The 144179-nt window shown below is 40.9% G+C and overlaps 1 protein-coding gene across 2 annotated transcripts; it reads left to right on the top strand.

Annotated features, from left to right (window-relative positions):
- The first annotated feature begins 34213 nt into the window (after positions 1-34213).
- Positions 34214-135975, top strand: LOC111218065 (cadherin-8-like). 2 transcript variants are annotated; one of them, XM_022740161.1, is made up of 12 exons: positions 34214-34268; positions 36363-36879; positions 72786-73080; positions 102968-103087; positions 111140-111307; positions 111570-111757; positions 117795-118042; positions 126808-126944; positions 130036-130157; positions 130899-131016; positions 134992-135243; positions 135424-135975. In XM_022740161.1, exons 2-12 carry the CDS (start codon positions 36622-36624, stop codon positions 135915-135917), a joined length of 2400 nt encoding a protein of 799 aa, XP_022595882.1. In that variant the 5' UTR covers positions 34214-34268; positions 36363-36621; the 3' UTR covers positions 135918-135975. The 2 variants fall into 2 exon arrangements, with proteins under 2 accessions (XP_022595882.1, XP_022595890.1); XM_022740169.1 differs by lacking the exon at positions 34214-34268 and having other exon boundaries at positions 36690-36879; positions 135430-135975.
- Positions 135976-144179: the final 8204 nt, after the last annotated feature.

Here is a 144179-nt window from a genome sequence, read left to right as displayed (position 1 = left end):
TTGCAGGCGGAATATGGCCTCTGTTTGTGATGGCTTTGACTCGCTGAGACGCTTGATTGGAACGCACAAGTTTTAAAAGAGGGACAAGGCCTCTGACTTTGATGGATTTCTGGGCAATATTAGTCAGCGAGCATGTATCCCCCTAAGCTGTGGTGGAACTGATCGAGGTTGACCAAATAATCTGCCAATTCCCTCGCAAGAAATGCAGAGACGACAAAAAAAGGTCTAAGTCTCTCAAGCCCTCATCCCTGAGAGCTGGATCAGCAGTTGTGTCAAAAACTCCCGTTAAGAGCACAAGATTTCAACTTTAGAGGAGGTGGTGAAGAGGACTTGCAATTTCATGGTTTCACTTTTAATTCATGTTTAATCACACAATCATTTATAGGATCACAGAGTGAGTGCTGATGGAGTGTGACAATATTGTAAAAAAAAAAAAAAAAAAAAAAAAAAAAAAAATCTAGCAAATGTCACAGCGTTGGTATTGTTATGCAGCCTGCAATGAACTGTCACATCATTCACTTAAACCTCTTATTTATTACTCAGGTAATGAGCCAATACCTGGGAATGTTTTAATGTTTGCTGGTTAGAAAGTCGTGTCAGGGGCTGGCCTTGAAACTCCCAGAGCTCTGTCATTCATCTCACTTCATAAAGCTCGAGGCTTCCGAGCACCATAAGTGCTGGAATAGATTGTGTGTCTTTTTTTTTTTTTTTTTTTTTTTTTTTTTTGTTTTGTTTTTTTTTCATGCGATATAGTCAATATGGTTTATGAAGTTGAGGTCTCCCTAGGTCACATAAGAGCAGGACATGAAAGCTGAGCACTCGGCCTCCACTTCACAAACAAGCTGTCCCTACTTCAAACGGGTGGCAAAGCTGCCCCAAATTTCTTCTCTTTTCATTTCCAATAGCCAACACTGCTAATGGCCAGCGGCTCTCTCCATCTCCCCTCTCCACCTGGCAATAGGAGTGAGCTCACAGCCACGGCCAAAGGTAGTCTGAACCGTGACAGCACATGGCACAGCACCGAGCTTTTCAAAATTCACTTAGAGATTAGCTTCATCATTTTGATTTTTTTTTAGACAATTTCGACTGAAATACAATGAGAATCTTTTTTAAAGAATCTGATTAGTTTATAATGATTTTTTTTTTTCTCATTCATTTAAAAGTTGGCTTCCTGCAGAGTCACGCTGCTGACCACAATTTACAATAAACAAGGTCCATGTGCAAACACACAGTGCAGAAAGTGCTTTCAGTAACAGGAAGTCAAAAGAAAAAAATAGGGAGAAAACATAAACTGCTAATTATCCCTTGCTATAATTAATACAATTACAAATAGATCAACTACAGAGTGTTTGGTCCTTTTAAACTCTAGATTTTTGTAATATAATTTACATTCTATAATATGCCTTCTTATCTGGAACATTTTATTACATAAAAACAAGCAGTGCACGTGTTAGAAAAGACCCCACTCTATGTAAACATTTGGTATATTTATCACTATATATTATATGAATGGTTTCTCATTCTGTGTGGAACCATGACAAAAGATGGACATCACATTTTCTATAAGCTGGAATCTTGCTTCTGTGGAGATGAGCATAAAAATAGCTGCAAACATATGCAGAGTAGTGTGTTATGAGTAAGTGGCAGAAGCTTGCATATAGGAAGCAAAAAAAACAAAAAAAACAAAAAACACACACACACCTCTCAAATCTCAGCGACACATAGTGTGGACACACTGACCATCCAACGTTTCTTTACTATCAGGGTGGATGTTTCAGCCACAACTGACCCTCCAGCAGAGCTTTGGAAACTAAATTCCCCTTCAAGACACTTTATATTGTTGCCCATTTTATCAATGTCTTATTTGTTTATACTGTCACTATCACTGTCACAAGTGATTTCCTGTTTATTGTTCATTCTACATTATTTTTACATCCTCGTAAGACAACATGATAGTGCTTTCAAGTGGACACATATAACTCCAATACACGCAAGTACAAAAAATAAATAAACACACATACAAGAATATGTCTGAAGGACATCTTGAAATATTATAAAATATTTGTAAATAGGATGGTGTGAGGATGAAAAGGAATGAGCCCTACCTATAAATTACTGTCTATTTTCTTTCTTATCCTCCTCTGCAGCTCTCCAGCTTCCTGCCTCCCTCCTCTGATACTGGACTGTGCTGTTGTCTACATGTATGTTCAACACAGCGTATGCATCACTCTCTGCTCATTTGCCAGAGGAGCACACAGGCATGCGTGCCTCCCCTTGTCTGTCTGCCACCCCAATCATCTCCGCTGGTCCCCTCCACCACCACCACACCTACTTCCCCACTTCAGCCAGCGTGTCGGGCCCCTTCCCTCCACACTCATTGTGCCGCCAATTTGACTGGAACAGCAAGTGCAGGCCGGGCAGCCTTCCAGGAGCCTTTCTAAAGCGGCTAAATATTCATCTTCATTAGGGGTATCACCACCCCCGCTTTGTCCAGAGCTGGGTCCTTTTAACAAGGAGCAAGTGATTCAAATTGTGTGTGTGTGTGTGTGTGTGTGTGTGTGTGTGTGTGTGTGTTGGGGGTGGGGGTGGGGCAGGTGGGGATGGTGGGAGGTGAAGACCAATTTTTTCCTTCTTATTCTTATTCTGTTTTTTCAATCCTGAGGCAGTGTGGGCTCTCTGCCCTTGTCAACATATTTTTAGTATTTCCCTGGTCCTGTTGTTTTGACACTGTAGGAAGACCTGGGCTGCAAATAGGTTTGGAGCCGGTGCCATTGATTTGTCACTGCCTGTTGAACACCAACAGGGCACAACACTGAAATATAAAGAGCTGACAAAATCCTTTTCAAGACAGCTATAAATTGTGATTTAATTCTGTGTTATTGTTGCTGAATTTAAATTCCACACATTTAAGGTCTGCTTCACATGAAAAGTAGATGGTTTTCATTCTTGTTTGGAATGTACAAGAGAAATGTCTTGATTTGTCAGTTTGCTGTTGTTGGTTTGCTTCATAGCTTGGAGGGGGTTCTCACTTCAGACGGACATGGAAATCTGTGTCAAAAGGGCAAAACACTATTTGAATAGTTCTGCAGCTGATGCAATCAAATGATACTCCATCGTGTAATATCTGGTGCATAATAATACGTTGAATACATGCAATGAGAGATACACAAAAGCTCTATATTTTTTCAGTTGCTGCAATGACAATTACCTCAAATAACCCTGTTGTAAAATATAGTTGTGAACATACAGTTTGTTGGTTTACCTTTGGATATAGGTATTTTTTCTGCATTGACGGGATTAACTATCTATGGGATATGGAAAAACTTGAGAGCATGTTGCATTTCTGGCCACACCACAAGCAGGTGCATGGACACTGTCACAAAATGTGTTTTGATGTTGACAGTGGATGGGATACGCCTGTTGTGACATCACCGACTGGGTTGAAATGCAGCATTAGCACATCAGCTGATATCGTCACTTGACAGTTTGCTAAACCCCTCCCCCTAACTGCAGCTAGGCACAGCAGGCCTGTCAAATACTGCATTTCACAGCATGGTGAGGCAGCACTGATAGCCAGCTGACTCCATGCCGGATCTGACCTGGAGATGTCATAGGCTTTTGAATGGCTCCACAAAATGGTTGTCAAAATGATTGTACTTGGTGGTGGGACTGATCCGGAACAGATAAGGATCACAGATCCAGACCAAAGCTGGCCCAGACCTTACCTGTATTTGCTCATGAAGCATCTCGTGAACTGAATCCGATTTGGACCCGTTCATGAAGTGGCTTATTTGGTGCTGACCCATTCCGGATCCTTTATTCAAAATGGTTCATCTGGTCAGAACTGGCTACAGAAATACTGAACATCTAGTGAACCAGCATCTCTACGGCTCTGTAAGAGCTTGAATACTTCTCATAACCAGCCTGCTTTGATTAATATTAATCAAATATTTATGCATTCAAATAGTCATTCAAGACTTGAAAAAATCTAAACCTATCCTTTAAGCCCCCCTGTGGTGCTCCAGTTAAATGCTTTTTTATGAAGCAGTAATTCAGCTCTGCTACAGCTGTAAGAGAGACATTAGTTAGCAGGCTGGTGTCAGATAAAATTACAGTTACACTGGGGAACAAAAATGCATAGCAACTTTTATCCAAAGGTGAACAATATTGATAAAATCCTTTTTTAATCCTTATACAAGAGGTCATCACAGACTTTAAATATATTCAATAGCTATTACGATGTACATAACTGACCACGGGGAATATGTCCGTCCCAATGTATGAGACATGAAAATTTGACCCCGCCAAAAATTGTGATCCATCAATACAAGTTCAAGCTCATACTTTGTCATCTGGGTCCGTGCCCATCTACTTCAACTCAGTCATACAGGCTTTCTCTCCTTCTCAGCCACTGTGCTACTCCAAGGAACATTGTCTGGCATTTCCTGTACAATCGCAGTCCAGATTTTTCTCATCTGTGGTTCCTAGTGGAATGAGCTACCAAAGGCTAATAAAGCAGAGTGGTCCCACTCCATCTTCAAGAATGTCTTGAAGACTGATCTTTTACGAGACCACTTCCTGTCCGAACACATTTAACAACCTAAAATGTCTAACATGCATGTCAGTGCATGGACTTACCATGCACTTTCGGTGAACGCCTTTACTTGATCGTCTAGATACTCAAACAGATTTACCAAGGTTTCCTACTGCACTGAAGCTATTGTGTTGTCCCTCACTTGTATGTCACTTTGGATAAAAATGTTTGCCAAGTGAGTAACTGTAATGTACTTCAGGTGGTATCAAAAGAAACAAAAGAACATACTGCGCGTGCGTGCGTATGTGCGCACACCTTCCAGTACAAAGAGACAACAGAGGCAGAGGGAAAGCAAGCTGATCATTTGAGAGTTCGAGGTCAGCACCAAGACATTGTATTACTCAAACAACACACACACACACACTCACACAAACACAGTCAGTCTGTCTGTCTCTCTTTCTCTCTCTCTGTCTCTCACTCTCAACCCCCCTCCCCAAAAGTCTGAGTGAGGATTCTGTCCTTGGTTATTACTGTTAAATGAAATTTGACCATAAATTGTATCAAAAAATATTTTAGTTATTGAAAATCTCAGGGATTGTAATTTTTTTTTTAAATTACAGACATGCATATACTCTGCACACCAAAATACTAATTCTTAACATGAAATTACAGTAAGCTGATCTTCCTGTAGGGACGCTGACAGTGGCACGCCTCCTGGAGCTTTCCCTATCTGCTGCCAGGTTAAACCATCGTACTGCATGCTTTAGGATGTCATCATCAGTGGGGACACAGGAGACATCACTTAAGCAGATTTTCTTCCAAATTTCATGAACCCCCATTACGTGTTTTAAATACACATTACTACTAGTCTATATACTGAAAGTCTCTTTGTCTGACATTTAAAGGAAACAGAAATTTGACATTTTAGTAAAAGTGCTTATTTTGGTAAATGTGATTGGATTAGTGTAAAATTAAATTGCAATGAGATGAAAACAAAACAAACTATAAAAATTCACCACACTCTGCTCCAGTTGAAAATTGGCAGGATCTTTAAGCCAGTCCTCAAAATCCACAATTCAGGCATTTCCATTTCCTGGCCATTTGGGTTCAGCTTGCTGGTCAGGTAGGACACTTTGGCAATTAATTGCTGGTGTGTTATATACTACTGTAAGCTCATAATATGGACTTCTGCAATTCCAGTCAACTCATTACACCAGATTTCATTGAGCAGATGGTAACAAGTTTATTTTTTTAACTGTAGAAAGAAGCCTTGATTTGGTTGATTAGGTCAAATTAATGTCTTACATGTATGTTGCTGATCTCATATGTTCCATCTGGAGACAGTGAGGTGGTGGTGTGCGTGGAGCAGGTGCAAAAGTGGTGATGGGATAATAGGAGCTGGTGGTTGTGGTGAGGGTTTGGCTGGACCAAACCAAGTCTCCAAAAAATGATTAAATAGTATGTAGTAAACTAAAGTGGGTTGGAAATATAACCACAGTCAACTGTCAACATGAAGTTATCTATTATTAACAATACCGTAAATGTTTCCACTGGCCAAAGAACTCAAATTGTGAACTAGTGTAATCATTTTGGAGAACGTTACATTGGTATATACCACATGATAAATATTCACTATTGAGTCGTTGCAAAAGAATGTATGTTACTGTGTATTATAAGAAATAATCATAACCTAAATGTAGTTTCTGGAAGGCTGATGAGGGTAAGTATTATTCTATATTTTATATTGTAAACAAATCCAATCAAAAGACCACAACCAACAACGTGTAAATGATTACTGACAGAACACATTCCTCAACTACCCACATAGTCATACATTTCTTGGAGACGCCAGGTAACTGACTGACCTTTTCACTAAGTTGCAGCTGACTTTGTCTGTGTAGTTGTTGTCAGGTTTATCATATCAATAACACTGAATGACGCTGTAGTGAAGTTAAAGGTCAAAATGTTCATGTAGAATATAAAGAAAAGAAGAGAAAAAAAAAATAAATATATATATATGTACTAACAGGCTTTGGCTTTGTCTTTGGTTGGATTTCCTCCTCTTCAGACTGTAGATTTCTTCAATAGTGGTCCTACCTTGAAGTACTGATCTAAAAATGAAATGTGTCAAACTTCACTTGCATAATCAAATTAACAGAACAGAACAAAGTCGATTAAAAGGGTTTTTGTGTAATTGCATAACAACAAAATATTTTGATATTTGTTTACAATAGTCATTTCTTATTAAAATAGTTTTTAAGAATTAGTGTATCGTATGTTTTCTAGTGGAGTCAGGAGTCCAGACTGTTTTCTCTTCCCTGTCTACTCTCTCATCACTGGCCCATAGGTGGTACTTCAGCTGCACCAGTTTTGCTAATTAAGTGGAACATCCTTAATTGAGAAGGAAAGAAACTATCACTATCAATCACAGAAAAATAACTTTCTGTTCTGAAACAATTAAGTGATTAGTCAAATACCTTCTGAAGCCAACATTATTAATCAATAAGTGCTGTGGCAGCTAGACTGCAAACATAGAGAAATGTGGCCCAATTTATCTGATTAGTCTGAGGCGTATGTGACGATGAAGCTCCTCTTATATTAAAGATATAAAATTCGAGTAGTGTTTCACTACTTGCGCACCTGCGTACGTGTTGTTTTTGGCTACAATAGTTCAACTCAGTTGGAGTTGCATCCACCGTGGAAGCCGTGACCAGGAAAAGTGATGTCTGGAAATACTTCGATAAAAAAGACGACAATGATGTGCAGTGCAAGATATGTGGTGTTAAACTAGCATAGCATGTTCTCCGACAGCCAAACAGTAGGCTTGGTCAGGGAGGTCCGTGTCTCCAGTCGGACACTGACCTCTCGTATTTCTTCTAATATAAAAGAAATATATATATATATATATATCTTATTATCTTATTTATTTTAATTTGCGAGTAATCGAGTACTCGTTCATAAGGTAATGAGAGTACTCGAATATTGAAATTACTGAAAATGCCCATCCCTACTCTTACTCTTTTCTACTCTCTGACAAAACTGACATATAAACTGACTTCTTTCCTAACATATTAACATTCTGAAGAGGTTTGTTCAGTCCACACTTTAAGGTTTGACAAATCAGGACAAATGTCTCAGCAGTTCATTCAGGTTTAAAAACATCAGGTTAACTGTATAACATGTAATGACTGAACAATAACAAGCAACTTACAAAGTACTCACAGTCAATTGTTATCCAGTTACACGTAGATTGCAGTGTTTGTGGCGATGCAGTCAGTGGAAGTTTTTGTCACAGTCACTGAACCTCAAGTGGCACAAACACCATCCAGTCAATTTTAACTGCTAATATTAGAAGACTAGAGCTACAACTAATAATACCATCAATACTGCCAGCATCATTCTCACATTTCTGAATAAGCTCTGAGACTTAAAAACGCTTGAGTGTATCTGATGTTTGGGAAAATTAGTCAGGTACTGAAATCGTACATAGACTGTAGTTGTATAGCGCTTTCATAGTCTTATCAACCACTCTAAGCACTTTTCACTACAAGCCAGATTCACACATTCACACACCAAATCATACAGCGCTTTCTATTCCTCATACAGCGCTTCAACATACACACTAATACACTGATGGTTCGATATGTTGCCCAAGGAATGAAACACAACAGACGCATGGACTGGAGGAACAGGAATTGAGCCACCGTCCTTCTGGTTAGTGGAAGACCCGCTCTACCTCCTGAACTACAAAGACCGCAGAAGAAGACTCCTCTAAAAGTTCTTCTTCTGTATACAACAGACACTCCGTCACTGTGTTCTACAATGTTATCTATCAAACAATGTCATTGTACATTATCAATAATTTGATCTTTGCCATTTATTTTTCACCAAAGTGACTAACAAGAGATTTAGGTAAGGTGTGAGCAGACTGTGTGAGGCAGGACAGTCTAAGGCTGTGTCTGCTACTGCTGTCAGAATGTATAGTGAGGATTATTATACCCTATAAAGTGTACTCAAATTATCCCACAGTGCTTTGTGAAAAAGTAGTGTACGACCGATGTTCACTGTGTAGTGTCTGAGAGTGTTTTTTGATTTTACAGATTTTTACAGATCGCTCACTATATAGTCCTTTACATCAGTGGTTCTCAAAGTTGATTGCAGGCACCCCCAGGGGTCCTTGAGGGGGTTCCTGGGTGTCCCCAGCAAAAAGGGTAATAATTTATTTTCACTATAATTCCATCCATAAGTAACACAATGATAGAATGTACGACTATTTTAGTCATGGGTTTTAAACACTTTCTGTAAGAAAACATCTAAAAGCAAAAAGACTTATTGGATGGCTGACCCTGGGACAAAATCTTATCAGATGATGTCTGTGGTCTAATTTGTGTCAGTTTAAGGGTTCTTAATATGAAAAAGTTTGAGAACCACTGCTATACATAGAACTCCATAGATAGATAGTAAGTTGGGAGTAGTGAATGAGTGAGTGATATAAAATAGCAATACCAAGAAAGAGTAGCCTGACACGGCTGTACATATTTCTGTCCAGAAAGGGTACCGAGCGTTAGCAGGTCCTGTGAACAGCTGAACCTGATTAATACAGTGGCCCGCCCTCAGCGACCTGGGCTTTCGGATAAACTCCACAGGAATATATAGTAACGTATTTCTAACAGAGATTCTCACAGCTACGTCTGCAGGTACTTGGGAATCCACCAGACCCTGAGCCAGGTGTGCAGATTTCACATAACAACATCTAATCAAACCAAATGCATATAGAGAGAATTGTGAAACCATGCCAACCAACACTGCTGCCAAGAAATGGATGTGGTCCCTCATGAAGATGACTCTCATCAACCATGTTTTCAAATGAGTCATCTGTTCTTAGGATGTAGTCAGTACATGGGTATATCATATGTCTGATAATGTGTCTTTAATGTAAAACTTAGCATTCATTTCAGCGATGACAATCCAATCCGGATTTCCTTCATCGCAGTCTGTGTCTGTGAAGCAACAAACTCTTTCACTTTTTCTCCAATTCCAAATTAGAAGAAAGGCCCTACTCTGCTTTCATGCAATTTGACGAGAAGAGAAAATAATGACAGTAACATAGTGTGCTTTTCCACTGGGAGCGCATCAAGACTTGGATCATCTTCAGCTGTGAGAAAACCAGGCGCTCCTGCAAAACCGCCAGAAGCAGATATATACGTAAGGCGCCTGTGGTGCAAAACCCATCATGCCGTGCTGCAGACTCATTAAGAACTATTACAGGAAAAGGGTGCACCTCGCTGCCTGAAACGTCTTCTGTGTGATCACGTCAAACCATTTAAAATGTAGCATTTACAATAAGTGTGAGCTGTTGAATTATGTCAGCAGTCAAATAATGTGTGTTGTTACTGAGCTACGAGGCAAAAAGAAGGTGTCTTTAGAGTGTGGTAGATCTCACAAAGAGCTTCACGAACCAAGCAGAGCTTCATGCAACCTTCCCAGAGTCGAGGCTATTTCTTAGTTATTGCAGTATGTGTATAAATTTTATTCCTCTGTCAGAACGAATGGAGAAGTTCTCCAAATCACAAGGCTTCAGATGGAGACATTTTCTGCCAATTACATCATTTATTTCTCTCAGTTCTGAGTCTAAAAGGGATTTGCCATTTCTTTTTTATTTCTTTATTTTTATTCTGCTATTCCCCGATGCCTGTCAGATTGTGCCTTGTGTCTCTGCCTAAGCCCTTCCAACAGAGCACTAAAATATACATTATAGCTTTGCTTAGGATTTGTTTTACCTCCCTCGCAATTAGGCACATGATGTGTCTCGTCACAGTGTTTTATTGATACATCAGCCAGGCTTGATTCTGCTCACAATGTGCATCACAATCAGAGATGAAATGAAAAAAAAGAGAAAAAAAAAAAGACATACACAGACTTGCAGCTAATGATGTAGCTTATATATACATAGGTTGGTTTATATGTTGAAGGAATTTTTTTTTCTGCTGTCCTTATGGGAGTAACCGCTTGCAAATGCATGAATCATGAGATGTAAAGGAATTTAAAGCAGGTTAGAATGGCTGCAGGTTATCAGACCGTACTTCTCTGTTGTCTTAACACTTGAAATCATTTGCTTGAAGTCAAAGTGTTTACCTGAAAGATTCGGGAGACCTTTGGCAACAGTGGAATATTTAATGCCTTTTACAATTACTTGCCAAAATAGATCAGCATTTGTTGTGCCCAATTTTCCTCCAACTAAGACTTTGCCTCCTCAAAGGGAATTTTCTACTCCTCGGTGAACAGCCTTTTTCCTATAAAAGTATGATAGAAATTGTCTGTGACAACCGCCACTCAAACTGAGCGGCCCATAACGACAAGAGAGCCAAGAACAGGCTTAATACTATTTATAAATCTCTGAAATGGCAGGGTTTGCAGGAAAGTGTGGAGGAATAAGGGATGGAGGGTAGGAGGTGGTATGTGTTTTTTTTTCACCCCAAAGCTTCTTATGACCTTCGTGTTCCTCCAGTCTAAACATAGCCCCACTTCAAATACAATGGAGCCTTCCAATCCAGTGCATCCGCTAAACAAGCATGCATTTTAATCACTGCCACACTGCAATGCTGCTCTTTGTGTTTAATGGGAATAATAAAATAAAAGGTTTTTATATAAAAGCACCTTTGTCAGTCCTTCTCCATTCATAGTTTTGATATTGTGTTCACATCTTTATGCAAGCATAAAAGTTTTCTCCGTTTCTGCAAGAGTATGTTCATTAATTTTCCAAATGAAATATTCCTAATCCCAAAAACAGTTTTATCCTGCTCACCATAATTTCAACTCTTGACTCTAAGGCTCCTTACTTTTCCAAGAGCACAGCAAGTGTTCAAGTCCTACTACATCCAGTTCTAAGAAGTCCCAAAGGATTAGCCAGATTATTGAATCACGGCTTTAGATAATACCATCAGTTACAGTTTACTTCTGAGAACAGATGCAAAAAGGGGCAATATGGCAATGTTGTGAATGTGCTAATGATAGCAGCAGACTTTTCCTCCAAATAAGCAGATGCGGTGAAGTTTGAACAGCTGTCAAACGTGATGAGCGTGACACAAGCGCCTGCAGTGGGAAACTGTGGGACTTTTCGTATGATATAGCGGCCTACACACCAGCTCAACATAGCAGATGACAAATCGCGCTATCTGGGAAACACCTGGCGCTTCTCTTCGAGAGGAGATTCAGGATGCAGAGGAATTATTATTTCATCAAATACACCACACACAGGTTAAGTGAGAGTAAGATTACTAAACATGATGATGACAAAGACATCAAACTTGCAGCTTCATGTCAATATATATGTACTGTAGACTAGAAAAAGATTTAATATTTATGATCATAAGACCACAGGGAGTGATGCATTGGTTGTGCCTTAAACCGACAAATGCAACTAATTCAATCCTCATGTCACTGGTTCTAATCTTTCCAGATGTGTCATGACAACACTATCTCATTTATGGGTCACCTCACTCAAATCTGAAAACCACGTAATTTATCACCTACCATTTGAGGTGTCTACCCATGCAGATAATTTTGTTTTTATGTGCTGAGATTTTGTCTGAGATTTATGCCTCCACTGCAAAACAATGGAGGTTAGTGGAGTAATGTTTGTGGTGCTCAAAGCATTAGAAAATTACATTTGAAAGACTCAACAGCAGCGCGTCCTTCTAAAGACTGGTTACCCAGGGTGATCCAGAGGACAGTTAGAAGTACTTTTATCCTGATCCTTTCAAACTGTTTTTATATGCAGCCATTTTACAGTAGAGATTTATCTTCACTAGCAACATGGAGTACATACAATATATAGGACATTTTACAAACTCTTTGTACATGATATATGTACCACATACTAGTTTTTAAAATATTCTGTTTTTGCAGTTTGCTGACAATCAACATGCTATATAGCATTTTATATTAACAGGAAATGACACAATACGAGTTAAATGTCAAACTGCGACTTCTGAATGCCACTGCCAATTAATCTTCAAAGAGAAAGATTAAATGCTTTCATGAAAAATTTACACTGTTTTTGGTTTGTTTTCCAAGATCTTTCTGAAGTTATAATTCTGAGAAGCTTGCGCGTTGCAGTGACAATGGGGGAATGTCAACAGCACATCCATCACCTACACCAGTTTTGCTTACTACGGATTTTTGGCTCTTTTCCAGTATGGATACTACACTACATACATAACACCTGTTTAGAACTAGAGGGACACTCAGAGAACAAAGTCCTCCGCCAAGGCCAATGTTAAACAACATACATTCCAGACTTCATAGGAATAAATTCAAATTCATTGTAAATGATCCAAATCCCCCCTGGCCCATGTCCCATCCCTCCACCAAGTTCGGTGCAAATCAGTTGTGTATTTTTTGCACAATCCTGCTGACAAAAAAAAACACACACGGGTAAAAAAAAAATAACTTCCATGGCGGAGGTAATTAGTATGGAACTGGGACACAATTAGTTGATTCATCATGTAGTTGACTGAAAATAACAATCAACTATTTCAATAATCCTGTAATTAGTAATACTTAATTTTACCCCAATATTTAGCATTACTTATTATGCACACTGATGGCCTTTTTAGGCTATCTGGCACACAAGAAGGCAATGCCTGACTGATAATGTGTATAAAATATGTATTTCTACATGTATGAGTAAAATAGTATATGTATAAATACTTCCAAGAATAAACCTTCAAACTCAAAATATCTGTATAAGAAACCTGACTGAATCATTTGTGTATGAACAGTAAACCACTGAAGTAATAGACTGCTTATCAGTCCTAAGTAGGTAAGTTAAACTGTTATAATTATTAGTGTTAACTGTATTAACATTTGTTAGTTCCATTATTGCCACTGTGTCAAAGTAAATCTATGTTTTCATCTGAGCAGCCAGAAAAAAAACAACTGCCAGATGATGCCTTGGACTCATTGTATAACATTTTATAGACAAAACAACAACAATAAAGTTAATACTGATAATGAAAATATGTGTTAGTTGTTGGCAGCCCTACATTGCATTTGTGTAATGGATGTGGTAAAAACAAGAGCTCACGTATACTGTCCATGCAGTATATCTGATTTCATATTCAGCTCCATTAAACTTGAAACCACAAGTGATGGAACTAAAACATGTTGTAGGAAGATCACCGGTGTGTTAAAGCTTTCACAGTCAATCTGTAGGACAACTGCATCTCCCTCACCTCACATTCCCTGCTTGACAAGCTGCCACCGCTGCTTCCACTGCTGTGTTGTGTTACAATTACAAGATTAATGGACAGGGTGGATTTTGGTTCACAGGAATTAATTGTGTCTCATTTTACTCCCATGCCCCAACAGATGAAACAATCAGGGCAGTAAACCTGGTGGTGATTCTTGTCAACAAGAGTGCAGATGTAAATTAATAGATGCTCAACAGGCCATAACTTCCCAGAGCAGACCAGGCCAGATCAGGCAATGGTGTATGTGTACAAAGCCCTCTGAGCATAACAGCACTAAAACGTTGTTTTGTTGGTTTTCTCCTTCACTTAATCTCACAGTTAGGATCATGTGCATAGCACATGCATAAGCTAAATGTCTCTACATGTACTGCAACCTCGGCAAAACGAATATTCATTTCAGTGATATTCATTGCTGAACTTAAAGGGGCTATTTAAAAGTTTTCTCTGCCGCTGAACATGGTTTCTTGCCGAAAGCGGGTTGTCACTTGATAAGAATTTTGGCCATTGTTGTCTTTATAACACAAGACATTATTATACACCCTCTAAGCAGCGCTATATTGTCAAGGCAGATTTGAGGCTACAGTGAGTCATTATTAGAGAGTGATGGGACAGCTGTAGCTATAACTGGTTGGTGTGCTAACTTCATTAGAAGACTGGTAAGGAAACTATAAAGGCTAACGTTATCTATGTAGCAATAGCAGAACATACAAATGGATAATGTAAAACTTCATTTCAAAATTGTAACAGAGGTAGGTATTTGTCTTGCATTTACCTATACAGGGTTTTTTACTGGCCGAAAATTAGGTGGGGGTGGTACTAAGCCATACGACGGGGTTAATACACTTGTTAATAAACTCCTAAAGACTTGGTACTCTCGCCTTGACTCCTCTCTCGTACTCTGATCCTCTTCTCCACCGGCATCTTCCACTTGTGGCTAAGAACTAGGCCTACTTTTAGTCCTGACAAAAAAAAAAACATATCTTGTCAATAACATGAATTTATTCGTGAATTTGTTTTCTTTTTTTCCCGTATTAGAAGAACTAATAATTTCTGCACTCTGCACTGTTTCACCTGTCCTCGCGATTCTCCTCCTCGTGAACTCTCTTTTTAAAATAATCTGTGATTTTAGTCATTTCTGGAAAAAAAACATACACAATGGGATGTAACGTTAAGTTAGGGAAACTGTTCAAGAAGCTGGGTGTGCTTGGATGTGAAAGAGATAATATTCATCTGTAGGATTGCCACCTTTTATCTGTAGGGTTGCTACCTTTTATGTGAAAAAACGTGGCAACTGGTTTGGTTTTACTTGACATTACATTATTCATAGCACTTTGAGGACATAACATGAATGAAAATATGGGACAAACAGCATCCCGTATTGATCCAAATCCACCGAATACTGAGAAAAAAAGTACTAGAATTTTGTCGGGAGGCAGAGGTGGCACGAAATTTGACGGAGGCAGCCGCTTCCCAATTCTCTAAGCAGGAAAAACTATACTGCTGTATTGTTCCACAAAAGTTACAGTAGACAAGCTTCATATCATAGTAAACAATACAAACTCTGATCATGATAGAAATATTTCCTCGATAAGATAATGGGAAATGCTGTTGATAACATTCAATCCTTCACAAGATACTAACAACCAGTTGGATCACGGATAAAAAGCTATTTCTAACCAATACTCCATGACAGCCCTGTAGGAACAAACAGCCCACTTCCCAAAACAGACACAGCAGGGTTGTTTGATCAGGCCAAGAACACCACATGCAATTGTTTTGGTATTGCCTTAAATGTAAAGCGCCCTTGTGGATAAATGAGGTAATAAGACAGTCATAAACGTAACAAAAAATCTACAATCAATATTTTTATAGTAGGCCTGATTATTGGATCAAATGATCATGTGTAAATGAAAGTGGTTGTAGTGAGAAACTCACAGTGCAACAAAGACAGTGACTTGAATATAGCAGAACATTTAGCGGCAAAACAGCTGTATATTTCCGTCAGGAGTTGGTGGGGACCAAAACAGAGCTAAAAGGACACTTGCTGCAGGTTTGACAGGTAGATAAAAGAGGTGCCAATGCGAGTTACACTGACAAATAATCCTCAAACCATACAAAACAATAAAGCAAACAGCAAAATAGCACAGGAATATTCAACACAAAAAAACCGCTCTTCAAAAGCGAACAATTCAAATTACATTTCAATGTTGCACTCAACCACGCAAGAAAGTAAGTTTGTGTGCGTGTGTGTGTGTGTGTGTGTGTGTTGCGCCGCGCGCGTTGGCCCAGCGTTTCCAAAGTTCAGTTCACTCAGTAAAAAGTCTGTTTCTCTTTTCCCCCACAACCCAAAATCAGCTCAGTTCAATCCAGTTTCACCAAAGTGAAGAAGGTAAACTCAAACGTCCGCTCCGGGTTTTACCGCGAATCCACACAACACAAATAAACCGGGAAATTCAAATGAGAATAACAGTGTCGCAGTTCAAACAGTAATTATCTACTACATATTCACCGGGTACTCACGGTACCGTTGCTCAGTCAGTTGATGCAGTACTCAGTCAGGTGTGCAGAGTCGGCTGTAGTTCCGTCACGACCGGAAGCTCCTGGAGAAACCATGACTGGAAACATACATTCACTGAAAATTCTCCTCCTGACGAAGACGGCGTTTTCAATCCACAAGGCTGCAATGAAGCAGAGTTTGCAACGCGGTCAGATGAAGATGGCTGTTTTGTTGACTGACCCAAAGCCGAGGTAGGCTTCACACTGCGCGGGTTTTTTGGGATCTGTGATTGGACTGTTGCAAGATTAGGGGCGTTAACTGTGGGAAACATGAATGAACTCTGGACCGGTGGGCGGTGGCGTCCTTGAGGGCTGCCTGCTACAAAATGAATATTGTTCATCAGGTGGATACAAACATGACTCCAAATGAATGTGAATGTTGCTCCATGTCTGCCGAATGTGATAAGTGACTAAAGTTTATTAATATGGCACCATTCACAGATACAAATTCACAAAGTGTTTTGCTAGAATGAAAAATGCACTGTTTAAAAACAATGACAGCAAACAGCACAGGGCTGACTGGTTAAAATCACAACAGCAACAAACAAATACGAACAAACATGCAAACGAGTACAGAAGTTCTGAACACAGATGAGGAACTAAGTCAATATAAGGTAATAAATCAAATGAAGCAGCTCAGACAAGCTAACCAAAAGTCTGTCTGAATAAAAATGTTTTCAGCTGCTCCATAAAAATGTCACAGGAGTCTCGGGATCGCAACGACAAGGGCAAAGTCCTCCATAAATTAGGTGCATCAACTTGAAAAGCACGGTCACCTCAGGTTTTATTGTGGGTTTGAGGGACAGACGGTAATTTTTGCTCAGCAGACCTAAGAGCCTGATTGGCTGTAAACGTCAGGAGGAGGTCAGCAATATCCTGGGGTGTTTTACCATACAATGCTCTAAAGGTTAGCACAAGTATTTTGAAGTGGATGCAGAATGTAATTGGAAGTCGCTGTGGAGAGGATAAAATTGGTGTGATATGTGATCCCTTGTTATTTCTAGTTAAGAGCCAAGCAGCTGTTTTTGCAGTATTCCTCATGGGAAAAAAACATGAATGCATAAGCTGGTTGAATAATTATCAAAGGACAGATTGGTCAAAGATCACAACTCAATTTTGAAGGTTTTGTTGGGACTCAAGGTGGTGAAGACCAAATGCTCTTTGTTCTACAGAAAATAGCACTCACTTCCCCACAGTTCCTCACTGTTCACACCTGGGGACGACCCTCCCCCAGCGATATCACTGAACAGTCAGTGTTGGCCAGTGTGTTACATGTGACCCCCCCAGGATGTCACCATACAAAACTAGATCTCCTTCTCTGTTCCTTCTCTTCTTTCCATGGCTTGCTCAGGAGCAGCAGCTCCTGCTCCCCTCTCAGCTCTTCAAGGAGCAACAAAGCTCCCAGTACCAGGTCAGCACAAGGCTACCTGGAACAACAGCTCTCTTGTCGGTAATATAATGTTTGCAGATGACACAACTCTAGTCCTCTCTCATTCAAATTTTAATTCACTGATTAAGGATGCAAATGGTGGTTTACCTGCCTATGTTACATGGTCTAGATTAAATAAATGATCTATGAATACAAAAAAAATCTAACTTCATCATTTTCAGTGGCAGAACATCATACTCTAAGGATTTATGTAAAATTACAATTGGGGAAATTGAGATGCCTCAAGTGTCAAATGCAAGATTCCTGGGAATTTTTGTTGATGAGACTTTGAGTTGGAGAGAACAAAGAAAAAATAAATCAATCTATTGGTATAATAAGGAAGGTTAGCCATTTTGTGACCACAAACTGTCTCCTTACTCTTTATTATAGTCTAATTTAGCCCTATCTTTTATATTGTAATATAGTTTGGGCAAGTACTTTTTCTACTACTCTAAAGAAATTATTGGTCCTCCAGAAACGTTTTGTTAGGATTGCAACCCAATCAGATTCACACGTCTCATCAGCTCCTTTAATTCAGAAACTACAGATTATTTTTATTTATGATATCAACATTTTTCAAATATGTGTTTTTATTTATGAGATATATTGAATCAAAGGGAATATTCCTGAGCATTTCAAAAAACGTACTTTGAGGTAAACTTACAGGTCCATTCCTATTCAACTCATCATCTTCTGATTTTCATCTTCCCAAATTTCTCATTTGCAGAGGTCAATTTTCAATAAAATTTAGGGGTATCAAATTATGGAATGGCTTTCTCCATTTGGCAAAGAACTGCTCCTCTATAAAATCTTACAAATCAAGGTAAAAGGTTCTGTTTATAACCATCTTTCCCATGTACTACTGTCCATGTATTAATGTCTTATTTGTTTTGCTCATATTGCACACACATTACAGTCTCACATTTTTTGCTCTTATCTTGTTATTATTGTCATTATTGCTGTTAAATTTATTATATATATTTTGAATCTATCAGTTTCTCGTAATTTTTATGTGGGCTTTTTGTCTCTCCCTATAATGTATGCTATTTGTTTTCTATGTATTTGAAATTGTGCAAAATTAATTAAAAATAGTAATAATAATGATAATAATTTTGTTTGCTGTTGTTTGCCAACAATTCAGCCATGTCAGCCATGAAAGGTGTTGATATGTCAGTGTTGCGTTGTTCCCACTGCTCCCAAGTGACCAAAGAAATCAGTTTGATGCAGGTTTAAAGTCTGACATGAAACAGATTGGGGATGCAGCATTTTCTTAACTCAGCTGAAAATCTCTGCCAACAGTTTATCTACTGAAGGGTTTCCATCCAATAAAATACACAGTGCTAGTGCACCACAAGCAAAGACCCATCCTCTGGAACAACACCCATTACATGTGATGTTGCACTTTTTAAGGGCAGAAGACAAGATCGATTCACACATTCAAAAATTTAAACTGATAAATGTAAATGATTCATAATATGAAGTCCCTGCCAAAAGCAATTAGAAAGTTTACCGCAAACTGTACTATATGTGTATTTTTGTATAATAATCCAACAGAGATACTGGGATTGTGACAGTCACAGTGTTAGTATATTGTCTTTTAGGTTTAGTAGAGTTAGAGGAGCTATTTGTAAGTTTTGCTATTGCTACATATCTTACCAGTCTAGAAGAAATGTTGCAAGTTCAGCATTGTACTTCATTCCTTTACTCACTAAGCGCTATTTCCAGAGGTGGAAAGAAACCCTCTTGTTTTGCTTCTACTTCTATCACTTATTTTCTTGTACTGAAGTTAGCATGCTAACCAGCTAGCTCCGGTTGAACCATCTCGTCAGTTTCCGATCTCGAGTCACAGCAGCATCCAGTCTGCCCTGAAGAAGTAGCGCAGTTCAGAGGGTGTATTACGGGTTTTAGGTTTTCTTGAATTAATCTGTTTTACCTTTGTTCTCCTTGTAAGTCCTCCTCCTGGCCAAAAGATGGGGCACTTGTTGAGATGGCTTCTTATAGACAGTCAGCAGGAAATGGAGCCCAACTGGGTGTCCAGGGGAGGCATCTGCTGGTCTTGATTTAAGTTAATCTTATCTTCTAAGTTGTGTTGTTGTTTCTGATTGACAGATTACTTTTGTAAATACTTTGTGACTTTTGTTAATTACAGCTGCCTTGCCTTAGCCGTACTGCTCGGTCCCTGACAGTTAAAGGGTGACTTCATTGATTTTTCACCAATGTTTCTACTCTAGGGAGTACATGTACTGTACATGAATGGCATTAAACTTCCCTCTGCCTTGTCTTCATTAAAATATCTCTCTGCCTCCAGCTGAAAAACTCCTCCAGATGACACCATATGGAGGAATTCTGCAAACTGCTCAAACTACAGGCGGTACTTTTGTAGGCCTACCTCTAAGGACGGTCATAGGGCATGTTCAAACTCAGGGACCAAAACAATGGCTCTGATATGCTGTTTTCTCAGTAGTGACAGGGGAAAGCTGACACTAAAAACACTAATGTATTTGATAAAAAAGTAGTTTCATGAGATCAGATATCAGATATTTGGTGCTACTCTAATGAGGCTGAATGCCGAGCTGTGAATCAGATACAACAGTGTATGGAAGAAGAGACGGTTGCTGGAGCTTTGTTACAACTGCAGCTGAAAGAGAGGCCCTGCGGCCGGGGTGGTGCGCTCCGCTGCACCCATCGGTGCTCAGCAATGACTGGTGCTTTGTGTGTGTGGCAGATGCACAGTCATGGTGACTGAATTGAAGTCATCTCAGTGCAACCAACTTCACTGTGCTCAGTTTCTTTCTTGTTTATTTACTTATTTTTGTGATGAAGTCGCTGATTCCACTGAGGTTTAGGCTTCCTGGTTCAATGTTGGTGTCAGATATTTGGTGCTGCTGGTATGAGGACTAATATAGAGTTGTGGAATTTGACAACAGCATATGGAGAAGGAAGCAGCGGCCTCAGCTTCGAGACAGCTGCAGCCGAGAGACAGGCCCTGTAGCCACGGTGGCTCGCTCTGTAGCAACCAGCAAAATCTGGTTAAGGATGAAACAGTATAAAAACGATTATAGTGACCAGAATTATCACAGTTACCAATATTATCACAGTATTGTTAATATGTGCTGAAAATGTTCAAAAAGTCATTTACACACAACCTGCAATCATTTCACCAAGTGAATGTTTGTATTTAAACAGTAGAATAATAAGAAGTCCAACACATCTGTGTCACAGATGAGGACAAGGGACCAGTAGCAGTACTGGGTTTGCCTGCTGCATGCCCACACTGTGAACAAAGAAAAAGAAAATGTACTATATTATTATTTTCCATTCTGTAACTTCTATTAGAGGCTAGCCGCTCAGTCTTTCTCTCCTGTGTGCATGTGACATCGCTCTTAACAGAAAGGCAAACACGTCCAGTAGTGTAAAAGGACTCAATTGCCTTTTCTTTAGCGTGCTTACTCACTTTTAAAAAAATAGCTTGTGTCCGCTAACTTTGGTGTAAAAACAGTATTAGAAGGCTGAGAAATCTCCGGAGCAGAGCTGTCACTGCCTTCTTCACGTTTTGAATGACGCATAACAAACCCGCTTTGCTTGCCACGCAAAAGTAAAATGAGCCACATTAATTAATTTAATTTGTAAATTAGTTGATTGTATTCACAGATATGATTTTATTCATGGAACCCATTTTATATTTTCAGGAAATATTTGTGAGTCTACAAATGAATTTTTTTGTGTTTGTGGAAGGTGGTTTATATTTACAGGTTATTATTTGAGTCATACAAACAATATTGAGACAAATCTAGCCCTTGAATAACATAAACACTCTTGACTAAGATTATATGGTCTTAGGAGAAATACAATGCATTGACTGGTAATGTTCACCTACACTGTAGTTTCAATTAAAACCTAAGAGGCAGAAAATTCTGAATATCAAAGGGACTTTGTACTATTTATTTCCATTTCTTGCATGTCTCCCTGTCGCAAACACACTGTAGTTCTGTCTCTGTTGTGCTCTTACTGTCAGACATTTAAATGCTAATGAGTTGGTGTTTACTCTTTTCAGACAATATAGACTGACAGCATATATAGAGCTTTACTGCAGTCGAACTGGACCAAAATTTTTCTTCTCTATTCAAGACATGAACTTTAAAAAGCAATTGTTTCATTGCCAGACTCCAGTTTGTACTGTTACACCACAGGAGAGATCATAAAACATGACTTGTTTATGAAGTTATCTACAGGTTTGTACATAAATCTTGGTTCAGGGTATCCCATTCTGTCACTTTTCTTAGTTCTAAAAATGCAACTTCATCTGATTGTATTTTTTGTAAATATAATGCTTTAGCTACAATTATGTTCTTACATGACAGTAAAAATGAAGTTGTTAGTTCTTGTATCTGCCTGCTAGGTTTTAATTGGTGCATCTGTTACTGTTTTAAAGTAATAATCATAGTCGATCTGAGAGGGTTTTGTCCTTGTGACATTAATAATTACAAGAAGTATCCTGGAGTGCTACAGTTGAATATGACGCTGTCATTCAAGGAAAGTAACAGCAAATCACACAGTAGAAAATTCTTTAATTGGACAAACAGTAACAGATAAAAAACATGAATATATACTGCATAGTCTGCTCTGAGTCCTTCTGCTTCAGCAACATCACTGACTGAGGATGGCTCCTCATTCTCCTCTATTTATGTACAAGTCAGCTGCGGCAGGTAACACTCACCAGAAGGATTATGACCAGGCGACCATGGACGTGCTCAAGAAAACAGAACCCAGGTTAATTGAGACAAAAAAATTGAATGATTCATTCCCACATTTTCTGTATGAATACTACAGGAATTTTTTATATGCAAATTATCTTGAAAATAGACCATAGTGCTATAACGTTACAAATAAGATTCCACAGGGTAACTAAAAAGTGTATAATCATTAAAAAACTATTGACTTTGCATCATCATGAAACTAGAATTACCACCTGGTGTTTTTGCAGAACATTATGATGTCACAGTGAAGCTGACCTTTGACCATTTGGATATAAAATGTCATCACTTAATTTTATCCGCATACACATTTGATTTAAATGGTGACAGAATTAGCATATAAATTTGTGAGTTATAGCCAAAACCATGTTTTGTGAGGTCACAGTAACCTTGAACTTTGACCTTTGACCACCAAATTGTAATAAGTTCATCTTTGAGTCCAAGTGCAAATTTGGAGAAGTTCCCTCAGGGTGTTACTGAGAAATCATATTCACAAGAATGGCACGGATGGACAACCTGAAACCATAATGCCTCTGGCCCTGGCTGGAATATTATATAGGATCAGGTAACATTTACTCAGCTATTTAACTTATGCACAGTCTCACATACTGTACCTGCCTCGGGGGCTGGAGGAAAAGGGATCCAGTTCCTCTTCATTCATTGTCCTCCTGTGCAGGTGTGAGGATCTGCAACCCCACCTCCTAAAATTATATTTCTGTACAACTATATACACACTACTGCATATTCTTAACTTTGCATCTTCTCTCTTCAGTATTTTGTACTTCTTGTTACCTCCCTCCTGCCGTTAGGCTCCGAACGGTGGTTGGGATGCTCAGGTATGTCTAGCTTTCTATCTTTCCGCCTGGACCACTCTTCTGAGGAATGATGAGACCACAATCAGACCACAATCTTTCCATAAGCTTAACTAAGTGCTGTGAGCACCTAAACACAACCATAAATAAGTTTAATAATGCTGTAGTCACTACAAGTGGATATTGTACTGGAAAGTATTTTGCTACTTGCCAGATACGTATATTAATGTCTTGTCCTCATTATGTTAATAGAAAATGTAATCTGGTAATTATGTTTCGTACAAACACATTTGCTGTTCCAGTCTAGTTGTATAGAAACTTAATTTTTAGGAGACAGGGTTGCAGGAGTGGGGTGGTGTTTTGCCTGCAGCTATGTTGCAGTTGCAAGGGCTCAAATTAGGGTAAAAGCTCAAATTTATTTTGAGCTTGTAAAGTGATGTTCACAAGTTTGTACATTTTTCAAGATGGACAACAGTGCAGGCTCCTCTGCGATCTAGATAGGTTTAATTAAATATTGGTGAACATGTAATGTGCTGTGTATATAACCACAGGGATCTGCTTTGTGATTGGACTGTCTTTGTCGAATCAGCTTCAGGTGTGAAAACAGGGTCAAAATTTGTATTTGTAACTTAAGTGTCACACACAGTGTGAATAAGTTTAACACAGTTTTCTGCTTTGTATCTGTATGTTCACCTCTTTTTTCACAGTGTCTATATGTAACCGCTGAATCATTTGATCACACATTTTTTTTCTTAGAACAAATACAAATCTCTTCTACTGATGTACAAACTTGAATTACTCATGCAGATTTATTTTACAAGTTTCCAAAGGTTGATTTACAACCGCAAACTTTGGCATTATTTGTGAATATCACTTTACAAGCTCAAAATCTTTTTGACCCTAATTTCAGGCTGTAGAGCCAATATTCATTGATACCAGTTGACTTAAAAAGTTGTTGTGATAATTTTGTTTGTCCTTTCACTCACCCCTACTACATATATACAAAAGAGGATGTGTAGGTAGATAGGTATGGGCCTTGATATGTATGTGTATGTATGTGTATATATATATATATATATATATATATTATTATAGAATATTAAAATGTATTTCCAGGTGAGCAAATAATAGATCTAAATCTAAAAAGACCCTGACACTGGCCTTGGTTTTACCTCCACCATGAAGGATGTTGTACAGCCTTCCAGTCAGCGTGGAGTCTAACACAATCCCTCCTCAAACAGAGAATCTCCTAACCTGGTCAGGTACTGGCTCTGCAGTGTTGGGGAATGTCAAGGATCCTTTGAGCCATTTTGAGTTTCCAGTGATGGATATTGGCAAACAGCTTGCCTCTGTGAGTAAGGATAACCTTCCATTTGATCAATCTTGCACCCGTCTCTAAGACTATACCCTCCAATAAATCAATAGCCTAGATGTGTTTGTCCTGGTGCTTTCCATTCTCCTCAAGTCCTTTCCATACGCTCCTGTCCTGAAGTACCTTTCTTTCCTTTTGCTACTCTCGACACGTCATCTTTGATATCCATGTCCCTTTGTTCTTCTTTTACATCTTATTTTTTAGGCTTATTTGTTAGACATGATCTAAAAGCTGTTGCAAATTGCGTTGTCTGCTAATTTCTCATGATACAGTATTTCACAGTATTTCCCAGTGTTTGTCATCAAACAGTACTTCACACTTGGCTGTCTGTTTTGGTTAATTTTATAGAGAACAAAGGAAACTCGCTGTATGCAGCAGCAAGGGAGAAGCCTTTTTGGACTGTGAAAGCTACAAGATATGTTAAACCAAACACAGAGGGAATTTGATTGAGAGTCGGGACAAGTGGCAATTTATCATCAAACAATGAAGTAAAGCACTGAGAACATCAGGACTTAGGGTGTTGGCGTTAATATTTTTCCATTAGGATTATTCCAGCCTGGAGAAGAAAACATTTTTATTTTTAATTTCATGTTAGAACAGAGTCATTATTTTGTATTACTCATAGGAACAAGTCTGTAGATGCCACAATTAAATTTCCTGAACAAAACACTTTTGGTATAGCTGTGCAATCCCTGCAGGGTTGCTAGTCGCCTTCATTCTCTCCTAAGATTTAGAGGAAGGGGGTATTTTCTAATGACTTCAAATAATCTCAAAGAGCGTCAGCCCCATATACCAATTATTAATTAGAAAATGGAAATCCCTCTGAGATCTTGTCTTAGTGCAAGAAAAAAAGAATTAGGTAGTCCCATAGTTGCCAAGCTGCAAGCGATTTCTAGTCCACCTTCAAATGTAGGGTGTACTGCCAAGTATCCACAAGAGATGAATAGATACATACATCAAAACATCTTTACTCAGATTATATAGTGTGTTAATACACACAGTGACATTAACCTGCTGTTCAACTGCCTATTTCTGCATCAGTGCACAATTCAAATCCACTTGGTATTGAACATAAATGACCAACATGTAGCTCAACAACAAATGACCCAGTTTGAAACAGAAATAAATCATTATCATAATAAATCATTTATCATTTAAGTGTACTATACTGTATAAATGCGAAGCAATTTACATGTGTTAATCACATTTTTATTGCCAATGTTTGAAGAGATTTTAATGTAACTTAAAAATGAGACCTTTCCCGACTTTCTTGATTGCATATAGCCTAGTGGAGTTATTTCTTTGTAAAAGACTCAGGATGAAAGTGCAACAGTAGCTAACGTTAGCTGCCACTGTCAGACCCATTCAGTACACTAACGTTACTTGACAATATGAAAGGTCATTTTTATTATGCTGAAAGTGTGGCAACATAGCTCATTTATAATATTCTGTCTAGTTCAGTATACGTTAGCGTTATCATCCATCAAATTTAGCTATGCTGACATCTCTGACGCTCTCAGTGAAAGATAGACAAACAGCGATTGATAAAGCTAGCTAGCTGGGTAACAGCGTCATATCATATAAACGCAGTCAATGTATTGTGCAATGAGAATGGTTGTTGTTGTCTCAATACATAGTTATATTTCCTTATGCACAATCAACAGTAGTTCAGTAATTCCTAGTCATTTATTGGATATAGTTCAGTTCAGAATATATATAGTTGACATTTCTGACACTGAATAAACTATTTAAGTATCAATTTAACAGTTTATTATTGCCTAGAAGCAAGTTTTAAAGTATAAGTGTAACCTTTTTCTTACTTGTCTTCCAAATGTGACCCTCTTCTTTGAGCATGCATCCCCTTCTGACCCTGCTTTAAAAACTGCATGCAATTATATATTTTTTCTACCTCTTATCAGCAAGGAAATTCATAAGACCCTTCCCTCTGTCTGAGGCCTGACGACAAATGGCAGAGCTCATCTCTCATCCTCGTTAACCAAGTGGCTAGTCTTCTTAATGAGCACTATTAAAGGTAAAGTGTCATTACCGCAGCACTCTGTCTATTCATTACAACCATCAATGTCCATTGATGTCTGTCTTCATCTAATCATAGAACTCTATTGCGAGCACTTGTCTTCATCTATAACCTCCCTCTCACATTACACCAGATTAATGTCAAATTTCCTTCTTTTTGCCACATTCACTTTTGCTATTGTGTCCCCCTGCTCATAAAGCATCACAACTGTCAGCTGACGGAGAGACACAGTTCACTTAAAGTTCTGATGTAACTCTTGTGTGAGTGTGAGAACTGCCTTAAAAACTCATTGAAGTTTACTGAAAAACACTCACCTGTAATCAGATCAATGCATACAAATGGGTTTGTCAATTTCAATTTACAGTTGCTGTCTTGATATCTATTTCAGAACTTGAAATTTTTGAGGTAGTTACATGTGGCTTGTAATTCTGTGTTGAATGAACATATATATATAATAATAACTAAACATTCACTGTCATAGACGTCTGGGAAATTGTGAGCACCCATGGAGAGATTATACTTTGGGGTAACCATATCAGAGGATTGGGCTATTGTCCAAAGATACTGTACATAGGAAAAAGTCAAAGTAGTAATTACTGTATTTAACTTTCTTGGTGTCCGGACAGTCCACTGTCGGTTTTGACTCTCGTCTCATGTAGTGACATAAAAGTGTTTCATTTTGCATCACCTTTTAAACTCCTCCCATCCGACCCAATTGGCTCCTAATGAGTGCACTGTAACTTTCAAACTAAGGCTGTTGCAACCAATGTAACACATCCCATCCATTAGACTTTCTGACATTGGATGAGTTTCTTGCTATGCTAGAGGCTCTAAGGATGGGAATGACTTTGTTCCGGACGGAAACATCTCAACTATTGGATGGATTTTGTACTGACATCCATGTCCCTAAAGGATGGATCCTACTCACTTTGGTAATCCCCTGACTTTTACCTCACCTCCATCATCAGGTCAAAATTTTACTTTTTACAGTCCAGCAACCAGCAGTAGCAGTTTTAAGATGTGGCACTGACATTTGCTATGTCAAAGTGTCCATCCTGAATAGTAATACTATTTGTAATTATGCTGTTTGCATTGACTAATGTATTAGCTGCACCATAACATTACATTATTTAGCTAATGTAATCTTATGGTGCAGTTGGCGTGTGATTTGCAGCACAGCTATGTCAGGTAACACTCAAGAAAAAAAATAATGAATTGCCTATGTTCACTACAACAGCCATAATCTGATCTTTTTTCATTGTCTGAATAAATTATACATATTAGAGTTGGAGTTACTTGTTATAAAGACATCTTGGGTAAGTAGTTTGTCTGATAGAAATAAAGATATGTTCTGTGCTCTCAATTCACTCCTGACACCCACAGGCACATTTTAGAAGATCTTTGGTTTCCAACATCTGTTTTCTGTTCTCAACTAAAGAAACAAATATGATAATGAATATTGTTCATTCAATAATTCAGCTAATGCTTCAGATAGCCTAATTCAACATCTGCAACATCAACATTCATGTTTATGAACACCTATTCCCTACCAGTTGAGTCAATTAACATTTTTAACACGGTGGATAAACTTGTTATTTATTTAATATTTCTGGGTGGGATGTGGGTAATTTAATTCATTTGTGTCACCAGAGTTGTAAGTTGAACTTTCTTGTCACACATTTCCTTACCCCTACAGGAGACTATATAGATAGATAAATATGTGAGTATGAAGAAATGTAATAATCATTTGTGATGCTCTGGATTCTTGTTGCTGCAGCTCTTCAACCTTGGATACTCATTTGTCCCTCCGTTCCCTCAGCGTCTTATTACATGCATCCCCTAATGAAGCAGGAATAGAATTACTGTTTGTTATATCAGCGGGGGTCTGAGGACTGTCCTGCATAATTGGGAAGTAAGTGGAATAGATATGTGAATGTGAATAAATAAGCCAAATGTAATTAATGAGGACCAATGATTCGACCGGTGATAATTAAATCTGCTGTGTTTTTCAATTTGCATGATTAAGATGTTAGTTAACGTTATGTTGTACCCACACGTTACAGGTTGTTCATTCTCAAAATGTCAACATATCAGAATTCTCAACACTGCACTTAATTATCTTCAGGAGCTTTAAAACTATCAGCTAAATCAATTAACTTTAATCTGCAACCAATTAAAGTCTGACTTTTAGGAATGCTAATGCGCCACATGCTGTACTTATATCTTGGCCTGCTCATACACAGACATCACCCAAAATTTCTCAGCAACTTCAAGTGTTTAGGGATTGCTTGTGCACTTTGCATAATGTCTGAACAGGAAGTGTTTAAGCAGGAGGGATATTTTTTTTTAATGTTTTCCTCATACTCAACTTGAATTAAGTTTGATTTTATGCTGCGTTTTATGATTCAAAAGAGGTCAGGAGTGATTTGCATATTTTGACATTTTAAACAATTCACAGCAGCTCAAAAAAAAAAAGGATTTTAAAAACCTGCCTGAAATCAGCCGCGGCGATTTTTGAAGGAGCCGAATGGAAGGAACCAGTCTGGGTACTCAATTGTGCTGTTAATATTATACTGTCAAATGGAGAGGACAGCACTTGACAATGAAGAACAATGAGTATTTCCAAGCCTTTCATGTCCACCAGCCACAGGCATATTGAGTAGAACACTTTTACCGATATGCTATTTTAGTGTTTTATTGACCAAGACAGGGGGATGAGGTGAAGAGAGGGAAGAATAGGAAGAGGAGGAAGACAATCATTTTGGACACAGAGCACCTCCCACCTCCCACACCCCCCGAATACCTAAACTGCATTGTAACTCACTGATATCGTGACTCTAACCTCTCTTTTGCCCTAATGATTGTGGCAGTAGCCCAAACATTAGTGAGACACGTTTGTGACTGGAGGGAAACTACGCTAGTTTCAATCTCTGGATCGCCTGGGAAATCCAGGGAGCAGTGGTCCCAACGGTTCCTTTAAAGCTGCAATGTGAGATTTTTTTTATTTCATTATTTTTTTTTTTTAGCAATGGAATGGCACCAGATGGTCGAGATATATTACACAGTTTCATTCTAAATGTGAAAACTGACAACACCTCCATTGTTTGGAAGTCATTCGTCTTCCAAAACAACCCATGACTCTTTTTCTCATCTGCGGTCTCTATGTCTTAAGGACTGATTAAGTTAAGGCATTTAAAAACACTTGGTTGGTGACAGATTGTGGTTAAAAGAAACCAGTGCTGACTCTTGGTATATGATGGTGTCTGTGGACGCTCGCACACTCGGCCTTGCGGCATTAAGACAATGTCAGGCAGCTTCCATCTTTGCTTCTGATAGAATGATTATGTAAAACTGTTTATGTTTGAGCTTCACCAATTAGTTGATTAATAGATTAATTAAGAAGTAATAGATTGACAGAAGATGATGATTTTTTATTTTTTTATAGCTTCACGAATGTGAGGCAGCAAACCTTTGTCTGTTTTATACAGTATGATAGGGTTAGGATTAACTGAAGATGTTTGGGACTCTTGGTTGTTACTGTTTGGTTACTCTTATTCTTTCTTTCTTTCTTTCTGAACTATGATAATTTGGACAAAGCAATTAACTGAGAACTAACTGGCAAATTTAAGGTCTCTTATAGTATAAAGGTAGATGTCCATGTCTTCTTTGATTATAAAGCAGGTCTAGGTTCTATATTAATACTGTGAAAGTATCAAAGCGCTCAGTCCACAGAGAAATGCACACAGCCTGTATTCAGAAACTGAGCCTTAAAACCAGCCGTCAGGACTTCGGTAACTTGTCACAACAAAACAGTCACAGCTCTCAGCCATTAGGACCCCAAGCCCCACCCACCTGGACCCGAGATTCCAACCTTGCAGGCTCAGAGCCTACTCTCTTCTGATTGGCTCTCCAACCTGTTGTTACTAGAGCTCCAGAGAAAAGCCTGAGAGAGGAGATGTAAAACTACACTGAGATGGTTTTTGGTTCTTAAAACCACAAATATATCTTCTTATGGATCAACACTTCAAATAAAACACAGGAGAAGCGTAAAATATGGGACATTTTTAATGTATAATGAAAATAATTGTTAGTTGCATTCATAATTCATATTGCACTTTTCTCAACAAGGGTTACAAAGTGCTTCAGTGTTACAAAAAACGTGTTTGAATACATATTTTAGTGCAGCTGTATGGGGCCATGGGCACACTGATGTACAGTGGAGCCAAATGTGTTTCTAGATAATTAGAAGGATTTTAATTCCAATCTAAATTTGAAGTCAGTAGAACAAAGCTAGCACTGGGGTGATATGGATAGTTAGATACCATATGGTAATAAGACGCTGTATAGTTTTAGTTATTGTGCAACATAATTCAGAACTAATTGTAGAAATGCTACCACGTCCTTGTTTAAAAATGCAAATACTACCCAAATCAAGACTCTAGGATCTGAGACAATGGTTGATTTGGTTGAGCTGTTGGAAAAGTAAGATGGGGCCTTACTTGGGAATGTTTCTCAACTGAAAATAATGATGTCTGACTTATATTTCTCAGCTGGGATTCAAATATGATCCGAGGTTCCTGAAATCATTCATATTCACATAACCTCAAGAGGTCGGTTGTCAGGAAAATGTAAACATCCTGTCATTTTTCTCATTGCGGGCATCTTCTCAGAGAGTTAAATATCTTGCAGCATATATTGTGGATGAGCTTGGCCAGTCATGAGCCAATTGTAGCTGTCAAGATGAGGCTAGCAGTCACACAGCAGGGGGGTCTCAAAAGCAATGACAGCAATGAAGGACAAGCAAAGCAAACTAAAGACGAAGCATCAAGCTAAAAACATAGTTTACGCTTGCTGGTGATCACAGCCTTTGGCTGGGTGCTGTTTCAAGGTAGACTGCTCATCAAGATGAATGATGCATGTTGACTTGGAAACTTGGCCAAATTAGGGTGCAGGGGCGGTGGTGGTGGTTATTTGTGTCTTTGAGGGTCTTTACACCTGCTTTAACAGGCTCATATGCTACTGAGAATATCCTGGGGTGAATATCCATGAGTGTGAGCAAGCTTGTGCCTTCAATGATTGGTCAGTAAACTCATAAAACACAAGAAAATTAAAATCAAGCAGCAAAATCTCCAGATAGTAACAGTCCCTGTGGTGGTGACTTGTTGTGCGGAGCTTCAGATGTGAAAATCTGTGGCGCACACGGCAGCAGCTCTGTGATTAATACCACTGACAAAGCAGTAACTAATGATCGATTGAGGATGCTTGGGTTCTAAAGACCATTTCCCCTTCACTTACTTTGCCTTTTTCAAAGCCATCTGATATTTTGATCACTGGCGGGGGCCATGTCAGTGGAATTAATCACTAATTTAAAGCTGGAACCTTCTCATTTGCACAAAACTCTGCTCACAGATGAGATTTTGAACGATTTGATAGTTTCAGATTCTCCTGGTGTCAGTGAAGCTTTCATCCTACCTTTTAAAGAGAGCGCCATGGATAGCAGTGATGCCGACACATCTTTATAACAATATATATTCTTGTATTAAGCATGAATTAGTGCTTTGAAGTTTGACACTTTTGCTGCGTCGTGTTAGGCGGTCCATATGTGTCAGACAGAGCGGGAGCAAGATTAGACTGCTTCTAAAAAAATAATTACACCATGCCAACGGCTTCAGTTACTGTCATGTGCTTTTTGGCTGTTTATTTACTTTAACGTAAAGTGATTTTAAATGAAGCCCCCCCCCCCCTCCGAGCAGTCCTATTTATACGTTTAACTCTATCCACACGTACCCAGCGCGCCCAGAGTGTCCGTCAATGAAATCTTCATTCATATCGAGCAAGAGAAACACAGCTCAACATTTACAGGCTGATGTATTATGCAGCAGAAGCTTTTAAAAAAGATGATTGGAGAATTCCCATCTGAAACGCAGCTGCAACATCAAAGCATGAGTGGGAGGAAAATTAAATGGTACAGAAATAAATAATGGTGGACTTGATGTCTTTGCTAATTGGGATCTCTGGCGCTCGGGTCAAAAGGCCTCCACCGGGGCGAAACCTAAGAGGAACCGCTGTGTTGTGCTAAGGTTGTAAGGTGCAACAACACGCCACACTCGGAGGCAAACTCTTTCACTCTTCAACCAAGACTTGTTATCAGTGAGTGTGCACGCCGTGTGCACACTCACTGATCAAGCTCTGTGGTTGAGCTGGTGGGAGCGTGACGTCATCGCCAGAGCAGAGAAAACGCTGAGTGTGTGTTTAACGCTCAAATGAGTTTCGTGAAGAGATTCTCACAGCTGAGGGAAAAGTCGTGTGTGTGTGTGCGTGTGTGTGCGTGTGTGTGCACTGACCATCCTCTCTTGATGCACTCATAAAGGCTGCCTCCCCCCCCCCCACCCCCACCCCCACACCCTCTCCTCTCTCCTCCCCCCAAGGCCTGTCTGGCTGCTGCCAAGTAGCCTCACAAACACTAGAGGGCTCTCTCCATGGACAGCAGCATGGGCACCCCCTCTGCTGTCACTCACACACTCTACTGCACTCACACACAAACACTCACATTCGGCCATGCAATGATGAGCATGACCTTTCCGCTGACTGTCTTAATAAGACCTGTGTAACACTCTCCCTGCTCCTTGTATTTTAATAGACTGGGCTTTAGTATTTTATTTTTTCATGCACAGAATTTCCTCCCGTGTAAATCCATGTGTCAAGAATACAAATCAACTACAGCACAGAACAGTCAGCGGAGGGGAGAGGAAACGGAGTACAAGCCTCAATGGATAGAATAGTTCTTTACTTTCCATTGTGCCAGCCACAGGGCCACAGTGTGCGTGTCCATCTGTTCATTGCTTAACCCTATCAAATGACAGTATAAATGAGCAGCCTCGGCTTCGTTTCACTGATCGCCGGGCCTCTTTCATTTCACTAATAACCGAGAGAAGTGAGGGCGAACTCACGCGTCGTTTCCTCAACAAAGAGAAGAGTTAGAACGCGGAGGAAAACACACACACACACACACACACACACACACACACACACACACACACACACACACACACACACACACACTCACGATCGGAAGACTTCACCTGCACAACAGCCTATGTGATATCTTACAGCTATACGGCAATGTGAGACGATAACCTTTGCGGCGCGTCCGTGCCCGTGCGGAGCGGCGCGCGTTCATTTGTGCGCCTGTTGACCCGGCTCCTCATCAACCCAATGAGCGCCGCGGAGGGGAGGCTCTCTTCGCCACCGCGCATCTCTCCTCCATCTCCTCCTCACTTTTCCAGTCGGCCAGCAAGCCTGTCGGAGCTCTTAACTAACAACCCCCAACACTGTCACTCCGCCTTGACAAACTGCAGGAAGGATTTCTAGCCTCTCGCTTCTCCGCATTTCTTTTTGCTCATTTTCCCGCCGCCTCGAACGAAACGTGTTGGACTTTTTTTTTTTTTTTGCGTATTTTGAAGGAAAAAAAAATATAAACGATGAAATGATGCAGCAGCGGAAAGGGATGCAAGTCTCACTAGTAAGTACAGCCCGCCACCATTATATAGCTATAAACCTAACAGGTATTACTGTTGTGCAGTGGTGTCTTGTGGAGGGGTTTAATAGGACTTCCCTTTAATCCATCACGGGGCTAAAGTAAAATTTTTTTTCCCGGCACAATTGCATGAGCGAGATGACACGGAGAGAAACAGCAAGTCCACGGAGAGGTCTGCAACTTAGGCTACCTTCTTTATTCACATTTCACTTGCCTCTGTCACGCACACATACTGCCGACATATGGTTTATTCTCTGTACATTGGACTGCTCACGCGCTCCGGGTCCACATTTGACGCACCGAGGTGGACTGATGGAAAACATTAGTCTCCTCAAAGGGTAAAAAACTTCAGAAAAGACGGAGAGAGAGGGTGAATACAGGTAATCGGGGTATGTGCTGCAGACTATTGCAGAGGTGTAAAAGGCAAGTAGCATGCCTCAAACTTCATGGTTTTCATTCGCGGTTTTATTTGTCTCATCGGGTGACTGTAGAAACTGAGACACGAATTTCTCCCCCGTCTGTGGACTCCTACCTTGGACAGCTCCTCGGCTGCCGGCGCCCGGTTCTCCGCAGAGCCGTCTGGACCGGCTGCTTTCTGGCGGGGAGCTGTCCTACCCCCGTGGTGCTGAAACCGCTTGCTTAGTCACGCACCCCAGTGACTTGATAATACACTAAAAAAGAGGGGGGAAAATCACAAATTCATGTCAGTTATTAATAGGAAAATTCTATATGGGCTGTAATTTTGTATTTTCTCAGGTTTATATTCTCCTCTCAAATATTTTGTTATTAACCTGGTCCTTTTAGGTCGGTGCCTGTACTTGGAGAATGTCACAGTAACTCGCATCTCTCCACACTTTATGGTGTTGCAGTTGCCTTCAGGTGGAATACATTACATCTTATTGTCCTTGGAATTGCACTGCTGGAACCATGAATTACTCCACACACCGGCATATGACCACAGTGACATTCTGCGTGTAGTAAAAGTTATCAGAACTAACACTGACACTGTGCTGAAAGCAAGCCAGTCTGTGCTGTGATAGCATGTCCACCTGCATCAGTTTGAGCTGAGGACAACTCAAAGCCAACCCTTTGTGTCTGTGCTTTATTTTATTTATTTATTTGTTTATTTATTGCCTCTGGTTTTGCATTCTGGTGAACAACGCAACATCAGTGTGTTGTACAACTGAAGGGACCGAGCTGAGTGAGATGGATGTTAAGGCTTAAACTGATTGTGATTAAAGGGCAAAATTTACATTCGGTTGCATCCTTTCGATCTTATGTCACAGGAGTGTCACTGTGTTGTATTTAATTTGCTTATTTCAATTTGATTAAAAAAAAAAAACCCAAAACATTTGTGCCCACACTTATCAGAAAACAGTGGCTCCAATGTAGTATTACACATCTGATCCAATGTTCCAAACCTGCCTCTAAATGCCTTCACAATGATCTCATCAGGAGCACTATGATATCAGTGAGCTGCAGCGCTGTTGACTTTGTGGAGCTCACCTGCAACCAGCCTCTCTATTTAGTATTGACACTATTGCACGCATGCATGCACACATGCACCGGATATCTAAGGAATTTGATTGCAGCATAAAAGGATATTTCACCCCAAAATGTATTGTCAAAACATTAATCATAAGGAAACATGTAATTTGCTCACAATCTTTCCAGGATAATCCCCAGAACAACAGCTTAAAGCAACGCAATCTGATGTGGTGGGCTCAGTAACCTCACAATACAGACATACCCGTTTTGTTGTGCAATTGTAGCAGGATAATACAAAAACAAGATTGGCATAAAGGGTCATAGCTGCCACAGACAGATCATTAGTGATGATGAAGTGACATCTTGATTTCTTTCTTTTTTCTTTTTTTTTTAAATCCTTTTTTTATCTTTTCGCTTGCCTGAGAAGCACATTTTCCCTCCCTCTATCGTTCTGGCTGTCTTGTCTGATTTGTTCAAATGTTTATTTGACTCTACTTTCTTATTCCTACCTCCCCCTTTCCTCCCCAACCTCCCTGACAACTCCTCACAAGACTAAAAGACATCTAACAAACTGTGATTGCTCCCTTATAGGTCTTCCCCTCGGAATAACACCAAATGGATGCTGTGCTGAGCGCCTCAGCCCCTCGCCAACTGCTATGGAGGCATACCATGCAAGTGACCTTTATCACACCATGAATGCAAGCTCTGCCGTTGAAAGAGGACACAAGTAACCTTTTCTTGTTATCTGAGGAGCTGTTGATCTAAAGAAAGTAGGGGGAGACGAGCTGCGGCGAGAGAAGAGTCTCGTAAAAAACAAACAAACAAACAAAACTACACACACAAGGACAGGATGCCAAAGCGGTCCGAGGAGATGCTCATGGATCTGTGGATGTCCTTGCTGCTGGTGTGGATTACTTGTGTTCCCTGCGTGTCTATGTCTCCTATCATAGGCCAGTCCAAAAGTACACAAACTGGTGGGTCCGCAGCAGTGGCGAGCGGTCTTGGCGAAGGACAAAGATTACTGAGCCGCGCCAAGAGAGGATGGGTTTGGAATCAAATGTTTGTGCTGGAGGAATTTTCTGGACCCGATCCAATTCTAGTTGGCAGGGTGAGTGTGCTGTGATTGTCAGCATTATATTAAGCTCGCTTATCGTGTGGAAACATTAATTCGGCCATTTGAATGCTCCCTCCATTTTTTTTTCATCCCATGGGCAGTGGGAGGGTTTTGGTTGTCAAGGGGAAGCAGAGATAGGGGGACAAGAGAGAAGGCGGTGGGCGGGGGGGGGAGTGTGTGTGTGAGTGTGTGTGTGGTGGAGGGGGGGTGTCTCAGAATGCTTTTGGAAATAATTAAACTCCCATCAAATAATAGTGGCAACATTTTTTTTTTTGCTGTTTTGGATGTCCTTGAAAACCAAGACACTGTAGCAGTCACAAATATTGTTTTGTTAGTTTTTACCAGTTACTCTCTTCACACTAAATACAGATGCATGCCCCCCCCCCCCCTTTTTTTTTTTTTTTTTTTTTTTTATCTCCTGTTGTGGCGCACATCCATTTTTTTTTCCCCGCAATGGCATGATTTACAAATTGTGCATAGCCTGGATAAGAGCGGGCTATTTTAGTTAAGGGTAGTTTCGCGGCTCTGTATTGAACAGAACTGTGGGTTAATCCCGCGGCTAAGGGCCACCTGCTCCCTGGCCAGTGTGGAAGTGTCAGGCAGGTTTCAGCGGAGGGGAAGGTTGCTGGCCAGCCTGGCCAAAGCAGCTTGTTCACAGCTCATTGCTGGGAACTCACCTGGGGAGAGTCAGCCTGGCAGTCACGTTCACCTCCTCCTCCCTCCCCCAGAATATCACCCAGCCACTCTGGCATGGGCTGGAGTGCAGGCCATCAAGCATAATATTTGATCTTGTTCAGTAATAGCTTTTGCAAACAGTGTTTTGGTGCCTAATATTTGATAATTGGTGGGTATGCCTTTCTTGTTCATTGTGGCCATTGTGATACATATTTTGTCAACCCCTCACACATGGCACCCGACAACACAAAAGCAAAAAAAAAAAAAAAAGATACATTTTTGTGGCATAAGAAAATAAGTCACTTTTGATCCAAGTAAATATTTATAATTTCACTTCCTCTTCGTCCTCTTGTTTTTTTTTTTTTTTCTCTCTCCCTATCTCTTTCTCTCTCTATCTCCAGCATTGTCATATGGCTGCATCAATTAAACATTTGCCACCATGCGGGATTTGCACCTGTGTTTTCTAAATACCATACGAACACAAAAATGCTGTTAAGTGATGCATTAATTTTTCAGGCGAGTCAATTAGGCAGCCTCTGCTGGATTCGACAATGACTGCTCATCAGAATGCTGGAACAAACAAACACTCGCCGGGGCCACAGTGACCATCCGTCGCGAGCTTGGAATCTGAAGGTTGGATTGCAGCTGTGAGACACTGAGCATCAAAGATTTGACAGAACAGCCGGCAAACTGTTGTATATTTATAGGTATTTCACCTGAAAACGTTTCCTTAAAAAAAAAAAAGGCCAAAGTTGCACAGACATAAGGTAACAGAAGATGCTGATAACAAGAGTTTCGGTTCATAATTCCAAAAGCTCACACTCGCTGCGCTGTGTGCCTCTGGCCTGAGTGTGAAATGTTCTGCAGATTCTTGTTCTGCAACAGAGGATTTGGTGGCGGAGAAACAGGCTGTTCCCCAGTCATGAAGGATGCTTTCCCTTCAAGGTCTCGGCTAATGTTTTGCAACAAACTTGACTCTAGGATAGGTTACTCATAGGTATAAGCATTTTTTTCTGTTGAAGGACAGTGCAGGGATTGGGCATGAGATAGGAGGGAGGTGGGGGGGGGGGCAGCTCTGGGGCGAAGAAGAAGAAGAAGAACGTGGCTTGCCTTTTTGCGAGGCGATGATGATGGGTTGCGTTCACTGCAAGGTTAAGTGCTCATGAGTATGCCTGGCAGAGCTAAGATAAGTCCTATGTTAAACCGAGATGGCACTGTATTGGTTTAAGAGTATAAATCTCTCTCCCCCCTCTCTCAGTACCTCTGTCTCCTTTTTCTTCCCCTTTCTCTGTGTTTCTCACACTTAATTAAAGAATGAATCAAATGGGTGGGAGGTGTGATTCAAATGGGTCATACAGCTCTGCGTGTATTTTGCACAATTTCCTCGGCTGTGTGTGTGTGAGGCTGCCGGTGTCTGTGGTTGTGGGCTGATTGTCAAGGAAGTCCAGGCAAAGATTGGACTCTTTCCATCCCATAGTGTGCGTGACTGTTTTTTTTTTTTTTTTTTTTTTTCTATTGCTGGTGCACTCTGAGGCTTAATTATACACGCATCCCCAATCTTTGTCAGCGGCCGGGCTCCCCTCAACTACCCCAACGTTCGGACTGAGAGTGAGTGTTTGTAAGAGGGACGGGGAGAGATTGTGCCATCGATTTTTTACGGCATGTCATTCTCTGTGTTCTCCCTCAACAGACACTATTAGCATAAACACGAGGGGAATGGGGGGGTGGTGGGGGGGGGTGGAAGAGGTGTGGAAGAGTGAGAAGGACGGCCACGAGGTGTGACAGCATCCTTCCCTTTTTTTTTTTTGCTGTTCTTCTTCAGCGCGTCGTTTCGTGACATTGTGATTCACTGTGCGGCGTGTTCGTCAGCCCCCATCAGTCTCATTGGCGTCGGAGAGGCAGACATGCAGTACCTGTTAAAGTGAAGCAGGGGAGACAGCTGTGAAAGCTTGTTGCTCGGCTGTAGCTTAAAACGAACACGGTGTTGGAAGGGATTTCAGGATTACTCATCATGAGCCGGGGACAGTTCAGAAATAACCCGTCATTAAGAATAGAAATAGGCAAATGGGGTGTGAAGGTAGATAGGCTTGAACATATCGCTATCATGGACTGATCCAGGGGACGCACGTTTGCTCGTTGTTGACGGCGAGTGGGAGATACCACTTGAGTGAGTAAAGACTCTCATGCGGACCACTGGAAGGCAAGGAGAGGGTAATTTTAGGCAAAGCAGCTCTTGATTTACCATTGCACAACTATAATGGAAAAGTGCAGCCTGGGTTTTAAAACTAAATGTTCTGTAGTACACAAGGTGGATGTAATCTTCACTCTGGCACGAGGCCTACCCAAACAGTCAGCCATGTTTTCCCCAAAAGTTTGCCCCTTCAATTAAAGCTATTTCAATTATTCACACACACACACAAAAAAAAACACAGCAACTCATTTACATCAGGCCATTAAAGGCAAAACAACAAAAGACAAACAGCTAACAAATTACTGTGTTTGCACCAAAGCAAAGGCAGAATGTGTTTTCTTTGTAGCGCAAGGCAGATTGATGGCGGTTAGCGCCGGGAATATCTCACCGCTTCGGATGTAACTTTTCCAGACTCCTTTACTTTCCTCCTGATCATTTAGCATGTGGTGTGTGTGTGTGTGTGTGTGTGTGTGTGTGTGTGTGAGGATTAATAACGATGGATTCACGTCTGTGGAATTGTAGTGCAGATGAGGTAAATTGACTGATCCCTCATCCCATTGTCCAACACTTTTATCTGCCACAGCATTGTATGTGTTTTTCCACAAAGAGAATTGATAATCAACCATTAATATTCATCAATTCAGGCTGAGCTGCAAGATTGCAAGGACTGACAGCGATACAGAAAGAAAAAAGGCTTTGATTATCGATTCAGCAAAGACAACGGATATGTCCTTAGGAAAAAAAAATATATATCTTTGTCTTTCTTCATGTATATTCTGGGGGAAGGAAGCACAAGCTTCATTCTTCCAAACAAGCTGTTTGACAGGATCCCCAACAAGAAGGGCCACAGTGGTATCAGATCGGTGGTGAAATATAAGTCTGCAGGGGGCTTTTCTACAAGCAGAAGTGATTTTCAGTAACCTAAGTGATGTCCCACCCTCCCCAAAAGAGTTGAAGACCTTTTTCTAGTACTGACTTGTTTGAATTGGTTCAATCCTTCATTCTTGTTTTCCCCTATACAGGTACATTCAGGTGCAGCTGATAAGAGGTCACAGCTTAGATTCGGAAAAAGCAGTTGCCCCTAGTACGTATGTATTCATTTACTGAATGGTGTACAATAATGGTGATAAAGTGAAATTATTATGGCTCGCTAGGTTATACGTTAAAGTCAAAGTTTTTCTTTTTTTTTTATGTGCGTGTTTACCACCATGATGTGGGCCTGAGTATACCATCTTTATCTGGGATAGTTTTCCGAATTCAATCCAGACCTTTTTGTTGCTTTTGTTGCTTTCTGCACTTTGGGCTGCTAGTACAAGATGTGGGACATCAGTCTATAAATACTGATGCGAGCCTCTTCTGCTCGACTGGATTGCCTTTCTCTGTCTCTGCCCCCCCCCCCCCCCCACCCCACCCCCCACCCCTCCACCTCTCTCTCCCTCTCTCTCTCTCCCTCTCTCTCTGTGATGGGGTGATTATGGAGAGAGTGACTCTTGAGCCCAAGTAAGCTTGCCTCCAGGGCTGATGGGGTGTGGTACAATGACATTGTTAAAATTTCTCCAAGTGTTTAGCTTTGGCGATGCAAGGCAGCGAGGCAAAGCTAAGGCGAGATTGAGTCCTGAATGCAGCCGCCGGAGCAGCCTGAGACTCCCTGGTCCTGCGGGGGGGGGCTACTGTTGCTGGTTTACAATAGCTCAAAGGTTGAGCCCCCCCTTCTTGACTGAGTTGTGCCAACGTAGCCTCTGATTAGCGAGGATCCCCCAACTTAATCTGCATATACTCGGGGCTCCAGCAATTGAGCGGATATAAGACTCAGCCTTTGACTGATGGATGAGGAGTGGGAGTTAATGAGAATATTAGCCGAATTATTGCCAGTGATTGATAGCCATTATGACACAAAAATTATAAGCATTGGCTCAGATATAATAAATTCTCCAATATAGCCCAAATTAGGCACAGGTTCCAGAGCTGTAGTGAGAGGGTTGAATCAAAAAGCTGTCATTAAATTCAGGCAAGGAAAGCCCATCAATGTTTGCTGGACTTAATTTCATTCCATTTGGTTTCTCACACCCACAGCAGCTCCTGGAATGCAGCGCTGTGATCTCTCTTCAGGCAGCACCACAAAGATCCATATTGAGCTGCAGTCTAGCAGCAGCTCCTCTGTCTCTCAGCCCTTAGATCTCCATTCCCTCCTCTTGTGTAATTTAGAAAGAAAAAAAAAAAAAAAAAAGAAAAAAAACATGCTAACATCCCTCTGTCCTCCGCTTCTTCCTGCCTTCCCCTGCCCCTGTTACTGCGCTCCTCTCTTTCCCCAAGGCTCACCTGTACAGTATATCACTAATGCCGGCAGGGCCATTATATCAATGGGCCATGGTCACAGTCTTCCTCTTCCTTTCCAATCTCTTCCTCTGTCTCTCCCTCCTGGTCTGTAATAAAACACTGGGCCCAGCGGTGGCTCTGATAGAGCTGTGGGATCGCATTAGTGCTGCCCTCGAAGAGCTTGACAGGTTGTCTATGGCTTTGTGTTGTCGTCCTGGTTCCCATTAACAAGCTGCGTATGTCTATGTCCGGGTATGTGTGTGTGTCTGTCATACACTAGTCCATCCAGGAGTGTTATAGACCGGAATGAGATGAGCAGACACAGGCTTGGATGGAGCACATTTAGACATGAGGGTTATGTGTGCAACAGTAAATACAGTGTGTCCAGGAAGCTTTATAGCTGCTGTATCTTTGCAAACATTTGCAGAGGTGTCAGAGTTGGACATATTTGTGAATTATTTCTCACTATATGTGTTTTAAGCTGAAATTGCAGCCTGAAATCTGCGGTATTTCAAATTTACAGGTGACCTCATACTGCTGGCATTATTACTTTTCCAGCAAATGTATTGCCATTGCTTGTATCTTAAATGTTATTGCCAAGTGATTTTGTTTTTACCAGCCTTTCAGTGATAATTTAATAGAGCTACTGTCATGTCTACTGACAGTTTGCCATTGGCAGATGTGTCATTTTTTTTTTTTTTTTTGAAAAAAAAAAACAGCACTCATTCTGTTTCCCTCTTTATGTCTTTCTAAACACACCCACGTGTAACAACCATGGAGCATACACAGCTCACAATGTCCTGTCTCCTGTCTCCCTCTCACATGCACCTCGAAAACCGCTGTGCATTAAATCAAATGCTCTATTTTCATAAGGGAGATGAAATCATTTTGCAGTTCAATGTTCAGTGTATCACAAGGAGACACATGACGCATCTTGTCCGTGATCCCGTGGAAGCTCTCTTGTGTACATGCATCAGCTGCAATAATAATTTAACAGGAAAGCACATCCATTCACGCGACTTCGGAGTCCCCTCAGCAAAATAACAAGCTCGCCGCTATCGCTCACATCTGCGGCTCAAAATCATTAAGTCCATGTTGTACAGTGAGCGGCTCACGTGGGGGCCACGTTCCTGAGCTTCGGCATCAGTGCTAATTCATAGCAAATGGCCCTTTTGTGGTTTCACCTTGAACCGTGTCACAGCGATTAGCTCCCTCCCATGTCAGTGTTTGTCAGTCAATGGTGTCAAACTCTTGGAGTGGAAATCCAGAAAAGCCTCCGCCTCTCATTAAGTCGAACTCTACTCCCACCCACCCACCCCGTCCTTTAACTGCTCTCCCCCCTCTCCTCTCATCTCCTCTGCCTCCCTCACACTCCCTGGCTCACCGGGCTTGGCCTGGGCTGGCTGTGCGGAGGTGGAGCGCTTAGCAGGCTAAATCATCTGGCACTCTGCCTTGAACTTTGCTCTAACTAATTTATAGGAATTAAAGCGGTTCACCTCAAATGCTTGGCTTGGGCGAAGCTTTGGCTAAATTAGTCTGGTTTCTTTTTCAAAATAAGGGAATTTTCTTTGTTTGGATTAACTCGTTCTCAAAGCGTCAAGAGATGAATTTGCAATTTAACAAACTTAAACCTCTTGGCTTTTCTGTTGTGCTGACATTTAAATGATGTTTATTTCTCAGACAAGACACAGGCTCGTGTGTAATCATATCTTAAACAGGCAGCGATACACAACTAAATTAAGGCAACATTAAAAGAGCCTGATGTTGGACATTCTGCTTACTTATGAATCTGGACTGTGTTTTCCAGCCAAAACACCGGCCAAGCATCAGTAGCAGTAAATGAGGTTACAATTATTCAAATCTGATTATTCAAATCAAAAGATTATGATTATCTGAAACCTGCTAATTGGCCCTTGCCTCTGACATAGTGGTTGTGGGCACAAGCCACGGCAGCGGCAGCGGCAGCAGCAGCAGCAGCAGCGGTAGCAGCTAAAGATTCCTGCTCTCTGTGCCAGTGTGCTCTTGTGGGCTCGATGTTTGGCTCAACTCCCCAGGCAGCTCCTCTCCTATGGATAGAGCCCAGCGTATGTGAAATGCCGCAGGCGGCTGCAGGCGGCTTATCCCTGCGCCTCTGCTCCCATACACGTCCCATCAGCCAAACTGGGACTGCCGGAGTAATCTTGTTAAGAATGGATGTTGTTATTGTGCGGCTGGATGTACATTTGGCTTCATGGTTAGCTTGAGAGCACACGTGGGCTGGAGCGGGAGAGACAATGGGGTGGGAGTTTTGGATCCGGGGGGGAGGGGGGTGGTGGTGGTTGCGGAGAGGGAGTTTGGAGGGGGTGTGTGCCTATTTCTGGCACTTAAAAGATGGCAGTCCTCAATCCTCTTCCTCTGCCTCCTTACTTTCCCTTCTCACTCCTTCCCTCCGTCCTCCCCACCTTTCTCGTACAACATAATAACAACAAAGCGGCCTCCGTAAGCAGTGGATGTGACATTTACTTGAAGCTCGTGTCTTCACCTATAACAGGTATTAAAGATAATGATTATCATCACTGCCGGGTGGAAGGCAGAGGGTTGCTCACCTCAATCATTGAGTTGACAATAAAAAATGAAAAAAAAAAAAAAAAAAAAAAAAAAAAAAAAGACAAGAAACCACACACAAGAAGAAGAAGAATCAATGGCTCCGTCCAATGCTCCCTCTGCTCTCTCAATGCTAGCACTCCTAACTGTGGTATCTGGGTGCCAACAGACTGTGGCTTTGACCTTTCTCACAAATGAATTATTTCGGTTTAATGATCCCTTCTGCAGGAAGAACAAAAAGATAGCTGAAATAATAGCCAAGGGAGGAGAGGAGGGATGTAAAAAGGGCAGCACCCACACACACTCCATACCTTATCCTCCCACCTTACTCGCACTTCTACCTGTGAAGACACCTGTATCTCTCTAATAATGCTAATAAACCTTGTGTTTGTGTCTCCAAGGTGCATGTGATACATCTAGCCCGAGCTTTACAAATGAACTGACTTCAAGCAAAAAAAAAAAAAAAAAAATACCCTGGATGTAACAAGCAGGTGGTGATGGGGGAAACACACACACACACACACACGCATACACACACACGCATACACACACACACACACACACACACACACACCTCTTTGTGTATGTGAAAGTGACACTTTCTTCTTTACTCCACCAATGTTTGATTAATTCTTCTTTTTTTTTCTCTCCCCCTGTCGGATCAGAAAAGAGGGTGGGATGTGGAGGGGGAAGGATGGGGTAGATGCATGAAAAATTCAAAACGTTATAATATAAAATCCAGATGAATCATGAATGCTTAATGGGAATCAGGGCCGAGCGTGCAGGATGTTGAAATTGTTCTCAAAGAATCCTGGTGTATGCGCCTCGTCTGTCTGCGCCGCGTGCACAATGAGGGACACGGCGTGTTACGTCGCCGCTCTCAGCTGCTCTCTCCTCTTTCGATGGCGACGAAATGAGGTGCTCAGGGAGACTGAATAGAGGATGCCAGAAACATGTGAAAAGCTTTTAGGGGGCTAGAGGCCGTCTGTTATCGAAGTCTGGCTAATTGCCTTTATCCTAGCCCCAACTGCTTGTTGTTCTGCTTGTGGATTGGACATGCACCAGTGGTCTATCTGATGAAATATTAACAAATCTTTGCTAACACCCGGTCTTCTTTATTGTGTTTTAATGAAATGCAGAGTTTCAAGAAAAACTTCTGCTATTATGAATAATAGAAGATCCAATTAGTGGAACATCATCACAGATGAGTTTGATGAAAGGCTGGACTGGTGTAATGTCGGAGGAGAGTGAACATTTAGTTATCAAAGTATTTGAATGTAGCAGCGTTGTGTAGGTTGATTGCTTTTAAGGCTTGATGATAATGTCCAGAAGATTAAACCCTGTGCAACACTTTTATTAAAAATTACAAAGATCTGAGCTTTAGCAGAATCCAAAGTCAAAAGGAAGCTCTTTTCACTTTTTGTGAAAAGGAAATATATATTATGACCATACTGAAGTTATTTTGCAATTTTTATTTCATTTATTTATTTTTTCATTTCAGGATGAAACCATTTTTATACATGTTTGTGGAAATAGCTGCCTAAGCTCTAAGGCAGCAGTTGAGTGATATTTGAGAGCCAGTATTTCTAGGAGACTTGACCCCTCTGACTGGAGAACGTCATACAAGATGAGTTTCCACCTTTTTTCAACGAACACACAGCTTCTGTTATGTGCTATTAACAATTTAAGCTGCCTGTGCCTTACAACATTAAACATTTGGAAAGACCCAGCATATGCTGAAGTGTGCATTCCGCTCAGGAAGAGGAAGTCTGCTTCGCTGTCTTGTAAAGGCAACCATGGCCGTCAAGTGACAATCACCACCACCTGCTTCCAGAAAGAAACCACACATGTTCTCTTCTTGGTCATTATGTTTGCTCAGACTAAAAACTAAACACTGAAGACAAACTGATTACTTGGGGGAAAAAAATTGAATATGAATATTTAAAAACGTTACAATAATGTATGAACACATAAGACTGTCATAAAAACAGCCATCCATTTCATCTATGCTTATCCTGTTCAGGGTCACAGGGGGCTTGGAGCCTGTCCCAGTATGCATTGGGCAGAGAGGCAGGGTACGCCCTCACAGGCTGCCAATCTATCACAGGGCTAACACGCATACAGACCAACACATTCACACTCACATTCACACCTACAGGCAATTTAGAGTTTCCAGTTCACCTAACCTGCATGTCTGTGGGCAGAAAACCGGAGTAGACTCAGCGAGATCATGCAAAACCCCCACAGTACCATTTATAAATATTATTCTTGGTTATGTTTTTTGGCAATATTTTTTTATTTTTTTTTAAAAAGCATAAAAGCTGCTTAATAAGAGTTCAAATAAAAATAAAAGCTTGATTTATTAGTCGTTTTTAAGTGAGCATAATTAAGAATCATCTGAGTAAAGCATTGAAGTGAAAATCCAATGATAAAACACTGTCGACAATATTATCCTTTGAGGAAATTCTCTTTAAATACTGAAAAGTGAAAACAAGAAGTGTAAAGATACTTTCAATTCCACAAAAACAAGGCGCTGTGTCTTGGAGGGAAACCCCCACCGGGTCTCATGAAATGACTCTCTTCGCCTCTAAGAGGAGGAACACTGCCAAATGGCACAGTGCCCTTTTATGTTACTTTCTGTGCTTTATCTGCATCATGAAGCCCGCGTCGCTGCTGTTAGCTCATGAAGACGAGGAGCAGCTGTGGTGAGGCAGCAATATTTTAATGGCTCCACAGATCTTTGAATGGTTTGTCATCGGGGGAAAACGACCTGGGCCAACCCCAAAACCATTGTAGCCTCCATCTGGATGAAAGCAGTCACACAGGTCCTCATTTCCCTCCGTCTCAATCTGTGCAGCACTCCCAGTGTTTACAGAAGCCGGCGCCCGCTTGAATCACCACTTGCCAAGATGTGGCATGTTTATCAGTGTCTCTCTCCGCACACAGTAACACGCCGGCACATAAACACAGATGCACATGCAAACACAAACACACGTTGTCTATGTGTCTCGTTGAGTGGCCAGATAAGAAAACATGACATTATCTTTTTGGTGTGTCTGCGTACCTGTGCATGCACGTACACACACGCGTTTCTGCTAGTGCATGTGTGTGCACATTGTGTGTGTGTGTGTGTGTGTGTGTGGGCAGTCAAAAATGCTAATGTCATATCTGTCTTGATGACCTTTTCTTCTTTGTTGATGCCCGGTGTTTTTATAAATACCATGCTGATATCCTGGGATGTGTAATTACTGCACCAAAGCAACACGCTACCTCTTTATTAGTTTTCTGACAATGGCTTTCCTCGTCACCGCTGAGTGCTGTGTGTATGTGTGTGTGTTTTAGTGTGTGTGAGGCTCTTCTGTTGTCCTGTTTACACAGCTGAATCTTAGTCCTCATGCTGCTGCTCACACACACACACACACACACACACACACGCATCTGATAAAGACAATGGAATGAGTGTGTGATATTGCTTCTATTTATATGTGAGTTTAGCTCAACAGTAGTTATAATAACCATCATATCCCGTTTCTCATCCAGTTATTCATCCACCGGAGCTTCTTAGAAATGATCTCTAGGGATTCATAGATGGATCATATCCAGTCCAACACATTGATGAAATTAGGATGGAGGGATTTACCCGAGCAGATACCTGAGTGCGCTGTATTACTTCAACAAATACCACATCAGATCCAGGCAGCATTCAGATCAGATGTCTTGAGCAGGATTTCTGCACACAATATGTGTGTGCTAACATTTACAATGCAAAAATAGGAGCGGGATTCCTGCCTTTGTTGCATCACTGGTGCGGAGGGAGAATGCATGTCAAAAAGGTCTCTGTGCATACGTAATTGGATTGTGCTCTGCACAGACTCGGCGTTTGTCGATAAGGATCACACTCCCCAGGTTCGACTCCGGGGATTAGGGCAGAGGCCGTTTGATCTCCATGGTTTTGCATAAAAATCACAAGTCTCCTGAATCCTGTAGCAAAGGAGCTGAGTTAGCTAATTGGGAGGTGCTGCCGCATGCATGGACGTACACTGTAGCTTCATGTAGTGTCCTCAAGATGCCTTTGACAACGCCGCAATTACAGTAAAGTCAGAGTGCTTTGTTAATGATGCTTTCAGAGTGGAGGAGAGGGATGGGGGGTGGGGGGGTGAGTCATGGAGCAATTGATGCACTATAACCATGCTTTCTATACACACACACTGAATACTGTGTGCATGTGAGAGCAAATAGCATCTTATCCCAATCACAGCAGGCAATCAGACAAGAAACTAAACTTATCCATCATCAAATAGGAGCCGTGGTTAGCCTCAGCATATGAAAGTGTATCCTGAAACACTCCGGAGCTGCATTCAGGGTCCCCTGCGTCCACATCGGATCCTCACGCGCCTAAGCAGCCAACGCAGCAAAAGGAGAAAGGGGTGTGCCAGTTACGGAACATAATTGCTACTAATGACCATTAGGAGTTTGGTTTTCATCCTCCAGGGGCTGTAGAAAAGGCCTTTCGTCTTATCAGTTGATTAGAAGCAAATAGACGGGGCCGGATCCTGCATATTAAGTAAACAGGGGGCTAAAATGGTGTTACTCTATCAGGGGAAAGCCTAATGGAGTGGCGGGCAGCTCATCCTCTGCTAATGCCCGAGCTGCAACAAATGGACAACTGCTCACAAACCTCCGCTCCACTTGTCAAATATTGGTAGCATTTTTTATTTATTTTTTTTTTCTACTTCCACCAGCTGGAAAACAAAAACAACAAAAAAGATTGTTGCATCACTCTGGACCTTTGGTTTATTTTCCCTGCCCCTGTTCAGAGCAGGACAATAATAAGTGTCTTTACTACAGAGCAGCGCAAAGGTCTACAGAATTTCGCTGTAGACCTTTGTGCTGCTCTGTAGTGAAGACACTTGTGCTTCTCCAGCAGCAGTGCTGGTATCCAACTGTCAGCGATGGCAGCAAAGTTGTTTTTTTCCTCTCCGTGGATTCATTTGCATTATGCAAATGAACAATTGATATGGATCTTCTCCCCTCCGATGAACATTTTGCACAGCAATTTGCCAAGCAAGTAATTACTTATTGACAGAATGATATTACACAGGAAATGGCTGCATAAAATGGCAAACCCATCTCATTGAAATGGTGGCAAAAAAAAAAAAAATAATATGAATAACAATAATAAAATTAGAAATCATCAGTTAAATGGACATGAGTTATGGGGGCTCGCAGTCATCGCGGCTGTTCTCACTGCGCTCTCTTTACCACCACCTGTGGTTGCACTCTGGGCTCGTGGCTTTGCATTTTAATTAATTCCAAACATTATTAAGGACCCAAATTCACTGTCTCACTCCACTGCACTACACAATGTAGCTGAGCTGCAGGAATATCAGCAATTATCCATATTGTGATGGAATATTTATGCTGTGTTTGTGTAACCTGCATGTCACATCGTATCGTGACGAGTGATAAAGCCTTTTTCTTTTTTTTTTTTTCTTTTTTTAAACTGGAGAGTTGAAAAATGTTTTGGAGGCAACGTAATTTCTCAAATAGTTTCTTCACATGAATCAATCAGCGGCACCTACAGGGTATGCAAAAGTGAAAATGTGACTTTTCAACATTTATTTGGCTGGACATCATGTTTTAGTTACAGTACACCAGTTTGTTTCAACACAAGATTCACTCTGTTGAATTATGAATCAAAGGCTGGATTCAAAAACAGTGTAACTGCATTTTTTTTTTCTTTTTTTTAAGCCAGTTTTCAGCACAGTACTGTTTAAAGTCTAAGGCAACATCAAAGCGACCAAAAACATGCAGCACTTCAACACTTTGACCTCTAGTAACCTTGAGGAGAAAAAAGAAAGAAGAAAAAGTTACTCGAGTCAATAAAGCAATTAATATCACTGGAGCGGGATCTGTGGACAGTGGCAGAGAGATTAGCCTTCTTTTTAAAGCAACTGATTCGTAGTGATTTATCTCATGGTTATATTTCCTTTTTGTCTGTTTCCACCTTAATTGCAGAAAATAAATTATTTCCCAGCTCGTTGATGTTGGTGTGTTTGCGTCAGCCCCATTCCAGCTCTAATATCGAGCGTCCCGAGAGATTGGCACCTGGAGGAAAGCAGAGAAGGGAAAAAGAAAAAAAAAAAAAAAAAAGAGCCAGTGTGCAGCTGCATTTTCTTTCTCAGTAATCGAATCCCTCAAAAGGGGTCCATTTTTCTTCATCTCCCCAGGTCCACAGGACCTTTAAACAGAGCAAGGCACCAAAAGAAGGCGCCATAGAACACAATTATAATTCCAATATAGTCTTGTAAAGAAAATGTAAACAGATAGCCAGGCTGCAAAGCTGCCCCCATTTTCCCAGAAGACTGGTAATAAAGTAGAAAAGATGTAATACTGGAAGAGGCTTTTTACCCCCTGTCCTTTTCTCACTCCAGAAATTGAAAAGTGTGGCTGTCTGCAGTGACACTGGTAGAAGAAGGGGATGCTCTGAGATTTATGAGAGATTTAAAGGGGGGGACAGAGGAGGGTTAGATTTTTTTATTTTTTTTACCAGAGGCATTAATGCTGTTCTCCAAATGAACTCTAATACATGAGTATTGATAAATATAAATGGCGCTGGCAGAGCAGCTCTTTAAGTACAGTAGCTGTGTATGTTTTGCCACAGGCTAAATTTCAGAGCCCTCTAGACTCTGAGGGGGTGGAGGGGTTGGGGGCACAAACAAGCAGCTGTCCCCAGAGCAAATTGGTGGCAAATTTTGATTTGTGCTTTCATATGTTGGAGAATCTTGAATTCCTTTAGCGAGACATTTTCATCCCTATCCATAGTTTTCTGGTCTCTTGAATATTCCATTTGTTGTGTGCCGTCATGGGGGTAGTGTATTTTTTTTTTTTTTATGCCCGATTTATTTCTTCTCCTGTTTATTCTGCAATCATTGGAATGCATGAGAAAACAGCAGTAGGCTGCTTATGATAATTTCCTGCCAGTTGTTGCAACTGTCCCAATAATTACTGGTGGTGGAAGCTGTTCTCAGGCACACGCCACAGCTCAAGGGTGTGAGCGCAAAGATGGACTGGATGTCCTTTTTGTTGCACTCATTCGCAGCAGTCGCCGCTCTTCAAATCATCTGTCATTTATATTCCATAAACTATTGTAACAGTCATGTGGGGTCAAGAGTGTTCAGTTCGTAAAACAAGCTGCAAGTTTCGACAGCGTTTTATCAAAATAACATTCCGTTATTATTAAAGGTCCCATATTGTATAAAGGCAGATGTCCATGTCTTTTTTGATTATAAAGCAGGTCTAGGATCTATATTAATAATGTGAAAGTATCAAAGTGCTCAGTCCACAGAGAAATGCACACAGCCTGTATTCAGAAACCTTAAAAACGAGCTGTCTGTAACTTTGTGATGTCACAACAAATCAGTCACTGCTCTCAGCCATGCCCCAAGCCCCGCCCAAATGGACCCATAATCCAATCTTGCAGGATTTGGTTTCTCTGAGTGTTTACTTGAAATCTGCTATATTTTTATTCAATCACTCAGAAAACAGTCAGCCATTCAGAAGAGAGGAGGCTCTGAGCCTCTCTTCTGATTGGCTGACTGTTTTTACACTGAGACGGTTTTTGGTTCTTAAAACCACAAATATATCTTCTTATGGATCAACACTTCAAATAAAACACAGTAAAAGACCTTTAAGCACAAAGGTTTATAATGTGTCAGTGGCGTCTGCTGTTGAGCCATATGGGCCGTGCCTTTACCATTACAGTGGGAATCCAGTCTGGTGGAGTTGCTCATTCAGCCCGGGAGAAGAGGCTCCTAGATGATTGTGAGTGGCTGTGCAGTTTCCTGCTAAGTGTAAATCACAGAGGGAAAGAGAAACTCATAGATGTCTGTACTCCTGTGTTCATGCTGTATGAATATGTGTTTGTGTGTGTGTATGTGTGTGTGTGTGTGTGTGTGAATCTCAGGCCAAGAAGCAGTAAGGCCCAGCAGGCCAGGAAGGCATGGAGGAGGGGAGGGAGGGTGTGACAGTTTAGTGTGAGAAGGGGAAATGGCATGGTTCTGCTGAAGCTAGTCATCCGTCTGCTGTGACACCCAGCGTGCATGGAAGATGTCCCCGGGACTCGGCAAGGCAGAGAGGAAGTGTGGTCGTGCGGAGGAGTGGGCGGCGGAGTGAGTGTCATCCTCTCTCTGAGTGTGACTCTGTCTCTGGTCCCCTCGTCTGTCTGTGTTTCTGCCGTACACAGACTTTGTGTCTTCACCTCGCGCTTGCTGTCGCTCTCTAAGCGTCCGGTCACGCAGACATTTACTTTTTAACCTGTTGTAACACCTTAACACATACTGTTGTGAATGAGAGGACTGAGACATCCAGCTTTTGGGATAGCTGTACTGAAAGAAGACACTCAACATTTAAAAGCTCCACACAACGGTCATGTCTTGTGTGTATTTACATGCAGAGGTACAAATCTGCCACCCTCACTGTTTTTTCTCTGCTGTGAAAATACTGCTTCATATTCAGGGTTGCAGAACACATACATTTTATTTTTTTTCTTGTCTAGATGCTGAGTCCAAAACTGCAAGTGTGATTTCTGCCTACCAAGGACTCACAACCCTGTTGACTCTTACACTGCATTACATTAGAAAGGGTACAATGTTTGGCATAAACCACCACAGGTATGCATACAGGTAAACAAACACAACAGCATTTGTCATGTCATAGAATAGATTTTGAAGGCAGCGTGTTAGTGCTGTGTTAGTCCTTGGGAAGTACAAACAACAACAAAAACAGTGTCTGTGAAGGCCGACCCGTCAGCGAGGCCCAGCTGAAAGACTCGTGTTCAGATGATGGTGTTTAACGTTTTTTTTTTTTTTTTTTGAAGAGAATAGAAACAGAGAGATGACATGCAATGTTATTTTCACACAATTTGAATTTGAAAGCACACGGAATAATTACGATATATTTACAGTGCGGACAGGGGAGACAGCGCTTGTGTCAGAGATATTAGAACCATGTTAAAAGAACATTTTGAGCCTTAGCACTGCTAAATGATATATTCACAGTGACAGTGTAATACAAAACAAACAAAAAAATGTAATTTTCAACCAGCTCTAATCATGTTCCCATAATGCTTTAGGTGGTGTTGGCACATCGTGGTTACAGTATGCATTGTAATTGTGACATTATGACGGATCCTTTTTTATATATATTTCCAGAGGTGAAAGAACCAATCACATCATTTTACTTTGGTAACTACTGTAAAAAGGGTTAGGGTCGAACAAACCCTTAAAACCCTTAAAAAAAAAAAAAAACTTCAATATAATTCTTGAGTAAATGTATTTAATTACTTTCCACCCTAAGCAGGCAGACCTCGTGGTGCTGGTTCTCTCAGTGTGTGTGTGTGTGTGTGACTGATCAGCTTGGTTCACAGGAATAAAATACGATCAACCCCCCCCCCACCCCTCCTTCCTCCATTACAAACTCTGGTTATTCCGTGGTGTTACCGTCAGCATCAAGTCTCTCGCAGTGGGTGACCCATTTGGGAGAGGGAGAAGGACAAAGAGAGGCAGAGGGGAGACTGAAGGGGGGAGCCAAAGTTGCTGGGATCATAATAGCTCCTTGTTGCCAAGTGTGGTCATGAGCCTCCGGCGCGGAGACGAAGCCTAACCCTCCACACCGTGTGAGTGACAGCATCAAAGTGCATCTGCATACTGAGGGGAATTCTCCCGGCTTTCTGATTTCCTCACCACTAAAATGGGTGCGGGGATGGAAACACATGCTGTGTTTTTTGGTTTTTTTTTTGTCTCGCGCGCTCTTTTTCTTCTTTCCTCCCGTAAACAACACGAGCACTTCTCTCGTTCGCCTGTTATGTTTGTGTACATTATTTCCCAACCCTTAGGTGGCCCGGAGGAGGAGAGGGAGAATTAAAAAGGGGAGAGAAAGAGCCGAGAGATGAAAATGTAGAAAAGACTCCAGGAGAGACGCTGCTGAAAGGAAGACAGGGAGACTGAGGGAGCTGTATTTTCACACTATTACTGTTTTTAGAGCATTTTAGCACCTTCAGTAACTATGCTATGTCAAAAAAAAAAAAAAAATTGATCTGCTGCTGCATCCAAACATCTTTCTGGAATATGACAGTGTGACCTACAGCAATAGCATCTGACCACCAAATTATAAACACAATTCTACGATGATTTCCCCTGCTTACAGCCATTACAGCAGCTTGTCTTCACTCAGTGCCATTAAACTTCTCCTCTGTGTCTGTTTCTCCGCTATAAATATTTCAAACTCATCAAAAAACATTTTTTATTTTTTAATTTTTTTTCTTGGAGCAGTAGGAAGCAGAAAAACTATCCAGCAGGATAAAATGTATTTGTCAGGTTTATACTTTCTATCTCCATTCCTCTCCCTCCCATTAGCGGATTGGCTACTCAAGTGCTGTTTCCTGTCAAGGGAACTGCAAAACTCTGCATGAGCCAGAATGATGGAAATTACTTTCCTGGCTTCTCTTTGTGGCACTTGTATGAGGCCAGGAGTGTATTTCAAATGTAATTGAGTTTGGTGCGTTCACAAAGGCAAAATGATGTGTTTGTGACCAAAAAAAAAATGATGCACATTATTTTGCTTTTGGATATTGTGGCCAGACTTTTAACCCTCCAGTATTCACCTGGATGACATGTGAGTGGTTTTTTTTTTTTGTTTGTTTTTATATCAATGACTCCAAAAGCTGCTCTCTTTGGCTTTGATGTTATTAAATGAAAGGACCTCTGGTTGCAGGACGTATACTGGCACTTGCTCACGGCGTCACCTTCGGGAATTCAATTTCTTTTACTGGCAGCCTAATGATGAATAAGACCTCACCAAGTGAATGCAAAGTTAAACTTTTGTTTGTCACAGGGCTCTAAGATATTATTCCTGAGCCTGTGACGTCCTTTGTTTTTTTTGTTTTGTTTTTTTTATTCTGTCCGTGCCGACGGTGCAGGTCAATAGGTTTGGCCACCCGGTTTCTGTGTATGTAAGCATTTTTGCCAGCATCTGGAGCGACTAAATGGATATTGGAAGCTGTTGCTGGAGCCGAAAGAATGTTGGACAATGGTTGAGATTGATGAGTATTTGGGCGCTTTCCCTGTGACCCCACCGCATCTGGCAGGAACAAAGTCAGGCAGGTGTGACAGCCAGCATCCATCTACTACTCAGCTGTAATAGGGAGGGGACATTTGTACAGGGACACGCGCGCGCGCGCACACACACACACACACAACCAACACACGCGCAAACACAAACACACGGAAAAACGTACACACACACCACAGCCTGTGTTTTCCACACATTTTAGCAAGCAACGGTGCACACACATATCTGTCACACAAACACACACACATACACACACACAAACAAGCCGGCAAAGGAGGCAAGTATGCACACATTCATTCAGGCACATACACTCACACTAAGACACACACACACACACACACACACACTGGCTGCCTTCCTGGCAAGCTTCGCTGTGTGTCTTTCCAGGAAGGAGTCGTTTTGCGATGCTGACTTCCTTCAGATGTCTGCGAGCTCTCATGTCTCATTATGGGAGACAAATGGCATGTCGCACCAACGCTGTGTCCTGACTTGTTAGCTCCGGACATGACAACCACCGCAACACGGTTTCACTTAACTGCGTCCTCTGTTGGTTGGACATGTGGAACACACAGGGAGCGCACACGCTGGGAGCTTACATGTAATCACAGATACATGAGGCTGATTCTGGGTTTCAGTTAAGTAATAGAGGCCTTTGAGAAAAGTCCATCAGAAATAAGCTTTCATTACAGAAAATACAGAAAAAAGTTCCTCTCAAGACATGTTTTATTCTCCGTAAAAATACATACTTATAAGTAACATGGTTTTCCCACATAAAAAGTGGGAAAAAATGGAGGGGTTAGAAGCTCATGTACTCTTACTTCTTCAATGAGAAATTCTGAATCAGACCTTGTGCCCCACCCACCACCGCTGCTCGCTCCAGGTGGACAGGTGAAAGAGCAGAGAGTATCGAGATGGTTACAGGAGGAAACATCAGAGAGACTCAGCCACATGTTTGAGCCTCAGTCAGACCCAGACTCAGGTGAGGAGTCTGTTGAGACCGAAATCAGCGGCTAGCAGACGTTTAAGAACGGTTAGCGTAGTTAGCATCTTTTATTTGCTTATGTTTGTTAGTTTGTGGCTGACACAGTGTTAGTGGTTGTGCTAATGCAAACTCTCTGTACTGCCAAGGTTTCAGGTTTACCCCCCCCCCCCCATCCCCGCTGGTTGACTGCATTGGTTCCTTAGGTTTGTGATGTATGAAACCCTGGCTGTCTGAATCTGTTTTTATTCTGGTTTCTATATTCTATATATATTCTATTCTCTTAATTCTATTTTTTATTCTGTTCCCAGGGTGGAAATATACCATCATAGTTCTGACTGATTATTTCACTCATGGTATGTCTTGTATAATATAAGAACATCATATGGACATATTTACAAGGTTAAAAATTTTCATCAGAGGGGTCTTCAATTTATCTTTTTTAAAAAATAATGTTTTCTGTAAATAAGCATTAATAGACAACACTGACCCAGAAGTTTCCTCAAGTATCCTCACATTTTGCCTTTTCTAACGCTGAGATTTTACCAACACAATCAATTGAATGAATTTTCCAGCACTGAGGAGTTACATGAGAAAATCACAGCAGCATCCCCGTACTGAAAAAGTGCCCTTGTTACTGTCTTTAATTCACAGAACAACCTGTCAACACTTTGGTAGAAAGTTTTTATGTTTTTTTTTTTTTTGTTTTTTTTTAAACTTAATTATGTTTATTACAGTGTTCCTTCATTCCTTCATTTCCTTCATTTTCAAATCTCAGAGATAGAAAAGCAAATCAAACCAGCGCAAACAGCGTCTGCGTGTAGGAATGCGACTGCAGATATGAGAAAACATCTCATTTATCTATCTCATGTTTTTATTAAGGTTTGGAGATTTAACAATCAATACGTATTCATCCAGCTTGAAATACATGCAGAGCCATGCTGCGCGTCTTAATCAGCTCAGCACAGACAAAAACACAGCAGCTATGACACAGCTACACACACTGAACTCTGGTCAGGAGGGGGTTCTCAGTGTCTCTGAGTGGTTAGTATTCTCAACACATCCGCATAGTCTTTCACTGAACTTACATCTCTAGAAATGCAACATTGTAGGGATTGCCAGAGAGAACAATTCCTATTAGTTTTGCATTACATTACAAGCTAAGCTGCTAATACACACAGAAGGGGCGGTGACTCTGAATCATATCCAATCAAAGTAATCGTTCCATCTTTCACTTCTTTACGAAATGTCTGGATCCCGATCATGTGCTCACGTCAAAACGACTGAATCGTGATATGAATGTGTGTAGAAAAAAGCTCTATATGTGTCTGGAAAAAGTGCTGTGTGAATGGTTGAATGTGTCTTCCATTGTAAAGCACTTTGAGTGGTAGATAAAACTAGAAAAGCTCTATATAAGTGCAGTCCATTTACCATTTACTGTACTACTTCTAAAAAGCCATTCAACATTTCATTTTGATGTTGCCTCGCTGTTTGGGGGCATCCCAGGGGTTATTTGGGGTCAAGTCGACAGAATTAACTGATTCTATCTGGAAGAATGAAAGTAGCTTCACTAAAATAGGACTTGGATCAATAAATAATGCAATAAAGTTTCAGTACATGTAATTTCCAAACTCCTCTCAGCCTCCCTGTCATTATCATAGCAAAGAATTGTTTCTGATGTACTGTTATTTCTCTGTGTGTCAATATATAGACTCCAAATAGCAAATTCAACCCTTCACAAACATCAATATACTGTATTTCAGCTGTGATTCGTGTTATACATATGTTTAACCACGAAGGCTGCACTCCAATTCCAAACCATGATGGAAATAACTCAGTCAGACCTACAGTATGTGCTGCTGTGTAAGCAGGATGGTGACATTTAAGGAGCCGGGCCTGAATGCAGTCATGCAGGTTCTCTTTGCAGTAAAAGCATCTCTCAGCCGGGTGGTCTACGCCACCATTGTCAGAGTGCCTTGCTGTGTCAAGCCCCAGGGTACTGGCTCCATCCTCTCCCCCCACCCCCCCACCCCCCTATGCACTCATCATCACCTCCACCACCACCACCATCACTGCCACCACTCCCCTCCCTCCATTGGCATGGAAAATCCCCCATGAGCCTCTTCTCTGATGTAAATCACAGGTAGGGGAAATGTGAGCCCGGCTGATGCACCGGCACTGTGCCGTGAAATCTCTGTTGACATTACCGATGGGCGATTCCAGAAAAAGACACAGAGTGAGAGCAGGAGAGGAGGGAAGAGAGTGATAAAGAGGGGAAGGCAGCGAAAGAGAGAGAGATGTGAGGAGACGTGAGCGTTTCAGGGAGTCACTTTTGACTTTTTTTTTTTTTTTTTTACTTTTTGACTCACTGTCTTATCTTTGTCTCCAGGTTGATGGACTGAACTCGGTGGGTTGCATGCTTTCATACCCAGCCTCTCATTGAGATTTGGCATTTTTAATGATTTTTTTCTCTCCCCCGCTTTTATAGGCTGACACAGAGAAACTACCTGTTTTTATTGGTCTTAAAAAAACAGCCCCTTTAATTCAGCCGCCGGATCTTACAGGTCTAATACCCCCTTGGCCTAACTGGTTTTCTTACTTTTCTGTTGGTAGCCTTTTAACAGACAAAGATTGATTTTTCTTTTTCCAAGCTCAGGCAAGCTTTGTTATGTGATAGCAAGGAGTAGAAAGATGAGGATAGCTTGAAAATGAAGTGAAGGCAACAAGGGAATGAGGGAAATGGGTGAGAGGCAATTTCCATGCCCAAAGCACCAAAGGGAAAAGTAAACGACTTTAACTTTAATGTATGAAAATATTTATTTGTACTTCATCTGAAGTGTGCCGTTCCATCATAGGGCTTTGATATCATTTATCTTGCTTTGTGCTATTGGAGTGGTGCAACTGGCTGTAAAGGTTGGCCCTTTTTAGCCAAAGGATATGATTATGTAAGTGCGAGAGGATATTTGTCTAATGTGGCAGAGGCAGGCTGGGGGAATTTTGTCTCTGAGCGACGTGGTAATGCACTCGATGGTCGACGGCGTGGGGCGAGGGAAGGGATAAAAGGAACATGTCATCGCCTAAGACAACAGAGATGACTCTGTGTCCTCTCTCCTTGTCTACTTTTTCTCTGCTCCTTGTTCCTTTGTTCTCCTTCCCTCTCTCACCTCACCTCTCCCTCACCCTCCCTCACCCTCCATCTCCAGGTCTGTGTTCCAGACAGAGTGTGAAACACGTATAGTGGCATCATGACACACAGAAGGAGTGCTTGTGCTTGTAGCAGCCATCCACTCCAAGGTGATCTGACATCTTAAAGCGATGCTTTGCGCAATTGCACATTCACTCAGACAAGCGTGTTGACGTTGCTGCCTAGCCAACGGACCCCTCCTGTCCCCCCTTACCAGTCTGAAGCTGGCTGCCAAGTGCTTCCGCGAAGAGGATGGCTTAATTGTTTCTGCCACAGCCATGCCTCTTCTTCATTTTTCTCTCTTTCCTTCCTAATCCCAGGGACGGGAAAATGGAGCTGTTATTTGCATGTCTAATGATACTCGATATCACAGGCCTCTCAAAGGAGAAGGCACAGATGATTATTAATATAGCCAATGAAGCCCTCATTTATACTGCCTTTTGTTCTTAGGCCTGAGCAAATACTGCTTTCCAATACCTGCCTATTAAAAGCTGCATCCCCATAGAGAGGGACGTTGGCTTTGAATGTGGAGAAACTACAGCAGATACATGCAAAGCCTTTTGTCTGTGTCTCTCTTTGTTAGTTTGGAGGTTGGCAGAAGCTGCTGATGTACAAAAAAGATACTTAGTCAAAATAGTATTGCTGGGGTATTGATCCCACTGCAGATGAGATCAGTGCTCTTATTCTTAGATGTTTTACACATACAGGTCATGATCCTTTTTTCTTTTCTTTTTTTTTTTCTTTCTTTTAGCAGCAGTTGCTCTCGCTCCATAAGCTGCTCATCAATCTGATGCTTTGACTACAGCTGTCTTTACATGATGACCGTCTGATCACCTGCATTTGTTGAACATCAACAATTGATATAATAGAACTAGAGCCTGCAGTTCTGGACTCAGAATGGACCCCAGAGTGGAGACTCAGTATAAGACAAAACAAAAGAGGTTAGCCAAAGCCGTCAGAGCCCATTATTCAAGACCCCGTTCAGAAAACTTAGTATATACCTGCAGGAATGTTCAACAGCAACAATGCATGCCTTTCCAGCAGTGGCAGTTGACATTGAAACTGGCTAATTTGCAAGGCTTCTCAGGTTGAGAACAATGACTCTGACAGGTGGAACAGGCACTGTGGAACACATCTGCATTTTTTCTGCAGGAATAAGCCCCAAATAATGGCTCCAACACTGCATGTCTTCCAATTATGGAAATTTGTGCACGTCTCTGTATGCGATATATGAAACACCTCTTGAAACACACTGATTGGAAGAAGAAAGAAAATCAGACTTGATTTTTTTGTCCACCTGCAGGTTTGTTCACAGTATATTTTAATGATCGTTATTAAAGTTTAATTTATCACAGATTCACAGTAGGTACGTACTGTACCCTTACATATGGTGCAGTGTGTGCATGAAAATGAAATCTGTTATATTTTCACACTTTGGCAAAAAAAAAAAGTTTCTAAAGGTGCAAAAGTAACTAAGAACATTTATACTGCACTTAAGAACAGTTTTGTGGTACTTGTGCTTGAGTTACATTTTGCCATTTCATGCATTAGATTGAAAAGTAGCAGTGAATACAAATCAATGATCAGCTTATACCAGTGGTTCCCAACCTTTTCCAAATCATGGTCCACTTAATTTGTTTAATTGGATCCCCATTAGCCACGACCAAAGTATCAACCACTCGTCCTGGGGTCCAGGACGAGTGGTTGATACTTTGGTCACAAAAACAGTAAAACTACTAATAACGATAATAACAACAGTGACAAGTACTCACGCTAAACAGTCAGTTAGTCATTTGATACAGCTCAGAAAACAATAGTACCACTAAAAACTGTTTTTTTTTTTTTTTTTTTGAAAATCTCAAAAATGTTGGCAACCCACATTTCACCCCGTAACAATACAGAGGCCATGTAGGAAGCTCAATTTTTCGTTTTTGTTTGATGGAGGAGAGATCACTTGGCGATTCACCATCTGTCTCTTAACTGTCTTTCCTTTGAATTCATCCTGTTGCTAAGCAGCTATCCATAGATGGAATGTTTTACCGCGCAATCAGACCGAGATAGCTAACAAGTTTACGATGTGGTCCGGTGGCGACAACATAAAAGTTCCTATCATTAGCTTATTGGTTTATCACAGTGATAGGCCTTAATACGAAAAAAAGAAAGAAAGAAAATGAACGATGATGGGAGTTTTTAAGATTGTACAGAATATTGTGGGGGGGGTATGGTAGACTGAACTTTATGTTAAGGCCATCCACAGGGTTATTGTTATTAATGTTCTCTTTGAACCCTTCCCTGGACTTAAAAAAACTGCAACACCATCCCCACAACATATCAATATAATACATAGAAAAAATAATATATAAAAGTGTCACATTTGTACAACTTGTTTAATTGTTTGCCCTAATTTAAACCTTCATGTCTTAATGGAGCTTTTAATGTGCAGCACCAATCTATCTGGGATCTGAGCATTTCTTCCAGCAATGCTGCTTTCAAGTACTGTAGTAATCATGTTCCCCACAAGCCAGGACTCTCCTGTTCTGCTTTACTTTCCCAGGCATAAGCTCCAACAGCTCGACCATGAAACTCGCCCGTCAGCATGTGTTGCTGGTGACATTTAACAAGATCACAGGATCACATGTCTGACAGACGAGTTTGTGATACTTAACCACGTCAACACTCGTTCAGTCAGTCGGTAAACCTTGAGCAAGGAAGAAAAAAGAAAGAGTGAAAGAAAGATGGTGGGAGGAAGGGAAGGGAGGGGGTGGAGAGGAGTGGAGAGGGAGGGCAGGGGGGGGAGTAAAATGTTGAAATATGAATTACAAACCCGAGCAGCACCATCTGGACCGAGAAAACACACATCATAGTGGAGAGCCGGCACACTGAATTAGACTTGCTACGGGATCCATCTGCACCTCGTGAAATCAATCTCATTCCTTGATTTGATTAGGTCAGCCGCACAGAAGAAAGAGAAAACTGTTGTGCTCCTTGATTAAGCTTGTTTTGTTTTGCACCCCACACCCCCTCCCCTTCACACCCACCCACCTTCGGCATGCTGTGTATACCGATGAGTTTCGGGGCCCACAGGTAGGGTAATGACAGTAGTCGAGGTTAATGCTAAAAAATCTCCCTCTATTTAACACGCAGCATGTGCGCCACAGCACCCGTAGCTGAGCTCATTTACACTTTTCCACGGCTGTCTTCTTATTGTTTACAACATTTCTTTTTTTTTTCTCCTTTTTTCTTTTTGTTTGTTTTGCTCAAATCACAGGTTTTTTCTTGCAAAAGGCTTAATTCTGGCTGCGGAGCTCTACATGCAAAGCTGCCATGAATTAGACACATGTTCTACCAGAAGTCTTAATTTATGTTTTTGTTTTTGTTTTTTTAATTTGTTTTTTGGAGTTGAGGGTTGCACACCAGTGAACAGGCTGAACGTCTGATGCGGTCTTGTTCTAGCAACAACACACAATAGGTCACTCTTGAAGTGGGAGCCGATGTAGCCGACAGCCTGGATGTATTATGCTGAATTGTTTTATTCCCCATTCTTCCTCTGCAGTGACATTGTACCCTCCTATGATTAAAATTGCATCCTCCCATGCATCCGCACTCGCAAACAAAAGGCTTTTCATGGGTGGCTAAATCTAATTGTGTTGCCCTCTTGTACTAAAGGTAGCTGCTTTGACTTATTCTCCAGACGCAATAAATGCGCCGGTGGCTGTGAATGCAACACATGTGCCATTGCTCAAAGTGCAGGGGATGGACACAGCACACATTAGCCCTGATTGACCTTGGTACAAATAGCACACAAATCCAGCACAAATGGTCTTGTTCTTTTGTTTATCTCATTAATTTATGATTGTCCGAGAGGAAAATGAAACAGAATGAAGGCAGAAGGCGAAAGCTTCGCCAATAATTCAGCTCCCTGTGAAATAAAAGAAAGCTAAAAAAAAATTGCTGTGGAGAGAAGATACAACACTATTGGTCTCCGTGCTGATTGTAATTACTGCACCTTTTCCGAGTGGAGCTGGCTTCAATTACAAACCACCACCTTTGCTTGTATGTGGGTCATGACACCATCTCTTTCTAAGTGTCTGCAGTGATAATAAATGGGAAAACATGCGAGGCACTCTTTCCCCTTTTTGGCCCTTCGTGAATACTATGTCTGACCTCTCCCGGGAGCAATATTGATTATTGTTCTTTTGTAACAGATACCCACAAATCCCTATGGATTGAATTCCTTTGTGGGCAGTGCAAAAGAACATCAATGGATAAGAGTATTATTCTAACTGAGTTATGAGAAGAATCTGTATTTGTTCACAAGAGAAGAAAATATTCATTAATCTTATCGCTATATAAAGGTCCCGAATTTTACACTTGTCCTGTGTTTTATTTTAAGTTTTGATCCATAAGAAGATATATTTGTGGTTTTAAGAACTAAAAACCATCTCAATGTAGTTTTACATCTCCTCTCTCAGGCTTCTCTCTGGAGCTCTAGTAACAACAGGTCAGTGAGCCAATCAGAAGAGAGGATCTGAGCCTCTCTTCTGATTGGCTGACTGTTTTATTAGTGATGTAATTAAAATAGAGCAGATTTCATGTAAACACACAGAAACCAAATCCTGCAAGGCTGGATGGTAGGTGCAGGTGGGCGGGGCCTCGGGCATGGCTGAGAGCGCTAACGGCTTTGTTGTGACATCACAAAGTTAGAAAGTCCTAACGGCCTGATTTAAGGCTCAGTTTCTGAATTCAGGCTGTGTGCATTTCTCTGTGGACTGAGCGCTTTGATACTTTCACAATATAGAACCTAGACCTGCTTTATAACCAAGAAAATGGAAATCTCACTTTTTACAATATGGGACGTTTAAGTATTTATTTTCACCTTTAAATTTATATGATGAAAAATTGAGGCCACAATATTTCTGAATGAAACTTTTCTAATGTTCACAATATGGATTCCTACAATAAAAAGTCTGTTGTGGTTCACACCAGAAGGGAACTTTTCTGTCTAATTTGATAAAACACTACGTGCCATGAGACAGACTGGAGGGAAAATGTTCCCAAGAATAGCTAAGTGTATCATATATCATGCATCGCACCATCTGTTCCGTACATTCAAAATGTTATTGCAATATTTAGAATTACAGATTATTCATGTAGGTGTAATTAACAGAGTCGAAATCCAACAAATGGGAGGAAACTACTATTCATTTCCAGACATGTTTGAGCAGAATCTGTCTAGAGTAACTATTTAGGCTACAGTTGCCTGAGGGTGTACAGATGGAAAAAAGAAAAAAAATGGTAGCTCTAATTTTACCAGTTTGGGTAATACATTAGCCCTTGTTGGTCCTCGACGCCCTCTTCAATGAATTCTTTGGATTTGTTCTGAGAGACTGGGTCACATTGACCAGATGAGGAGGAGAAGTGGGCCATAAAAACTGACTGAACTGAATAGAAAAAGGTCAACATCTGGCTGTTACAAAAGGTACTATGTAAACTAGTCCACGCAGCATATGGCCTTGGGGTCCCCATACATTTTACATAACAACATGCAGTCTGCTGCATATTTAATGGTTAACATGACATTTCCCCCACCACTATGACTGCCTGGTCTGGTCATGCAACCTCGGTTAAACAAGCCTGTCATCTTCGCCACATCAGGATCGCACTAAACATGACATTTGGAGTCAACATAGTGATGCATTATACAGAATGTTTTCATGCTGCTCTGTGTCTTTGCCAGTTTATATCATTTGCTACACTAAATGTCATCAAGTGTTTTATACTGTATTATTATAAATAACAGTGGTGGAAAGGAGCTACGTGCTCAAGTACTGTACATAAGTGCAACTTGGAGGCACTTGTACTCCACTACAGTTCAGAGCAAGGGTGTAGGTTTGGTCTCAACATTGGTGGGGAGACCACCAACAACAACTTTTTATGCGGTTTTACATATTTACATTTAAATAAAAACCAGACACAGTAACAGATCAAAGACTAAAAGTAAACTTTAGGAAAAGTAGTTGTTAATGGAAAAGAGAAAAATCAAACAATATGTTTGCTTCCAACATCAACATGTTTATATTCAGTAGTCCTACCAGTGCTGCAGTTCCCCTTTTCGCCTTGATTTTAATTTAAAACTGGCTCCACCTTGACAAGCTACAACAGTAAAATGCTGCTATCCCATTATATTAGCAAGCTAGCTGGTTTTCATTTGAAATCAATTTCGCTACTGGCTAGTTAGTTCACTACGTAATACTGACACTCTGGACGGTGTAAAAGTTCCTGATGTCTCTTTTTTGGTGGCATGACACCTACAAAGTACAAACATTTTGGCATGGACAAAATTAAGTTATGTGTGCAGTTCAGGAAATAGAGGAAAGAGAGTAATCTCAAATACATTGTTTGCCCATGCTTGAGGTCTGGACTAACACATAACTTACTGAATACTGATTCGCTCTCGCCTCCCCCGTGTCTGGCAGGAAGTGCGATATTTGTACATTACGTGAGCCTCTATATAGTCCCCGCCCAGTCAGTCAATCAAATGCTAGTATGCCTAAATCAAGTGTCTTGGAGACATAGTCTCTGGGAGGGCACATTGGAAATAGCTAATGACCCTGAAACAGTGCAAACAAGTTTTCTCAAATATTGCTTGGGACAATATGTCGCTACCGTCCACATGCAAACCTATGCCCTTGGTTCAGAGGGAAACATGTACTCTTTACTCCACACTGCGTTTAAGATTAACAAGCTGCAACTCCATCAGCTACAACAGTACAATGCTGGTTACACACTGTTGCATCAGTATTAACGATCTAATAATGTCATATATAATAACATGTCAGTCACAGTGGCCCTTTTTCTGCAGCACACTTTCTTAAGTAGCATTTTGAATGCAGCGCTTGTAACGGTGTATTTTTACACTGTAGTACTGATACTTTGACTCAAGTACAGAATCTTAGTAGTACTTTTTTGTATTACATACAGTATCTATATGTATATCTCTGTTTTCTCTGATTAGATTTAGACAAAGAAGTAATCTCTGACCCAGACTAAATGTGCTGTGTGCAGCAGACAGCTACTGTCTGTTCTAGCAGACAGGAGCTGACAAGCTACATCACAGTGACAACCTCTCCTCCCTCTTTGCTTCAGTATCCCTCTCCTTCTCCAGTCCTACTGGTGCACATAGGAGGAGCAAGGAGGAGCAAATATCCTATCTAACCATTGGCCCTGACAAGCAGCAAAATCATTAGTTCTCTCTGTAGGGCTACGCTTAAGCATGCGTAGCCCGGGCCTGATTGGGGACTCTGAACACTCTTCCTCATTAGGACACAGTGATTGTTCAAGTGATTGCCATAAAAGCTCATCTTGAGCAGGCACTGACGTATTTCCTCCTGCGCTGACAGGGTAAGAAGTCCCATGCAGCCCCTGATTGGAAGTTGTGGTTGGTAAATGGAGGTGTGCATGTGTGTGTGTGTGTGTGTGTGTGTAGGGGCATGCACAGCAGTAGTGGCACAAAGCGGAGAGCACTGCAAAGTACTGCTATGGGATAATTTTTTTCAGTCAGCCAAGGCTTTCTTCATCATCCTGAACTGCAGCTTCGAAATATATGGATGTCTTTCTTTTCAACAGCCAGAGTGCAGCGACTAAAGCGAGAGTCGGAATAACTTACCCAACCCGTATACACACACTGCATTCACTGATGGCATTATGGCTTCTTTATGATAGATTCTGTTTACATTCATACAATAATGCAATCAGTGTTTACACTGTTGACAAGTACAATGGAACCACACATTACGACTGTATATATTCCATTTTTATTCAAGGTTTCACTATAGTACCACTATTACTAGTCAAATTCAAAATAAACACAGTTTGGGCAATGATCCGTGTGTCCAAAACAACCTTCGCTCTGTGCTCAGAATACTGTATCAGTGCTTTGTGCCTCCACTCTGCACTGTAGCACAAAATCATCATGACTACAGTATACCAGTATCCACTATCTGCCCATTACCTGATTGTTGGTGATGTTTTAGTTGCCCAGGCAACTTAGTTAATGCCAGGGACCTGTGACAGACCCTTCAGTTGTTGCACTCTTAGATGACCATTTGTACACTCCACAATGGCTGTTTACCAGGACGTTTAGAGGAGACATCAGTGTTGCAGCTGGAAACAGGCAGGTCACCTCAACTTTCAGGGAATGCAGAGTTAAAGTGGCAGTTTCTAAAAAAGTGAGGATTGAATGCATAACTTTTCTTCTTGAAAAGAAAGCACACCTTGTGCCATTTTTTCTTTAAAGTGGAGCATTTATTCATCTACCTATAATTTTTATTAACCTGTCAGCCAGACTTCATCATGGCCCTGACAGCTATATAATTTGGTTACCTAATAAAAAGTTAAATGTTACAACTGTCCAGAAGGAGAGCAATCAATGCCCTAAAGTAGAAAATACGTTCAGTAGAGAGCAGACTTCCACTAAGGCCAATGTCAAACAACTTACACCAGACTTCAGAGGAAAAAAATTCAAATTCAAAGTAAATGATCCGGATCTGCCCCAAAATATAATGGGTTCTTCCTGGGCCCATGTCCCATACCTTCACTGAGTTCAATGCAAATGGGTTCAGTACTTTTTGCGTAATCCTGCTGAGAGACAAACAAACAAAGCAACCAACAAACAGACACGGGTGAAAGCATAACCTCCTGGGTGGAGGTAAAAATTCAAGGCACGGTCAGAGAGCCCTTTGTGCAGTTTGTGTTTGTCACTGTCGGATTCAGTAAGCACCCCCCCCCCCCCCCCTTTATCCTCTCAGTTAAATGTTACAATTTCAAGATTGAGTCTAGTGATGCAGCGTCACTGATGGGGGCCTCATCAAACAACTGAAGGATGATTTAATCTTAAGGCTAATAAAAGGTGTGCTGGGTCTCTCAGAATTGATTGTCCATTTATTGTCCCATATGTCAGAACCCCTCTTTTAGGCTTGATGGATGTTTTTTTTTCGCATTGGTCAGATAAGAGCCAGTCTATGAGGATCTCTACATTAACAATCGTTTTGTATCTTTTGCTCAACTTGAATTGAAATTTGACCTCCCTATTTGTCACTTTGGTCGTTATCTGCAAATTAGAAATGTTGTCAGGCAGCCTTTACCTCCCTTTGATATGATGAACACAACTTCTGTGACCTTATGACTAGAATCCTTACCACAAAACATTTAATCTCACAATTTGTTGGTGTTTTTCTCGGGTAAACCTTCTCTCCACATTAAAGAGGCCTGGGTCGAGGATACTGATGGGGAGATTTTGGATGAGTTATAGGTGAAAAAGTTAGATAGGATAAAAAGCATGTTCTATCAATGCTAAGGTTAGGGTTCAGCTTATTCAGTTTAAAGTCATCCGTCGTCTGCACTTTTCCAAACCCAAGCTGAACAGGATTTTTCCCTCTGTCTCTGCTTCCTGTGATAAGTCTGAGTCAAGTGATGGGACCCTAGGTCATCCCTTTCTGGTCATGTCCCAGGCTCAGGAGTTTTTGGGATGACATTTTTCATTTGTACAGTGACATATACAGCAGACAGTTAATCCCTGACTGTCTCTTGATGATATTGGGTTACTCCAACTACTCTTTGACTCTTCCTCCTGAATTACAACAAGCCTTCAGGCTTGATATGGCCATAGCAAAAAGGGTTATCCTGAGAGAGCGGAAAGTTTCCCCTCCCTGCTTTAAGAAAATGGCTATACGGCATGTGTTCTGTCTATACCTTGAAGAAATTTGGGATACGCTGTCCAATGCCCACCCCAAGTTTCTTAAGATTTCATTGAACGTATTAGGAAGGAGAGGTGTCGAGCTGGGAGTTAATCAGGCTGTTCTATAATGTTCTGAGCTCTGATCCGTCAGCATTTCTTCTTTCTGGCCTGTGCCTTGGACCTTCCTCGTTGTCACCTGGTATTAGCTCCGTGGACTCTGTTTCTGACCTTTGCTTTTTTCATAAGCAGTCCCATCACTTTTCAAATGCACTTCAGTACGTACAACAGTAAGTTGTTGAGCAGTTGAGTCTTCAGGTTTCAAGCTGCTGCTGTCACGTTCAGTTGAATACAAAGCTAACCTATACCGGTGCAACACATAAGGTTAAAAGCTGTGCACTATTTATAACTGTGTTACTACAGACTATGATTGTTTCTGTGGCATTCACAGTCTTGTAATAGACTTTAAACGAGGAAATAACAAACTGTGAATTACGGCTGAGCTGACAACGGCACCCAGTCAGTGGAGCTCCACTGCTCAAAGCTACTGAGTTGGTCAGTGTTGATTCTGTCCAGTCAGTTTATTTTGCAAATGTATTTATAAAGATTAGTTCATACATGTATCGAACACCTCCAGTGTGGCCATCAGGAGTGGTGACATTACTAGTTTATAAATGGTTTTTTCATTATTATTATTATTATTAATAAAATATTGATATCTTTACATGTAATGGCTTTGATTACAGTGACTTTTATATCTTTATTTATTCTTTTAAAATGCTTTCATTGCCTTTTATATATTTGTTTTTAGTGTCTTTCAGCTGTTATTGGTTTTGTTTGTTCACTTTTATCATTTATGTGCATTTGTCTTCAATCATTTAACTGTTTATATTTATACCGTCTTATTATCAAGTCGTTCGACTGTAGAACTAGTATGAAAGATTCTATACAAACTAAGTTTGATTGATTGATTGATTGATTGATTGATTGACAGTGGGGAAACAGAGACCCTACCTGGTCATGGTGCAACTAAATCAATATGTACTATTGCCCATTTCATTTTAAGAAGTGTACTCTCATTCATTTGCCTTCATATGTTTGTGCAACTTAATCAACATAAATGTGCCTGAGTTTCACTCTTGACTTTGGAAACAGTAGGTGACCAAACATTCTCAACAACAAGGTCGACTTACTCGCTTGCTCTGGAGCTTGTGATTGAATTACAAAGTCCTCATCCATATATTTAGTTTGCTCACTTGCCATGGAATTATACGTTTTTCAAACATCCCATGATTAATGTAAAAGTTGAGCTTGTCAGTTCACTCCAGAATGAAGACATTCAGACATATTTTGACATATTTTAAGACCATTACATTCTAGGGGTGACCTCACTTATCCAGTATTAGTGCCAAGTCAAGTAGTGGAGTGTCAGTGCCAAGCACACCAGGATTAAATTGTTGCTGCCTCTTTAAAAATCAGTACTATATGATATACGGCACAAACCAAATCCAACATGCAAGCTAAAATAGTCAAGTTGCCACCCTGCGAGAGAAACGTGGACGCACACAGTCATATATGCTGAGCTGCAGGTGTACCGCTGCACACAAGTCTCACATAGGATAAAAAACTCAATGACAGACCATCATTAATTTCAGCTCATTTAAAGAGTTTCTCAGTGTGCAGGATGTTGTGAGGCATTTGTGTTAATGAGCTACATCATTCATGTGAAATGATGGCACAATTAGGAAAACAAAAGTGCAAGGTGTGACAATTTAAGTGAATGTGCTTTGTCAGTGTCTGCAAACAACACCTCAGAGACGGTATATGCATAAAAGCCGGCTTATAAAGACATTGCGGGGGGTTTTAGAGGTCAGGATTTTCACCGACAGATTTTTACCTTGCTATTCTGCACCCTAACCGTGTTCCCACAGGAGTCTCTGTTGAAACACTGTGGCAGGAAATGAAATTAAAGCTGCTGAATACAGATGTTTTGATGAGTTGCCCGTGTGCTCGACTGTGTCTGTGTGTGTGTGTGTGTGTTTTTTTGAGAGGAATGCACATTAACAAAAATACAAACTGAAAAGCGGAGGGCTGCCAGCCGTGTCACAGCGACGCCGAACATTGTCGGAGTTGCATAAACGTTCTCCTCTGTGTTTCTCTCCTCCCCTTCTGAAAGTGACTCACCTTGGGGATCAAGAGGCTTATATGAAAGGTGACTTACAGTATGAAGAAGCACTGTCTCTGTTTATGTAAAGAAAGCAAAGTTCTCTGCTTCCCTCATGTCGAAGCTTCTAGTGTTTCTCTTTTCCTCTGACCTCTTTCTTTCCGCACCGTTGTATCTGCTGGTCATCCAATTTACCTTTTTAACTCGAAACAGCAGAAGGTTTCGCCCGCTCTTCTGTCCACAGATGTTTCAACGGCCTTATGTAGCATTGTCAGACTCATTAGTTATACTCAGCCCATGTGGTGGTTGGGAGCCAACCACTCAGCCTAGCACGTAATGCAGCTTTAGTGAACTAATGAAACTGTAATTACAAAAATAATGAGGAACATGCTGTATCGTCCAGTAACTTTGGGGCTAGTTATTTGTGAGCATGAATCATCGTGTGCAGAGTTTCCTCTTTAATTTTTTATGAATTCTGATACTTTTCTACTCTTGCAGTGTTGTGGAATGCACAGGCAGAGCACTTCCCAGCTTCTTCTGTGAATTTCAGACTGTAGGGAGCAATATCCCACCACAATGTGTGTTTCTATGATGTATTTGCGATGTATAACGAGGAACAGTGTAGGCTAAGGTCCATTTCCTGTGCTACTTATGAAGTTATTGTCCCCAGCGGGCCTCATTTAGCAAAGTGTAGGCTACGGTGAGCCACGTTTAGTATCCCTGATACACTCAGTTGCCGCAAAGCGCGGCAGCAAAAGAACAACACATTATAGTCACACCGCACACAGATTTGCATTTACATAGGGAGAACTTGTAGAATGTGCTGAGCCTATCAACTTGAACTCATTAAAGCCCCTCGTCTTTCTTTACACAGTGGAATCAAACTGTGGACTCTGCTGAAACTTTTAAATTTATGATTTTTTTTTCTTTGCCTTTTGATTGCAGCTACACACAGACTTGGATGTGGGCAGCAAGAACATCAAGTATGTCCTAGCGGGTGAGGGGGCAGGCACCATCTTTGCCATCAACGAGTTAACAGGTGACATCCACGCCATGAAGAGGCTGGACCGCGAGGAGAAGGCCGAGTACACACTAACAGCCCAGGTCATTAATGCCGATACGGACGAGCCCTTGGAGCCACCATCCGAGTTCATCATCAAAGTCCAGGACATAAATGACAATCCGCCGCAGTTCATTGAAGGCCCGTACCGAGCCTCTGTTCCAGAAATGTCTGCTGTTGGTAAGTCACAATGGACAAGACTTTATTTCTGGTCTGTGCTGCACGCAGCCGCCTAATCAGTGTGTGAGATTTCTAAGACGGCTGATGTCTAATGGGCTATTGCATAAAAAATAATGAGTGAATAACAGCAAGAGGAAATGAGTATGCCTATTTACAAGCCTGCCCGCCAAAAGTATCTCAGCATATGAAAATACAAGAATGATAAATCAAATCAAATCGCTAGAACTTCACCCGTAGCTCAGTGCTGCGACTGAACAACTGGCTTCAGTGTCAACACACACCAAACAAGGCGGCCTAATGCTAATGTTACATCCTCTACAAACAGCCCACTCACAAAGAAGTCCAACTAACAATATGCAAAACATGTTCCAAGCAGCCTTATGTTGTAAATTTAAAATAGTCACAACACAAGGAAAGCAGGAGATGCCAAACTATAAAATTCTTTCACACACACAAGAAGTCAAAGACAAGTTGTGCAGAAGGTGAAAAAGCGCCATTAGTGCATTTCTGACATACTTTAGTTACAGCAGCATGTGTGCTGTGGATACTTCACTTGCTGTTCTGGCAAGGATTTAAAAAATGCTATATTTCACTCAGTGTAGGTCAAGGGCCATGCTATGTTATGGTGTGGACCATTTGGGGATATGTGGAATCTTTAATGCTTTCTTTAACATTTTTATGTGTGCAGTCAGTTAAGTGATAGAAGCTGGTGATCACTACGATCAAATATTTATGGAAAGATTAGAAGGCTGAGACTGAAATATTTCATAAATGACTGGACTACTGCAGCTGTAGGAACTACTGTGCACTACCCTATTATGTAGAATTGGGCATTTAACTCTTTTTTTTCCTTACAGCTTAACAAACCTCACCAGAGAAAAATCTGCACATAGATAGTTTTTAATTCTAGATTCAAGCGTTTCGCTGTAATTATAGACAAAGCAGAAGAAGCCAAACAAAAGCACATAAAAGGGTTTTTTTGCATTTACACTCACAAATTGTTAGCACCACACTGTCACTTAGTTTGACAGCGCTGACTGATGCTAATTGCCACAAGCTACCGTTCTACAAGCCCCCACAAAACTGGTACACAAACCACTGCAAACACTTTCCATTTGACTGTATGCTAATGTATTCATATATTCACATTCTCATTGCAGCCATGCATTTAAATGACCGCTGCGTGATGATCACATCATTCAAATGTATAGCTCATCTAGGACGGGCAGAAAGGCCAGCATGTGGATCAGTACACTGTGTGTGTGTTTTTGATTTTTTTTTTTTTTTTTCGTCAGGGGAGCCTTTGCCACTGACCCCAGAGCAGCAGGAGTCTTGTAGGAAATGTAGCAGGAAGGAGATCAGAGTGTGTCTTTATGCCGTTTTGACATTGGTGGGGTTCAGCAGGGGTGCCGAGGTCTGTTGTTGGGCGGTATGCGCTTGTTATTGTGTTTTTCTCATCGAGCTTCCTCTTGTTACCTGTCATGAAGCTGACATAACATGCCAGGGCAGATGGTGTTAGGTATGTAATGGAATCTGTTTCGTAAATCCCATCTGTAGGTTGCAGCCTCTCACTCGTTTCTTTGAGGTTACAGTGATTTCAGAGCTTTGAATCCTCATGATCATTGCGGCTGATTCTTATTAGCTGCTGCTGCTGCTGCTGCTGCTGCTGTTGCGGCTGCTGCTGCTGCCGTGGCTGCTGCTGTTGCGGCTGCTGCTGTTGCGGCTGCGGTGGAAACAAAAAGGAACAAAACACAATGCAAAAGTATCCATGTAAACACAGAATAACAGTGAACTCTCGCTGTCTGAACTCTGTTACTTGATCCCTGCTGCTCATTGTTTTGGATCTCAGTTGAAATGTACTGTAGCTCTCCAAGGGGTTTTGTCAGTGCAGTGCGGGGACAGCCAATAGTGATGGGGGTAGAGAGGAAAGTGGTAGTTGACAGCACTCTGTGATTTGCCAGTGGGAATAATGCATAAGAAATAAGCGTCTCTTTGTTGACTGTTGTTCCCTTTTGTCACTACTGATTAATTAAACATTCACGAAAGCTCAGTTGTTTGCTTGAAAGGCTTTTCTTTCAGCAACTAGTTTTCCTCTTGTTAAGTTTTCATGTGCTGCAGCATTACAGGGAACAATCGGAGGCTCTGGACAAACCAACACTAAGTCATTCATCTCTCTCGCCTCATATTCATAAATCACCGGTTTCTCCACCGTGATGTTTCATCTTTATCGCACTGAAATGAGAATTTGTGCAGGACTCAGTGGATTACTGGAAGTGTGCTGAGCAGTGGGTAACTAATAAAGTCCACGGGAAAGGGAGCCTAAAATAAGTTGGGTTGCACACGACCAAATCTCAAGGAGAAAACGGGAAGCATTAAAATGTAATTATGACACGTGCTAAGAGATGCCGCATTATGTATGGCGTTGAGTTCAGACAGTGCTGAGTGTGCTCATGTATGAATCCACCTGCATCAAATAATCAAAAGAATCTAATCCACTGACGATGTTATCCACTGGCTTGTCAGCTCAGCTCCAGACTTCATCAATGTCTTACCGGCTCCTCCGCTTAACAAGAGTGTATCCGTGCGGTATCAGCGAGACCACGGACAAATATCAACACCCACCTTTTATCTATCAGGCACTATACGGCAAGATAGAAAACCCCTCCTCATTGAATGTCACCATCCCCCATAGGAAGCGGTCTCCACAGCCGGATGAGATATGTGACATGGGCCGCTGAGGTCACCATGTTTCCTGTGTGCGGAGGAGCATAGAGGTTAATGGGAAATGAAGGAGAAAGACCTTTTGTTCTTCCTTTAAAAGGGCCGGTCGGATAAGACTTGTGGCTTTCTGTGACTTTTCTCTGACTTTCATTTTCCTGAATGGCTGAGAATGGAGGTGACTACCATTTTAATTGTTTAGTGGACTGTCTCTGAAAGTACAGTGCAACAATGAGAGGAAGTGGAGAGGAGAGGTGGTGGCTGTGCAGGAGGAGAGGACAGTCAGAATAGAGTTTGATCTCACCAGTGATCCATTATTATTACAAGTCTGTCTTTGGTTGAATTAGTGTTGCTATGCGGTGCTGTCGTCGGGAGAAAAAAAACATACATGTATGCATGTATGTATATATAAAGTAGTTAGTTAACGAGCTCAGCTAACGAGCCGGGTATTGTGAGCGCAGACACCGATGCCTGCTAAATTAGTGCTAACATTTAAATTAAATAATGTAATATCGCTCACCTCAATATACAGGAGCACAGACTTCCTCATGCTCTGTTCGTCACATAACCACACAGTTATTATTTGCATGAAAATATCAGTCAGTCAAAGTGTCCACACCCTCAATTATGCATAACTTTAAACATTAACAAAATTAAAATTTGCGAGTCGTATAAAAATTCACCCTCTGCACAGTTGTCATTCACAAAACACGTTTATGTCTGGTGTAAAGTTGAACATTTTAAGCGGGAATTGACTCACTGTTGGAGCCAGCCTCAAGTGGCCATTCGAGGAACTGCAGTTTTTGGCACTTCTATGTTGGTTCCATGGTTTTTTTTTGTTTTTGTTTTTTTGCCGCTTGGAAAAAACGTATCTCCAAAATGTCAACTTTTGAATAACTGAGGATAAGAGATGTGTTTTGAGGCTGCATTCATTGTTAAATTGCAATTTTTATGGTGCAGCAAAATAAGGTAACATAACATTAAGATTATGAAGTTATTATGGTGAATGTGTCAGAAACCAGTGTCATATTTACACATTCAGCAGACACACAGCAACATTAGCATTCGTTTGGAGTCACGTTTCAAGCCAGGTGACAAATGTAGGTCAGATTTTCACTCTTTTTTATGATCTGTTTTAGTTTCTGTGCACCATTACCTGACAAACAAACAAACAAACAAGCAAACAAACAAACCAAAAAAAAAAAAAAAGAGAAAAACTTCATGCTGGAGTTGTATGTCTGCCAATTTGTAAAAAAAAAAGCTGGAAATGAGGAAATGAGGTTGTGGGTTTGAAACTCAAGGCTTGGTTAAAAAAACCAAGACAGAGACTTAACAGAAGGTAAGTGCAGTGACTGGAGAGCTCAGAGACACTGCAACTAAATAAATTCTGGCTTTGTAGCTGCCCAGGCTGCAGTCACTGCACTGTGGTTTGGTAATCTGTTTGCTGTAGGACTTGTCAACGTGCTTACTGCACTCTCTGCCACAGAGAAACTGCTAACTAGCTAATTGAATGGGGCTATATCAAGTGAAATTGTTTGGTTATTCAGTTTGTTATTCTGCAAAATTTAATTGACTAATTCCATTACACATGTAAAAGCCCAACAAGGGACAGGAGTCGAGAATTAGCGATACCTATAAACTCTTTGTGCAACACATTAGTTTCATTCACCGTTTTGCAACTATGTGAAATTGCATTGTCCTTATCAAATAAATAAATAAAATAAATAAACTAAAAAAAAGAAATAATGCAACGGAAAAATCAATTCATGAAGAAAACAACAGCTAAAGTATGTGATATGATGTGGTTAGCCTATCATTGAATTATATACTTGGATAAATTGAAATACATTTTTTTAAATTAATTTCAAAATTTTTGACTCAGACAGAGAAACTTCTGAAGCCAAAAACAGAAATACTTGATTCCTACGAGCTGCAGACTATAAATAATAATCAAAGTGAAGTTAATTCTCTTAAACAAACTAGTTCAAAGAGAGTCAAGTCAAGTCAGCACACTTTTCATATAAGTCTAGGTTCTACTCTTAACAATATTATTTACAGAGGCCCAAAACTATGCCATAAGCAAACTCTTGATGACAGTAGCAAGGAAAAACTCCCTTTTAACAGGTAGAAACCTTGAACAGAATCGGGGTCCATGCGGGTGACAGTCTGCCTCGACCAGTTGGGTTGGGAGAAAGAGAGAGAGATGGGTGGGGGGGTGGGGGGACATAGCTCAGTGTGGGTACACATTGAGATGGATAATAATAATAATAACAGGACAGAGGGGAGAGACAAAAAAGCACAAACTACAGGAGAGAAGAGATGGCGAGTTAGTAAGATGAATTAATGGGATATGAATGTGTACAGATGGAGAGAGGAGCTCAGTGCATCATGGGAAGCCCCCCGGCAGTGTAGGCTTATAGCATCATAGCTAGGGGATGGTTCAAGGCAAGCCGAAACCGGCCCTTGCTATAAGCATTATCAGAGAGTTTTAAGGCTGCCTCCCGGACCCAAACAGGGAGATAGTTCCACAGCGGAGGAGCCAGACAGCTGAGGACCCTGACCCCCACTCTGGGGTAACAGGGAACTAGGAGCTCTTTAGGATAGTGCCTGACCAGTAAAGGCTTTTTGTAGGTGAGGAGGAGGATTTTAAATTCTATTCAGCCAGTGCAGAGAAGCTAATATGGGAGAGATTTGATCTCTTAGTTCTTTTCAGTACAAGTACAGCAGCACTCTGGATCAGCTGGAGCGTCTTTAGAGACTTGTTGGGTTCAGCCTGATAATAAGGAATTGCAATAGTCCAGCCTAGAACTAGTCTTGTAAGAACTAGACGTACTTCTACGAGTCTAGTTCTTACTAGACTCATAGAAGTATGTTTTATTTTTGCTGAGAGAACATATGTTGTTGGTAGATTTACTCCAGTTCCTCTGAGCTTTCTGTGAAGATCCAAAGGCAGGAGGAGTACAGCATCTGCAGTTTTTAGGCTTTGCTGTGGTTTCTATGACAATGTTTTTTTTTTGTTGTTTTTTTTTTTGTTTTGTTTTGTTTTTTTGTTTTTTTTGGGGGGGTGGTAGGATAATCAGCCTAAAAAGACATAAAATAATACTTTATATATATATATAAATAATTCCGACCTTTCTATCGGTTTTACAGTTTGCTGTCCTGTCTGAAAACCTTACGACCTTATTTCAGTCACTGCACTGACTTTGTTGGACAGTATGGATGACAATAAAACTGATGAATATGTAAGCCACTTTTCAATAACACAGGGATTATTCGATCCTGCGATATTAGCTATACACAGAGCATTTTACGAGCATGTTTGTTCCGTTGTGTACAAGTAGCGGAGTTTATTATTTAGAGCATTTTTTTTAATGCAATGTATGTGTCCTCCATGTTTGAAATCTCCTTACTTGCTTGTATTTTTTATTTTATTAATTTTTTTGCTGAGTTAGTCTCAGTCTTCGTTCACTGTAGTAAAATTGCTATCTCCTACAAATTACATTTATAGTGTGTACTATTTGTTTTCCTATTTATGATCTAATGAGCAACATAATTGTATTGGTATTGTCAGATGAATGAGGTGCTACACATACTATGCTACACGCAAAAGCCAGAGGGCAGGGGATGTAGCAAGTGCAGGACTTTAACACCACAGATCATGGTTTGCATCTTTTGTCCTGTCTGTGGTTACATTGAGAAACAAAAGCACTTTGGTTGAGGTTAGGGAAAGACTGTGATTTTTGCTAAATGCTAATGAACTACTGTGTCTGGAGCTGGAAGTCACAGCAGTATTATTTCTGTATTAACAGTCTTTCCCTAACCTTATCCAAGCAAGTGCCTGAAAATAACCATAAACCGTTTAATAATGCTTTGGTTGTTTCAGCTGAAAAGGCTCATAGTTTGGTGGAAAAACAAATTAAATATGCGGTCCATGAAGATTTTACCGATTTTCAGTATCAGCAATTCATGCCTTGCTAAATGTTGTTAATTAACAATATCTCCTCTTTATGTTAATAATAGATGTGCTGTTGCAAATTACTAGTATATAAATATAATCTCTCTTGCTTCATCACTATGAGCAGCCCTTTCCGCATTCAATGTGCTCGTCTGATCTATTGTAAATATAAAAATATTAATTAGCGCAGCTTTAATCATACGTAGTATTTTTTAGATTATCTAATTGATTTTTTTTATGTGTTTTACAAATCCAGAGGTTGTGTAATTTCTCCTCATTTTAATCTTCAGGCACGTAATGTGATCTGTCTTTTAATTGAGGGATGAAAATTCAAATCATTATCAATCCATTTAATAAAATGAATATTTGATATACTCTACCTCTCCACGTCTCTCCTATGTTCTCAGTTTCATAAGTATATTCATTAGATAATTATGTTTCACTGTCACTTCAATTAAAAGTAAGTTTGTTACTTATTTGTGCAAGCCCCCGCCATGGTTAGAATTAAAATTCATTTCCATGGTTTGCACAGATCTCACAGGATTAGTCGATCCTGTTTTCCTGTTAATGGGGGTCTTCGACTTTAAGGCCAGTACAAGCTGACAAATCCTACCCCCCCACCCCCACCCCCCCCATGTCTGTCGACCATATGCTGGAATTATGAGGCTCTGCTACCCTTCTGCAGCTAACAAGGGGGTTGCGATGTAGTTGAAAATTACAAAGTCCTGAAGTGACGCTTCAGGTAATTAGGAGGAGGTGACTAGACCCTCCTCCCTGCACTAAGCAGGGGGTGCAAATGACAATAATTGCTACACAGGCGAAACAAACTTGCTGAACGTTGTTTTGCCAGGATTGGAGCTCGTGTGAGAGATGCCCCAGGAGTGTTGGGCTGTGAGTGTGCTTCATTATCAGGGCGATTAATAAACGGGCACGTAGACAGATGGCCCGTCTCCTGTTCGCATGGGCCGTGCTCTCACAAACCTCCACCAAAATGAATACCTATACGGCGGCACGGATCCTCGCCAAAAAGTGTCAAGATCCGCTAAATTGGAACGCAGACATAAAATTGAAGTGACATTAATAGATTACCTGGAGTTGATTTGCATTTTCAGAGTTATTATGGGTGTGGGTAACAGGACTAACAGGCACAGCCGTCTATGTAGGGCCTTAATGATGTTTCTGATTACGCTCTCATCACCACCGGCAGCTGGGAAAATATGTAAAGGCTTGTCATCACAGATTTGGGCGATAAATGAGCAGACTTGATCAAGGGGAGACATATGAAAATGAGCAAGATGCAGACCTTTATCAGAGCTGATCGTCTCATGCTTCCAACATTGCAACCGTAGAAAACTCACTGTGATCATGCTTGATTTGATACCCACACAGTTTTATATGTGATACACTCATACATAATCCTGCACAAAGGACAACTATTAAATACTATTTGTTTCATCTATCTATCTATCTATCTATCTATCTATCTATCTGACTGGTATTACTCTTCACTTACTTTTCTACACATTGCCATCTTTCAGATCAATGAATGGAAAGCTGAGCTATTTTGAGAGCATTTCATGCTCCACTTGGGCCAGATGTTCTATAAAAATCTCCTTCCTAGATATACCTAAAAAATATTATTGTACTTTGCTGATCTTGCAGTAAATCTTGAGCGTATCTTGGCCTTGGAAAATCTGAGTCTGAATGTATTAAATGCAGTTTAATTTGTATAAACCCTTGCAGTATTTCAGGGTCACAGCAACCCACATAAAGTAAAGGAAGCACATTTATAGTGCATCTTTTATCTGGCATTTCTCTGTTGAGCTTTGAGCAGAGAGCTAAGAGCGAGAGTGTCTGGTGTTTGTGTCTCTCTCTTCTCTGATCCTAGACTCTGGTCTGCAGCTTGGCAGATGGACTGAGTGGCAGGGGGCCCTTGGCCCTTTAACATAGTGGGCAGCTGGGCCAGAGCTGGGCCAGTGCTGGGCTGGGGCACATCTGACGAGCAGTATCCTGGGCTGGGCAGGGACGCGGCAAACCGGCGCTGTGGTGATGGTGGTGGGCGGCTCACAGGCTGAGCTGGGGTGAGAGGAGGTCAGAGCAGTGAACCTGGCCAAGGCTCTGACTCTCTCAGGCCTGTCTAACTGCCAGGCAGCGTGCATGCCAGCCTGCCCTTTTCTGTGGCCATGCTAAATGGGGATAGGACAGGCCTCCGAGGCAGAAAGGATTTAACTGACATGCAGGAGTTTCTCTGTAAATAACCTGCTACTCCTATCTATCTCACCTCATTTGGCAACAGCATCTGCACTTGTGTATCTGTGTGTGCGTGTGCGTTGGTGTGTATGTGGGTGTATTTGTAGGCTGGCTTTTATTCACCTCTCTTTGTGTCTGTGATACTTGTCACCTGTCAATAACCTAGTGACTCCCTTTTCTTTTCCTTTGTGTATATCCATTCTTCTTCACCGCTCTTGCCTGTAGGTGCATCAGCAGCTGATAGAGAGTCATTGCTAATGCAGCATCTCTTTGTTTCTCATTTTGCCATTATGTAGGGAAGAAGGGAAAGTCATGTATTTCCCTAAAACATATGTTGTTCGGGGGGGGGGGGGGGGTAGCAACATACACACAAGTCTCAGCTGTTCAGTACCACATACAAATGTGTATTAGTAATTCATCAAGTGTTATTTATTATACAATGCACCCCTGCATTATGTATGGAGCATCATCAGTCATTTGTCCAGATACAGTAATACAAGCCCTTTAGAGCCTCCTGGGGCATTAGTTCTTTTTTAAAGGATGCAGGCAGATACACACACACACACACACACACACACACACACACACAGAGACAACACATGCACAAATTCATATAAGCCCACTACTAAAAAAACAAACCTTCTCTGTGTTAGCATAAAGCCACCGTGCGGTTGTAAAGATGCTGTTGTTCAGGTGTAATTTGTCCCCGCTCCCTTGTATAGCCCGCAGAGACGCACTCTCTTTGTAACTCACTCTCTCACCCCCCCCTCCCCTCTCTTTCTCTGTATGTCCTCCCTCCCTCGCTCTCGCTCTCTTTTTGCTCACCATCGCTCTCTTTTGCTAAGCTAATGCTCTCTCTCACTCTTCCCTTGAGGGAGAACAAAAAGTAGCTGGCTTCTAGGTAATGAAGCCCTTCAATGTGATCTGCATAAGATTGCCTCCCTCGCTGGCCTGGCTGCCTTGCCCCGATGAATAGCAAAAGACTCTCAATGAGACTAAGGACAAAAAGCAGCCTTTTTCTGTAGCCATAGTGTCATTTCTCAAACAAAGTCGCCTTTGCTTTTCTCTTTTTTTTTTTTTTTTTTTTTTTTTTTTTTTTTGGCTGTGCCCATGAAGTATAAAGGAGGAAAAATGAAAAGGAAGAAGGTAAATAACAAACAAAGTTCATGAAAGCGAAGGTAAATGAGTGTGAGTGTATGTGTGCGTGTTACAGGGCATGTGTGCACGCTGTCGTGTGCCTGTTTTTTTTTTTTTTTTTTTGTGATGATGAGGGGGATGTGAATAGTTGAGGCTGTCAGAGATGCCACCCTCTGTTCTGCTGCGCTGAGTGGATGTGATTAAATTGATTTCATGTAACAGGGTCAACAGTGGTACAATGGGACGTGAAGGAAGCAAAGGTTGAAAATAAAATTCACTTGGCTAAATGCAATTTTTTCTTTAATGTTAATGGCTTCAGTCTTACAATTAACAAATGAAAAAACATTTCGTCAAAAAAAAAAAAAAACACATCGTCTCCCATATCCCAGGTTACTCGTTTAATTAAGTGTTTGTAATGAAGGTTTTTACAGCCTTGAAACGCATGTAAGCCCCATCTTGCGGTGTCACGCCGTCACACGCTGCTAATCACTGCATCAAGGACAGTTAATCAGTTTGAGAGTGAAAACAAGGACACCGCATCCTCACTTCAGCAGCACTGCAGGGGAGGAGAGGGACTGATCCTGTTTCAGTCTGTCGCCCGAAGACACTGCAGTGTCCTCTGACGGCCACTGGTGGGCAGATAGCTAACTGTGAATGAGTGAGTGAGTGAATGAGTGAATGAGTGATTGAGTGAGCGAACCAATATTTGACTACTTTACCTCCTGAAAACAAGTCAAACTGGAGAGAGTGTTGTGGTGGGACTGCCTCACAATGTTTCTGGATGTAGGACAAAGCATTATTTTAACTAAGGCTGAAACAGATTAATTGCTTTTCAAATAACAGAGCATTAATCAGCAGCTAATATGATATTGATTAATTGTTTTAGTCACTTTTCAATCAAAAATACCAAACACTCCCTACAGTTCCGGCTTCTCATTTGTAAGAATATGCTGCTTTTATTTTTACTTGGCTTGTCCAACCAACAGAAATACGATTTTAAGATGTCACCTTGTTCCTTCATGAACTGTAATGTGCATTTTTCACAGTTTCATGAGTTTTTATTGACCAAACAATTCAATTACGAATCAAAAAACGATTAATGGATTATTTGAGAGAATAAACAGCACATTGAACAATAATTAACATTATAAGTTGGAGCCCTAATTGTAACCATCACTGGATTAATACTGGGTCAGAATGGATGGTCAAGCCATTGTTATCTGTTGGCTTTGAATTTGAATCTGCACATTTCCGATGAGTCACTGATGGCACTATCAGAGACAGCTGGTGCACGATGAAAGAATAATTTCACACAGCTTATTATGATGACTAAATTTAAAAGGCCACTGCAGTGAGGTGGTGTTGCACTTCCATAAAGTTGGAGACTTGTAAGAGAGAAAAAGAAAATCGATGCAGGGTAGACTGAGATATCCCAATTTTTAGTCCCTAATTTGGTTCAGCTCCAAACGACAGATCCTGAATCTTAACATAAAGTCTTTTGTTACACCTGCGTTCCTGGTAAATGGCAATGTCCGTCGAACCTCACACTCACTATAATGCAGGCTTTCAGTTCAAAAACTGTGGCCTCCAACCGCATAAACAGAGAATTTTCTCAGGCTTCACAAAACTCCTATAGAGCCACAGAAGACATCATTTCCACTGGTTTGTAGCCCTCACCATGACTTGCAAATTTACTTTACCCTCTTTTGAATAAAGCTTCAGTGCAGACCTACTGGTAATGAAGGGCTGTTCAATTGTGCTTTTGATACCTTAGTTAATGATTTGAGTAGCCTTCGTTTTTCACCCCTAACGTGAGCCAGCTGTCAAAAAGGCACATCCTGTGTGTGCACTGACCACAGCCTGTAGTCAGCCTCTGTTCACTGCCCTTCTGATGCCGCAGTGTGAGAGTGCAGGCATCTGTAAGATGACACAAAGCAGAACAAACTGAAGGGCTGTTGCGACCCAGACATTGATGGCAGATTTTTTTTTATATTTATCTTTAATGGATCTGACATATTTTATGGAAGCATTTTAGTTTTGTAGTATAGATAAAGCTTTTTGCACTCAACAGCTAAAAATATCAGAAACACAGATGTGGTATAGTAGCACTGATGTACAGCAGGTGGCCTTGAGCCCATGACCCTGCGACCCACTGCACACAAGTACCAAACAGTATAGCACGGCCTTGAATATGTTATTGCTTCATACGATGTACAAGTCACCACAGATACACAGCCTTTCTGCCACAATGCTGTTTGTATCACACTTGAGCATGTGGATTATTTAGATGTTCAATACATGTGACATTTTTTTTCTTACAAAAACATTTCTGTGGCTGTGATCATTTCATACAAAAGTCAAAGTATTTATGTGATTGAGGACCTGAGTTAGTTCAAAAGGTGTGTACTTGACAGCAATAGGATCCATTCCACGGCGATCTCACCTGCGACTGAGACCTGTGACGTTTGCTGCAAACATAAGTGCAGATGTAGTAGCTGCTACACTCGAAGTTAAATTTGCATTTGTTCAAAATCGGGGCACCCCCTTCACTTAAAGTCAAACCAGATGAATCAGTCTTGTAATCATAAGTAGTAAACTCTTGATACAGGGGTCTCTGTCTCTGCTTTGAAGGACTGCACACGACCACGACTTGGTGATAAATGAGGATTTATTTGTAGCTAAATGTCTACAAGCAACTGAATAAATAAGGACTTAATACGGAACTCATGACAAAGATGTCAGAATCAAACAGATCAATAAAGTTGATCTTTAAATGACAATTGAACCAATCACTTAGTTTGGCAATAGTAAAATGAAGAATGTGGTGAAGTGTTTCCTCTGAACACTCGAGGTACAATCTACTTCTTTAGAACTACAGGCATCAACTCACAGACGGCAGACGCAAAGTTTTGGCGACTTTTGAAGCCTCACCTTGACACCAAACATCTTTCAGTGGGAACCAAAAACACAATGGTTGCTGAGCAACGAAGGTCAGATGACGGGGCTGCTCAGCTGATGAAGGATGAGGGTTTTGCAAGCAGACAGGTGTTGGTGTGCTTTCCAGGTCATTTATGGCACATAGGTCCATCGTTGTTGAAGTCAGATAGAACTCTGGTATGTTGACTTCCAAAAACCATCAAAGCAAGACTTACTAAAACACAAAAATAGGAAAAAAAACAAACAAACAAAAAAAAGTCAGCTCATTTAGTTTGGTATTGCTTTGGTATTTGTTATTAGAAAAGAGAAAAAATACCAGACGGGGTAAAAAATGACTGGAGAAGAGGCTTGGTGAACAGTTGCAAGAAAATTCTGATGGACAGAAAACAAATAGGAAGAAATTCGAAAAAAGATGGAAAGTGAAGAAAAGCCACTAAGTAAAAGTCAAGAGAAGAGTAAAAAAAAAATCAAGTTAACATGATTTACTGAATGGATTTCCACTTCAATCAACAAGTATATAACAAACACGACATATGTAAGCATATAAAAGCCAAAAAAAAGCCCCATTATATCTTTCATAGCTATCGTTATCATGCAGTACTTTAACCTCTTACGTCATGGGGTTTGTTTGGCTTCAGATTAAAATTTGAAGTTGCTCCATCTGTTTTCAATTTCACCACCTATAACGTGTGCTCTACTGACCGCCCAACATCCTCTGACAACAGCGGTACAGAGGCACCAGTCTGCTGCAGGGAAAGGGCACTGCAACGTGCCATCCTGGCAGGGAAGAGACGGCATTCAGCAACCCACACGAGCTGGCAGGTACAGACATCATCTATGCCCGTACCGACAAAATCATTTTTTTCTTTGGTACGGGCATATTTCCTCACTAAAAAAAAAAAAAAAAAAAAAAAAAAAAAAAAATCATCATTCTCCAACATCTGTCAAAAACAGTCTCTGAGAGTCTCCCTCATTGATCACATCTCTCACTACAAACAGTGGCAATCATGACCGCCTGTTGCACCCACACCCCTCACCTCGACACACAGTCAGACACGCATCCCCTAGCCTAAAGAGAGGAGTTATCTGTTGGAACATCGGTTATAGAATATAGCAGGCAAAAAATGACTGTCAGAAATGAAAAATGAACTACAACCATTATAAACACCCGGGCCCGAAAAGCATTCACCTCGTTTTCCGAAGCAGTCAGTCAGGACTCCAAACATTAGATAATCCCCAATCCGGTTGCTTTCCTCACGATCATCTTGTTTCTTCCTTTTTGCAATGCGTGCAATAAATGTTTTTAGCTAGATTTTCCTTCACACGGCCTGACTGCAAAAAAGTCATCACACATGTCAAGTGGCAAATTATAAAAAAAAAAAACATTGTAGCCATCAGGAACCAACGCAGGGCACAATAATGTACTTCTGGAACAACAAATTACTTTTTCAACCCCAAGATTGTCTGACCGTCCATCCAGTATAGACACTATACACTTACATACTGTGTAAATAGCACCTGAGCCCTGAATTGGTCCTGCACTGCAAAAATGATCAACTATTACCTAATGGCACCTAGTAAAAACAAAAAAATGTAAGTGAAGACCAGAATGTAAACAAGACATTAATTAAAAGATACTAGATGGATAAATAGAGTGCTTTTAATCCCACAGCGAAATTAGTGTTACTGCAGCCACTTGACATAAATCAAATACAAAACAATGAATTAGATCAAAGAAACCAAGACAGTCTATAGTTGTAGATAATTACGCCTTTAATTAACTTAAATATATTTATAATAATATATAGTATAAATAAAAACAAAAATAAAACAGAGACTGAAGATATAACTATAGCTATAATATACCATCTGCTGAGTATACAGAGATAATGATAATAAAATACTCTGTACATGCCAGTCAGGTGGATATTGTTACAGCAAGGTGCATGACTACACATGGATGTGTGTATTCAGAATCACTGTCTTCACCGATCAACAGAAACAACCAACGCTGTGACCTACGCTAATGACGCCACTCCAAAATGGCAGCCCTCCAGCTGGACGGCTAGGGTAGAAATAACGAAAATACATTTTTCATCCGTGACTTTAACAACTTTTTAAAATCTGATTTTAGGTAAGGTTGTTTCACATCCTCTTTAAAAGACGGCCGGCTCCACGTCTGGCCAGTGTTAATCCCAACACATTGTATCATGAGAGGTGAGAAGACCATGTGGCGATCTGAGAGCTCCCTGAAGAGCTCTGTTCAAACCCACCGTGTTATCTCTTGGTGGAATTCAACAGATGGAGAGGTGTCCTCACTACACATACCACATCTTGCTGGCGATAGATGTGGTGTAGGTCGGCTGAAAGATTTTCTCACTCAGTCACTCATACACTTACTCATTAATTGCCTATCTGCCCCCTGCTCCACAGATGACACACTGAGCCGAGTTCTTTCTCTCTGCAATGCTGCTGAACTGTACAACATGTTCTTGTTTGCAGTGTTAGACAGAGGACATTTTTAGAAACGTTGTTGTTGATGCTCCTTCATTTATTTATGCGTACACAACACAGCAACATTTTACAGCTTTAGTTATTAACTTTGGGAGGAATTCATCGGCGATGATTACGACAGAAAATATTTTTGGGGACTTCATGAAATTCGGTCGGTGATTCCTCAAATATGACACTTGAAAAGTTCTATTTCCATGGTTTGTGGAAGTAATCTAACTTTTCCTGTGTGTGAGTCTGTCTGTGCTTGTTTGCGTGTGCATGTGTGTGTGTGTGTGTGTGTGTGTGTGTGTGTGTGTGTGTGTGTGTGTGTGTGTGTGTGTGTGTGCGCTTATCAGCTGTGTTACATATCAGCCAGAAGTGACAAGGGATGGTTTGAAGTCATGCTGGTGAGTGGGAGGTCCGCTCTGCATCATCGCTATAGCAGGCAAAATGAGGAGGGCTCCAGTTCGCACCTCCGACTTGGCAAATGCTTACTCATATCTGCTAAGATGCCAGGATGCTTTCTCATACGCATTCTTCAGCATGCAGCCGTGGCTCACCTATTAATTATTCAAGAGGAGAGTTGTGGATATTTAATGTTGTTGCAGGGCCTTTTTTGATACACTTTTCCTTCTCTGCATTCATCCCTCTTTGCTCCTGTGCGTTTTTTTCCTGCTGTATCATGTATTGTGCAGAATGTCATCCCCACTTACTCTTGTTTTTTTTGGTTTTTTGTTTTGTTTTTCTTTTTTGAAAAAAATAGCAAGAACTTTTTCCCCGTGGCTCTGCAGCCAAAAAGTCAACGAGAATGTGGGTGTGTGTTTTGGAGGCTGTGCGCCCTTGTCATGCTTCAGGTGATTTTAGAACGTGGAGCTGCACGAACAGGATCTCCTGTGCTCTCATCCCTCCATGTCTGCATTATTAATTGTCTGAGGTACCAACCATAGTTATTTGGACCCTGCGGGCATCTGGCACTCAGTACTTAAAATTAAAAGCTGCGATTGCGTCCCATTGAAAGAGATAATAGCACTTTTTAAAATTGCATGTGGCTCCTGCAAATGACTGTAGACTTAGTTTAACAGTAAGAGAAACAAAGAAAAAATGACATAAAGAGGGAAAAAAAGAGGGGGGGTTAGCAATATCTTCATTTTGTATGTGGTGTGTGTGTGTGTATGTGTGTATGTGTGAGTGTGAGTACACCTTCAAGTGGATACTGACAAGATTCATGTGGCATTCTGTAGCCGGTAGTGGAGTGGGATTGGTCAATGCAACATAAAATGGGGGTGGAACACATTCATCAAGGTGGCAGAGATTTGAGACTAGAGAGGCCCATCCAATCACCTGCAGAGAATAAAGGGGAGAGGCATAAAAGTCAGTACAGCAAGGTCATTTGAAAAAGAAGCAGATAAGACGAAAGGATCAAATCTCCGGCGAGGGCGAGGCCCTCCTCTTGATGTCTGTCCCCATTAACTAAAGCCCTCGCCCGGCTTGTACAGTTGTTGCCATGCCTCAGCTGTCTGATACAATGAAGGAGAAGTAAAAAAAAAAAAAAAAAAAAAGGCTTGCCACGCTTTTACTGCTTTTATGTCATCAAAATTTATAGCCTTGCTTGTAATTAAGTTTTTTACCTTTTCTTTTTTTTTTCTCAGCTCGTGTTCAGGTCTTTAAATGTTGTTTTTTTTTTTGTACTGTTTTATTGCAGACCGGTACTTAATTCAGGTGTGGTTACTCTGTGTTTTAGCCTCCTGTCTTGCCGTCATGCAGGCGGCTGATTTGCGGCATCACACAGACTTCTCCTGCCCTGGCTGTTTGTGTATTGGAGCACTGGTAGCTGTATTGCTCTCGACGCTGCAGTATGGATTTAGTCAGTTTGTGGTTTTACCACAGTCACAGTCTGATGTCCACACACACATACACACACACACACACACACACATACACACAGACACACACATAAAGCCACACGCACAAACACAAACACAGTCAATCCTACAGCAGGTTTACTATGTCACACTGGGGGCTGCTGTGTAATTGGGTGAATCTGCTCTCCAGCACACTACAGAGATAGCCCTTTAAAATTTCACTTCACTTCTGGTGTAAACAAACCTTGGGATTACTAGGGGTGTAAATCCACATTCCACCATTTCTGTCGCTCTCCTCTTCTGTCATTTTATTTTTTTCTGTTGGCCAACTACTTTGAGAGTTTAGAGGTGTGTTAGGTGCTTAGACTCTGTCTGTCTTCCTGTGTTTTCATGTTAACAAGAGCATCAATGTATGTCTACCTCCATTGCGGATATAGGTGTGTGTGTGTGTGTGCCATAGGCGTGTACTTGAGCATGACTGTCGTGCGGACACTTTATGTGGCAGCGGGCAGCTTTCTGTCTGTGTGTTCTCTGTGATAGATTGCTTGTCAGACAGCAGCATAGCGCCGCTCTCACCGGCTGACGGAGACATTAAGTCACCAGTCACGTAGACGTACTACGTTTCAACATTCCTCTGGGAAAACGCTTTAACCCTTTTCGCTCCAGGACGGCTGTCAGATGACAGAGTGTATTAGTTAGACGCTGCTCACCACTAAAACCCACAGTACGACTGGAATCAGTGGAGTTCAGTGTCTTAATGCAGTTGCGTGGGAGGTGAAGGACCTCTGTCACACGTTGCTTTTAGATGGGCCAATTGCTGGAGTTATGGGCCACAGACCGTGTGCTACCACTGTCATGGCGAGGCTTGGCGTTTTATTTGACTTCTGCAGGCTGCAAGAGCAGAAAATATGGAACTGACTGAGAACATCTTCATGCACTGCAGCAGCCTGGGGGAGTCCTTGCTGAGAGAACGACCGCAACATTTCCCTCCAACTCTGTCCTTTGTTTTTAATGAAACATCATCCTTAGTGCTGCTTGCTGCTTGCTGCTGCTGCTGCCCCCAGAATATGAAAATAACACACTCTGAAAGAATGTGAATGTTCACACTTACACCTAAAGCAAATTGACTTTTCCTGTAAACCCCCGGAGTATTACCCGGAGTATACATTCCTTCTATACATGTGGCAGCGAATGTGGATCACTACTGTGTTACATTCCCAAGGCCGGCCTCAAACCAAACGACTCACATTCTCAGCTCTGTTTGATGCTTCCTGGTGCTGGACAAGTTGCTGCAAGTCATTGAACGTCACTATTAACCCAGACTTAAAATATATATGATAATATTAAACACGTTTGATTTTATCCAAACCTCAAGACAAAAGAAAAAAAAGGCTGACAGCTCGGATTATCACCTTACACTAAACGCTCAAAGATGACTGGAGTGAATTAGCAAAACTCATGATTTCATTCTGACATTGGAAATTTGTCTGTGACAGTGAAATCACTTGAAAGGTCATTTGGTGTAATTCTTTTAAGATTTTAGTTTAAATTTAGTTCTCATTACTTATTATTACTTTTAGTTGAATTTTAGTCCCATACTTGATCAGATTTGACAGACAGTGAGTTGTCTGGTAACAATAAGCAAACAACCCACCAACAATTGTCAGAATACAATTCAAAATTATTTACATTTTTTTTTTTTTTTTTTTTTTTTTTTTTTTTTTGCAAACAAGACATCACTTTTCATGGTTGAGCCTCAGTCGCTTCAACGGGCGATAAGACGATGGACGAAACTCAAATTCAGAAATCTCTCATCTCATGTGAACCAACGCTGGCAGATAATTTCATGTTCATCTACGACTCCTTTGCTCCTAGTAGGAAGCTGACTGAGAAAATGGGCCTTTAAAAAATAATCACAAACTGTGATCAACATTGTAATTGAAAATTGATTGACTTAACTCACTGTGGCAAAAAAAAAAAGAAAAGAAATCCCAAGTGGATAATTTGGTATTTGGTTGTGTTCTTCCTTGTCTTAAATTGGCAAGGTTTCTTCAATGTCTGCACAGTGCTGTCTGCTTCTTTCTTTTTGTCTGGGCTTCAAGGGGAGTTTGCTGAGATATCATTTGTTCTTTCTGTCCTACTGATGTGGCCTAATGGTTGGCAGGAGGATTTGATTCTGAGAACATTTGCTGCTAACTTGCTGTGAGAACTTGATAGACCAGCAGGGCCACTGTGCAGTTTGTTGTTAAGCAAGAGTCCTCAAACAGGAAGTTAAAGTGGGCAAGACATGGTGCCTTTTACTTGATATCCGTCCATTAATACCAATTCCCATCTTGTTATATATTCTTTGTTTATAAAGGTAATTTTATTATTTTGTCTAGTTGTGTCATCCCTATCTTGTCATCATTTTGTCAGAATCATTTTAAAGGTGCATAATGTGAGATTGCCATGTCTCTTGATTATAAAGCAGGTCTAGGTTCTATATTTATACTGTGAAAGTATCAAAGTGCTCAGTACACAGAGAAATGTATTCAGAAACTGAGCCTTAAAACCAGCCGTCAGGACTTCTGTAACTTTGTGATGTCACAACAAATCAGTCACCGCTCTCAGCCATGTCCCACCTGGACCCACCACCCAACCATGTAGGATTTGGTTTCTCTCAGTGTTTACCTGAAATCTGCTTTATTTTTATTAGATCCCTCAGAAAACAGTCAGCCAATCAGAAGAGGTTCACTGACCTGCTGTTACTACAGCTCCAAACTGAAGGGAGAGGAGCTGTAAAACTACATTGTGACCACATATATATCTTCTTATGGATCAACACTTCAAATAAAATGCTGGAAAAGTGTAAAATACATGACCTTTGACAGATTTTGTTTCTAAGATTTTTTATGAAAAATGCAACACTAGCAAAACATATATTATAACTGAATCAAATCCCTATATAATATCACACTGTTTTTTTTGTAATGTCCTTCCTTTCATTTCTTGGCATGACCATAATCCTGTCCTGTTTCCCATAATACTGCCTGTGGCTCTGCATTCACACCAACACCCACAGAAATATGGAAACGCACACACACACACACACACACACACACACACACACACACACACACACACTAGGGCTTGTCGACTGTTGGCCTGTGAGCAGCTCAGCTGGAACTGTATTGGGCTACACGCCTTGTTAAGGGCATTTTGGCAACAGTGTATACATAAGTAATTCATTTCGGGTATTAAGTAATAACTTTGATCTCTGGTTGGTTTCCACTCTCAGGAGCTAGTGCTGATGTAGTAAATATTAACCGCAAGTTCATTTCCCACCACAGTTTTGCATTATGCTGAAACTTGTTTTTTCTCGTCCGTTTTTTAATTTTTTTGGGGGGGGGAAGCATAATTCACATTAAACACCCCTGGCCCTGTGGCAGAGTTCTCAAATTAAGCAACATTTTGTTCATTTACCCATGATAAAGTTGTTCATTAGAAAATATACTTTGCCTTATTCTTTGTTATTACCTTGCCATTGTAAATGCCTTGGGAGCAATTAAACATGTGAAGTGCCCAATTTTCGGTCCTCGACTTCCAGTCCTGAACTCTATCTGCATGTTGCACACATTTCCTATGAACTAATTAAAGTGAATCAATGACACAACCCTTTAAAATGGCGGCATATGTCACGGCCATCAGTGGGGAACAAAGGACCCTCTTAATTATTTTGTTCCTGCCGTTCCTGTAAACGGCTTGTCAAGGCAGCAGACTCAGTAGCCAACTCCTTGAAAAAGGGATGTCATGTACACACACACACACAGAAAAGCACACAAACGCAGACACACACACTGTCCCCTGTTTCTCTGTGACGGCTCCCTCTCTGTCTTATGAAAGACTAGTAATTGTACTACAACAATGACAATGTAAGTGCTTAAGTGTGACGGTCCCCTTGCTCTTCAAAAGCGCAGCATCCCTTATCCATCATTGGCTCTGGGGAGCAATTTCTTGGATGCTGACAACCATATCTTATCTTCAAGATATTTTTTTTTCTTTTGTAAGCCCTCCTCTGGCCCATGTTGGCCAAGTCTAATTTTGAAAAGTGTGCTACATCCTGATATAAACATGTACAGTATATCCTGATCTTTTCAGCCTCCGCAGGGTGTTCCTCATTCATTTGCCCTGTTCCTCTGCTGCATCCTGCGGCCCTGCTGAAACACGCAGTTTAACATGAGTATGCATCAGTCCTGTTATGAAGACTGATGGACCAAGGGAGACCATGTTTTTCCCTGCATTGCAATTATTTACAATGCCTCCCTGTAATCTGAAATACTTACATCCTCATGATATAAATATAAGAAATCATGTTACAGTAGAGCCTCCACTTTTAGTCACAGCCTGGGCTGTGGATCCTTGGTGGAAATGGTGACAAATAAAGCCGAGGGAGGTTTGAGGGTACTCTGGCAAATGACAAAAAGTTCGCACATGCCAGTTGTTTATGAGCATGCTTATTTGTTTAAGGGTTTCCCTTAATGCCCATCTGCAGTGTTGCCATAAATGCCCATCTGCAGCCCAGGAATCTAAAACTGGCTTTGAAAATCAACTGGCGGTCCTCCAAGTATGTCATCTTCTCCTCTGAGAGAATAGATGAACAAGGATGGATGGATGGATGGATGGATGGATGGATGAATGGATGAAAGGATGCCTCGACACGCTTGTTTTCTCCACCTCGTTACAACCGTTTCTGTGTTATCAAGAGCTTTGGCCTGCCACACTACAGAACAGCACTACACTTTGTATTTGACAACACTCTGCCTCACAGTGCTAATCACCTCTTAATTCTTGCGTTATTCCCCATCCATGCCCATGCATTTCAATCAAATAGGTGCTACTGTCCAAAAATAAAGCTGGTGGCACTGCCTGGAGAGATGTGCTGTCAGTCTCCCTGTCTGATCATGAGCTATTATCCTCTCTGCCCACAGACAGGAGAGAGAGCTACACCAGTGTCTGTGTGATCATGATCAATACATAATCACTTTCCTGTCACCGCAATGGCGCTATCAGGGGACAGTCCAGCCCCACAGACCAGCCATTTTAGAAAAAGGCTTTGGCACGCCATCTTTCTGACCTAGAAAGTGGGAGGGGGGGATGAACTGTGGCTAAGTGAAGGCTGGACTCATTTAAACAGTCATTGCCATGGGATGCATTATTAGATTTGCACTATGCTTGGGTTCATTACATTAGTTTGCAATGTGCTGTTGTAAAAAAAGCGATAGCTGTGAGATCAGACAAAAACTATTTACTGACTAAAAGAAAAATAGACTTATCTCCTGACTAATAGTAAATGACAGGGGAACAGCTACAGTAAGCGCGAGTTAACATCATTTATTACATGGCTTCATTGAACAATTGTCTAATTGGCCAATGAATGCATTCTGAGGTTTGCAATTTCTGAATAATAGACGGCTTTTTCATATTTAATCATGTCGCTCCACAATCAAGAAGTCTAATTGTTGATAGTAATCAAATTATCGCTGACAGCAAGTGGGAAAAAAAGTAATTAACTGTGAAGATTTTTCCAGCACAATGTCAAAAATGTACCTGAGTACAAACATTATAATGCTAGTGAGAGGCTCAGTAGTCTTTATGCACTTCAGACACTGTAGCTAAAACAAAAATAGAAACGCCGGATATAGGGCCAACGCAGCATCACAGAATTGTTAAAACGGACTTTTAGAAAACCATAATAGACTACTTAAGTAAAAAGATGTAAACAACACAATGCCACAGCGATAACATCACATTTGACACAGGTTTAACATTATAATCGCTTACATGCTAAACAAGTAGACAAAGATTGCATGCTTGTTTGGTGTGAAGATATTTTTTGTTTTGGTGATGGAAGCCTACCTAAACTGGAATGTGAGCTTTAATTAACAAATGAGCGGGGGTGGGATTGATTGATGCATTGTTAAAAAGAAGCTTGTAATTTTAAATGGTTAGCTGAATGAAAGGTGAATTTTTAGTTTGTAACTTTATATTGTGAGTTTTCTCTTTAAACCTGCATAAATGGATTTCTTTGACCACTTGGGGCAGAGCAACAAGCTCTGAACAGTGATATCACATAATAATATTCATATGGCAAACTAAGCAAACAGTTAGCAGACATGGGGCAACATTTCTATTCATTTTAGCTGTTTTTGAAGTGACCCTGTTTTGAAGTGACCCTGTGAATGTAAGTCTAATTTCTTTAGCTTCTAAATGCACTTGTTTGCAGTAGCTAGTTGCTAACTATCTCTCTCAGGTGTTTTCTGCTAGCCAGGTACTGTTAACAGTTGCCAGTTGGACACCAATGAAAATAGCAATTGGATAGTAGGAAACGACCCATTAATAATATTATTAATTGGAATAGTTTTAACTACAATACTAGCCTGAAAATAGCTGCTCGCTTGTTTGTCAGCTTTATATACAGTAGGCTAATTTAGCAAATCATCCAGCGTTGGTACTAGCTGCTAGCGTTTAGCAGCTAGTTTGTGTGCAATTTGTTTACACTAAGTAGCTTGAAGCTAACAAGCTCACATTTTATAATAACAAATTTCACATTTATTTTATGAAGAAATTATCAAAAACAGTCATGTCTGTTCAGTTCTTCTGAGCAGCATTTTACATTTTTTAGCCGCTCACACCTGCTGTTGACTTATGGCTGTAGTGTGTGGTGTGTTCCTCTTCTCTTTTTTTTTTCTTCAAAGAAAACTTTGTAATATCTAATATCTGCTTTGTGCATATACAGTAGAAATAAACCATCCACATTTCTGTGCTTCTGCCCCTCTGCCCCTTTCTCCCTGTTTTTCTTCCTCTCTCTTTCAACCCCTGCAGCGTAAAGCCAGTCAGACATAAACAGTATTGTTTTACCCGGGTAGGGCTCACAGCAGGGCACTGTTAGCCCCACGCCTCATGCAGCCCACAGCTCTCCCCATGCCTCAGTGATATCCCTTCTCTATGGCTCAGTGCCTGCATACATATGAATGCCCCCTGTCTTCTACCCTTCACGCCTCTGAGCTGGTCCGAGCTGAGCAGAGCAGAGGATGTTACACGGCTGCCACGCTTGTTGGACGTAGGGATATTGAGGAGAATCTAGCATTCCAGCAATAGTAAATGAACTGTAATGACACATTCTTTTGAGTGATTATAGGTATGATGGTACTTGAGCTGAGGGTGCTTCCCTGTGGTGCGGTTTGCTGAGTTGTACTAAGGGTGAATTCTGAGCAATAAGGGGGAAAAGTTTAAAAAAAAAGAAAAAAAAAAAAGATTGTAGCTCATGTTCTTGTTAGAGCTACTGGAAAATAGAACCTGTGTGCATGCAAATATTATAATGAACACTTGGTAATAGTTTTGTGCAATGCAGTGTTTTGCGCTTTGCAGAATATCTCATAATGTGAGCCACATCTTTGCAGAATCATTTTGTAGAGTAGTATAATGTTTTTTTCAACACTCTTTATTGTGGAGGAACCCATGGTCATTATTGTTGGTTATTTGACAAGAAAATACAGTATTCCCTATTTTCCTTCCATCATCCAGCAGCCACTAGCAGGGGTTAGACACTCAATCATTGTCATTAAATTCTTGTCTGTCAACTGAAATGTTGTTGTTTTAATTGTTAATCGTACCGCTTTAATGGTGGAGATACTAATAGCAAGTCCAAAAACTTGCTATTTGTAGATGAAATTGTAGACAAGTGTAGTTTTTCATTTTCTAATTAATTCCCTCTCTTGTCTCTTGATGGCTCAAACCCACATCTTTGTGACCTTCCACTGTTTGGTTATCCTTGCAATACTTCTATGGAAATAAGCATGTTATAGAAATTAGTTGCAATGTCCTTCCACTGGCAGTGTGTGTCACATCGGGCTGCATCCCCCAATTTATCCCCTCCCTGGTTCAAAGGAGATTCCTATTGATTTCCTAACACTGAGTCAGCCTACAGAGTAAGTAGAAAGTGTGTGCCCTATTATTTGTTCCAGTTGATAAAATAGAAGGCTAGACCCTCATGTCTTTATTCTAGGGCCCGTTCAGAAACAACAGGCCCTTCAACCCCCCCCCCCCATGTGATGCCTCATATACAATAATGGCACCTTTTTTTTTTTTTTTTAAAGTTATTCTTTGTGCCTTTAATGGACAGGACAGTAGAGAGACAGGAAATGGGGAGGCAGAGAGAGGGGGAATGACACGCAGGAAGGGGCCGTCCGATGCGGGAGTCGAACCGGGGGCCAACTGCAGCGAGGACTGTAGCCTCTAACCCACTGCGCTACGCGACGCCCCAATAATGGCACCTTTGGAATTGATGTGTGTTGAAATTATTGTCATGGTATTAAATCGTGTGAACTTGAGGACATGATTAATGAGATTACACTCAGCGGGGGAAAACAAGTGTGAATGCAGGCTGTATTTTCATACATGCTTAATGTGTGTCACCCTGTGGGTTACTGCCCAAACCAACAGAAGGAGATTTGCTTTCCCAAGAGAAGGTTACATGCAATCTCTCAGTGTCTGGGCATCTGCTAGACAGCAGGAGAAGCCTGAGACAAATCCATTTGGACCAGAAATAGCATGATTGCACCTACCTCCACATCTCTAACAGGTTTGACCAAGAATGGTGTGTACAGTAAGTAACACGTTTTTCGGGCAGAAAAGCTGCCAAAGCAGTGGAGCGCACAGGACTTCATGTGCATTTCATGTTTACATTTTCCATTGTAGGCTTTTTACATAGATAATTCCTCCCCGCACGGCTTTTGTTCATAGCAACCGTTCAGCTTTTTCATCCCCGGAAGTTTAAAGGTGTTGTGTTGCTATTATTGTAATTGCTACAATGCTACAGGCTTCAAATAAAAGCCAGAGACAATGTCCCTCCTACAATTGAGTTTCTGTGCCGTTTGCCTGGCCTACAGCTGCATCCATCTCTGCAGTGTCCCCGAAATTTCTACGCATTATCAAGGGGAAGGATGAACTAATCTGCAGTGATTTGAAATAGGACCAAAACACTGGCTTTCCTAATCCTTCATTTTTTTATCAGGGGTGGTGAGGAGCATTTTACCCCTGTGGGAGGGAAAGAAAGAGGGAGCTATTTCATGCTTCACCAGTTCCACTGTTTTTATGAAGATTTTTTCCTACCCTCTACTACCCCTGGTTCAATCCATAGTGTAACTGAATTTATAAAGCCTGTTTGCGATAGTCAGACACCTTTTAGAAGTACGAAGGTACTTTTCATAATTAGGGATGTGTAGATGGCTGCCTTCTCCCTCTGTAGTGGTAGTAATTTAACTTTAAGGCAGATAAGGCTCTGTATCTCTGGCGAAAAAAAAAGAGGTGCAATTTCCTTAGCTGTCTTTCATTTTATTCATTTGACAATTGGCAAACACCTATGGCACACAGGATATAATTTGCTTCCCAGCATTACTGCATGAGTGCACCAATTTGGATTATTGCACACATCTGTGGAATATAATTCATATAATTATGTTTCCTTACATTATGTCAACCAATTTATTTGATATTTTATTTACTTATCTAACACGTTTGGGGAAATTTCCACATGCTGAACTCTGAATAGCAGATGCGGTTAACATCATATGCTGAGGTGTTTTCCTATAGTACAGTCAGTTCCATAATGCACAGCGTTAATACGTACTGTGAAATAACTGGAATCTCACAGTTTTTTTTTTTAATTTCATGTAAACTGGGACTAAGTGATCTAAGCAGAGAAAATTCCAAGTGTATCAGCAGCTGACATCCAGTTATAATGTGCTGTTTTTTTTTTTTTTTTTTTCATTGAGACACAGCAGAAACACAGAAACAAAAAGGAGCTCATTGATCTGCTGTGATCTAAACACAGTAAAAGGCACGGGGTATAACAAGCAGTAGGAAATTTACAAGGTAAGCTTTGGCAACACAACAGCATAGGTCATGATAAGACTATGAATTACTAGAACACCTCCGTCTCAGAGGACCACTTGAGGCTCTCTCACTGTGAAATAATTGGGTTGCAACAGTGAAACTCCTACTCCAGTTAGAGTGTAAAGGTGGCTTTTTGCTTTGTTTTGCTGTTTGCAGGACCACAGACAGAGCAGCGACTATTAATCAATGGCGGACACGTGTAGCTGACGGCGTAAAGAGGGAGATGAGTTCACAAACTGTAGCTGGATGTGGATGTGGAAAACATCTTTCGTGAATGGCTGATTATGAAAGGGCCCTTTATGTTTTGCTGTGGCGGAAATGTTTTTTTGACATAATATTCCCAGTTTGTTTTGAACTCCGATAAGTTAGACATATATCTTAATTCGTCACTGTGCTCCACATCGGTCAGCAGATGAGTTGGGCGGGGGGGGGGGGGGGGGAGGGGGGGTTGTTTTCAGGCGATGCCAGCGGAATACAGATGTCTGATTTGTGGGTTACACAATGTAAACTTCACGAAGATTGTGTTTCCATCACATCTGGCACTGCATTTTTTTTATTTTCATGTTTTAATTCATGACTGGAGCCTCTGAATCACAGTGTGAGAGCCAAAAACTCACACTTGGCGCAGGTCTGTGCTGCGAGTCTTTTTTTGTCTACACTGGACAGACTTCGGCGCCTGTGGCAGGACCTGCGCTTGTCTGCGACGGGGGACATCTCCCTTTGTTGTCAGAACACCTCCAAACATCTTTCACAGAAACAATTACCATACCATCTGTAGCTTCCTGCTAGCACGTTGCTCGCTGTCAGCACGTCAGCTCGCCCCCCCTCCCCCTCCCTCTGACACACCACTCCCTCACACTGAGACTGATGAGGAGCTAGGTCATTGTGATTTAAAATGGATACGTTTAATTGCGTTAATAGTCACTTTGTATTCTGTTTTTTTTTTTTTTTTTTTTTTTTTTTTTTTTTTCAGATGCCTTATAATGGAGCTGTCAATGGTGGATTGAATTCTCACTAATGTATTTTCTGATTTGCCTTGAGCATTTGGCGGAGTTGGTGTATTGATGAAGGCCACTGTATACATTTCCTGCAAACCTTCAATAAAAAACTTAATTTCTGTTAGAGTGAATATTGTTGCTGTGAAGGTAATGGCTGACTGCACTGGTGTTAAAGGAATAGTGATATTAGATAAGAGTACATGTGCCAAACCCTTAAGTTTTCACAGAAAGTAAAGTGTTTTTCTTTGAGTGCTGAGGCTAATGATTTGTTCAAAATGATAAGGCTCAAAGACATACTGTACATTTGATTATCTTTCAGTAGTGTATTCAGGTGCTGCAATACACCTGTTAGCGTGCTTATTTAAAGTTTTGCAAAGTCTTGAAAACCAACAGCTGTGAAAAACATGTGTAACTTGTCAATTTGTAGATATGATTACTTTTCCTGCTGTGTTATAATGAATATGTGACACATCCATCACTATCATGTTGATTTGCACACAGGCTAACATGTCCAGCAGAAGCTAGCATTACGAAGGGCTAGGTGACTAATCAGCACTGACATGACTGGTTTGCTCAGTTCTACCAGACACCTGTTATAACATATTTCATCTGAAGTCATGTCACATTTTGCTGCAAGTAATTGACACTTTGATGCCAGGACTGTAAACACACAACTGAAAGACAAATTAAGGGCACGGGGAGGCACATTACCAGTTGCAGTTTTGTTTTTGTGGGTTCACATGTTGGTTCAAATATCGTGTTGTTTTCAGTTTGAACTCAAGACTGAAACATTGAATTGGGTTCTTTTTTTTTGCATCCAGTTAGGGACTGTACATAAGTATTACAGGGAGAAGAGTTGAGAAATGGAAGGTGGTGTATTTTCTCATTTTGTTGAAGTGAGGGAAGTCTGATATTTTGGACAAACATGGGTGTGTCTTTGAATATTTTCCCACAAAGAAATTATATTTTATTTCAGCCTTTTTTTTTATTTCACAGAGCTGCCACCTATGACTATGCTCATTTACTCAATAAATAAGAGAAGAGATAACTTCAATGTGTGGGATGCACAATTTGCCATCGTTTCTAATGTGAGGTTTGGTGGATATTGTGAAAATTATTACTGCATTTACATATTAAGTTTAAAAGAACGTCACTTTTAATTATTTGTGCAGCTCAAGTTTATTATTTGTTGTCTGTTGTATTATTTTCATACATTAGAGGGGAGGATGAAGTTTTTCTATTTCAAGCGGTCCAATGGACAATCATATCATATTGTTGTTTTTTTTTTTTTTAAGTGAACCATCTGGTTCAGCTGCCCCTCCCAATCCCAATAATTTTCATACAGTCCCTTGCTTAGGAAATTAAAACAATGCAGATAAAATTCTTAGAAACTGCCAGATTTCATCTACTCTGCTGCACAATTGGCAGTGGGTTGTGAAATTCTGACACGAGATGAGACAGATGAGACTTTCGAACAAATCAAACCCACTTAGGGTCAAACAGTCTCATCCCAATTGCCTCAGCACTTCCAAACTGCACTTCACAGCAATGTAGAGATGATTCCCTTCAGAGTTATACTTCATAACTGTCTCTCTGTCCCACAGGTACCCCAGTTACCCGGGTAACAGCTTCAGATGCCGACGATCCAGTGTATGGGAACAGTGCTAAACTGGTCTACAGTATACTGGAGGGACAACCGTATTTTTCCGTAGACCCTAATTCAGGTAAGCACAGTAGTTGTCGACTTGTTACTGTCTCCAACTTAAATTGAACATGGAAGACATGGCATGCTAAACGCAACACACCCAATAACAGAGAGGACCAATATAATCTCTATGACTTAAAAATAGAGACATAAAAGGATGACACCTCTGTGGGGCAGCCTAACAATGGAGCTCTTTGTGCTGTTAGTCACTGTTTGCCTGACAAAGCCCGAAGAAGATCTGTGTGAGATCGAAACGTTGCTTCATTAAATTTAATGGGAGCTATTAACACAGTGTGCAAATCCTTTGTCTGTTTCTAACCAATGGAGAGCATAATGTATTACAAAATGTAATGAATGAACGCCACGCCCATGATGGGACAAAAAGGAAAGAAATAGACTTTACAGTAAGACAGTGATTACATCTAAGGATTATTTCAATAGTCCTCTTCTTCTAGACAGGACCAAGCACATTAGGCCAGAACCTTTTTAGTATTTAAACATTGTCCTTTTTCATTACCACCTTCGACTTAGATAAATGAGCTTACAAAGTCACCTCAGGTCAAGTAGCAGGCTATCAGTGTTTGACCAAGTCTTATGGTAAGTACATCCAAATGACATTTACGAATAACTTTACCTTAGATGGGTCCAACTTATTGTGCATAGATGCAAATTTGCCGTGTTAAGGTCACACCTCAACTGTGAAGCCTGTCTTAAGCTTTCAGGGCCCAACTGTGTATCAGACACCAGGAAAACAACTGGATGTTCAGACTATAGCTTTTAAGCAAGCAGTATCAAGTGGAAAATGATCGAAAAAGTTCCGTGCTCCAGCTGAAATATTTTGACAATCTCTTGTCTAATAGCTGACTGTTATACCACTGCAACCATGTTCTAATAAAAGTATTACAACTGTTGACAAGTGCTATCCAAATGTTTTCAAACTTTCCGCAGCAACTTGAATGCATCAGGGTTTTCTAAAAAAATGTCCTTGCACTTACTCTGGCAAAAATCTTGAGACATGCTGCATCTCAAAGAAGAACATTATTGGTATGAGTCGTTGTGCTTTACATGCCCAATGTTCAAAGTTGTTAATGACCAACTTTGATTTGAATGGAAATATTCAAATGTAATCTATCCAACCCTGTCTCCCAGAAATGATGTTTCTATACAACTAAATTGCAACAGTAAATGTGTTTTGAAGGAAACATAATTGGATTTGATTGGATTTGTTCGACTTCATTGTCCACCTCAGTGGAAAGTTGTCTTTGTCTTCTCCCAGTCAAAAATACATACAATCCACATAACACAACACAACAGCATACACAACATACAATAATACAAATGAGCAGGTAGCAGCAGATAAGAAGAAAAACAAATAACAGCTGTTAACAGCAAAAAATCACAAACAAACAAACAGAGAGAGAGACTCAGGGTCAGCAGCCAAGGCGCGCCCCCAGCATCATAATGCTGACTGCATTAGGTTTTCTAATAACATGAGGAAATGTTATTAATTAACATACTTAAGGCTTGTGGCCTTCATCAGGCTCATCAATCTGGAGTGTCGCTGGAGTTTTGACCTCTGTAGACTTTTTCCTTTCTCCGGTCACCTTGGAAGGAGGTGAAGTTTTGCCAGGAATCTCTACTTTGCTTCCTGAGTCACAAACATGTTGAATCTGAACATAGCAATGAAATGTTCAAGGTCAATGTATTTTTTCCATCAAAATAATCGATCCTGCAATTTGCATTTGTACTGACTGCAGCCTTTTTACACGTTGGTTGTGTGTAGACACTGGCAGCATTGCAGACTGTGCTCTGGTTTCACACAGAACAAGTTTAATACAGAAAATGTTTATTTACATTTCATCAAAAAAAAAAATCTTTCCCTACTGAACCCTAGTCTCTGGTGTGACAGTGGAACCACAGCCACCTCCTAGTGACTCCATGGCTGATAATAAATGCGGCGTATTATTCATCCTAAAATGATGTTGCCTCCAAACATAATCCAGACGATTATGTTGTCATCACAACATGATTGGTAAAGCATAATTTCTAGGAGTCAGGATGGATCTATGAGGAAATCAGTTTAGCTTTTTGGCTACTTGGTAAACTGTGACATCTAAACATCAACAAAACATTTAGATCCTGATTGCATGAATATACATGAACATTCAGGTGTGTATCAACAGAAACTCCTCCTCCACTCTGACATTTAGGCTGGAGGGTCATCCTCTACCTGCAGCATCTTTTAAACCAACCAGTTCTTTAGAATTCATTAACATTCATAGTTTAGTTTCACATTAGCGCATATTGATTTCTAATGTTGCCTGGGTTTTGGCAGCATCAGTCTCTGTGCTGCCAATACTGTGGATTCCAATGAAGAAAAAAAAAAAGAGACTGAGGTGACAGCAGTGAGTGAGAGGGTGGCTTTTTAATATGCGTGTGCACTGCCTGCAGGTGCTACAAGTTGCACAGGTTCCAGCAGGTGGAGATGCAACAGCTTTCCCACCTGCTGGCCCACCTGAGGTAATCTCATTGTGTTGTAATGCATTAGGTTTAAAATTCATATATTTCCCGAAAGGACAAAACAGGGATTTATAGTGAAAAAAACCCCACTTATCATAAGACCACAGCCATGGCAGCTAATGTGTGTCGTTAACCACTATGTACTCTATATGTTGATACCATTATGTAACCTCACCCCTTTTTACCAAGCCCATAAGGGACAGCATTACGAAATGCACGCTAAAAAGGAGCTGACCGTGTTGGTTGTAGCTTAAAAAAAGTTGTGTAACAACAACAGGACTGCAGGTAACTCAGCCCATCTGTTTTTTTGAGATGCTGGCGGATTATCGCTGCATGTGGCTGCTGTTCAGTCAGGCTCCCAGGCTCGCTCCCTTCTCCTACCCCCTTCCCTCTGCAGCTGCACACTCGCGTATGTTTCAAAACACAAACAGTGCACTGAGGCAAAAAAAAAAAAATGAGCGTGTTACTGGCGGCTCCATAGCTAAATTGAGGAGCGTATACCTTTAATTAAAATGTTAAGTTTAAAAAAAAAATGTTGTTAAATGTGTTAAATAAGAAAAACACACACAGCTGATTTGATGAGTGAAATGGAAATAAGACCCCATACGCTGTGTCAACGGCTTCCAATAAATTTAATAATGCAGCATTTGATCTTACAGAGATCTTCTTCAGGCTTTGTCAGACAACAGTTAATGACATCACAAATGAAAAGCATCTCACACACACACACACACACACACACACACACACACACACACACACAAGATATTACCCACAGGTGATTGGAATCTACATAATAAAATCACCTCGGCCCTTATACTGAACCAGGAGGGTGCTGAGTTAGTGTTGCCTCTCCCAGCTGGACGTGTGGGCTAGACGTGTAGGTGGCTGAGGACAAAAGTATGCCTCTATCACTGGAATACACTCAGACAAATACAATGGTTTTCTCTATTGTGTTTGTCCCGGTTTAACTAGGTCATCTGATGGTTTGAATGCCACAGCCCTATCTGATCGTGATGTACTCAATATCACCACAATTCAACAAAGGGCCGCATGGAATTCATTATTAAAACTACAAAATTATCAGATGAGTCATATAAGTGCAGCTTTGCATCACTAAGTTGCGTGTTTTCCATCAGCTGATTGGTCGTCCTAAATGCTAAATGGGCCAGCACTCGTATGCTGCTGTGTAACATCATTGGCTTATGAATTTAAAATAATGCTAGTAATAATAATAATAATGATAATAATTACTTCTTCCTTTCACAAGGCAAACTCTTCAGCAGCGTCATGATGCATAAAGTTATCTCGAAACAGATTCCAGATTGGATCTTTAATTGCTTTTTCAGCTGACTTTTTAACATGTGTCTGTAAGCAATATGATTAAATAATGGTGAAATTACATTAATAAGAAATGAGATGGAAATCGACGACTCGCAATTTGGAAAACAGCACACAATAAACAAGCTGAAAGAAAGGGAGGCTCAAAATTTATGTACATAATTAAGATGAATACTCGGTTCAACACTTAGAAATTTGGGCTCGTCCTCACTGCTATAGGCGTCCCAGCGTTTCGAGCGTCTGCAGCAGCCGGAGCGTGGCTATAGAAAACGCACTGAACGGACAGTTTAAGGATTAGCATTCATGCTTTGTGTGATTGCGGGAGCACACGCAGATGGCTCATTCAAGTGAGCCAGATGTTTTAATGAATGTTAATGAAAAATAAAAGGTAAGAGGAAAACAACCATTAGAATGCATTTGACACTTATAACACCACATTGGAAATGAAAAGCATTCAATAAATAAATAAACATCATGCCCCAATTCATCACTTGGTTAATGGTCGGTGAAGAAAAAAGAAAAAGAAGTTGAGGCAAATATCTATGGAAATGAGTGTTTGTCTATCCTCCCTTTTCAGTGATTAGGAATTAATTTGAATAATTAACGATGATCAACAGAGATGAGAGTGTTGCTTCTAGCAGGATAACTGAAGTATGTTTGAGAGTGTGTGTGTGTGTGTGTGTGTGTGTGGAAGAGGGAGTACGAGTGTTGTTTGTGTTGCTGTTTTTATTTATGGATTCATTTGTTTGTGTGAGTGAAAGCGAGGTAGGCCTACCTCATTGATGCCAGTCAGAGATCTTACTAAAATCAGACTCGTGATAGGCTACTTTCTTTTTTACTGCTTAGATTAGTGATATAATACAATGTGTGGAGTATAAACACTCGTATATGTTTGTTTATTCCTATTAGCAGAGCAGACGGAATAATAAGAAGAGTTATATTAAAGTCCTTTTTAATTGGGAAAGTTAATGTTTTAAAAAGTCAATGATGCTGTGATTATGTTCACTCACTCTGTCCTTCAGACTCTCTTAATGTTACCCATCTATATATACAAGGATGTGAGAAAATGCACTTTGTACTGTATGCAGTGTTCCAGTATCTATTATGTCATCGTGGGGGATTTACAGCAACTGCTGTAATTCCTAAAATAATAACCAGGGCCTTTATGTACCTCAGCTGCAGAGGTTAACAGTCTTTACTTCTAATTCCCTCTGTTTAATAATTGGTGATACCAGTATTTCAGTATGAAGCCTCGTTTTCATTCACTCATGTTTGCCCTGTTAAAGTTACGTGTTAAAAGTCTCATTTTGTATAAAGGTAGATTTCCATGTCTTGTTTGATTATAAAGCAGGTCTAGGTTCTATATTAATACTGTGAAAGTAGCAAAGCGCTCAGTCCACAGAGAAATGCACACAGCCTGTATTCAGAAACTGAGCCTTAAAACCAGCCGTCAGGACTTCTGTAACTTCTGTCACGACTAATCAGCCACCACTCTCAGCCCAGCCCACCCGCAACCACTGTCCAGCCTTGCAGGATTTCATTTCTCTGAGTGTTTACTTTTTATTTGTTCACTCAGAAAACAGTCAGCCAATCACAAGAGAGGCTCAGAGCCTGTCCAATAAAGCACTGGAAAAGTCACAAATATGGGACCTTTAATACAAACTCAACACTTCCTGTTACCGTTTCAAATTAGTCCTTTAACATTTTCTGTGGACAGAAACCCTTTATTTCCTGACAAGGCTTTTATTGCTCTGACGTGCTGCAGTAAGCGTATTGCCTCATTTCGAGTTGCTGGCGTTTCTGATTTTCTTACCCACCCACTGATGTGGCAGCCGACCAGTGCTCCCGATGGCCAGTCAAAATCAGAAATGGATTTCACTGTCAGATCTCAGACTCCTGTGACAATAGCCTTTTTATTCTTTATGTTTGTATTTTAAGATCATTTTGTATTAAACTGAATTCTAAATAAGTGGTTTGGCATGCCCTGCTGTGTGGTGCTATCCATGGTACTGAAAGAGGGATTTAATTCTGACATCATAAATTAGCGCTTAGACTTTTGTTTTGCTGTGTATGATGGTATCCCCCATGTGGCAGCAGTGCAACATATAAAATCCTGCAGCTACAGGTCAGGAGCTTCAGTTAATGTTCACCATCAAACATCAGAATTGGGGAAAAAATGTGATCTCAGTGATTTTGACAGTGGCATGATTGTTGGTGGCAGGCGAGACAGAGTATTTCTGAAACTGCTGATCTCCTGGGATTTTCACACACAACAGTCTCTAGAGTTTTTTTACTCAGAATGGTGTGAAAAACCAAAAACATCCAGTGAGCAGCAGTTCTGTGGACAGAAATGCTGTGTTGATGAGAGAGGTCAGGGGAGAATGGCCAGACTGGTTGGAGCTGACAGAAAGGCTGCCGTAACTCAGATAACCACTCAGAATGCACAACACATCCAACCTTGAGGCGGATGCGCTACAACAGCAGGAGACCACGTCAGGTTCCACTCCTGTCAGCCAAGAACAGAAATCTGGGGCTGCTGTGGGCACAGGCTCACTGAAACTGGACAGCTGAAGACTGGAAAATTGTAGCCTGGTCTGATAAATGTGGATTTCTGCTGAGGTGTGCAGATGGAACAAAACCTGAATGTCTGTGTAGGATAATATACTTGCTACAATCCTTTGTTAATTGAGTTTAAAAAAGTTCATTACATAATTATCATTATTATTATTATTGCATCATATTTGTGACCCCAAAGAGTTAAAGGTCCCATATTGTATAAGATGTCTTTTTGGATTATAAAGCAGGTCTATGTTTTATATTAATAATGTGAAAGTATCAAAGTGCTCGGTCCACAGAGAAGTGCACACAGCCTGTATTCAGGAACTGAGCCTTAAAACCAGCCATCAGGACTTCTGTAACTTTGTGATGTCACAACAAAACAGTCATGGCTCTCAGCCATGCCCCAAGCCCCATCAACCGGGACCCATTATCTAACCTCGCAGGATTTGGTTTTTCTGAGTATTTACCTAAAATCAGACAGCCAATCAGAAGAGAGGCTCAGACGATCTCTTCTGATTGGCTCACCAACCTGTTGTTACTGATTCCAGAGAGAAGCCTAAGCGAGGAGATGTAAACTACATTGAGATGGTTTTTGATACTTAAAACTACAAATATATCTTGTCATAAAGTTGCTTGTTCAGTCATTACACTGCAGATGTTCATGATTTATAGAGCTATATAGAGAATGATGGTAATAGCAACATGTAATGCTCATGGTGGAGAAAAAACCCCAACCCCAGTGAAACAATGGTAAAACGAAAGAAAGCTTGTTATATTGGATAATTTAGATTTTCTGAACAACAAGGTTACAGCTCCTTCCCCCAGTGCAACCTTGTTGATGAGGTAGTTATTTTGTTATATCAAACTCTCGTCCTTCACATTCTCCAGTTGTTAGATCATCAGTGTTGCGTGTGACCTCCAAAAGCAAAACTCACCCTGAAATTGTGCTACATCTCTGAGGAATATCTATCTCAAGAATAGAAAATGGAGGCACAGACAACATCCTAACCCCTCCCATGTTTTTCATCATAGCTAAGCATATTCTCATTGTCTGAGGCAGCTCAGGACCGAGGCAGGGTGTCATGCCAAAGCCTGGCTTTTATGAGGGGTTTTATATTCATTTGATGATCCTGCGGGCCTCTGTTTCCTGAGTGGATTATCCGTATATGCCGGTGCTGAGCCCTTTTTATATTCAGCGCTGTGGCAGAGTCAATAAGGTCCATTCTGCATACAATATTCAAGATTATACAAGACAGACAGCATAATTCACACTCAATCAGAATACAAATGACTGCAGACAGCAAAAGAACGCATTTGAAAACAAACACAGCTGATTCTCAGTGCTGGAGCTGGCTCAGTCATGACCACCTTGCTATGCTCACAGAGACTTGCTTTTTAAGAGAATAAACTTGCAGGGAATTCTCCTCCTCCACTCGGTATGGAGCTCTTGTTTTGTAAAGTCATGGTCTGAAATAATGCATATTGTAACCTCGAGAGTCAGGTGGGCATGAAGGTTACTGTAGGCATTGTTTTTTTTTTTTTCTTATGCTTGCCTGTGCATACTCTCATGAGCATCATTAAAATGTTGTGCAGAGTATATCAGTCATGTTTATAATTGCATTAATGTGCTATGAACTGTTTCCACCTCCAGCAACCATAAAAATTGCTCTCCATGGGATGGATCGGGAGATGAGAGAGGAGTACCTGGTGGTCATTCAGGCTAAGGACATGGGAGGACACATGGGGGGCCTGTCTGGAACGACAACAGTCACCGTCACACTCACAGACATCAACGACAATCCGCCAAAGTTCTCTAAAAGTGAGTCACTTCGCGACCTTAAAACATCACAAATCGAATTATGAGGAGAAGCAAATGACTGCCGCTCTAAATGAGTATTTCTCTGATTGGTCATAATTGGGAAAAATAAATGTTATCTTCTAAATTTCATCAAACAGGCTCCTCAGAAGCTCATTCCTCTATAAAGGCTGCAATGTCTAATGATGATACAGTGCTGTAATATGCTTCCAGGATTTAGTTTAATTTGATCAACATTTCTAGAGCTATGTCTCTTCCTCCACAGGTCTGTATGAGTTTATAATACCTGAAGACCTACCATTAGGGAAAATGGGCGGCAAGGTGAAGGCAAATGACAGAGATATCGGTGAGAACGCCAAGTCAACATACAGCGTCATCGAGGGAGATGATCAAGGCGTGTTTGAGATTATCACGGACACGCAGACACAGGAGGGGATTCTCCGACTGAAAAAGGTAAGACCTAAGAAACTCCACTAAAGTCACTTCTTCATGATCTCTGTCTTTGTGACTCACCGACCGATTGTCAAACACACCGGGGCCGTGGGTTTCAGGGTGCAGGAGCAACAAGGTGCATTTTTCTAATGTGAGCCAGAAAAGGTATAGCAGCTACATCAATCTGCTACCAGCTAATGACTCGAAGGCATGGGCAAATGCTGTATAAAACATAAAAAAGAAATCATGTTTTTCTTGCTAAATGGCATGCTAACACAAGGACAGATTGCTAAGCCTCTTCTGTACCACTTGCCTTAGCATTTGAGAGGAGGCTTCACTCGAAAGTGTAGCATTAAATATTAAAAAACTGGGGGCTGAGTAGCTTGGGAGCTAAAGGAGCATTTGCTTTTCTGTATATATTACTAAAACCTATATATTTGTCAATTCCAAAAAACCTATGGCAGAAAAAAAACATCACGTTCACATGTTGCTTGCTTGAAGTAAAAGATGAACATTCCAGCAGGTGTAGACGTTCAAACACATTTGGCAAATGTGTGAAAATAAAAAGTCTGAATAGCTTCCTTTTCTTACACTATACTGTTATTTTCACATTAGTCTTTTGGGCTGCAGCTCTTTTAGCTCATAGCAAATCACTACATATTGTAAATGTGTTCAAGTCCTCATTCTAACGTTGGGTAAATTCTGTTTTGCTGACACCCACATCACCATCGCCATAAGAGCAGATGGACCGCACCCAAAGTTTTTTTGCAATGTTAACACATCCACATGTGAGAGATGGAGTTTTTCCACTGCTGCCCTTTGAAGCAACTTCACCAGAGCAGTTGCTGGGTAACTGCCTCACTCAAGGGTACATTGGCAGTAGTTGTTCCAAGAAGAAAAGACAATACATGTTATATTTGTTCATCTAGATATTCCCAGGTGTGTGGTCCCGAGGCAAACAAGCGACATTCCCGTCATAAAACCTGATTTTGTTTCACCTTGAGGCGAACACATTAGCACATAATGACACAGTGCAATGTGTTGTCGGTGGAGCATTGTATTGAATTAGCAGCATTGTATTCATCAGATGATTTTAAAAGTATGGCAGAGGCTAAGACACATAAGGCTCTCAGTCGTCTTTGCGCAATTTCACACAATATGATACGTTTCTGTATCTGCAGCACAGATGCAGTATGAATATAAAAGTTGGATGAAAGCTGTAGAAGTTTGAACCTGGACATTGTTGATCGCCTGTAGACATTTAGAGCATGAAATCCTATATTCTGCTCAATGCTGAAATTTACATTTGAAAACTGCAATGCATTTTAATAACACTTTGACTTGCAAGCAAGTTGAGACAAAGCTGCATCTCAAGGACATCTGTGAAAAATCAAACTGAGATTTGAACACATGCTATCAAAGATAGCCAAAGCGCATGCTACTTATATATGTATGTATTCTGTATCCTAAGTCTATAGAAGCTGTGCCTGGTAGAGGATGTTTGCATATATTGAATCATACGCATGATTGATGGATGGGCGTTCTCAAGTCTTGAGTCATGGTTGGTTCAGTGTCTGGAGAGAACAGCTATACATCACTCAAACACGGAATGCCATTGTGTTGTGATGTAAAATGACATTACCCCAAGGACATGCGGTGTGACTTTGTCAAAGTGTGAACAATGGACTGCGTGGGAGGTGGAATGTATAAGAGCTAAGACAATCTGCCGAGACTACGATTCACTGCCACTAAAGAAAACATCAGCACTGGAGAACAAACTCGACACAAAGTCATAAAATCTAACTGTTGACAAAGCAAATGTCAAATGTGTTAGTCTTTTAGGCAACCTCCACTTCCATGTCCCGCAGAGAGCCTCACTCTTCCCATGTCTGCTCGGCTTTCTCTCTGTGGCCCTTGAGTCGGTTGCCTACATCACTAAGGCGAGATAGATGATAACGTGTTGGGAGAGTCGCGAGGCATTTGCACACTTAGTGTTTCTTTGCATCCCTCCAGACAGCGGGGTCCCAAGTTTAGACGAGTTAAAAGAAGCAGTTGTTATGCCGTCGCTCTTTTGTTCCTCACCAGTGTTATCCTCCAACCGGGATGACAGAAGAAAAGATTCAGCGTGACTCTTTCTCCAACACACCCTGTCCCTGTCAACAGCTGTATGGGACTATAAACTGCCATCTAACACGGAATTCAAATTATTAAAGATCCTTTGCGGCAAGGTTAAAACATATTGATCTAACTGAGGCTGGAGAGGCACAAACCAGGGCAGAGATTCTTTGCTGTTTGGGTTTTTAAGCTTTTTATCTGCCAGCCCGCAGGCCTGTCGAGGGATGTTAGTGGGATGCTGAGCTTTCACCCCTGCAGCCAACGCTGAACTTTGAAGTCTCTAAATGGCCTGTGTACATACTGATTTGATGCTAACGCTTGAGAGAGACCGAAGAATGACACAGCAGGGTTGTGGTGTGGGACACGGCGGCGAGGGGGTGTCAGCTCAGGAGAAAGAAGAATGTGTCTGTTGCTGTCTCTGTTTAGAAATTTAGCATCATTCAGCTAAGCCATGTTTGTTCAGGATCACACAAGAATGGAAAACTGGCTGTGCAACCTTGACTCCAAAAAACCTGCTACATACTGTAGCTCGACAGTTTGCTTTTTACACTCATGAAACTCTTTAATAATCAACGGTAGTTGTACAACAGTAGCACTATGCATACTAATAAAAATCAAAGTGGTTCTCTCTGGATTACTCATTCAAAGCGCTCGGTGCGTTTATTGAATTAATAATTTGAATGGGTCAAAATATGACTTGCATCCTGATTCCAAGGCTAGGATAACATACAGTATTTAAAAGAGCAGCTTGCATAGATGCTTTGTTTTATTCTGTAATTGATAATGAAAAATAATTTTAATCAAACTTTGCTCTGCTAATCAAAGAAGCTGTTTACTGCCATTTTTTCCTTAAACCATTTAAGTGGATTTGGTGTAATTAAATATGCCAGCCCTCCCCACCCCCTTCCCTTTCAGCTCTTTGTTAGGACACTGGGAACAAATGTAATGAGTTGTTTCTCCATGCTGTCAAGTGGGAATAACACTGAAATATTTTGATAAGGGGGAAGCAAAGTAACGTGAGCCTATTTTTCCTGGATTAATTCAATGTGGTGCTACATTAGGTGAAGAGCATCAAAAAAGTACTTGTCAAGCTGCTTTAAGCAGCATTTTTTATATTGATAATAGATCAGGTTAATATGAACGATGTGAAGTTGGTCAGTTAAAGGGATCAACCTGTGGATTGTTTCAGCATCCTTTAGCTCATTGTTTTGGTTTCATGGCCCACAACAGCTAAAGAAAAAAAAACAAAGCAGAAAGTGAAGAGTGAATTTTGAACATTAATCAGGACGCCGTGTTGTGCTAGTGTTGCTCCATGTCTGCTGGATGGAGGCAACTGTTTGCTAAAAATGTCATGGTAGTTTTTCAGTGTTGTGTTGACAGCTTGTTCTGCTAAGTTGCAGAAAAACAACAAACAAACAAACAAAAAGCAAAAGTGCAGCTTTAATATTCCAGATTTGCAGCTTTAAGTTTCATTGGATGATGCAGCTTTAATTTTGATGATTAATGATTTAAATTTTGTTCATTTTCCAGTATAGCCAGTGTTGACTCATATTATTAACACATTTGAATGGCAGAATTTCAGTATTCCGACAATAAAATGTGAAACTACTTACGATAAAGCAAGAAAGCAAGAAAGAAAGACATTACATAACAGTAAAGTGCCAGATAGCATCACCTCTGTTGGACATCAGCCAGCCAAATCAATGTATGTACCAATAAATGACTTTCAAATAATACATCCTATTAAAACTTAGGCCTTTTTCCCTCTCGCCATTTCCATATAATGGTTTTGACTATCCAGCCACAACCTTATACAGGCTCTTACTCTCCACTACACTCTGAATTAATCCATTGGCTTGCGGTCCAGCCACACTCTGTATTTTCTCAGCACAGACGGCAGGATCAGAGAGAGAGAGGGAGAGAGAAGCAAGGAACGGAGGGTGGGTTGGTGTCAGGAGTGAGGAGGAGAGGGAGGAGGAGAAGAAGGGGAGGTTAATAATGAAAGTGTTCCAAATAGCTTCTCTGACTGTGGAGGAGTGGGGCTTGGAGAGGCTTCAGGGGCTTAGGTCTGTCTACTAGTGTCCTGATGCCAGGAGTGTAGGAGTGTGGAAGTCAAAGCCCTGGGTCGCCTCTCCCGTCCCCCCGGCTGCTGCTACTGTCTCGCAGCCGGACCAGACACCCCTCCACCCACATGGCCCCTCTGCCCCCAGAACTCTCAGCACTGGCCCTGTCTGACCTCAGGGACAATTCCTCTTGCTCTCATCCTCTTTTTTTTTCACACTGAATACATTTCTCGTTTTGTTCATCTCCCTCCTCTTAGTCCTCGCCTTTTCCCCAAGCCAGCTCCCATCCCCTCAAGCGGCAAGGCCCAGTTTTGATTTCCCTATAAATCCTGGTTATGGAGCGTGGAAGTGACTTGATCCCATTATTCTAGTAGTATGAGAGCGACCAGAGGTGATTCAGAATGAAATTGTGACAGTCTGGGGTGTCCTCGGAGATGCCAGACGAGTAAAATTGTGACTCTCCTCTTTCTCTTAAATATTAATGAAGAGGCATCTTTAAAAGAAATACGGTATAGCAATTGAAAACAGAGATTAAACAGATATGTCAGTCACGCAATGACATGTCCTGCACAAAGCAGTTGTTTATTTATTTGATGTGAGCTGGTTGTGATGGCACTATGAAATAATCTGCTGTCACAGAGGGTGTTAGCAGAGAGATTTTATGTTCTCTCATGCCGATAAAGGCTGGAAAATATTCTCAGGATGTGCAACTCTGTCAATAATTGTCATTTATTGTGACTGATTTGATTTAAATCAAACTGATGATCAGATAAATAAATCAAAGGCCTGCTTAGAACATCCACTCGCTCACTTTATAGTCCACTATATAGTGAATCAGCCATTTTGTAGCACTGTTCGAATTTTCAACTGTAAATTTTATCCACTCTATGGTGCACTGCAAATTTGTCATGAAGCGCACCAAAATGTAATGTACAGAAGATGCACACAAAGCTAGACCATGCACTGCGGCCTGTCTTGTAAAAGTGCCGCAGAAGACGGCGTCATCTCGCTAACAGGCTGGCTGCTACCGTTAGCTGCTGGCTAATGTGATCCTTCCTGGAGAGCATAATCCTCCTCCGATGTCTCGATCGCGCAGTGGCTCATCTCCTCCTCTGCCTGATTGGCTCACCGACCTGTTGTTACTAGAGCTCCAGAGAGGGGCCTGAGAGAGGAGATGTAAAACTACATTGAGATGATTTTCGATACTTAAAACCACAAATATATCTTCTTCTTCTTGGGTATTAACACTTCAAATAAAACACAGGAAAAATGTGAAATATGGGACCTTTAAATTCAAGTTTAAAAGCATTTTCAGCAACAGTGTCAAAACTACTCATTATGCAGAGTGGCCTCTTTTAGATTCTTCTATTGTTCCTAATCTTGCTGGGTGAGGTGGAAGTAACTTTTACTGCTCTGTGATGGGTAGTTTAAAAGGGTCCAGGAGCTTAAAAGAGAATCATTTCATAGCAGCAGAGACCAAGATCTCTCTCTACTTTTGGTCCCTAGTATGAGGCAGGCTCCAAAATCACTGGATACATTCCCTATAATGAAACTTGATAGCGTCTTTCACAACATCCTTCCTGCCTGGTGAACAACACAGGCTTTCTTCTCTCTGACTTTGTTCCTTTCCAAGTCAAGGTAACCTTGATGACGAGGTCAAAACTGGATGCAGTGTGTAAAACTTGTGTCGAGTGTCCCTTTAATCTATAACAATTCATTGTATTTCATGGGCTGATCTTATGTTTTGTCTGTAAAATGTCAATTTTAATCTATAAAGCATCCTTACATTACACTTAATTACATTACTTGAGTGATTTGGATACCTCTGTTGGACAACAAAGCAGTTTTTGATCATACCTCTCTTTGCCCCCCCCCCACAGCCTTTAGACTACGAGAACAAGAGAGCCTTCACGCTAAAAGTCGAGGCCACCAACATCCGCTTGGAGCCCGGCAACGGCGGGCCCTTCAAAGACACAGCAACAGTGAAGATTGTGGTCGAAGACTCCGACGAACCTCCTGTTTTCTCCAAACCCATGTACTTACTGGAAGTGAATGAGAACGCCCCCATCAACACCGTCATAGGGACAGTCACCGCCAGGGATCCGGACTCCAGTGGGAGCCTTGTCAGGTACGAGAATGAATGCAGTTCACAGTGAGCAATGTAAAAAAAAAAAACTCTAACCATCTGCTATTGACTGACCTGACAAATACAAATCTGGAAAAGGAAAAAAAAAAGCTCTTTAGTGCAACTTCAAGAAGTGATAGAGAGAATAGGTTAACAAATTCTTTTCAGGCTATAATGAGTTGTTTTAATAAAAGGGTCGACTCTGAGGCACGCAATTAAATCTCTTCATGCCTGCCAGTGACCTTTGGAGACTGCCATAGTGTCTTTTGCAGTGAGGAAGTGACTCAATGATCACTCTCATTTCCACAGATGTACAAAAAAAAAGAAGAAGAAGTAGATTATGAGTTGAAGGCGGCGCAACTTTTCTCTTTCACTGTATTACCAGCCTTGCTATATTCTCCACTTGTGTGACTTATTCTTGGAAATACCACAAGGGCACCTTGAGGATAGGTTATACAGGCAATTGCTCTCCCTCCATCTTGGCATTTCATTAATTCTCCAGCGACTTGCTGACCGCATTCCCGGGACAACACTCAACAGGTTGTGTGTAATTGCATGGCGAGCAGAGAGCAGGCTGGGTTTCATAGATTGGCTGGGGCTACAGAGCAGGGCTGGTGCAGTCTACGGTTTCTTTTTTTTTTTTTTTCTCCCTTTCTGGTGGCATCCTCATGTTTAGTGATGAGATTGCTGGGAGGAATTGAGCCCTGAGGTTGCATGATGTCCCTCCCCTGGTAAAAGGAGAAGTATATTTCATGTATAATGACATCTTTTGCCTCTCTCTGTCCTTATACCATGTCACAGTGCTCCTAAGTTTGTCGATGCAAGACTGAGAAACCCAGTGTGAGATATTATGTGTACAAAAGTCCAGTGTATTATTAAACTGAATAATCTCAAAATAGCACATCCTTTTGAATTATGCCCCGTATTAACAGCTAGTTATGTTTGCCTACTTGTTATTTGTCTCCTTCAGTGCGCCGTTATTGAAAGAAAAAGTAGCTGAATAATGAATGAGCGTGAATGCAGATGGCAGCACCCTGCTGACACAAAGTCCTCACACATTTGCTGCCATGAAACTGCCCAGATATCAACATCCTGTCTTGGCACTTGTTAAATGTTTGGAGCATGATGCAGTTCAAACTGAGTCAGGGGCTGCCATCTTACTGCAGCGGGCTATTTGCCTTTTTGCAGTCTGTTTCTCTCTATTGTTCTTTTTCTATTTTTCTAGAGGTCATTCAGTTGCACTCGCTGTGTTCGTTATGCTTTTAATCACCAATTTTATAATTTTTTTGTGGAGAAGTTGTTATTTTCAGAATGGATCGGTGCTCAAGGACTTTGTGTGACTGTCAGGCCGAAAAAAAAAAAAAAAAAAGAAAAATCCACTGCAGTCAGAGAAACAGAAAAGAGCCTTCTGAAAAATCTTCTTTTAATTGAAGTCAAACTTTCAATTTTATTCTCCAAGAGACAGAAGAAGGAGAAGGAGTAAGTGGCTGATAGAACGCTGCATTAATCACCTGCCAACTCCTGTAAAACCACTGATCAACAGGGAGAATAAGTGCTCAAAGATTACACACACAACCAGACATTTACTTGCCAGTTTGCATTTTGTCACAACAAATTGCTTTATCTCTGTGATTTTCCTTGAAGTCCAAAACATACATTTTTTTTTTTTTTTTTTTACCCCCGCTGCAAATCTTCAAGATGAGCGTGATCTATCACAGATGTCAAGTGTTTTCTTTGTGGTGGGATGAGATGAAACAAACTATTGTCATGGAGGGCTTAATATGATGAATCACCCTCACCAAAGACCATTTGATTTTACTCCTAGCCAGGGTTTGTATTAGCCTGTAACTCTGAGCTTTCGGCTGATAAAATGATTGCAGTCTGGAAGATTTTAATCCTCCACATATACTGGCTGACAGAAGGCTGTAGCCTCAATTATTCCCCTCACGAGGAAAAGAAATATGTTCTAAATAGTGGAGAATCTTAGTAAGCCAAATATTTAGACTTTGGTTGTTTGCGGTGCATACAGGGTGGCAGCTAATGATTATCTGCTTTATTGAGTAATTTGCCATTTATTCTTTATAGTAATAATAAAAATAATTTGGTGGCAGAGTGCAGTTATAAGAGCACAAGCTGAAGCCTGATCAGCCTCGGATGGGTCACCTGAATGAGGGTTGCTGATATTAGAAAGACCAGAAAACACCCAATGGCCTCAGGATACATCGCTGATGATGTGCCCTAGCTTAGATGTTTCACTACAGCGGTTACAGTTTCCTGCAGAAGTGGACAAAGTACACAGCTCCATCACTTGACACACAGAATAGATCTTCCTGATCAAATGTTACTCCAATACAAGTGAAAGTTGTTCAGTCACATTTTTACTTGAGTTAAAGTACTGGAGTACTTTCTTTTAAAAAATAAGCATTCACAAGTACATTTTTTTTTTTATGTCAACATTGTTGTATTGTTCACAGACAAATTCACAGAACCGATTGACTCTGAAACAACCTACTGACTGACTGTAGAACCTGTAGGATAAAAAAGCTTGTAGAATAAGCTACAAGAACATTAGAATTGTCTATAAAAAAATACAATTGAATCAACATAAGGACAGCCGTTGTCGTTCTTGTATTTCTTTTTTCTAACACACCCCCACCCTCCACAAAACAGCATGGCAGTGTTCTGACACAGCTCATAACCATTGTTAGGCCACTGCCAAGTTCAAATTGAGCGGTTCAAAAATTGCAGCAGGCACAACATGACTGACAGTGTAGGAGTTGGCTGTGATTGATTTTTCTCCAGTGGTGAACACAATGAATGGCCTGTCACAGTTTTAATAATAATAATAATAAAAGATACTTAATTCTGCTGAATAAAAGCTGCTTCAAAGTAACGAGTACTTCATAGAAATGTAGTGAAGTCAAAAGATTTGTCTTTGAAGTGTAGTGGAGTAAAAGTCATAAGTTCCCCCCCCCAAAAAAAAATATTATACTCAACTAAAGTACAGATACTCTGAATATATACTTAAGTGATGTACTCATATCAAGTAATAGTACTTTGTTACTGTCCACCCCTGGTTAGTGAGTCCAAAGTGTGACCAACAGTTGAAAAAAGAAAAAGATATTCAATTTGATTTAAAACAGAAGAAGCAGTAAATCCTCACACTGGAGGAGCTTTTTTTATTTAAAAATGGAACAGAAATCACTAATCATTTGCCAATTTTGACGATCAACTAATCTGATAGATCATTGCAGCTCTAAATAAAAAGTCTTTTGGTCTTTTTTTAGGTGACATACTTAAAAATGGTGAAGCAAACAGACCTGGACAGGACTATTATTGTATAAAAATAATTATATTATTAACCATAGCCTTTTTATCTGTTTTTCAATATTTGTCAAGAAAACTGAAAAAAGCTGAAAAAACCAAGTTTTCTTGTGAAAATAGTCGTGAGTGTATCAGCTGCAACACATGGGTGTTAATCTTTACACTTGGAGTAAGCGTAATTTATACTTATCGCCTGCAGCTGTGCTCCTCTCTCCACTCTGTCTCTTTCTCTGAGTCTCTTATTCTCTAACTTAGTGTTTTGAAAATTGGAAAGAGAAGGGGCTCCAAAAACAAAGGCTATAGTTAGGGAAGGAGGATCTATAGCGGAGGAGTGGCAGAGGAGTAATGGCAGCATTACTGCGAAACGTTCATCTGATCACCATTTGAACCAGCTCTCAAGTCGACCAGCTCTGATTAGAATCGCTCTCCGTCTCAACCCCCCCCCCCCCCCCCCCCAGTCCTCCCTACCCCTCCGAGCCAGACCAGACCAAACCAGTCTGCATCTAAACCACTCGAGGCGAGTGCTCTGGTGGGCTGCCATGTCCTCTGCACTCTGGAGACAAACAACCCCTTAGCTGTACTTAATGCATCCAACCAACAACATTTCAGGTGCACTCCATGAAATACTCCCCCAGTATTGCCTCTCTCTGGAGCCTGTGCTCTGTCGTTTTCTACCTGACTGATCACAAATAAAAAGCAATGTGACATCTGGCAGTCACTATAGCTGTCTGACACGAACTGCTGGATTTCATGCAATAGCGGGGACTGTATTTTATTCCAAAATATTGATACTGTGACAAGCGGTGCCAGAATCTGCTGCTTTGGATTTTAAACATGTTTGGTTTGCATCTTAGTCTTCATTCTCTCTCTCTCTTTTTTTATCTTCTTTTATTGTTGCAGGGAATTGTAGGAATGTAATGGAATTCTGTAAAGCTTGTTTCTTTGTGCAGGCTTTCTTATGTTGTTATAGCACAGCTGACAGCTGACATGCTGCATATGGTAATACAAGCAGTCATGTAAAGGAGATGGCTTTGAAATGAATGGAAATTTAATGTCAGCGTACTGTTTTTTTGTTTTTTTGATATTTTGTTATTTATATGTAACTTTGGACTCTCAAGGAAACTCCTGGTAAAAGAAGAGCCTGGGATCCAACCTGAATGAAAAAAAAGGGAGAGTTAAAACACAACCGGTCAGCATTCAGGGGATGGCAAAAAATTAGTTCTACATCTGTGATCCTCCCAGTGGAGTTACTGACCTAATAACAAGCAGGAATGTCACAGAGGCATTTTGTCCTCTGTTGGGAAAAAAAAAAAAAAAAAAAAAAAACATTTGTTCTTGATCTTTTCACCTGTTCTTTTCCAACGTGCACAGGCACTCAGTCACTCAGATGCACACATTCACACTCTAATGGAGATAAAAACCCAGCAGCCACTGTAACACATGCACAGGTGTGAAAAAAGGAGAAACACAAATGTCCAGAGAAACCTTTCCAAGGCAGCTTAACCTTTACATCTTGCTAACTAGAGCCTGACCGATATACTGGCGTGGCCGATATTGTATGGTATGTATTAGTATGTGAGTATATATGCTGGCTGATAAGTTACAAACTTGTCTTCTGTGATTATAAAGCAGGTCTAGGTTCTATATTAATACTGTGAAAGTATGAAAGCGCTCAGTCCACAGAGAAATGCACACAGCCTGTATTCAGACACTGAGCCTTAAAACCAGCTGTCAGGACTTCAGTCACAGCTGTCAGCCATGCCCCAAGCCCCGCCCACCTGGACCCACCATCCAACCTCGCAGGATTTGGTTTCTTTGGTTGTTTACCTGAAATTTGATCCAAAATTGATCCAATCAGTCAGCCAGTCAGAGGAGAGGCTCTATTCTTCAGTGTGTTGATGGTTTGAAAGTAAAAATCTTTCAGGTTCTAGAAAAAAAAAAAAGTGTTTCGGTTGGATGGTCACAATTTTTCAATAACGACATTTAAAGTGACACTATGCGACTTTTAAAAGAAGGAAAAATACATCCCTTCTCTTACAACTGAAAGTTTTAATTCACAAGCTATAAAACTCACCATTAATCAATTTAATATGCTCAGGAGCTTTGCTAATATGCTCTTGCTTGGTGTGGTATGACCAATAGCTTATGGTGACAAACTTTAGACAGAAATTGCTGCGTAACTTATATCACTGAGTCAGTTTCCTGACTTAATAACTCTAACTCTATAACAGGACGCTACTGGTACATGACATTTAACATTTATTAATATCAACTCTCACCATAGTGGTTGATGTTAATCTAAATTGGTCTCACTTTAAAGGGTTTCAAGGATAGTTATTTAAAAAATATTCACTCTTACATCAGTGTCTGATTTTTTAAAAACTCTTATTTATCAGCCTCAAAAATTGCTCCAGTGCTAATACAGCGCAGTGAAATTTTTGTCTGACGTAAACAGATGTTTTGAAGCAGTACTTCAGTGAGTGTTGCACTTTCATGAAGAGGGGGACTCACAAGAGAAACAATCAAAAGAAGAAGAAGCAGAGACTGAGAGAACCTAAATATCGACCAGCTCCAATAACACTGGATCCTACATTCTCCAGCATGCAACAGGATTCCATGCAACAAAATTCAGTGTTTTGCTGTTGAATGAATCAACATGACCAGCGCTTGAGGTCTGATGCTGGAGGATGTTGTGGATTGCCACTGTGTTGTTGTGTCCTTGCTTGGTTTTTTCTCCATTTTTAATATTCAATTTAAGCTTAAAGACCATTACATCATAATAAAACAAGCCTGTGTTGCTAGTATGTGTCACTGATTAATAGCGCAGTTAAAATCTTATTGCACATTTAGTTTATAAACGCTGATTCGTCTTCGGTGGAGAGAATCATTTCACACTCATTATGTGGTGGAAAAAAGAAAATCACTGGGTAATGTATGAGCAATGATAGCCACGGCGGCTAAAGAAACAAAGAGCATTGACACAGACGCTCAAAGGGAGAAGACGTTCCTGGCTGTACTGTTTGATTGACAGGTGATCTGTGACAAATGCAGTGCAAAAATCATCAGGAATCATGAATGAAAGGAAGAAAACGAGAGTATCCATCTCACTGATTACAACTCCTACTTATCTTTTTTTATGCATGGAGCAGCTTCTGCTGTCACACTGATGCATCTCAGTTATCATATTATGTTTGTTTTATATCGAGGCTGAATGTTTCTGGACGTGTGTTGCATCAGTCGTAAGAGAGCTACTCTGCTGTGAAATATTTGGCACAAACATCCTCTAACGTGACGTTTGACTGTTAGGCTGAGGTCAGTCCAATGCCGTTTCAAGGCTTGTGAAAAAAGCTAAAACGAGACGACACACACACACACACACACACACACACACACACACACACACACACACACACAGACACGCATTTGCACACATCCTCCACATCACACTCGAGAAAACTGCGCACATATTACGCTCGGATATCATTTTTTATTTGCTTTTAATTCTTTTCACATCACGTTGTCAGTTTGAGTGACAGGTGGCAGAACATTTCAGGGTCTGTCTCCTCGCTTCCACGTGAGGCTGTCAGCGTTTGACTGGGATCCACTCAGTCTGCAGGAGAGAGGCTGCTCCCAGGTGGTTTGCTGCTGTCTGCCTGTCTTGAAAGTGCTCTGCGTCTGCAGGGCAAGAGAGAAAGAGAGGGAGGGATGGTGGAGGGGAGTTAGGAAGGGGGGAGGGGGGGAGAGAGTCCTCATGGACCTCTCCCAGCCCGGCGTCTAGAGGATTTTACACCATTTCATCTCAAAAATGGAAATGTCACGGCTCGGTACATCTCCCCAACAATTGGAATCTGGGCCAGTGGTTTATTTATTTCATTTCTTACCATTCTTGTATAAGCAGCACTCTCCTTCATATAAATTGTTGTTGTTGTGACTTTGTCTTGGGCTTTTTTCTGCTGCTCTTCCTCTATTTCTCTTTTCACCCCCCCCCGTATCCCTTCCTTCCTCCACCCCTCCTCTATCTCTCCTTTCTCTCATATAAATACTGCAGGGTTCCTGCCAACAGGTCTGCACTGATAGGGATGAGCGGTTCCACTGCGAGATGGTTACGAGACCCAGGGTTAGGAGGGAAGAGAGACAGGGTCAGCAGGGCGCCTGGTGACTGAGGGATGCCTGTGTGGGGAAGAGGGTCTGAGGGAGAAAAAAAAATGGATAGGGGGATTGGATTAGGAAGAGCTTGAGACCCAGCTGGATGGAAAAGAGGAAAAAAAAAAAACTTTCTGTTAGTGAGAAAGAGGGGGAGAAGAGATTGTGTGGGGATGTAGGAGTGAGCCGGAGAGAGAGAGAGAGAGAGAGAGAGAAAGAGAGAGAGAGAGCGAGGAACAGGGACAGTTTGTCCTGGAGGTATGGAAACACTTGTACACGGTACACGTTGTAATTAGCTCACGTGAATCACTGTGGCCTTGTGTTTTGGGTGAGTAGGATGTTTATGAGAGTCACACATAATGGCTAATGAAATGTGTGAAACCAAAGATGACCCATAATGACAGATTCTTTTTTAGTCAGTTTTGTGTGGGCTCGTCCCAAGAATTGGCGCTGCGCGTGTTGCAACATGAAAGAGCGATTTCACAGCTTCAAATGGCATCGGAAAATTCTCTTTTATGTGCATTCCAATTTCATACCCGCTGCTGGAGTTTTTTTTTTTTTTTTCTTGGATTTTATGTCTTTGCCACTGTTTTATTTGATTTTTTTAAGACTGTACAAGACTCAAAAAGTCAGTGTGTCACAGGAATAGGGTCACGGAGAAACAGTTTGTCAAATGTTTCCTTTGAAAACGGGTTTGAGTCACTCTGACACGAGCTGCTTTATTGACAAGAACCTAATAGTCACTGGTGTTTTGGAAAAGAAAAGAAAATCATTTTTTCCCTAAGGCTAGACAAGGTCACACATAACAGGCCGGTCACTGGTTCATTTCCATTACATCCATTATCCCCTCTCTCACCCGCCCCCACCCTCTGTTGTTTGAGCCCCTGTGTGACACAATGCTGTCCTAACTCATTAATGCAAAGCCTCTGGGAGCCATTGAGTGTTGACAGAGCCCAAACAGGGTTAACAACACCCCATCTCTTACCCTGACATAACATTTACTAATGGTCTTTTTTTCTGCAGCGGGGGGGGTGGGGGAGTCGCCCATGATCGCAGGGGGGGAGGGGGCTTCTTGGGCCTTATCAGGCTTTAATGCCTCCTGCTGCTCATGTGAAGCCTGTAATTATTCCTCAGATGATAATATATTGATTTCCTGCTGGTTTTAATGTGCATTAATCTACAGGTTTCTCTTGATGGATAAGGTCCCGTTAGCCGCAACACCCAAAGGAGCTGCTAAAGACACTTTGGCGGTGCCGTCGCTCAACAGTTTTGGCTCAAATTTCGGGCTTGTCTCTTTGCAGATACTTCATCGATCGGCACACGGACCTGGAGAGGCAGTTCAACATCAATGTGGACGATGGGAAGATCACGCTCGCCAAACCGCTGGACCGGGAGACGGACATGTGGCACAACATCACAGTAACCGCCACAGAAGTCAGTAAGTAACCTCTGCCCGCATCTGCTTCTCCCCTGCTGCGCACAATCCTTTCTTATGAAATGTAATGTCCTATTTCCAAAGTCAGCGTCATGTCAAGGCTCTCATTTGCACGCGAGTTTTAAAATAACTGAGAACTGCAGGAGGTTCCTCTGAGCGACTCCAGTCAAAAGGAATCACTGACCTGCTGCACACAATCCTCTGTTCGACAGTATGGCGCTTTGTAAACCATCCCTCTTTAATCGCTTCAAGAGTATGGCACAAACAATTAGCATTTGAATCCACGGAGGCATTAAATACGTTAATTTGCTGAGTTTTGATTGAATTAAACAGCTCAGTAGTCAATTTGTGGCAATGCAAGAACATTAAGACGTATCAAATAAACAGTTTTAAAGACATGCTCCAGAGTGGATTGCTCCAATGCCAGCATCCATTACAGATTAAAGAACATCTGCGAACCGCAAAACTCACTGACTACGTAGAAAATCTTGCCGGCAGAGCTACAAACAGCTCAGACCATATGTAAGGCTTTATTTGCATACAGATTGTTTCAGGGGGGCTGTATGTTGTGATAAAGCTTAATGTACCCCTTAAGGCTATTGGAATAGAAATTTACACAGCTTGTAACTTTTTTTTTCCCCCCCCTGTCCTCTTCTGCTCTATCTCTATCCGTCTCTCTCTCTCTCTCTCTCTCTGTCTCGTTCTCTATCTGTCCCTTTCTTTCCTTAATCAAAGGAAACGCACATTAATTGTCAGAATAAATGAAAGCTCAAACACTGTCATAATGTTTTGGCCGTGCAGTACAGACAAATCCCACCACCGTAGCAGCAGCCCCGTTAGAGGAATTGAGAGTGTCTCATTTGATAAGCTGGTTGCCTTGTGAAGTCTTGCACCCGTACATTTAAAGTGCGTTTTCATGCCTCTTGGCAAAGTAACTGTGGCTTGAGATAGTGGCATCTCCGAGAACACCTAATAGGAATTTGCCAAAATAAATATGGCAGTTTTGCTATTCTTCATGGGCAGGGAGGGGAAAGCAGTGTCTTCTCTGGCGTGAAGAGGAATAGATGTGTTCCCAGTTCTATCCCGATGCCATTTGCCACCCAAACGGAGACACGTTCTGCCGCCTCGCACCAGTTGACATCTGACTAATCAGATTCTATTCCCTGTCTGCTGCTGGGGGAAAGTCACTTTTGCAAGGAGGAGGGACTCTGTCTCTCGCTCTCCCTCTGCCCTAATCCATCTATGCTGTCTATCAGACTGTCAATTTCCTCTCTCCTCACTGCTTACCTCTTTCTCAACTCGTCTACCGGTCTGCTGGAGGCCTTGAATATCTGGGGCATCCTGTCCGCTGCTCCATTTGTTTGTTTTTTTTTTTATAAAAAAAAAAAAAGAAGATGACAATAAAATAAAGAAAAATAAGACAAATATTTGTAAAAGACAAACGCCTGTGACATTTTCATGCAAATAAAAATATATTTGTTTCCTCTTCTATAGTAATTGTTCAGTTTCATGATACCAGTTAATGTTAGACTGTGACATAAATGAAAAGTTAAATATATCTCATTTCATCACACTGAAGACTGAAGTTTTCCTGCCACAGCTCCACGAGGTTTAGTCTAGCAGCTGAAAAATGAAGCCAACAGAGAAGTGTTAAAAACTGCAGTCACTCGAATGTCCACTGGAGGCTGACTCCAAAAGCGAGTCAATCCCTACAGCCTCACATGTGAAAATGTTTTTTAAAATTTTACAGCAGAAATAAACATGTTTACAGTCGGGTTTAAAAAACAGTTTTGGTCTCTTTAGCTAATGTTCCCCTTCTTGACAACTGTACGGGAGGTGAATTTTTATATAACTCACCCGTTTAAAGTTTATGAAGAGTTAAAGTTCTGCATAATTGAGGGCGTGGCCGCTTTAAGTGCGTATACTTGCCACAAACCGTCACGCGCCGTCTGTGCTCCACGTCTTCGCCCATTTTTGGACTAGCTGGGAGTTTTGGTGGAGTCAGACTCTGCAGCAGCTGAGCTTCAGAACCGCTCTTCAGAAACCTGTGGGTGACATCAAGGTGGCTACATCTATCTTCATTTACGGTCTATGAGTCAACCTGTGGCTTGTGGTAATTAACATTAACTTTACATAGATGCTGTCAAAGTGACATTAATGAGGTATCTACCTTTGCTGACACTGTGTCTCTCTACAAATGCTCCTGTTACTCTCCATTTTAGGTCTTGCAGCCCTGCAGCTGGCTCAAGAGAATGCAAGGGAATCAAGACAAATGACATTTTCTTATAATTACCACAATGGCCACAGTTTAGCAAAGGTTACATAGTCTGACTTTAAAACTATGTATACCATGAAAAACAGCCTCACTCCTCAGGGAATCTTAGGTTTATGTCTAAAGCATCAAGACATTGCATTTGCTGTAATTATAATTGCTGTAATAAATGAATCGATAAAAAAATAACAAAACAAAACAAAAAAAAAAAAAAAAAAACAGGCCAGGCCAAAGCGACATGGCCTTCTCGGGGCCACATAATAGATAATTGCTCTAAAAGTTGGCATTTGCTCCACAGATTAATAAATACAACGGTTTACGTGGACTCTCGAAAGGGACTGTCAATTACCCGCGATGAATAATTCCAATCAAAATCTAATCTAATTAAACTGCCTTTTATTGTCTTTTTAGACTTCAGTTACCAGTGACTCATTAATATGCATGTTTTAACCCTCATGTTTTAAACATTACAGTGTACAGGGGATTTTCAAAAGCACTTTGAATGAGATATTTTTTTTCTTTTCTGTTGCCTAGAATCCTGTTTTGCATCACTGATACCAGCTGAAACGTAGATTGATGTGGCTTATCATCTGTCCTCCCATCAGCTCAGGAAATGAAGGGAGAAATAAAGATTGAAAATAAAGGAAATTAAAACTAGGTCACAGAATGTACTTGGGATTTCATGCGTAACCTTGTTTCTCTTTTTTTCACCCTAGTTTTGTATTTTGCTCATTGACTTGTCATTTGTCTTCTATCTATCTATCTATCTATCTATCTATCTATCTATCTATCTATCTATCTATCCATCCATCCATCTATTAGGGAATCACAGTCAGATATCGAGGGCAATTGTGGCCATCAGAGTAATGGACATAAACGACAATGCCCCTGAGTTTGCCGCCGAATACGAGGCCTTTCTGTGTGAAAATGGAAAACCTGGACAGGTAAGGAAAGAGGTGGCTCATTCATCAAACAAGTGATCTATCACTTTCCTTCTCTCTCTCCCTTTCTTTCTCTTTCTTTCCTCCCCTCTAATGATTGGCCACAGTGAATTATAGCCTATTTATTTCACTGGGAAACTACGGAGGAGGTGGGAGTGCGGTCCTTTTTTTCCCCTGCAACAGTTCTCCCTTGACACAGTGTCAGCAGAGCAAAGGGGAAATGAGAGCAGTCAGGATTGATCAGAGTGGATCATAATTCAAGACTGTCTTTCATGTCCTGCTCCAGATGGCACAATGCTTCCCCCAGCCAAAAATCCTGGACGAGTACTTAGCATTCTCCATCTCATCAATCGACCTCTTTCAGGGGACCTGTGTATGTACAATAGGGGGCTTTATTGAAAAGGGGAGAAAAAAAAAGAGGAAGTGAAAAAGGGAAACTGTCCTGCAGGGCCTGAATTCTAATTTCCAATCAATCATAAAGACGTACGGCACGATAAGACCTATGATGACAGATTAACAGATAGAGCCAGGAGCCTGAAAGTGTGCCAGACGAGACAGGACCTCATTGATAATAATCTCAAACTCCAGGAATGAATAGAGCGTATATTTCATCAGGTGTGATCCAGCCAGTATTACACTGAGGCAATCTCGGGTGGCAAAAAACAGGGTAATAAATAGGCTGCCACCTCTAATGGCTTTGAGCCCTCGTCTATATATCTTCTCATCTCTGTGTTTTCAATGCAGGTGATCCAGACCGTCAGCGCAGTGGACAAAGACGACCCGATCCAGGGCCACTACTTTGACTACCGCCTGGTCCCGGAGATGCTCAACAACCCCAATTTCACCATCAAAAACAACCAAGGTGAGAGAGAGAAAAAAGAAAAACACGGAGAGAAGCGACTCTTCTTGTGACAGAATGAGTGAAGTTTCTGTAAATTTCTCCAATGGCTTTCCAGTCTAATCTCTAACCCGCGGCATGTTAGCCGTTCTGGAGATGAAATCTGGTGGATCAGTGTAGCTCACAATTAGCAGATGTGAAATTGTCTGGACACCAGCTTCTTTTTTACTCCCCAGTGCGTTTTGAGGGAAACTAAATGAATGGGATCCAAATGGCTTTTCCTGGTAGTCTTGCGGCTCAATGTAGGATGACTTCCTAGGAGCTGTTGCAGTGTGGCAGATGGTGCTAAATTTATTTGCTAAATACTCTTGATTGGTTTATTTGCCGTCTTTCTCTCGTCTTTATTCCATTCCTCTCTTGCTGCAATCCCCTCCATGCCCGGCTCTGAACAGGCTGTGTTCATGATGACGTTGTGTAATGTTTTCAGCTTGGGGCAAAAAAATCTTCATATGGTACTATCCTTCTGTTTCGACAAGGAGCCCGCAGGCTAATTTACTGCAGCCTCTCTCTGATGGAGGAAAGAGTCCATAAAAATCGGGTCATCAAATGGACTTCCCGTCTTTTGACAAAAATAAAAACCTTTTTACTTTTCAAACAGGTACATTAGCAGGCAGGAAGAGATGAGATGCCAGTGTAATAATCACAGGCAAAAAAAAACCTCAGCTTAGTATAGCCATACCCTGCCAGACACATTAAGCAATAATTAGAGGACAAAAAAAAACAAAAAAACATTTTCCTGTCACATATGCAAAAAAAAAAACCCTTGTCAAAGTTGTAAGTCAAAAATGAAAGGCTTTTTTTAAACAGGCACAGATTTGCTGCATAATTCTGAGGCTTAAGTGCAGATCAACTTCAGAATACACGCAGGTTCCTGAACCCTGCCCCTTTGTTAAACAGAGATTTAATCATTTCTTAAGATGACGTGACAGATAAAACCCTGCTAGAAATGTTTCACTTGTATAGCACAGCAAAAAATAAAAAATAAAAAAGCCTGCATTGCTAAATAAGTATGCTGTGGTTCAGCTCTATCTATATATTACATACCGCACCAACCACTTGTCTGTTGCTAATTCCAAACAGAAGAAAGAAGCCAGTCGCGCCGCACCCCCCCCCCCCCCCAAAAAACACTTCAGTGGCTGAATCGGCAGCTGTGGGAGACACTTCATTGAAGAGCGTCAGGCTCCCGTGAGCCTCTGTGTGCTGCTTTTGTTTGTGATGATGAGTGTAATTGTAGGGATTGCACAGTGAAGAGGTTAGGGGTTGCCCACAGTGGGGAAAATGGCTGAGGTTCTGACCAAATGTATACAAGATACTGAGCACACTGACAAGTCTGCGTTGAGGAGGCGGGGCTACAGCAGAGCAGAGTATGCCATCCTTAGTAACTGAGACAACACACTGACCACCGTGCCAGAAATAAACTTCGACTCATAGAAACTCATTTCAGACTAAGGAGAGAAAAAAAAAAAAAACACAATCTTGTACCATGTACAACATATGAAGTTGAACTCACTACCAATAGATTGCTCAGTTCAATACACCCTGAAGTATTGCAGCTATAGTCTAACTTGCTTAGAAATTACCTTGTGGTGGGTGCTGTTAGCAAGGCTTTGCTTTATAACTGACAAGTTCACTGACTTTGTGACTCTCTACTTTTTCTAATGCTGCACCATGTTTAAGCCTTCTAGCATCAGCCTCTAATTGTCACTCGTGGCTAGGGTTGCCGCCTTTTATGTGGAAAAAAATAAGGGACAGTCTATTGCTAATTAATAAACTTCACTCCAATCCACTTGTAGGCTACAACTGGTTTGGTTTTACCTGACATTACATTATTCACAGCACTTTGAGGACATAACATGAACAAAAATACAGGACAAATTGCGTTGCATATTGATTCAATACAGGACGCAACGTTTTATTCTCAAATGTGAGACGATCCCGTATTATACGGGACGGGTGGCAACCCTACTTGTGGCCACAGAAGCTGCTACTTAGTAAAAGCTAAATACACTCATTTTAAAGTCCAGCTGGAGTTCTGTTTTTTTCTTTTTTCTTTTACAACATATTTGTCTGTAAAGGAGAAATAAATCTTTTTGCATTTCTTGTTTTTGTGGCATCACCTCCTTGCAGTGCACACACTGGTATCAGTGACTGGTTTACTAACAGCCAGTGAACAGCGGCAGAGCCAAAATTCTGGGGCCACACAACTGAAAAACTCACCTGCAAATGTCAACATCAGTCAGTTTCGATTTTAATTGGTGTAGTCCTTAGTCTGTAACACTGTCCTCATAACTTTCAAACTACATTTACTGGTGCAAGTTCGATTGTGATGGAAAAAATAAAGAGCTGTCGATCTAACCAGGCGGCCCCGGCGCACATGTTGAGAACCACTGTGTTACGCAATGAGCATATATGTTTATTTTGTATGCATTCACGTGGACTACTTAACAACTCACCGCTTCAAATTAGACTTACACAATAAAGCAGCACATATTAACATATCCATATAATCAGCAGAGAAGAGCAATCAGACTCAATTGTTCCTGTAGGAAAGAAGTGATACAGTGATAAGTGTCACCTGAACAATAGTCAGTATTTCCGTCTAGACGAAATCAGACCTTCTAACATTACCTCTTTTGCTTCTTCCAGTCCTTTGGTATTATGTTATTAAAAACCATTTAAGTCCCGCTGGTTTGACATTCATGAATGCACCGTGTGTAGCTGCTCACATAATCGTAAGAGACTTCAGAGAGTTCAGAAAGTTGCCAGACTGTAAGTGTCACTTCTGCTGTCACTACTGTCATTTGGAGCCTCCCACATATTAAGTTATTAATAGCTAAAAAATAAAATGAACCACTGCTTTTCTTATGGTGATGATTAATATTTTAATGTATACAGGGTTTTAATCAGATCAGATGAAACACTGTTAATATATAAAATATAATAAAAGATAATAAAAAATAAAAAAAAACAATCTTGTAACTCCAGTGAAGGTTATCTATGAAGCTGTTTTCACTTTGATGTTTAGTTCTATTTTTACCATCAAAAGTTGCCAAGAAAATGAAACTGACCTGTATACCAGGACAAGCCCTGATGCTTTATTATAGTGTAGTAGATACTTAGTACACACTCGCTATGCACTGCAGAGTGATCCAAATGAAGTAGGACATGTCGGTGCTCACAAAGCAGAGCGCACCACTTTGTGGCAGCAGTGGTAAGAAAATAAATCTGAGCATATGTTCACATCAATTACAGATCGTGCAAAGCAAATAATTCTATCATGAAGCGTTGCATCTTTTGATTAAGTTTGCTCTGTCAACGCAGATGTTTCAACATGGCTGTCTCTCTATAGCGTACAAGATCTACCCCCCCCACACCCTCACACCCCTCTTGTCAGTGCACCCTCAAGCAGAGAGGCAAAGGTTAGACTATCAGAAATCTTGTACATTTTCCATAAGATCAGCAGGAGTATATTCTTATGGGAATGCAAGTGTTTGATAATGTGAGCAGGGGTAAGGAGAGCCAGCTAATGAGCAGGCAGCTTCACAGAAGTGTCATCAAAGAGCAGCTGGCACCTTTCTGGGTCGACATGTGCCATGTTCTAAGCCAGCGTCGCCTGCCGTGGTCCCTTCATTTCTTCAGCTTTCAAAGGGCACAGCAAACTGGGGCTCGCCTTCCTTCAGAATTCCCAAATTGGACTGTCGACCAAAAGGGAAGGTGGCTGAAACCCATCTACGGCGTTGGAATGTGAGAATGCTAAAAAGCCAATAGTGACGATTGATGTGAAATTAGTTTACCCTCATGCTGCACTGATATTCACACAATTTAATAATAGAACTTCAATCTGTCACCAGCATGAATAATAATGGCTTTTTCACACATTCTCCAAAAAAAAAAAAAAAAAAAAAACTGTGATTTTGTACCCCTCTCTCTCTCTGACAGACAATTCAATCAGTGTTTTAGCCAAGCATGATACCTTCCGACGACAGAAACAGGAGATGTACTTCCTGCCAATCATTGTGACGGACAACGGGAACCCTCCGATGAGCAGCACCAACACCCTGACCATCCGGGTCTGTGGCTGCAGCAAAGACGGCATCGTCCAGTCCTGCAACGTGGAGGCCTACGTCTTACCCATCGGCCTCAGTATGGGAGCTCTCATTGCCATCCTGGCCTGCATCATCCTGCTGTTAGGTGAGGTGTTTTTTGTATTGAAATATTACCATGAAATGGGTTAACAGATGATTTATCTGTTCTGATAGAAAATCCACTTGTCAAAGCTTGACCTAGACTTCTTTTTTCTATTTTTCTTTCTTTCTTTCTTTCTTTCTTTCTTTCTTTCTTTCCTCCATGTTTTGACTTTCTTTCTGACAGTAATAGTAGTACTATTTGTTACCCTGAGAAGACACAAGAATGAACCTCTGATTATCAAGGATGACGAGGATGTGAGAGAGAATATCATCCGTTACGATGACGAAGGAGGCGGCGAGGAGGACACGGAGGCGTTCGACATCGCCACGCTGCAGAACCCAGATGGCATCAACGGTTACTTACCGCGCAAGGACATCAAGCCAGACCTGCAGTTCATGCCCCGGGCGGGCCAGCACTCAGGCCCCAATGGCGTGGACGTAGACGAATTCATCAACGTACGGCTCCACGAGGCAGACAATGATCCCACAGCGCCGCCTTATGACTCCATACAGATCTACGGATACGAGGGCCGTGGATCCATTGCCGGCTCCCTCAGCTCGCTGGAGACGGCGTCATCAGACTCGGACCAGAATTATGACTATCTCAGAGAGTGGGGCCCACGCTTCAGAAGACTTGGGGAGCTCTACTCTGTGGGCGAAAGCGACCGCGAGACCTGACCTTTGGTTTGTTAGAAAAAAAAAAGACCTTTCAGATTTTTTTTTCTGTCCACATGTGTGTTAAAACGCTAGGGGGTTTGCTGGCTTTTAAAAACAGGTGTTTAAAAAGAAAAAAAAAACAGTTAATAAACAAGGGAGGCCACCTTTTTGTATTCTTCTTAGAGTGAGGTATAGCAGTCGTCATCCACTACGTCAAGCGCATTGTAATTGTTGAACCAAACAATGTCTTTATTAGGAGATCTATGATTCTTGTGGAGTGTAACTTAGATTCCGTCGTGGAGTGTCTAGCAGTATTTTGGGTGTTAGTCATTTGCTGTGACTGCCAGTAGCAGAAAAACCTTGGGTTTGCTGGTAGTTGCCCAATGGAAGGAAATAATGGATGTTGTTGGGTTCTCTGAAGCTTGAGCAGACACACATATACTCCATGCTCCATGGATAGCAAGCTGGACTACGGAAGCTGCAGAAGGACTTTTGTTTCATGTCTGCCAGCTGACCGGTGATCTGAAACAAAATGACGAAGAAAAAGCAATATATGGTCTACATTACAATGATGAATGTATGTATGATTTGAAAAAAAAGCAAAAAGATAAACCAGTATTGGCTTTAAGGTGAATTTGTTATCATTTGATATGTTCTCTGGTGGCCACATTTATAAACTATCTAAAGCCTGGAAAGGCTTGCTTTATACAACTCTTTGTATTTACATGCTACAGGTGTGGGTCGCAAGTGTTACTAGCCTATAAAACACTTAAGTGAAGACAAAAAAGAGAAATGTAGAAACTCTGAGGCCTTCTTTTTACAGAAGCAACATTAAATACAATTGTAATCTACTGTTTTTTGACAAGAGACGTGTTGATTCTTCATTATTGTTCTGAGTTTTTGTATATCTGTTCTTAAATCATTTCTTTTCTGTGCTGACAATTTCAAGTGAGTGTGTTTAGATTATTTCACATTCAGCTGTTTTTTCAACCACTCGATCACTATTTCATAAGAGCCAAATCTTTATCATGAATTTACTGCAGATGATGACATAGACTAGATGTAAGCAGGCAAACAAGAGCTCTAAGTTACTGTAACAACTACAGATGATCTAATTAATTGGAAACGCAGGAATGGGACTTTTCTGACGCGATGCTAATTTTGTGTGAAATATGTCTCATGATATATCCTGGGGTACAGCCAGTGACCGTCTGAGCACAATAGTCCAATTGATACCTACGTGTAGTACGTGACTCCCTCCAATCTCATTTAGGAAAGATTGCATTAGCCCCAAGAAAAGTGAAAACACAAATCCAGACCATGTGCATATTGTGCTTACACTGTATGATATCAATAAAAAAGACTTGTACTGTACATAGAGTTACTGCTAACGTCATTAGCTTTCAATGAGGTGGTAGGTTTTGTCTCTGCACGTTAGCTCTTGCACATAACGAGAATCTCAATGGCACTACAGCTGCGTGCATACTCAGTTTGTACTGATACAGTATTATGGCAGTTCTCGGTAGACTAAACAATATATATGGAATAGTACTACATGCAGATCATATTTTCTACTGTGCTTTAATGCTTATAAATGTGTATGTTCAATTATTTACTCCCTGTACTGTAATCTAAGATACCCTGTATTGTTTCCTACTTTGTGAAATATATTTTTATAAATATTGCTGAATGGGTGTGGTTTTCTTATGCGCAACTGAGATATGACAGTACAAAATCACAGATGGAATGTCCGTGATGTTGAAGGAACACCTCACCAACTTCACACAAGGGTCAGTTTAGACGTCAAGAGGACACCATTCAGCTTGTGAAAATGGTTGTATGATGTCTTTTGAGGCTGTGGAAGTATCTTTAGAAAATGACCCTGATGATGTCATAGTGATGTCAGGGTTGCCTGAGCTTGGGCTGCAAATCTATAACGGAAAGGCTATGTTTAGAGTTTGAAAACACCAGGAAAAGAGAAAAAGAGATGCTGTTGGTTGCATTATGGGAAATGTAGGATCCAGTGCTTTTGGAATTTGACCTACTCTAGGAACAAAACTGGCCTTCGCTGCTTTCATTTTAACCGCTCTTTTTTTTTTTTTTTTTTTTAATCGGTCACTCGCAAATCCTCCAACTTTATGGAACTAGAGTACTACTGTGAATCGCATAAGAGTACCCCCTCTAAAAAACTACTGGCAATGGAATACATTTCTTTTGGTGGCATTTTCGTTATGGCCTTTTTCAAATATAGCTCCTGAAAAGCCTTGAAACATCACAGAATAATACCCAACAACAGAGCCTGAGAGCAGGAAGCACAACTGGACCCATCCTCACAACAGCAGGACGGCTCTGCTGAATCTCTTAAAGCGCTCTGGCAGGCATATGCGTCATAAAACAGTGTGATAAAGACAAAAGCAGCCCTGTAGCATTATTTTTCTCAGACTGTTCCTCACTTAGTCACCTAGCATATTCTGGCCCTGCACTCCATGAATGCTATAGAAGTCAGTTTCCTGATGCTGTGGAAAGCAAAAAAATTGACTTTTAACCCACTTGACTCAACATTCTATTATTACCGCTTTAGACTGAACCTGTACCCCAAAACAGCAAAAAGATAGATGTAAAAACACATCAACAGGGATGAAAAAAAGGAATCTCTAATTCTTATCATTTTCCCCTTCCAGCAGCTTTTCTTTGGCTTGAAAATGTCTCTAATGTTGAAGGCAACCTTTCATCCCTTAAAGTTTCTGTTTTGCTTGCTCAGAAAATATACTGTCTTAAGGATGTGCTTTATCAGTTTGACATTATGAACATGACATTATGAAGTTGTGACAATTCAACTTTCAGAGGGATATAGCCGTCAGTGCTGTTCAAATAAATTGTAGGATTGGTCTCTGTCGCACTGACTGGAACAGCAGTAGTCATTTAAAAGTGAATCAGAGGAAATCAAGGGTGACATCAACAAGCACTATAAATGTGGTGTATATTCTCATCTCTTTTTATGTCACCAGCCAAGACAGTATATAATTTCAAATATTCTTTTCACATATAATATAGTCTTACTAGATTGATGCAACCTAATCTGCTGTGTGTCATCACTAGTGTTTTATCAAAGAGAGAAATAAAGCTCAGAGACCATTGTGTTTTAATCGTGATCTTAATTTATTTAAATCTCGCAGAAACTATATACGCAGGGAGAAACAAGAAAAGCTGTCAATACATTAAATAGTCTGAGATGTAAATTGTGATGTTGTGTTAATAGTAATACTTGTCTGCCACTGTTACTTTTTTTTTATGAGCAAAGATTAGATGTCATGCAATTTCCTATTTTCTTTCTTTATTCCCGTATTTCCTTTTTTTTAAATTCCCTTTTGAACATTGTTTCTTCTTTGTTAATCCTTAAAGATTAGACTTTTGTTTGAATTTATCTGATATTGAGTTTTCTCACAAATAACAAAAGCTTTTGATCATATCAATTACTGACTGTGTCTCAGTTAACTCAAAGGCTCAAAATCACACTGTCTTCTATGCCTATATAGCGTAGTACACACACACACACACACACACACACACACACACACACTGGAGAGGGATAATATTCTTGTAACGAAAACAATATAGATAAGATTAAAGGAGCTATTTGTAAGTTTTGCTATTGCTACATAGCCACTGTTAGCATTAGCAGCTGTTTACATACCAGTCTTACCAAAAGCTTGAGCCATGGTTGCATTTACAAGACATGAGGTTATAATTTGTCCTGTGACATGCTATTTCTTCAGGGCAGATTGAACACTACACTGACTCGGTATCGGAAAGTCACGAGACAATCCAGCTGTAACTGGTTAGCATACTAACTTCAGTAGAAGAAAAGAAGTGACAGATGAAGACTTGCCATTGCTTTCCACTTCTGGAGACAGCTCTTGATGAGTAAAGGAAAAAAGTTTGATGCTGAACTCTCAATGTTTCTTCTAGACTGGTAAGTAAACAGCTGTTAATGCTAGCTAAGTAGCAATAGCAAAACTTACAAATAGCTCCTTTAAACATATTTGATGTCTGAGATCAGAGATATCAGAAACCTCACAGTCTGATTCCACATTGCAACATACATCTACCTTTTCCAAACTTGCCAAAATGGGGTTGGTATTTCAGATTTGCCCTCTGGGATTGGAAGTGATGTTACACCTGAAAGCTGCTATCTTTATGCACCTGATCCATTAGTCAGCTATGGAACACATTTTACCCACCGATATCTCCCAGTAAATGATAGAACAAATTGTTTTCTGGAATGTGTAACCTCGGCAGGTCAGTAGACTCATTTGTAGTCAATCTTCATGCTCCCCCACTGCTGTGTATGGCTGCAGGTCTGACAGAGGTTGCCTAACTAAACAGTAAATCAAATTATCTTCTCACTTTTGTCACGTAATGGAAGTGTCCCTCGGGTGACAACCTTGCACTTGTTGTACCCTGCTGATATGTGCCAGATTTTATAAGGCAGGCCTGTGGCTCTGGCTCGCGTGGTGTAGAAACTGTAATTACTGTTGCCTGGCAGAGATGCCCTGAATTACAAACAAACTTTGGTGCATACAAATTAAGAAAGCTGCTTTCTGTTCTGGATTTTGAGATATAACCTAAATATCATGGTTTGACATGTCCCACCTGATATTTTTTCTTCTTTTTTCATATTTACCATTGTACTGTTTTAATGGCTGGATTAACCCCTTTAGGGAGCCCTGAGCAAAAATGAGCAGTGGATTCCAACTGATCCCTTGTTCCCACCACTCTGTATTGCGTATGTATGTGGACCCCTTCAAGTCTATCAAGTACACTGCAGACTACACACAGCAGATTAATTATATTTTGCCTAAAGGTGGATTCTACCTGGCCCCAGGTTTGCTGTGCACCAATTACTTTCTGGCAATTTGATTAAACACTAATTCCTTTAGCAATGTGCACCAAGTAAGAACAGTATCAACACAAGTATTAAAGCTTGTAAAACTAGAGCGACCTCTACAAATAAGAACCTCAAATTTAGTTAATAGGGACTAATTTGAATTTTTCCCACTTACATCAAGTAGTAGTATCCAGTTCCACCTCCAGTTTTTGAATATTTTTTTTATTTATGGACAGTGAATTTCATTGCATTTGTTGCTAAAAGTATGAGTCAATAAGCACTGTGTTGGTGTGTTTCTGAAGGGACTGTTACCAGGCAGATTCCTTAGCATCAGATAGGAGTCAAACCAGATACATATAATATAATCAAGCCAGTGAAATTACATTCCCTAAAAGAGGGAAATGCAGAGTAAGATTCTGGCAATTTGGGAAACAAAGGCAGTGTGGTTTAAAACTGAACACATACAGAAAATACATGAGTGACTGAAAGCTGAGAAAATATACAACAGAATGTGGTCAGTGTGGACTATATGAAGACAAAAAGTAGAGTATAAAAGCAAGCTACACAAAGCACAGCGCACCCATATGAAAAAAAAATGTATCAAAGAGCTGGCGAGTAAGACGTGTTCAAACCCAAAGCTTTAGTGGAAGACGCTGAATGATGCTCAGTGGTTGTGGTAAATATAATCAACATTATCCTCTTAAAAGTTATTCTTATTCTTCTTAGTGCTCCCAGTTTAAACGTGCCATGTTTTCAGGTATCATTTTTTTTAGTATCTCACTGCTGGACTTCTCAAAGCCTCAGCAAATAAAATTCAAATGGTGAGCTACCACTACAAGTGAGTAGGACAGTATGCATATATTGTGATTTGTGTTGACTATCAATTTCAGGCCCTTATCATTTTACTTTCAATTGTGAATACATGATGCATACTCCCAAACTTTGCGCTTATTAGATTAACAGTACCCAAGTGAAGCATAGTGAATCTGGGGTCTTTTGGACCCTCTTTTCAAAATCCAGCATTATTCATCCACTTCAGTCCACGCAAAGGTTATTACAACGTACCTCAGTCTGTTGTTCTAGAATTTGGAAATGACTGTGAGTAATTAAACATATCTAATCTAATTCAGAGCTCAGAAAGATTTTTTATTCATTAAAACTAGTTCATTAGCCTGTACAAACATATATGTGTTATTAAAAAAAGAAGCCCTGTGAAATTTCTCTTAGACAAATAGTTCTCTTACCTTTCCTCTCAATAACAAAGTCCCAGCAGAATTCACAAACAAACCCATTTCTTTATGATATGAATTTATTCCCTCATTATGATTGAACATATTCAGGCAGGATAACCTTAAGTGTAACTTTTTAATTAAGTTCCATCAAACAGTGTTTACATGTCTAATTTAGTCCACTTTGATCTTCTGAGGTTGCTGCGAGAAATATTCCACAACACGACTACAAAAGAAAATCAAAGTAAACAGTGCGATCAGGTGCAGCTATATGTAGTCGTAAGTGGACCTGTCTAAACAAAAGATAATGAAAACCATCAAAGATTAAAGGCAGGCATGTCTCAAAGTTCGTTTCTGGAGTGGACAGTCAATTTTTTGGGGCCCATTAAATGTTCTGTACTGGAAAAGAATCACTCTAATGATCTAACCAATCTTGTGTTTTCACCATTGGTCACTGAACCGCCAAACCACGTAAACACCATATGGTCCCAGCTGCTGGTCTAATTCATTCTGCTAGCAGTTTTCAAAGTTTCGTTGACATGAAGGACTGTGTGGCCCAAGCTAATTGAGCAAACTTTGACACTCAGTTCAGCAAAACTTTTATTCTTCCACTCATGGTCTGTTCTCTACAGTTTCCTGTAATTAAAAGTCATAAAGTCATGTTTTAGTAATCTAGACAGCAAACCAGCGACAGAAGAAATAAATAATAAAAAAAAAAACAGACAACAAAAAGATAGTGTATCTGCATGCTGATTCTTTGTTCCAGCATCCTCAGCTGCTGAGCAGGTGGGACTGCAGGTGGGTGGAGGCCAGTAGGAACTTCATTGTCTTGGCGTTGTAGTGGGTGTAAAGTTATTGTTCCAAACCAGCTTCAAAAGCCAGAAATCTGTGCACAAATCCAAGTAATTGTTAAATTATTGGTTTTGTATTACAACTATGTTCTTCCCCTGGAGAAACATTATGATCATTTTGCACCGAAGGGAACAGAAAATCAATCTTATTACACCTGTAATGCAACACCTGTATGTTTTTGTGTTTGTGGTTTAAGCAAAGTAGAGGATAGCTGTTGTTTTGATTCATTGCTTGCTAACACGGTGGTCCTATTCATGCACCATGGAGTGTATAATTGACCCCCTCTTGCAATTAGCATTAATTAGCACCTCTGTTGGTGAATAGCACAGCCAGCAGAATTGCACCATAACCGTCCTGCAGTTTCTGTGGTGCACCGCTGTCTCGGCTTCAGCCAAATAACAGCTGGAATCTAAATCAGTTCCTGAGCCGGCCAGTCCCTTCACAGCTGCTCATGGGATGAAGGAAGCTCCACCCTGCTGGACTACAGAGCCAGTCTCATGAGCAGATGCATGGGACTGCATTTGGATTATCTTTGTTTGACACCTACACTGTTGGAAGTTATTACAGCTGATTACTTTACAGCAACATCATGGCATCATGGGTTTCCATTATTTATTTTCCTTTCAGTATAAACACCCTGAGTAGATGAGGTTTTATATTGTGATTATGTTTTTTTTTAGCTTTATAAGCTCTAATAAATAGGCAATACTATTTCAGCTCCCCTTCTCCTTTTTATCTCGTTTCAGCTCAATCTTTTGGTTCTCCAGCCCCCAACTTTCTGTTTGGGTTCACTCTCACTGCTCTCACAGCATGGTTCTCAGCCGCTGCAGGCAGCTTTTTTCAGCCAAAAAACCCCATTGTATGCTACTTACCCAGCACAGAACAACAGATAGACAGCTAGCAAGATGATCTGAATGAATGCCAATGAATGTTGCTACTGGATGTGTGAAGAGGCGACTGTACGCTGGCAAGTTTGCCACATTAACATAAAAGGTGATGTGATTGTGTTTTGCTTTTCTTTGCATTTTCAGTTTGAAACATATGGTGAGAGGGAATTTTATGATGAATACTATTTCCCACGTCCTCCAACATAAATGACCATGTTAGTAGTAATAGTAGTAGTAGTAATAGTAGTAGTAGTAATAGCGATTTCATCGTACTCTACAATACGACCCCTAGGTGGGAGTTAGGTATACCAGTCCTTTGACATCATGGTTACAATAAAGTTAAGTTTTGGAATAGTCATGGTTTGGGGTTTAGGAAGAAAATCGTAGTTTGGGTTAAAATAAGTGCTTCCTTAAACCGGCTATTTTT

This window comes from Seriola dumerili, unplaced genomic scaffold (assembly GCF_002260705.1).
Source record: "Seriola dumerili isolate Sdu_G_001 unplaced genomic scaffold, Sdu_1.0 BDQW01000003.1, whole genome shotgun sequence".
NCBI classification, from domain to species: Eukaryota; Metazoa; Chordata; class Actinopteri; order Carangiformes; family Carangidae; genus Seriola; species Seriola dumerili.
This window is presented reverse-complemented; position numbering and strand designations above follow the sequence as displayed.

Excerpts from the sequence above, each read along its gene's own strand:
- LOC111218065 (XM_022740161.1), top strand. The coding sequence starts at position 36,622 with ATGCCAAAGCGGTCCGAGGAGATGCTCATGGATCTGTGGATGTCCTTG. Across the intron at positions 111,758-117,794 it reads GGATTCTCCGACTGAAAAAG|CCTTTAGACTACGAGAACAA; the intron begins GTAAGACCTAAG and ends CCCCCCCCACAG. Across the intron at positions 135,244-135,423 it reads CTGCATCATCCTGCTGTTAG|TAATAGTAGTACTATTTGTT; the intron begins GTGAGGTGTTTT and ends TCTTTCTGACAG.